The following is a 132669-nucleotide window of genomic DNA, read 5'->3' as shown; positions in this document are numbered from 1 at the left end:
AATACATCCTGTGTCATCTATTTTTATTGACTTTATTTTATTCACTATGATTTGCATATTTTTATGAATTTTTAACCTAATTCTCAATTAGTTATTGAGTTAAAATTTTTTATGCATGCCATCTGCCAGTGACAATGCAATATCAGGGTTTGTAGCGGTCCTTACAAGTGCTTATAAGTCCTTATATTTGAAAATAAAATATAAAGGCCCTTATAGGTGCTAACTTTTTCTTTAAAGTCCTTATTTTTTTGTTTTTAGTGCTTATTTTTTGCTTTTAGTGCTTTTTTTTAATGAACGTGCATTTTTACCCCGTACCAAAGCCGAAACTAAATAAACAACTTTTCTTCCTTATATGCAACGTCAGATGGCGAATCATACTCCCGGAAATTTCTTTTCCCCCCTTTCTCTCCATTAATGTAACCTATGGTGCGCGCGAGAGTACAGAGAGGTGCACATCATTCTATTGGTCAAAGAATTGCAAAAACGATAGAAAATTCCGGTACATTTGATATTCTTTTCCTCCCACCCAAATACTACACACGTTTGGATTTCTATCAAGATTTTAATAATTTGCATTCTCGTTCCACGTGGTCAGTTCATATTCGTGTTTATTATGATCGTTATGCTTATATTATGAGCATATGCATAAATATTTATAATAATATAGTTGCAGTAACTGCTGAAGTACAAATAAACTTCCAAAAATGGGTGTGTTTTTACACAGATTAGCTTTAAAAGGAATAATATTCGGAATGGCTTAAATAAAAGGAAAGTGATCGAATAGTCAAAATAGTTCCCCCTTCCCCAGTACATTATGCAGTACGGAGGTTGGGAGGTTCTCCCCTTTCTCCACAAAATCTCTTAATATTGAAGCAGCAGACTTTTTTTTTTTTTTGTCACTGTCCGATCTGGATTGAATAGGACTAAACGTTTTTGCGGTCTACCCAACCCAAGTGAAAATTGATTCTATTTCGAAAATTTAACGCAATCTGTTAAAAATTAGAATCAGAAACACCCCAGATTAGTAAGTCTCTTTCTTTTCCTTTATTTAGTTCTTTAATCTCCGAATACCGGCAGCTGTTGATTTCAATTGCGTATTATCACATGTGGAAGAATTACGCCGAACGTATTGCGCAATAACGTTTGTGGTATTTTGCAGAGATAATTAATTTTGATGTTCAGTCTGAGATTTGTTTATGAACACTTAAAAGAGTTTTACTGTGCTTTCTAAGCAGAATATTTCTGAGTTCTGTTGGTCTATTTTTATATGATGCACATATCGAAATGTCAAAATCATTTATTTAGCCGAGAAATCTAAAGAACTGCTGCAATCTCCCCCACTCCTCTTTTTCCAGTTACTATCCAAAATATTCGGCAATTTCCGAGTATGCGGGTTAGTTAAGCTTTTACTGTTAAAGGATGACTGCATGAAGCAATTTCCCGTCTTCTGATTTCAGAAACGTGCCTCTTTGTTACTTAAATTACTTTGCTTGGAATATATGTTAAGGGAAAACTGTTATGCAATGAAAATTTATAAAATGTTCAGAATTTTGATTTAAGTTAAATTATTTAAATATTAATATATGTGTAAAAAATAAATTGTATTTATTATTAGGACAATTATTAGGACAAACGAATACAATTAATATGGCTTATTATTATTTATTTTCTATATTTTGAACTGAAATTTTATCATTAAATCTTGTAATATAATTTAGTTCTGCATAGTTTTTTTTTTCTTTCATTGTAAACTAATTCTGTAAATTGAACTGTCATTTAAAATTTAAAAAAAAAGTTAATTGTTTTCCATGGTTGAGGTAATGATCATTCTCTTAATAAATATTGCATTGCTCATATTTTAAATTACAAGTCTAATTTTTCTTTTAAGGTTATGCAGTTGTGTATAATGTAATTAGACGGATGCTTATTTTTTCCTTAAAATGTGCTTGAAAAGTGCTTATAGGTGCTTATTTTTTTTAACTAAAATGTGGCTACGAACCCTGAATATGTTGAAGCAATTTTTTAACTTTTGTTTAGATTTATTTAATTACCTTTCACACATATCTTTGTTTAAAGAACAAACTATAAACATAATCAGTTAATTGTTTGCACCATTCAGTAGAGCAGAGGAAAAAATCTGTATGAAAATTGTAGTTTAATCTCTGAATTATTGGTGAATTTTAAAATTCCCCCCTTTTTTTACATTTAGTTTTGAAATTTCAGCATCTAAAAATGTATCAGATATAAGTTTTGAAATTCTAACAGATTATTAAAAAAAATACTTCCCATGTTTCTAAACAAGAATTGTAAAAAGAGTATACTGTATATTTTAAAAATATGTTGCAGCCTCAAGCGGAAGGGGAAAATTTGTTCTTCCAAGCCATCACACTGCTTACATTCATATTAGTCTCAAAGTTGTTGATATTACATCACATGATTCTTTTCATTTCTGTATCTCCTTTGCATTTACTATCTCAAAAACAACACAATTTCAGGATTGATTAGCATTTAAAATTATTTGCAATGAAATCAACCTTGTCAATTTTTTTTCCATTTCATAAATTTTTCTCAGCATTTCAGTTTAAAAGTTGATTTTCTTAATTTTATTGTCATGTGTAATATTATATTCTTGTATGTTACTTTTAAAATTCTAAAACTGTATTTGATATAAAGATTTGAAATTTTCAGACATTATAAAACAAACTCTCCACTCTCTTAAAACATGAATGATGTATTTTTCCTCCTTTTATTTACTTTCATGATTCTTATCCATCTCCCTGTTTTCTCAACAAATCAGTCCAAAAAGAATTTTGTAAATTAATTTTTGTTGATAATGGGCTATTGAGACTAAAAATCAAATACAATTTCAAAAAAATATTTTTATACATTTTAGTTTATATTTTAAGGGGATGTCATAATTCATGAACTCAAAACAGCAAATGATTTATCATGCACTTTTATGGAAACAGGAAATTAAACCATTCTCAGTACAAAATTATCTGCAATTTTATATCGTGAAAATAAAAGCATGAGGCACTCTTAATTATTATCAAGTTCTTAAATATGTTGGTAATATGTAATTATTTGTGTATTATTATATGGTTGCTTGTTGCTTTTATTTGTTTTATGAAATTGTAGGTGAATATCGTAAAGAGTTGTGTTTATAAGAATTTGTATTTAATTTCCTTGTATAAAACTGTATAATAAATTATTTTTCTGTTTTGCATTCATTAATTATCACACCCATTTCAAATAAAACTGTATTGTATGAAAACCTTTTTTGAATTTTACTTTATAGTTATCAAAAAAAAAAAAACTTTTTTCAAGAAAGCCATTTGTAATTTTTTAGTTCTACTCGTATTTTCTCCCTGTATACATGCCAGTTTTTTTTTTCCTTTAAAAAAAAAAAAAAAAAAAAGAGAGAGAGAATTATAGAAATTTAGTATTGTGCTCTAGCCATAATCATTATCAGCCAAAAATAGTTGAAACTTCCGTGAAACTCCAATATAATGAGGCAAACTTGACAGTTCTGTTATGATTTGTAATGACAAAAACAACTGTGCTGAATTCAAAAAGAAATGCTAATCAGAATGACTATTGAATTTCAGAAGTGCAAATTCACATGAGCTTAAGTGTACATATGCTATTCACATACCTGGGTTGCCACATATAAACTTCTTTGAAACAGTGGTGCATTGCCACATTACTACATTTTTGGAGTTTTTTGATTAGGATGTGTATGATTTAAAAAAAAAAACTAATTTTTTAATATTTTCGATGGATGGAAGTTGCTTTAAGAATGGGAAGAGTTTTATGTAATGTTTTTGTAATATCAGACAAATATATGGTAACTGTAAATTCTTGATTAAAATTCAGTTTTGAATGCAGTTATATCTATTTCATTTCATTTTAATTACTACCAATTTTTTTGTTTTAATGATTAACAAAGCTATTGGATATAATGAATGAACAGAAAGTAAAAATTTATTGTTATTATGAATCTTTATTTTGCTAAATTTTTAAAATATGAAATATTATACAGTTTTAGAAATTAAAATTTCTTTTGGTTGTAAATCCAGATTTTCCAGACTCCAAACTGCTACTATTCTAGTGTAATAATATAAGCTTTGTATCTCTGTAATTATCTCATTGAAGTTATGAAATACTAGTAAATGCAAGAAAACATAATTAGTACATAACTTGATACTGTTTATTCAGTACTTGTGTTTTAAGTAATACTGGTATTAACCATCATAGCTTTCACCAGCCAACTATCTATTGGCACTTTTTGAAGTTGAAATATACTTTTAATATTAATTTAAACGGGTGGTTTTTTTGGGAGGGCAGTTATTGTTTGGCAGTCATTTGAAATCACATTAGGCAGATTGTTGTCCTCCCTAGATTCTCTATGAAACCATGAGAATTGGAACACTGGTTTTTATTGCAGAATATTATATACTGGGCAGCAATAAATTACTTCTAATTCATTTTTCAGTAATCCTGCACATGATGCTAAGTGCAATAAAAAGTTATACAAGGTTAAATGTTATCCCAAGAACTTGCATTGGAGAGTATTACCAAAAAGTAGGACACTACAAATATGCACTTACTCTTATTTTTCTGAAGTTAAAAAGAAATTAAAGGAAAAATGCCACCCCAGCCCTCATTTAGGCAGCCCCTTTCCAAAAATGAACATAACCAAAAGCTTTTAAGAAAGGAGTGGGATGGGTCATATTATTGGCCATGTATTAGCAGGTACTTCTTAATACTCAAATACCATTTATTATATTTCGTTGGAAAAGGGGAGACATTAATTTAACACATTTTATATAATATCTTCTAGATTTCTTAATTATCATTTTTGTAGCTGCTAATATTTTCAGTTTCTTCAATTTGAAATAATAAAAATGCACATAAAAAATACGTTTTTAAAAATATTTGTTATGCTACTAATTTTTGCTGATTTACATATGTTATGTAATATCTATTTTTTTAAATAAATTATTTGTATTTTACATAGCAATGTCCATTTGTGCAAATGGGTTATTTCATTTTTCTCATGTAATTTAGCATAATAAATTTTAATCTAGATTAAAGAAATTATTTTTTTAATTTTTGTAAACCTAGTGTTTTATTTCTAAAGGAATATGCTTAAAATATAGACCATTTTTATAATATTAAAATTCTGTTATCTTTTGGTGATGAATTCTGTTAACAGTTAACTTTGCAAAACTGATATCAAATATTCTATTATCCTAGATAAATCAATATTCATAGTTTTATTTCTAGCTAACTGAAGTTTTTAAAAATCCTGTTAGTATGTATTTCAGGTATGTACAGTAATTAAAAAAAATTCAAAAATATTTTCAGAAAATATACAGTAATTTAGTGCAGTAAAATATACAGTAAAAGTTGTATGATTGTATCCCTACATCTTAAGATCTTATGCTAAGTTTAAATCATTTTCACTTATTTAGCATTAATATAGAAATATCAATATAGAAAATATACAGTAATTTAGTGCAGTAAAATATACAGTTAAAGTTGTATGATTGTATCCCTACATCTTAAGATCTTATGCTAAGTTTAAATCATTTTCACTTATTTAGCATTAATCATAAAGAAACAGCATTTCATGTTGATTCATGGTGGCATTAAATTTTATTTTCTGAAAGGTATTTAGACTGTACAACATGTGAGAATTTAGCCAGAAGATAAAAATCTAATTTTTTTCTTTTATGTTAGTGTTGTATATTATGTTTTTTTAGTCCAAAGGAGCTTTGTTCCTGAAGGACTGTTGTTTTCGTTTTGTGATTTTGTGTTTAATCACTATGAATGTCTGTTTCACTTTTCAAACTGTTGCCAACAAATGTTAGAGTCCTGCATTATGTTTGAAGAAATTAAATAATGAAAAATCTGCATAAATCTATGTATATTTCTCGCATTGTGATAAAACAATGGTACATAGAGCCATCAAATTTTGAATAATGTAATCCTCCTACGAATATGGGCATGTGGAAGATCAAATTTGAAATGTGAAATTTGTTTTATGATCGATTTCATATTTTGTAAAACTTAAACAAATTTTTGAGTAACAAACTCAATGATTTAAAAGTGAGCAGTGGCAACACTCTACAGGGGGAACTGTATATCAGAAATTCTAAAGATATGCTCATTTTAAAATTATTTTGCAACATTGCTTTGAACTGAATTTTATGGTTTAAGTGGAAAGAACATGATATTTAATAAATAAAGGTAACGTACAAAACGTTAAAAAAACGCCCCTTTGGACGTAATTTAAAATCTGAAAGCTTTCATTTTTTTTCCCTATTCCTAAGTATTTTTCACTGAATTTTATTTTTTAAAAATTAGCTATAGCTCTTGATTTATCTACTATATAAATTATTTATTCTGGCGTTTCTTCTTTAATAATTATTTTGTAATCCTCCTGTTCATAATTATGTTGAGTGAATAATGTTCCTATTATTATAACGATATTATATTTTCTTTTTTTTTTCAATAAATTTAATATGTCTTTATGTGCAATTTGCATCTTTTTGTGCTCTATATTCTTCATAATCATGTATATTTAAAAGAATAAATAACTTTATATACATGTTCAGCAATTTAACCCTTTGAGGGGCGGTATATAAAATAATTTAAACTGTGATAAAATTTTGCATGAACTATAACTTATGGACCCTAAGGACACAAAATTGAGACTTAAAAAAAATCTAGAGCAAAATCCTGAATTTTGAGAGCCGGTATGTATTTTATACCGGCGCCCCTCTAGGACATTTTTTTCCAGGTAGCTGCCAACTGGTAATCTTTGTTTTTTAAATTAATTTTGGGTACTTTTGATGTGCGTCTGTAGTGATGAGTGCTTGAATATAATTATGTAAGTCTAAAGACATTTTTTTTTTAAATTGCAGCAGAAATTTAAAATTTTAAATATAAAATTTATGTTTTTTTTATGCACTTTGATGATTCAACCCAGCTGAACATATGTATGTAAAATATGGGTAAAAAGCTTTTCAACTTGATTTAAATTCAATATTATTTTATAAAAAATTTAGCAAATATAACACTGCATGTGTAAATCGTATCATGCTGTAACTGAACTAGTATAATATTACAAGCAGATGTAACTCAGCCGAAAATTAAAAAAATTGGAAAATGAAGCACTACGACTGACTCAGTTGAGAAAGTATGTTGCATATTTGAAGTTTTATTTTATGCTTTAGATAATATGTGAAAAACACCATGCTTCATACTATGATACGAAGAATCGGCCCTCCTCCACGCACACACACTTTAGATCATCGAGGACCTTAAGGGTCCCTTTTTTTATTTTTTGTAAATATAGGTTGTAATATATCCTTTTGTTCAGGAAGAAATGCCATTAAACAATTTTATTATCTGATACACCTCAAAGCTCTTATTTTGATTTTCAACCCCTTTGGCTTCATATGGGCTCTTTTTCAACTTTTGGATAAATTTTAGTTTGCATCTAAAACGGGCCTTAGAAATATTTTTCCTCCTTTCACCAACTGTGAAAATTTATTTCGGAAACAATCTATTTGTATCAACCAGAGCGCAAATTTCTCTTGTGTTCTCTAGTTTTTCATCTGAAATTAACAAAGAATTAAAAAGAATTTCTCTAAAGAATAAAAGCATGCTTTCAAACTAGCAGTTTTTGTGATTACCTCACAAAGGGAAGAAGGCGTGACTCCCGAATGACAAATTGGTTGTCAATCACCTCTTTTCATTTTCTTGCATTGTAGGATTTTGGAAAACAGGAAGCAACAGGTGTCTTTTGGAGGCTAGCATGCTACGTTTAACCGCGACAATTGTGTAAAGTTTTGACCCCAGACGGCAATTTTGAAATTGATGAGTCTTTCTCTTGGGAAAGGGATAAGTGCTGAAATAAAAATTTTAGCTAAACACAGATGAATGAAACTTGAGCTGAGTACACAAAAAGAATATATGAAACTAATAAATATACTTGTATTCAGTCCTAGCGCAGTGTCAGTAAACTCCCCATTCCTCCATGAACATAATATTTAATCCTAAATGACTTATAAAATAATCATGAAAAATTATTACATCACAAACTGTTACAATAATAAAGAAATTCTCTCATGTCACAGAGTAGAAAAGGAGAAGACTGGTGCTGCCATCTATTGGCGTGGTACCCTCAGTGTGGGCACCGGTTTTAAAATCGTATAAATAATCGTCTGTTAATTATCACTTCTGACTGAAATGAAGTAAATATATAAGATTCAGCGTGTGTATGTCATATATTTGCAGATTTTGAATTTTTTCTTTCCCTCCAATAGAATTTATCAATCTTCCAACATGATACCTTGGAACGAGGTATATTAATGTCATAACTGTAAAATATTGAGCATTCATAGGGTGATGTTGCCATTTAGAATTGAAAGAAAACACTTACAATTATAGCTTTTGGTGTAGAAAAATTAGCATTTTTTCGGAGGTTAAAAAATTGGCAAACCACCGGTATATATATATACCGGTGCCCTTCAAAGGGTTAAAAAATGTCCTATTTTTGAAATATTAAATTGTTTGTTTAGTTATAAAAGTTAAAGCAGATAATTATTGGGAAACTTTACCATCAGTTGTATGCAAGCAATAATTCATCAAATTTTGTTCAGCCATTATCATTCACATTGCAATCATTTCCCATAATTTTCCTATGGATTTCTAACAGCCCCCTATTTATTTTACCAACATGCGTAATTATGATGTAAATCTGAGACTTGCCTAAAAGAGAGGAACAAGCCAAACTATTTTTCAAGAAAAAGCCATTTTGTCTACTTATAAAAATTGTACAAAAAAATCATGATAGAAAATAGTATTTTGGAGATAGCATTCGATGATGGTACAATATTTCTACTTGTATTCATAAAGCAGAAGGAGTATTCATAAAGGTTTGAATCATTGAAATTCAGTTTTTTTTTAACATCTCTGAGTAAATGAATTAAAAGTTTTTGGTTTATACAATTATTTCTCACTTTAAAAAGTTGTTTCTTTTCTGTATTTTAAATGAAATGAGGGAAAATTGTTTTTATTTTTTGAATATGTTTGTTTTTTCTCTACTGATGTGGCTTTTAATGAGGAATGGTTTAGTGTGCCTATGCAAAAATTTAAGAACAAAATTGCTGTTGGCAACATTTGTGCCCAGCTAAAGGACAAGTACCTCCCCTTTCCCCAACTGTCATGTTACTTTGACTCAGACAAATCGGAAAAGATGAAAAAAATTCAATTCTTTCCCTGAAAATTGAAATTTTTCTTCAAGGCTACTTTTTTTAAAATTTACTAAAGTATATTTGGTTAGCTTTCCAGTATATCACAATGTTGATTGTATTTTATTCATAACCTCTTCTTTTTCTAGCTCATTAGTGCAATTATTTAAAAAAGAATTGTGTTTTATGTCACTCTGTTTAGTTTGAAAAGATGTTAAACAAAGAAGGTATTCAAACTCTGAACTCTCATTTTTCTCTAAAAATATATATGAATGTTTCTCTAAAAATATGTATGAAAATATATGAAATATGTTACAGTAATTAAATATTGAAAAGAGAGTTTTTGATCACCAAAGGCACTCTTTCTGAGGAATTTGATCACGAGCGGTGAACTTTCTGACAAAATGTTAGAGTTTCAGGAAATAACCAAAATTGCAAACATTGCAAATATAGTAAATTTATATACTTCAGTTTATAATTTGTGTTGACTTAACAATTATTTTTTTATGTTATATATTTCTAAATCAGCAAAAGTATTTTCATTTTTTGTGTATTACTATATTTCCCATAAATTTCAGTGTTTTTATCATAAACGCTTAATCAGTTTTCCAACAAAGTTAAAATCTACACTTATTTGAACTCTAAGTGGAATTTTTTTTTTTTTGGGGGGGGGGGTTATTGTTGATTCTTCATTTTCTTAAGGAAAGCTATAAAATTAACTCTTATTAAAAGCTATAAATTTATATAGATGTAATAAAAATAAAGAAACAAAAAAGAGATGAAGTTTTTAATCACCAAAGACAAATTTCCTTTTAGGATTCACTGTGAAAAATGCAAAAAAAAAAAAAAAAATGATAAAACATATTTTGTATATTTTCAAAAGCTTATTTATTTCCTTGCTACTATTTCAGATATTACAGAAATATAATTTGAGTATATTATAATTCTGACTGATTAATTAGGTATTTTTTAATCTGATTTTAGATGTTGTTAATTATTGTAATTAATTTCTGTAGTAAATACATTGTATAATGAGTAAAATTTTATTTTGAATAAATGAAATACACTCCTGCACATTATTTTCAATTTAAATTAATAAATGTCATATATGAAACTTGTAGATGCATTGTCACTTTATATATTCACTTGACTATAATGTGCAGTTTTTGTTTGTTTTTGTTTTAAATGTGTTGAAAGCTGCAAATAACAGTATTTCAATTTTCAGTCAACTTGTTTGCCAAAGTCTAAAAATTAGGGGGAAAGATTGGTTTAGACTTTTAATGGTACTTAACATATATACAAATATCCTTTTTTAAACAATTTTTTGATGGCATTAACATTAATAGCTAATTTTATGATTAGGTTCGTATAAATTTTTTTGAGAAAAATTTGTAGTTTGAGGTTGGAGGACCTTCTTTGTAAGTCAATATTATATATCCTAATTTTGATTACTTTATCATAAATTAAATTCTTAAGATGTGATGTCTGAAATTTATACTGAATCTTTGAATTATATATTTTATAGTTCTTTTTCTTTCATGCAACATATTTTTTACACAGATTCATTTATAAATTTTTGAAGTCAGGTAAAGGTTTCTGTACTTTTAGCAATAATAATATTTGAAGTGTAGTTTCTTCACTTACATACTTTAAAATATATTATCATTTTTCTTTTGTATATTTTTATTCATCATGACCCAAGGAAGCTGAAAGACTGAACACCTCTGTCCTAGATAATACATTTGTCAGAAGGTATTGGTTAGATTGTCCTGTATTTCGATTTTTGAAGTATTAGTGATAGGTGATGACTATGATTTGGTGACTGTTAAAAGTAATGAAAATAAAATGAATTGTATACTAGATAAATTTTAACTCTTTTTAATATTCTCAACAAAAAAAAATTTTTGTTTTTAATGGTACATTTGAATTTATCTAAAAGCTTGCTGAACATAGCCCCTATTGAAGCTTTCTTATTCCTTTTCCATTCTGGTAAGAGTTGATTGAAGTTTATGAAGCTCTATACTCTCAGCACTCTCTCTCTCTCTCTCTGTTTTTTTTTTTTTTTCCCCCACCAAGTTTAAAATTACCTTTTTTAGAACCTATCCTGCAAATATTTTGTACTTAGGATTTTCAGGATCATGTTAAATATTGAATATCTGCCTTCTTATAGGATATATTTATATCAGAAGAAATATGTAGAACCTAGCCAAAAGAAATACGATGTGGTACTAATAGTACTGTATTTTCTATTATTTATGTAAATTTGTGTGAAGATGCAGGAATAATGACAAAAACTCCTTTGAACAGATTTCAGCCAACCTGTTTTCAACTTTAAATTAAATCTGTTGTTCTTATACTTTATAATAGTAAGTAGAGTCAAAAAAATATTTTTTTAAATATAAATTTCTTTTATTTATTGAAATAACTAGTCTAAAAAATATGTTACACTTTTTTTTTAAAGGAAATCTTTTCTCTTCTCCAATACACTGACTACCAATAAGTATTTGGACACCTGTGATAGAAAAGAAAAACTAACTTTATTCAAAATCAATAGTTGGTAGAGCCTCCACGAGAGGTAATTACAGCGTGGACCCTCCGAGGCATACTTTCCACAAGTCTTTGTATGACAGCTAGTGGTATTTTCTTCCACTCGGCTTGGAGAAGACATAGAAGTTCCTTCACCAATTTTGCACGGGTAGTGCACCCCTGAATTCGGCGATGCAACTCGTCCCAGAGTTTCTCGATAGAGTTCAGGTCTGGACTCTGGGCAGGCCAGTCCATTCGACGAACTCCATTGGCACCATACCAAGCCTTGGTTATTTGTCGAAACATGACAACTGGGATTGTCGTCCTGAAAGTAACAGGGGTCCAACCCGTAAAACTGCCACAACGTAGGAAGCACATTGTCATCCAAAATAGTGCAGTAGGCATCGAAGTTGAGCTTACCATAAATGGGGAACAAGGGTCCCAGCCCATACCAGAAGAAACACCCCCAGACCATAATTCCACCTCTGCCGAACTTGACTGTTGGCACAATGCATTCTGGCAGGAGACGTTCTCCAGGTAGACGCTAGACCCAGACCCTGCCATACGAACGGTAAAGTGTGAACCTTAATTCGTCACTCCAAAGAACCCATTTCCACTGATCTACGGTCCAATTTCAATGTGCTTTGCACCACATTATCCGAGCAGCGTGGTTGGACTTTGTGACCAAAGGCTTATGGGCAGCAGCACGACCATGAAAACCAAGCAGATGTGCTTCCTTACGGATGGTATTCATAGAAACAATACTCCCGGATGCCTGTTGAAACTCCTCGCGGATGAGGGCCATCGGTTGGGTGCGGTTCTTCCGAATTTCTCTGGACAGCACTCGTCGGTCTCTATCACCCAGTTTCCTTGGTCTGCCGACTCGGGGCACATTGCAAAAATCACCACTCACCTTCCACTTCTTAATCACATAAGCCACTGTCGATTTTGGGTACTTCAGATCACTAAATATGTCCCTTAAGGATCGGCCACATTTGTGATACCCGATGATTATACTTTTCTCGAAATCAGAGAGCTCCGAACTGCGAGGCATCTTGTATGCGACTAAAGCCGATGCTGTTCCCTACACGATACATACCGGCGGAGTCTGTGACGTACCTTAGGACTGCAGATATCATCATTTGAATAAGTGTTCAAATACTTATTGGTAGTCAGTGTATAAACGAGCTTAAGATGAACTCATATTTTGTCACTTGAAGTATCAAACTAGTGCAGATATTTTTCTAGAGAGAACTATTTGTTGCCTGCTATTCTGCAAAAGAAAATAGCCAGTGCTTTTAGTTTATAAGGTATTTCACCTTCGTAGCATGCCTTCATGGTGTAGTAGCCTCGATGTGAATTCGAGTGGTTCGTGTCCCAGCGAGAGCTATGCTCATTTTTCACATCTCCTGCTTCAAAATAACCTCATGACTCTACAGTGGTGCCCGAACTAAAAAAGGGGAAGGATGATCCACCACCAGGATTTGGCAATTGGGTCCCCTAAAACCCCAGATGCCATTTATATAAGGCATTTCTCCCGCCTTCTAAGCATGTCTTCATGGTGTATTGGTCAGCACGCTCAACGCGAATTTGAGATGTCCGTGGTTCGAGTCCCGGTGAGGGCATTGCTCATTTTTCATCTCTTCTGCTTCCAATTAACCTAATGGCTCTACAAGTTATTGCATTTAGTTGTTTAATAACTAATTCATCTTTAAGCTGTGTGATAGTTGCAATGTTAACATAACATAAAAATAAGACTAGCCAGATTAGTTGGAGAATTTAATATTTAAAGTCAGTCTTTATATGCTTTGCTAACATATTAATTTAAAGACAAAAGCGGTCATAGACAACTATCAGAGCATCTTTGTTTCTCTTTATTGCTTGTGGTGGCTTTGTCATCTTCCAGTCTATGTTATTATTATGGATTGAATAGATTGTGACAAAGCAGACTAGGCCTATCTACCTAACGAGAGGGAAACATTTGTGGAGAAATTTTTGAGGGAAACTGGTTCGTATTCGTATTATGTGTCTGGAAATCACATAAATGTTCTATATCATCACATATTTCTGCTGGGATTTGAACTTAGGTCAAACTGTCAGCATTTATACTGACATAATCTTCTACTCAGCTGTTGGTGAGTCAGTGGTAATATTAAGAATATGGTGTCACCCTTACCATGAAGAACCCCTTGATTTCTAATTCATAGGTACTATAAATAAATGTTACGTTTTTAGATTTCCAATGGAATTGTTCTACATAAGCTGTCTGGCTGAAATATCCAAATTACGAATATTATTATAAACTTCTCAAATGATGTAATAATCTGCACCTCTGAAAATTGATGTATAGAAAAAATGTGAGCTCTGAGGACCTGTATCTTTTTTAATGGTAAGAATCTGAATCAAAATTATTTAAGCAATTTAGAAATATTTATAGGCGAAGGAGATTTAAAAGTCTAAATTATTTAGTGGGCCAAAATTAATGTATTTAAATGCAAGATGATTAACTAGTGAAGGGAGGGGACTTTGTTCCTTAAATTTTTTCACCATATTGTTTCTATAATGAAACACGCCTACATTGCCTTCTAAGAGATAAAATCTCATCAGTGTATATAAATTGTTCATATTATTTCATTCTTTTAATTTATGAGCCAGTTATAAACATATTTTTTCCTATCTCATTCGATTCTCTGCAAGGTGCATTTTGAATGGCAACTTCATGGTGAATTTTACTCTAAGAATAATACTTTTTGTGGAGGCTAGGAAGAAGCCATTCAGGGAAAAGATATACTATTTATCTTTACTTGGATTCCCCCCCCTGTTATTTGATGCTTATTTGCCTTTACTTGTATATTTCTTAGAATTTCTTTCTGTCCTAAGTACCTAAAATTTTAATGTTTTCTGCAGTATGGCTTGAAATGCACATTCCCTTTTTCTTCAATGTAGAAATTATTAATATTTTAAACTTTTAAGATCTGTGTGCATTTAACATTGTCTAGAAACTGATTATCAGCTCAACTTTGTTTCTTACTGTCAGTGGAATTTCATGCATCCTAGTAAAAAATGCCTCACAAAAGTGATCAGACACTGTTGCTATTCATCAAAGTAGCTTCAATTAAATAACTATGCATAATGTATGTGCATAATAATTTAATTAAGGTAACTTATGAATTGCAACAGTGTCTGACCATTTCTATTATGCATTTATATAATATTCTCGTGTGTATTTCCATGCTCATTCGAAAAAGAGGAGAGAGAAGTTTTTTAATTTTATAATTGAAACTTGTAAATACTTTTCTTAGACATCATAGACCAGTGGTTCTCAACCTTTTGACTAACACGTACCATCTAAACAAAAACTGAAAACCTTTAGTACCACCACTACTCTTGAGCAAAGTTCAGATTGCACAAATTTACGAGTGTTGGAGAAAAAACTCAGTCAGGATGTTGGGGTTTTAATTTTTTAAATTAAAAGTTAAAAATACTTTGTGTACCACCGGCTGAGAACCCTTGTGATAGACTATAAATTGCATACAATATATATTGAGTAAAAAATAATTTCCCAAATGTAAAGCATTTACTGAACTAACAAATAAAAATTTTAAAGATATATACACACTCTTTAGCAAAAAAATCAAAGCACCAAGGAAAGACTTGCAATCATGATGAAATTTGGTATGCAAGAATGTCTTGACTGAGCATGCAAATGAACAGGAGTTGTGATCATAGCACACATTTCTAGTGCGCAATTTGCAAACTATAAAACCAGTAACAGAGGCGGAAAAATTATCTCTTTTTGTTGCTGCCATTATAATTCCGTAAAGAAGCAACTAAAGATGCCATTACAATGATATCGAAGACATTACAGACAGCTAAACAATTTTGAGCGTGGTCACATTGTAGGGTTGCATGAAGCTGGGTGGTCATACCAAGCAAAAGGTCGCCACCTGCAGCGCACAGACACTGCTGTGCAAAGATGTTGGCAGCAATGATTGCTACAAGGAAATCGCTGAGGAAATGAAGGCTCTGGAAGGCTGAGGAGCACAAATGCGAAGCAAGATAACCCAGCGGTATCATTGTCGACTATTCATGGCACTACAACCACATCAATACCTCCCGTGGTACTGTCCACCATCTCACGGCACTTGTCCTGAGGTGGGGTTACACTAACGGAGGCCTTTAAGACATCTGCCTTTGATCCGATCACATCGGCGGAGTCGTCTGGAGTGGTGTCGCAGCTGATCATCATGACTGCCATCAGATTGGCACCGTATAGTGTTTATTGATGAATCCCGCTTCATTCTTGAAGCAGATGGCCACCATGTTCGTGTCTGGAGAGGACGGGGCCAGCGGTCCGAATCAGCCAATGAAAGGCATACAGCCATTACCCCTGTTGTGATGGTGTGGGGTGCTATTTCTTATGAAAGTAGGTCATCTTTAGTCATCCTCCGTACATCTTTAACAGCTCAACGATATGTGGATACCATCCTGCGACCAGTTGCATTACCCTTCATGGCATGTCATCTTGGGGTCATTTTCCAACAAGATCATGTCAGGCTATATACCGCTCGCATATCTCTGGACTGTCTTCGTGCAGTTGATACTCTTCCTTGGCCAGTAAGGTCACCAGACCTTTCACCAATCGAGAATGTCTGAGAGATGGTAGGTTGTCAGATTTGGGCACCACAAAATATCGCAGATCTGGAGTGACAACTGATGAATGCCTATCAGAATATGTTGCAGGATGACATTAGGAACCTCTACTACTCCTTGCCTTGACAAATTCAACCATGCATTGATGCCAAGGGCAGTTCGACCATATACAGTGCAAAGTCCGTAATCCGGACGTTCATTATCCGGAATTATCTGTAATCCGGACCTCAAAGCCACAAACTTACGCATGTGCTTTTAATGCGCACATCCGCTACGCATGCTCGTAAAGCGTTTACCCATGCGTACGTCCGATAGTGAAGAAAGTGACAGACAGGTTATTGAAAACGAAAAAGTTTTGATTGACAAGTTAGTCGGTATTCTCAACACAGCAATTACAGGACTTGAACAGTGGAACTTTGTAACTGAACAAGAAATTATGTCTGATTATAGAATTAAAGAAAAAGTATTCGCACAAAAAATGAAGCAACTTAAACAACTTACATTGAAAGAAATGTTTAATAAAGTAAACAAATAAATATTAAGCTTTTTTTTTCGCAAATTTTGATAACTTTTAGATCATAATTGCTCTTCATTTCATAAATTACAGTTTCATATTTTTAATTGTATAATTTTTGCATTCCATCTTACCAGATTTAAATTGATGATCTATAATCCAGAATCGCCGAAGTCCCGACGAGTCCATATTACGGACTTTGTACTGTACTAATTTGAATGCTGAACGGGTGATTGTGAGCTGTGAACAGGTACTATGACCTTTATTTTTTAATTATCTTATTATCTGCGTATGAGATAATAAAATGATTAAAAAATCAAGATTCTGCGTATGAGATAATAAAATGATTAAAAAATCAAGATTCTGTTTACAAGATAATAAAATGATTAGAAAATCAAGATTCTGTGTTTGAGATAATAAAATGATTAAAAAAATCAAAGGAATTCAATTGATTATTCAATTTCATCAAAAACAACCACTTCCTTCATGGTGCTTCGAATTTTTTTTTTTTTTTTTTTTTTTTCAAAAGATGGACATTGATATTGACATTGCAATGACAATAAAACATTGAAATAACTAAAATTTTATGGAAACTTTATTAAAGAATTCAAGGAAGCAATTTATTAAACGTTGCCTGATAATGATTGTCATAAATTTTCATACTATATTTATTGTAGAGATTGATGCTTACAATATAAGTGGTGTCCAGAAGCATTTGTAGTGTGATTTCTCTTCTTAAACATAAAATTTGCATTTTAAAATTCAGTTTCATTTTGAAAAAAAAAAAAAAAAAAAGGAAAGATAAGCTTGAGGGGGGGGGACTAAGTAAGTGCACATTTCAAATAAAATTATGCTTTGTAAGAAAGTTAGTTAAACTGTCGTTTCTAAGGAATTCTTAACATCAAGATTCACTTCTGGTCATTGGGCTGTACAGGGGCTTACAATATGTTCATGATCCTGCCTGTTGCTAAGTGTTTCTTCTAAAATAGTCTGAGGATGAAAATTGAATGGTAAAATGATTTTAAAAACGTTATGAAATATATGAGTGATTTTTAGTTAAAAGTTTTCCCCTTTTGACATTATTCTTAAAAATAAAAAGTGTTTGGCCACTTTTTGTGGTATTGTGTGTTTTTCTGTATTTTGTGCTATTATTTGAAAGGAATATGATTTGATCTAGAGAATACATATTCTCTGTAGAAAATTCAGTATTGTTAATAAAATTTTTGAAAATAAAGTTGGCTATTAATATTATCGAATTAATTTTTTTTTTTCATGTTTGTGAGGTTGTGTGTAAGCTAGTACAACTATCTTAACAATTAATTATTCAGGCTGTTGTTATAATCCATTAAACTCTTTTATATAAGTGTATCTATATCCAAGCATAGTTGTACACATATCTGTTTTTTATTCTAATGAAGATATTGTTTGTGATTTTTAATTTTAATCTTTGAAAATTAATTTTTTTTAGCAAATAATGAAGCTAATGACACCAATACAAAATGCATCAAACAGTTGAACTTGTGCAGCTACACCTGTTTTATTTCCAAATATTTATTTTGTTATTCTGTGTTAAAATAATAAATTTAGATTTTGTGCTTCTGTTAAGATATTTCTTTTAGTAATGAACTGTCTCCCCTCACTCCCTTTCTTGGCAATCTTTTACTTCTTTTTTCTATATGATATTATTAATTTTTTCTAGACACAGCAGATAGTAAAAAGCAGGGGATTTATAGAAAAAGGAAATGCAGAAATTTGTAATCAATAATCATAAATTGTTTATTATTATTTTATTGATAGGTCAACCAACTGTACATTTATTTTCATTCTGAATATTATTCATGTTTAATGAATATTGAGTTATAAATTGATAAATTAGTTAATATGCTGAAAAGGAGTTATTTATTTTTGTTGGTGTTAATATGTTATCTGAAAGATATTAAATATACAATCTATAACATTTTATATTATCCAATATGTTATTTCATTTGTTAAAGAAGATTATAACATTTATATTATTGCATTAAATCTGAAATTAACATTTATGTACTTACTGAAACCATTTGTTTTTAGGCTTTAGTTTCAATAACCATGAAATGGTTATGTATGTGCCACAGAAATATACATGTCATCACTGCCCTTATACTTCTTTGGACAGAAGCAATTATAAAAGACATCTCCGTACCCATACAGGAGAGCGTCCATATAAATGCACAGTTTGCAAAAAAGGATTTACACAAAGATGGAGTCTTAATAATCACTTACTGTCACATTCTGGACTGAAACCTTTTTGTTGCCAAACCTGTAATCAGACTTTTCGAACTAAAAGAGAACTTATGTGTCATGAATTTGTTCACCAGCTGATTAAAAAATAGATTATCGTTGACTATAAAAAAAATAGGAAATATAGTGTATAGTGTGCCCCATAACTTTCAGGATTGGTTAAAGAAAACCTTTTTGTCAGTAAATAAGAAAATTACTTATTAACTAGTGCACTGTATTTATCACCAAATAATATGCTGCACATAAAGCAAAGTATATACAGTACAAAGTCTGTAATCCAGACTGATCTATAATCCGGACCTCAAAGCTACAAACTTTATGCGCATAATGAGTTTACACATGCGCATAATACTTTTATGCATGCACGTTTAATGTATAACAGACTGTATAAGCTAGGCTAAAATTATTTAAGCCATTTTAGTTAATGTTGCAGATTGCACTGTTCCTTAATCTTCTAATTGGATCCAGCTTATTATTTTTTGCAGACTGTTAGAACAATTTTATAAAAATTAAGCTTGAACTTTCGATTATGTCAAAAAGAATTTCCAATTCTAGAGCTGCCAAAGGATCTACAAAGCGAAAGCATATTTTGATGTCCATTAAACAAAAAGTGGAATTGCTGCAAAAAATGGATAAAGGCCTTCTTCTTCTTCAATGGCCAGACAGCCCAGGATGGTCCCTTGCCTTGCCTTGCCTTCCTCAAAATCGAATTCCAAGCTCTTCTATCCCTGGCCATGAACATCCAATTGGTTATTTTTTAAATTCTTAAGTCTGTTTCCAAACAGTCGAACCACCTAAGTTTAGGTCTCCCTCTTTTACGGGTGCCGAATGGTCTGGCCGAGAAGATCTTTTTAGTTACTTGATTTTCATCCATTCTGCACAGGTGTCCTGCCCATTTAATTCTCTGAATTCTTATATATTTTACTATATCTATTTCTTTAAAGCATTTATAGAGTTCAGAGTTAGTTCTTTTTCTCCAGATATTATTACATTTTATGCCACCAAAAATACTTGTTAAATTTTTTCTTTCAAAGACAGAAATAATACATTTAGCTTTTTCTGTCATCACCCAGGTCTCAGCAGAGTTTGTAAGAATGGGTTTGATTAAAATTTTGTAGATTAAAGTCTTTGTTTTTCTGCCAATGAATTTAGACTTCAAGTATTTTTTTAGACCGAAAAAACATCGGTTAGCATCTGTGACTCTAGTACGGATCTCGGGCATTAAATATTATTATTAATTATTAGAGTATTAAACTGTGATCCTAAATATTTAAATTTGCTAACAGTTTCAAATGTATAAAGGCCTATCCGTCTCAAAATTATGCAAGAAGTATTGGAAAGTCCACTATATATAACACAAGAAAAAGGAACTTTTTGAAATTTTTGTGGAAGCATCTTAAATAACTTGCATTAAAAGAAATGTTTAATAAAGTAAAAAATTAAATATTAAGCTTTTTTTTTTTTTTTTTTTTTTTTTTTTGTAAATTTTTATACCCTTTAGATCATAATTGTTCTTTATTTCATAAATTACGATTTCATATTTTTATTTGTATAATTTCTGCATGCCATCTTACCAGATTTAAATTGATGATCTATAATCCGGAAAAACCCTAATCTGAAAACACTGAAGTCCCGACGAGTCTGGATTACAGACTTTGTACTGTATAAAGTATTTTTAGCAAGCCTTCTATGGGAAATATTGAAAAACTTAGTTAAGACCATCTCTCAAACATATCACTTTTCAGCTTCACATATAATTTTGTAAACTGTGAATTGTGTGTTAAGAGACAAAGCTAGTGTTTAAGGGAGTTTAAAAAGTACTGCAATTTCCCTGGAGGCCAAATTGCCAGCCACTGGCTAGTAATGTGGTACATTATCATGTAGAATTGACAACGTATCTTTCTGTTAGTATTATGGATGAACCTTATAAATTATTAATGCTGCTCATAGATGCTTTAAAACTTGAGTTTCAGTGACAATTTCTTTGGAATCAAAGATCTTAATGTATATTGTTCTATAGGTTCACTTTCTTGCACTAGGAGACCTGACTTTCTGCTTAGAACTAGGGAACTTTCTTTTTGCCTTATTGTGGACTTGGTTTCATTGTAATTTAGAATAGTTTCTTTTAAAAAAAATGAATTGCCCAAGTGAATTCTGTGCAGTGTTCCATCTTTTGGGAAATAATTCGTGACAAATATTTTATTTCTGTAAATGAAAAGTTTAACTTATTTATGGGAGATTCCCATTGTATCTTGCTTGTCAGTCCATACATACCAATACTGAATTATTGCTGAACTATCGCATTTAGTGCGATGTGTGCAGTTGAAATTACTGCCACAAACGGCACTTGATTTTGGCCTATCTATGGCGATGGAGATCCGCAAGAGCGGAGAAGTGGTGACAAAGCAGAAGGGGGTAACTATGAACTACTGGGAAAAGTACGCTTTGTGGCGGTTTCAGCAGTGGCGGGGGCGTCCAGATAGATCACAGTGGTCACATGATTTTTAGGGTCCGAAGCAGGTTCATTGGCTGGCGCGTCATCCTGAGTACTTGAGTTTCAGAGCAGCCAAGTGGCTATGGGAGCTAGGAATTCGTCTCCATTGTCCTTAGAGGTCACATGATGGTGGATGAAAACTAATGCTGATGCTTACAAGATGGCACAAAATAAATACAATTTGAATTTTCAGTACTAAATGAAGAAAGAAGAAAATAAATGGAAATAAATACTATATACGCTATTCATAATCGGCATTTGAAAATCATGCACAGTTCATGTCCTCTAAGTAATAAAATGTTCATCTTCTAAGAGATGAGCGACGAAGGGGCGTAGTCTTCTATCCTCTTCCAGTGTTTTATATTGGAAGATAGATGAATAGTTGACTGTGTGATAGCTTGTAGCCTTCTGGAAGAAGTTTTCGTTAAAGTCTTTGAGGGTATTGTGCATGCGAGGGATTTTAAAATCAGCATGCAGGATGTCCGTGCTTACCACATGATGTACATTCGTGATAGTTCTCAGGACTCTATTTTGCAGAGTTTGAAGAGCTTTCATGTTCGTAGGCATGAGAGATGCCAAGGCAGGGATGAGTAAGTGATAACGGGTCGAATTACAAAGCTATAGATGCTTTTTACACTTAAGGCTGAAAGTAGAGTATCGTCCAAGGAGAGGGTACAAACTGTGAATAATACCATTCACTTTGCTATGAATGTAAGCAATATGATCAGTCCAGGAGAGAGATTGATTAAGAATAATTCCTAGGTACTTAGCGGATTTGACTCGTGGCACAGTTTTGTTGAAAAGAATAATTCAGGGGGTCTATGCACTTACGTGTCTTATGCTTTTGAATGAGAAGCAATTGCAATTTTGTGGCATTTATGGAAATCCGCCACCATTGTTCAATATCCATAATTTTAGATTGTAGGCCTTCGAAGTGCATGATTTCCCCTTTTGACACCATTGTTCCCTGTGACACCATTGTTCAATATCCATAATTTTAGAGCCCACCAGCGGCCGAGTGGTAAAGTCGCTGAACACTGGTAGTTCGGTCCGAGGTTCGAATCCCGCGAACAGGCTGGCTGCATGGGCGTTTTCGTGGTTTTCCCCATGTGTAACGTGTATACGAGCCAGTTTCCCTTAGAAAGTCCTCCACGAAGGCATCCCTCCCCTTAGGCAGATAGCCCTAGTGTGCTTTGCCATAATTAAATACACCACCACACCATAATTTTAGATTGTAGGCCTTCGAAGTGCATGATTTGGGTTTGCTGATTTTACCGCTACTGCGGTATCATCTGCATGCGAGGAAGTAATTTGGGTCATCTCCTAGTCTTGAAAAGTCTAACACGTATAAATAGAGGATTGGTCCGATAATGGAGCCCTGTGGTACACCGGCTGTGATTGATCGCTGTGAGAAGAAATCTTTGCCTTGGTGAACCACAAAGCTTCTTTTGTTTAGGAACAAAAAAATGAACTTAATGTTGTCACTATCAATATTCAGCTGTTTTAATTTGTAAATTAATCCATAATGCCATACTCTATCAAAAACTTTTGAGACATCGAGTAATAAAAGTGCCACACATCTTTTATGAAAAACAGAGCCTGCAAATTCTAAAATCCTGGCCAGTTTTTCCGTAGTGCACTGGTTACAGCAAAAACCAAACTGTTCGTCTGGGAGTAGCTCCCAAAAAGGTTGAAGTCTGTGAAAAGATTTTTTTATAAATTTTGCTGAGACAAGATAAGAGACTGGGGCGATATCCTTTAGGTTCGGATGCATCTTTTTTGAGTTTTAGCAGTATGGTGATCATAGCCGTTTTCAGTGGAGTGGGTCAGTCATAGATAGAGCTGAAATTACTTTTCATACTTTGTTTCATGTGAATTGTGAATAGGATGTGTATTTCATCAGCATCAAAATATTCCCAGTGATTCTGAATTCATTTGAACTGCTGAAAAACATTTTATTAATGGAATTTTTAATTATTTTAACATTAAAAGACCAACATTAACATTAATGATCACTGTGAACTAAAACTAAAATTTGTTTCAGGTATAGATCTGCTAATTTATAACAAAATTTTATAATCACTCACCTGCTGCTTTTCAATTGTGCAAAGATTTTACTGGAATATTATATTACTTTGAAATTCTCTCATAAGGAGATATTTTCTTTTTTTCTAAGATAATAATTTATTTAAAAATTATGCAATTTAGTCATCAGCTGCAGCATTAGTCCAGAAAATTATGAGACACACTATACAGAATGGGAAATATTAGGTGGCATTTTTGAATTATATGAATAAAAATATTAGGCTGGTACTAAATTGCAATAAAGAGGAGTAGAAAATATTCACTATGATTAAAGATAATGAGCTATGAAAAATATTAGGGATGTTTCCAACGTTCTAGTGATTTAGGTATTTTTTTATTTCATCAATATTACAATGCAAATAATCTACATAATCCCTAATTAATTGAATATGCTTATCCCAATGAGAAACTGAATTTTTTTAAGCCACCCTCAAAGAAATTTTTGGTGTTTTCTTTATCCAATTATTTATGGCATGATTAAACTTTCTAATGAAGCACCCAGAAAAGGTTTTTTCAAATGTAATAACAGAATACTCCTTGCAGCCTTGAATAATTTCTGAAGTTTTCACACCATCTTTCCATGGAAAGAAAATGATTACTGTTCACATCTTCCATTATTACAAAAACAGTGCTACAAAGATGTGCATGTATCAGCCAAACAACTTAATCAAACTGAACAGTATTGCTGGGAATAGCTGGATAAAAGTGTCAAGACTTGTCTCTGGCTGATAGATTTGCCTGTAAGTTCTAGGAATTAAACCAGAGTCTAGAAAACCTCAATTCCTAGAACTTTTGAAACATCCTATGTATAAGCAGCATCTGTGAGAACTAGAATTCAGCCTTTATATGTTTAAGAAAAAATAATAGTCATGAAACTATGTAACTTATTTCATTTTAGTACACTGAGACATAAGAAACAAGAAGCAATAATATATAGCTAAGAAACTAGATTTTGTTATCTGCTGTTTTGAGTATTTCTTTTAAATTATGTATGATATTTTCTTTTAATAAAGAATAAAGGAATGTTGAATTTGCATACAAAATGCTTTCTTCCGCTACAGTTTAGCTCATAATAGAATTTACATATTGTACTGCTTATGTTAGCTGTTAAAAGTTTATTATATTAATACAATATATGTTTTAGCCTTTCTAAATTTTCTCCCTTCCCATTAATAATCGCTAAAAAGTGCTGCTTTAGAAGCTTCATTAGACTTTTCATACTATCCACAATTCCACAGATACATCTTCAAGAACATTTTATATCCTTAATATGTCACTGTAAAATATTTCGAACTATTTTTAGGGAATTAATGTAGATTCAAATACATGCATATTATTGTTTTTATTCAGGTCTGTTAACATGGATTATTATTTTTCATTTGCTATGGCATAATTCTTTTCTCCTTGTTTCTTCACATTTTGCAAAACTAATTGCAATAATGTTACCCTTCATCACGTAACATGATCAGTGCTATTCAGTCGTTGGTGTAATTTTTAAAATTTGATATCAGTGTAATAGGAAAGTAATTTTGGGGCCCTTTTGCTATATCTTTGATTTTAAAACTGTGTACCTTTTGTTTATTTCATATCTTGTCATCAGAGGAACATTGTAATGAAAACTAGTAAGTATTCATTGAATATCTCTATTCATAGTATATGGCTGTGTATTAGATGAAAAGTAAATTTTCTTAGCTAAGAAAATAATTATATTTTCAAAGAATGAAACTATATACGTATATATCAAGTGACTGTATTTTCATTTTTTGAGTTTCTCTTTAGCATCATCGCTTTTAAAAAGGAAAGTAAAAAAGAATTTTAAACATAGAGAGGGCTCAAGGAAAAAATTTTAAATGTGAAAAATTTATTTTTTAATTTTTTGAAATTTTAAAAATAAGAGAATTAAGGAAAAGTACGAGCATATATGTGAAAAATGTACTTATGCATATTACTACCAGATTGGAAACAAATAAAATAGAAATAGAACAAACCAATAATTTTAATTACTTGAAACTACATAATACATAACAAACTATAAATAATGCATGAAGAACTGAAGAAAGATTCAAAATTTCCTCAGTGATGTGTAAAGTATGGAATGCCTCAACTGCATCTGAAAGTTAAAATCACTAGTTTTAATTCAAGCATAAAATAATTTTTATTATACTCATCAGAACCTTGTGAATTAAAAAAAAAATGAATTAGTTAATGGAGCTGTTAGTAGCATGCCTTTGTAAATGACTAGAAATGTCGAGACTTCAAAAATGAAACCAACAATCTTTTATTGTATTTATAATGTTAACCTTTTGTTGCATCATGTACACTCTAGTAGACAAAAGTTTAAATTTTTTTATTCTTCTGTAAATGCCTTAACAGATTCCATTCCTGTGTTTATTCATTCTATATTATTAGAACTTTCAACTGTTGATCATAGATGGCTGTATAGCATCACTAAGTAAAGCATTGCTATTTGGAAAATGGCTGCTACTTCTGTTTCCAAGTTAGTACAATTTCTCATAGTAAACATTATATAATATTGCTTACATTTTCTTATAATGCAATTTTTTATTCATAATTAGTAATTTTAGACATTTTATTTTAAATGTCAGTTTGAGAAAACTGTGGATAAAGATCTGCAGAAAAGAGTGAATTGAAACCCAAATGTACTGCTTATCAAACCAAAACACCACTGGAAATGTTTGTTTGGCAAGGAATTTCTAGAACATTTGACATTTGAATCCAATAGTTACAGGTTACAAAATCGTAGCAAAATGAATTCAATGACAATCGATGAAATGAAGATATTTTGGGAGATCTGTATGTACATGTCAGTTGTAGATTACCATTAGAAGATGATAATGATCACTGTAAACAAGGCAGGAAATGATTTCAAATGCAATGAGCATAAATCGTTCGGAAGAGATTTGTATACGATGTAAGATTTGTATTTAAAACAAAATTTGAATAATTTTTTTTTTTTTTTTTTTTTATTATTATTATTACTAAAATTATTTTAAGTAGAAAAAATACAAACATTTTCTTTTAACTTCTGTAGATTATTTGTATGCAACAAAGAGTTAATATCTGCTAAAGTTCAAATTCATTCACATGCATAATAAACATCGCGCCAAGGGGGGAAAAAGTCTGACATTTCATTTCAAGAGAGGAAAAAGTGGGAATTTGTCTTCTTCAATAATAAAATTTCCAAAAACAAAAAGTATCTGTTATGCCAACCAGTCTTTCATTAGTAAGCATGCGTAAAACTGAATACATATACACTTCCTCACATATATATCAAGTTATGTAGTTGTATTGTCTGTTTTTGAATGTGTATAAAAAATAACTGTGTCACTTGTAATTTCATCGTTTCAGTAATGTTACATATTTGCATTTCTGTGATAACCATTAGTTTAGTAAAGTATTTTTCACATCTGTTAATATTTGTATTAAGTTGGTTAGCAAAAGACTTTACCCCTCCCCCTTTCATGATAAAAGATTTGAGCTCTCTTTTATCCAACTCAAAGAAAGTCTTTAAAAAGACTGTTGAATGTGGGTGTTAATAGTTTAAAGCTTCTTGATGAGTCACTAACTGAAATCTCTAATGCATTTATCTGCATATTGCACTCATCTATAGTATAATCATAAATTTGTAAATATTGGCAAAATTTCTGAACGAAAAGGTTGTTTAATGCCTGCTTTGTTCATTGTCATCTGTATAATTCTTGTAAATTATTTCATTTATAAATTTTAGTTCTAAATTATTTGAAAACACTATTTAAAATGTGAACCTCCCCTTTCCAAACATAAAGAATGCTTAGTAGTGAAGTAACTTCAGAAATGGAAGAACAAAATCACAAGTGTTATTAATTTTCTTAGTTGCTATGCAGAAAAGGCTGCAGTTTTTCATTCATTTTGTAATACATATAAGGAGCTTTTGATTTATTGGTAATTATCATATCGCAAACAGGGAAGAAAAGTACATAAAGGAAGTTTAGTGGTGAAATATGAATTGTGTCGTAATTTCATAATTGCTTTATATATTACTATAGCATCATTTTGGGTACCTTTCTGGATATCTGCACCCTTAACTAAAAGCCACAAAAAAGTATTAATGAGGCAACCCATGATGCTGGCAAAAAGCATTTTTATGGGATCCCAGGTATGTGCATAGTAACTTTCCAGATGGCTTTCCACTGCTCCGAGCACTTTTGCCAGTGTAATTACATATTGTGATTCCTTATATGGCAATTTTGATGTTTTAATATAGTGATGGATTACATCCTGCTGTTTTCGGCAACTTCAGCAGAATCTTGGACTTGGCTTTCTACACGGGCTCTTAATTGCTTCCCCCCCCCCCATTTTAGGAATTTGACTTTGTCAGTTTGTCAACTTTGCCAACTTTGTCAGTTCTTTGATTTTCTCTTTAGTGGAAACAAATTGCAGTATTCTGGATGGAAAAAAAAGGGGGGGAAGAAGTATGCATGTCTTTATATGGGAAAGGAAGAATTTGAAAAGATAGGCAGTACTCGATGAATTGTTAAATTGAATGTCAAGTTGTCCAAGCAAACATGTGTCTTCAAATTTTGCCAATGAGTTAATGACTTTTCAGTGGGGGTGTAGACGATCAGATTGTACTCTATTTTGCTTTGAATTTTTAAGCTATATGTTTATGTTAAAAATATTTCAATTGAGAATAAAATAACTGATTACATTTAAGCAAAGAATTTTTTTAAAGTTACGTATTTACAGAATTACAGCTGAATTACAGTTATGTATTACAGCTGAAGTTTTTAATTTTCTGTGAACAGTAAAATTTTTAATTCAATTAAGCATTTGTGCATTATTTATTGAATAATTGATTTTCATAATGCATTTATATTTTTCAAATGCTTAGAGTTCTTTACAGTTTAATAAAATTGAAAATTTATTTTGCAGCATTGTATCATTATTTTTCCTGTTTTAATAACTGTCGTTCAGAATTAAAATATGTGTTCATTAATTATTGAATTGTTATTCTTTTTTTAACAATATTTTTCCTTGTTATTATTTTTAAAAATTTTATGCAATTTGTATTTATTACGTATACTTTTTTATCATTTTACTGAAATTAAAATCAGTCATTTTACGTCAAAATATGGCCAAAATTCTTTCAACTTCCAATTTTTAAATTTGAAATTGTTTTCAATCCGATTTTTAATATTATTTAACAGTAAATATTTATTTTAATTCACATGGTAACTAAATGCATTATTTTTATTCAAAAAAGTAGTGAAATATTTTTATTTTTAGTGTATATTTTAGCAAAAAAAAAAAAAAAAAAAAAAGGTGCATGGAATTTAAAATTTTCCCAGTTCCTTACTATTTGTCTTTGCAAGCATAAATATTTTTTATTGTATTTGTATAAAAAAAAGTAAATGTAAACTCAGTTGTTTTAGTTTATATGTCATGTATGAGTAAATGTTTATTATAAAAAAAAGTCAATATTTTTATCTACTTGTGCATTTCAGGTTGCAGGGATACAAGTTTTGTCAGCTATCAGGTGTTAAACTAAAATCTAATTTCAAGTGTATGATGAATATTTATTGCACTATGCAGAAATGCACTGAATTTTATGCTGTCATCTGTTTGTCTATTATTAGCAACACAAAAAACAAGAGAGAAAAGATTTGCATGTCCAGTCAAACAACATCTGTTAAGTGCTGACTAACATAAAATTCTGTGAATTCCATAATCAGTAATGTTTTCAGGCTATACTGGATGCATGATTTGCTGTTTTTTATCTGTTTTTGTTTCGTAACACATCTCAGACTGAGTGCCTTATTTATTAAACTAATTTTTTCCTGTTTTTCTTCTGAATACATAGGTTTTTTTACTAGCTGGAAGTTTAATTTATGTAAGAATTTCAATATATTTAATTGTGTGGGATGTATTTATTCTAGTGGCAAAGTTATTGGTAAGACATGATTTGTTTTAGAAGCATAGGTAAAAAGTGTCATATATTACTCTCTAACTTTATTACATTCTGTTCTTATTACTCTGGCACAGAAGTTGAGCAAAGTAACTTTTGTTAAATTTTGTGTAAATAGATTAATGGAATAGTATACTTATTATTCAAAAAATTAAACTTTAATAATGAAAAGATAAAAATTTTCTAATATTTTAGTACTCTTCAAGTTCCTTTAATGCAGAATATGGTCAAAAGGGAAGGGGGTTAACATTGCAGAAGTAAAATTTGATAATACTTCTAATATTAAAAAATACCATTCAGAAGGATTCAAAATTTTAATTGTCTTTGAATGTATCCTTCTAAAAGGAAGGGAAATTTTTTTTTATTTATATTAATTGCATAGCTTAAAGCATTCATGGAATTGTGAATTAGTCATACCATACCCAAAATCTGTAATTGTAAGTAATTTTGTAAAAAATGGTTAATTTGTGATGCATTTTTATTCTTAAAAAACACGGAGGTTTAGACCTGCATCAAGAGTTCTAAACATATACTGCCGTACTGCTTTTTAAATTTTTTTGCTCATTGCAAAAAAAAATTGCTGTAGAATTTTATATTGGAGGGCGTGAGACATATACCTGCTTACCTTTGTTGGACATCAGTTGTCCTCCATCACCTGTCACCTGTAGAATTTTATATGTCATAAGTGCGAAGAAAATTATGCTTAATAATACATTAAAAAGACAAAAAAAGTTAGGTTAGTAGGAGTGTAATAGCAGACTGGGAAACTGCATGCTCATCTAGAGCATAAAAAAACCTTAGCAAACTCTTTTGGGCAACTGTTAAAATCTGAAACCTTTCAGACTTTTTTTTTATTATTATGTAAACTGACTTTGTGACATCTAAATATATATCTGAAAATTATCGAACCCTGCAAAATTTGTACAGATCTATTTTCTATGTATGTGTGTAAAAGAGTGCTCGGATTTTATCATTACATTATTTCATTTTTTAATTTATTAAGCTTATTTTTTTAATTATATTTTTGCCTACAATATATACTTATTTGAAATATTTGCTTTTAGGCTTTAGCTGTGAAAAAAGAAATTGTGGAATATTGTTCAATCCTGTATTTCGTAAGTATGCATGCCAGCATTGCTCATACACTACAGCATATTCAAGCAATTATAAGAAGCATATTCGTGTGCATACAGGTGAACGCCCTTTCGTTTGTAGAATATGTAATAAAGGTTTCATTCAGAAACATCATCTGATAAGTCATTTAGGAGTTCATAAGCAGTGATTTTTTTTGTTCATCAATATCAAATGAAAAAGTGATAAAATGTTTAATATTAATTTTTATTAAAAAATAAGGAACTTAATGTATTATCCCATCGACCATGAAAGTTCACTACCATCAAACCAAGAAACAACAAAAATCCTGTTTTTGCCAACCATTCCTGCATTTTGACCTGCACTTGTATCTGCCTCTAACAATAAAACATTTAGCCACTGCTGCAGAAGTATTCAACTCAGGCTTTCAGCAGTTTGTACTATTTTGTTAGCCTTCTGATTTTACCGGAAGTTCTCTTTAGAATGAAATGACTACAAATTTCCTGCAGGTGGTTGTTTCAATCTATTACTGTTTTGTCAGCAATATCCAGCTGTTCATTCCCCAGTCAATAGATGTTAACTATCTCGACCAGCTGTAAATGAACCAGAGTGCAGTCGCAAACATTATTCTATTGACCTCAAATTCATATTTTATTTTCAAAATGCAGAGAAAAATACAACAATAACAGTTAATTTATAGCCTTGTTCTTAAAAATAAAAAGTAGTGTGTCGAGAATCTGTCAGAGCTAAAGAAGCCATAGATGTTACAAGAATGTGTGGCATAATGCTTATTCATAATTGACACTCTTGTGCTGAATGGCTACAATTTCACAGTCGACAGTACCAAAAATAAATTTTAAATATATGTTTTACTTCAAAAAATAGACATATCACTTTTAGTTGCATTCTTCGTATCTAATTTCAAAATTTCTAATTGCAAAATAAGCTAAGGAAAAATTATATATTTTTGCTTTTATTGTTAACTTCTTTTATTTATTTATTTATTATTATTATTATTATTATTATTATTATTTGTTTTTGTTTAATAAAGGAAGACTTAAAAAAATATTGAAGTAAAATTGGTATAAACTCTTCTTTTCAGTCATCTAATGTTATTATACAGAAACACTCTCTCGATTTAAATAAATAACAATGAAATGTTACTTTATCTTATTGTAACATTTCATTTTGTTTATCATTCATATATGTCCCTTCAAGTTGTTAGAAAAAATTAAATTAATGCTGAATAAGCTAACATTTATAAAAAAAAATATTTATTGCATTAATGTTGTATGTTGGTGTGTATAAATATGTATGCATGTAGGTAGGTAGCTGGATAGATACACATACACAGTCTGGCAATTAAATAATAAGATTAATTTCATTTGAGCCAAAATAAAAATACCATTTTTGAAACAACACGTGCTATCTGTATGATTGATCAGTCATCATTTATAATATGTCAGCTTCCATTGCCACCCACTAAACATTAGTGCCAAATTTACATATAAGCTACATAAGGCCTCCCCCAAAATATTATCCCATATCCATTTAAAGATTCCCATATCTCAAATAGCTTAGGACCTCTTTTATGTCTAATTCTGGCCCTACTAAACATGGTTAATGAAAGAATAATGTAACATAAGCAGGACAAAGCAGCAAATGAATGTTAAGTGTTTTAAATTCAGAAGAAACTTTCTGGCGCAGCTGAATTTATATGCTTGAAAACAAATGTTTATCTCAGGCACACATTTCAAGTAATATGCCTTATTCTATAATTGTGTAGAAACAATTGAAGATGAAGTAAAACTTGGATTTCAGAGTTGTGTTTTTTTTTTTTAAGAACTTATTGTAACATTTTTTTATTTTACATAGCATTAGCGATTAAGCCATTAGTTCATGGCCTGTCCAGTATTTTTTAACAATGTTTTCATGCCGAGAAATTGCAATACAATCATTTAAATATTCAAAAGTCATAGGCTGATTGGAGTCAGACAAAATAGTTTGGGGAATTTACTACTCCATTTCTGAAGAGGTGGTATTGCAATGTCATGTCCAGTCAGACATGTAAGTAGAGCTACTGCTGTCTTTCTTGGAAAACTGGGAATGAAAATTGTTGCTTCCCTCAGAATCCTCCAGCTCTTATCCATAGCACATTGAATCATATCTTGCTTAAGAATTTTCTTAAGAGTCAGATTAACAAACAATTTAGTTATAAATGGAATGAAAGCGGTCGATTAATGTGATGCATTATGTAAGTTCTTTTCTTAGCCAAAGTATCAGCTTTTTCATTTTCCATAATTCCACAGTGGTCTAGAATCCATTGGAACGAAATTCTGTATGCCATTGCCTAAAGCAAAGCATTATAAAAATCAAAGAATAGTTGATGGAAAATCATTTGAATGGGAGAATGAAAGTAGATTAGCAAATTTTAGTTGGAAAAGATTTGGGAAAGGGAAAAAAAATATTCCAAAGTTTCAGTTACAGATTTATTTAAATATTTTGAAAGACCTACGAAAAAGGAATCGTTGATTTCGAACCAAATATTCAGCAAATGGCAGTTGATTTCTTCACAGTAATGCAACAGTTCAATGAGCAGTAGTTGTATAGGAATTTTTGGCCAAAACAAGCCTAACAAATGTACAAGCCATCTTACTACCCAGATTTGAAACTACCAGCGAAAAGACATTTGTATGATAATGTTGAAAGCTGTAACATAAAATGTTCAGCAGCTACTAAAAGAAGACTTGCAGTTTTTCTGGTTTTGTTTGATCATACTGCTGAGTGTATCATTACAAAAGCAGCGTATTTTAAATATTAAACAAATAATGTGCTCGTTTTTTTTAACTTTTTGTGACATAAAAGTCTCATTATTTGCCAGACTGTGTCTGTGTATTTTATGTATTTATACAGTGTCTCAAAAACGTGATGGGACACTTGTGCTTTACAAAAGGAAACTGCAATAAAATAAATTTAAAAAACATGTAAAATTTTTTGTGGGTGTGTTTCGTGCTTAAATTTAGTAACAATTATTACATAACATACATTTTCTCAAAATATTAAAATATTAATTTAATAAAAATACAATTGTTTAGAACGGAGCAGAAAATGGCTCACTTAAGTGGTGGGACACTTACATTTCCATCAAATATTTATCCAAAAATTTTACTTTTTAAAAGGTTTTAATATTTTGTTGGATTTTCTTTTACTTTTAAAACATGATTTAATATTCTTGGGATGGATTCGACTAATTTTTTTGTGATTTCTGGAGTGATTTTACCCCATTCTTCTTGAAGTACCAATTTTAATTGTTGTTTTAAAGAAATGGTGTGTTTGCGAATTCTTGATTCCAATTCTTGCCAAATATTCTCTATGGGATTTAATTGTGGAGATTGTGGGGGTGTTTTTATTATTTCAGGACAGTTATACAGCAGCCAGAGTCTAACGTTCAAAGCACTGTGCTTGGGGTCATTGTCCTGGTAGAATTTAAAATCGTTATGAAGGTTCAATTTTCGTGCTGAAGATTTCAAATTTTGATTTAAAATGTCAATATACTTGTACTGATCCATTATACTGTCAATAAAAACAAGATTACCAACTCCAGCAGACGACATACACCCCCATACCATAACTCCTCCTCCACCATGTTTTACTGTTGGCACGAAGTTCTGTTTGCAAAATTCTTCCCTGGGTTTTCTCCACACCAAGATTCTACCATCAGAACCAAATATATTAAATTTACTCTCATCAGCAAATATAACTTCATTCCAGTAATCAGAATTCTTATTTATGTTGGATTTTGCGAAAGCCAGTCTGAGTTTTCTATTCTTTTCACTTACGAAGAATTTTTTCCTGGCTGCTCTACTGTGATATCCAGTAGATCGAATTACTCTTCTAATAGTCTCAGAATTAACAATTACTCCATATAATGCTTGTAAATCAGCAGCAACTTTGAGCACTCATTCTTGGATTTTTGTTTTAAATATTTCGAACGATAATTCGCTTTATTCCATTGGATAGCTTTGATGGTCAGCCAGGTCTTCTTTTATCCTGAATCATATGATTCTTTTTATATCGTTTAATGATATAGAAAACTGTTGAATGACTGAAGTTAACTGTTTTAGTAGTTTCTCTAATAGATTTTCCACGTTCAATATGCAAATTAATAACTAATTTTCGAATTCCAGGCAAAGTTTCTTTTCGTTTAGCATTCATGGCTGCACGGAGCTAAAAAACACAAAAATTCCAAAACAAACTGGAGAGAAATACTGCAGACGATTTTATAAATTATTGGCAATTGCTTTTGAGTAAAAATTAATACCCCAAAAGATATTTTTATTGCTTACTTTAGACGATTTTTGTTGCATAGTACGTAGTGTCCCATCAATTAAGTGAGCCATTTTCTGCTCCGTTCTAAACAATTGTATTTTTATTAAATTAATAGTGTAATATTTTGAGAAAATGTATGTTATGTAATAATTGTTACTAAATTTAAGTATGAAACACACCCACAAAAAATTTTACATGTTTTTTAAATTTATTTTATTGCAGTTTCCTTTTGTAAAGCACAAGTGTCCCATCACTTTTTTGAGACACTGTATATATATATATATGCACATATACGTATACACAAGTTAATGGATTCAAGAAAAGATGACAGATTTTATTTCCATTAATATTGATCCTCAGCATACGTTTTCAAATATAAAGTTTCATTCAAACATTTTCAATACTGTGATTTGGAACATTCTATAAAAAATTATTATATATTACGTATTATAGCTCTCTGATATCTTGTAAACTAAAAATGACAATTAGTAAAGTATTCATTCAGCATTAAATCTTATGCTTTTATATGCCAAATTTGCAGATATGTGAATGTAATATTTTCATGAGGCCAGCTAAGTATTTAACAGTGAGTGCTGATGTACCCACTATGGAAACTTTAGAATGAGTTATTTTTGTTCTGTAATTGATACCTAAATTTGGTCAACTAATCTTGAAAATTAATTTTTCTTAGTACATAAAGAGTATTCAAGTTCTCCATCAACGTTTTCAAATTTCTTCTTGACTTTTGCTCAGAAAGGTATGAAACTGTTTACAGCATAATAAATACAATCAAAAGTCTTTAATCTGGACTCATCGGGACTTCGGCGATTCCGGATTATCGGTTTTTCTGGATTATAGATCATCAATTTAAATCTGGTAAGATGGCATGCAGAAATTATAAAATTAAAAATATGAAACTGTAATTTATGAAATAAAGAGCAATTATGATCTAAAGGGTAACAAAATTTACAAAAAAAGAGCTTAATATTTATTTGTTTACTTTATTACACATTTCTTTCAACGCACGCATGCGTAAAGCATACATTATGCATAGTCGAAATTAGAAAATTGCACCCAGAAAACTATTTGATGTGTAGTCATGATATTTATAATGACGAGGAATTTGATTTAAATCCCATCAAAGACGGAGCACATCGAGATGAAATACTACATTTAGTAAGGAATTATAAGCCGAATAAAATAAAAACGTCTGTCCTGAAGATAAGGATAGTGCTGACAGATCAACTTTCAGTTCATTGCGCGCCGCGACGTCCCCCCTATCCCGTGAGCAGCGTGAAATTGATAAACAGATTTCGGAATGGTTAGAGAAATAAAGGATATGCCTTTATCCATTTTTTGCAGCAATTCCACTTTTTGTTTGATGGACATTGAAACATGCTTTTGCTTTGTAGATTCTTTGGCAGCTCCAGAATCGGAAATTCTTTTTGACATAATCTAAAGTTCAAGCTTTTTTAAAATTGCTCTAACAGTCTGCAAAAAATAATAAGCCGGATTCAATTAAGGAACAACGCAATCTGCAACATTAACTGAAACACATAATTAGATAATTTTAGCTTAGCTTATACTGTCCATTATACATTAAATGTGCATGCGTAAGCACATTAAGCGTTTACGCATGTGCAGAAAGTTTGTAGCTTTGAGGTCCGGATTATAGATCATTCCGGATTATGGATGTCCGGATTAAAGACTTTATTTTACTTTTGAAATATTTTCTGCATGGGTACTGTATAAATAGTTTACATTTAATATTAAAAGAACTATCTCAGCACTCTTTTTTGAATCTGTTTTCGTAAAATCCTCTTACTGCTTGTCTAGGATTAATATTTAAGAAAATAAAGTCTGTGTCCACCTTTTTCAAACATCCTTTTGTATATATACTTGTGTACATTTCTTTTGCTCTTCTCTGTTCTGTTTCTTTCTTGACGCAGAAATATAGAGAGAGAAATCAAAGTATTACTGGTTGATTGCCAAAGATGAGTTAACACGTTGTAATACATGTAAATCAGCATATGGTATATTTGCCTGCTTTATTTCATATGTATGAATGTTCACCTGTGTTAGTTCATATGATGGTTAAGAGTTATCATATTTTGCCTTTTTGTTTTTAATACCACTTTTAATTTCACATTTTTTAATTATTTTATTTTAATCATAATATACTAGAATTTTGGTAATTGTACTGCACGTAATTCATGCTTATTTTTTGGATTTTTTTTAAAACAATTTTAGGAAATTGAACATCGCAAATTTAATGGAAATTTTTCTTTTTATGTATATTCAAATTAATTTTTAAGAAAGTTATGCTGTATTTAAAACATATTTTGATTGAAGAAATAAATTTGTTTATTGAAGTGTTTTTGTATTTGCTGTGCTTGCATCACTCCTTTTGTTTTACAGTAAATGTGGTTTATGTAGCTCTTAGGGTTTGTATTCCACTGTATTTTGATATCAATTTTCAGTGTATGTAGCATGTATGATGACTGTATTTGCCAACAATTTTTCAAATACTAGGTGCATCCTAGTTAGTTTGTTTTCATTCCATGCGATGAATAAGCTTGTTTTTTATCAACAGCAAGCAGGGATAGATTGAATTATTAATGTAAAAACCTTCTTTGCATCAAAAACGGAAAATGGGCTGAAGAATATTACTTAATTCAAGTTTGGAATTCTAGAGCATTTTAATTTCTAGAATATTCTTTTTTACAATGCATATTTAAATTTAATTATTATCTTAATTATTATTCAAGAATTAAAATATCTAATCTATAGTATGCATTTTTTATTTTACTGCAAATTTTTAAAGCTTTTGGTTACAAATATATTTATTGTATAAAATAAATCTTATTAATTTATAATTAATCTGGTATTTAGATGTTTTATAGAAATTGAGCATTTTGAACCATACATGAATACCTGGCAAAGTCATTGGTGAAATATTGCACGTTGTAGGGTTTATATTTATTTTAACTAACATTTATTTTAAGTTTAAACTATCTTTCCTGTCAAGCCTTACTTTCCCCTGGAACTGCCAATGCCAGAATATGTAAATTTTAGTAGAACGCGCAAGGATTCAAATTATCAGCGGAAGTATTCTGATTTAAATAGAAGGAAACAAGTTCGGAGAGAGTGAGATTCTTACTTAGCGAGCGCGGAGGTAGTTAGCGAGAATTGAAGAACCCCGCGTTGCGGCCTATGTGCTTGGCGGGAAGTTGTGGAAATTGTTCCAGTGAGCTTCAAGTCTGCTGAATTAGCAGCGGTATTGTAAAACGCGGTGAGTTAGTTATTTTAGAGAACCTCGTAGTTAGAATCTTGTCTTTATTTTCTTTTCAGGTTATTATTTTTATTTTGACTGCCTAGTTGGCACAGTTTGTAAGCGTCAAGAGGACGCAATTGTAATTTAGTACGTTGAATAAAAAGGGACTTAAACCCTTTACAAGACTCTGTGGTTTATACAAGCTTTCACAGTCACCCTTGGTTGCGTGCAAGTTGGAGGCGCGCAACGTTATATTGGCGCCCGAACACTTATCGAACTGAAATGGCCGAAAATTGGATGGAAGCCGCTGGACAACACCAAGAAATGACAACTCAGTTAGAAGGATTTGGATACCTGGTCCAGACTTTGAGAGCATCAATCAAGCCAAACGTCTATTTCGACGGAAAAAATTCGGTGTCCGTATTTTTAGAAGGTATAGAAAACCACTTTCAGCTCTACCCTGTGCCTGAAAGACAAAAAGTTGCCATCGCCACATCAGCACTAAGAGGACAGGCCACGCTATGGTGGAAGAACATAGGCAAATTTCTATTAGGGGAATTTGGAAGCCCGACATATACATTTGAAAATTTCAAAAAATCGTTAGTAAAGGCCTTCCCCATAGTGAAAGATCGTGCACGGCTGGAAGCCGAGCTATATAGTTTCTATCAACGGGATACAGCAGAATTGACGGACTTTATTTTACGAAAAATCAAGCTAACGGATATGCTGTATGGGAAAAAACCCGATGCAGAGATAATTGAAATAATATTACCAAGATTGTTACCCGCTGTCCAAGACTACTTTGAAATTAGAAACCCAAGAACATTGCAGGAACTCTTCGAATTGGCGGTGAAGTTTCAAAATCGCAGAATCGCGGAAAGAGCGAGAGGGGAAACATATTTTCAAAGTACCCGAAGGAAGGAAGAAACCAGAAATGGAAATTGCTCATATGGGGGAAAGAACTATCAAGCTAACGCATCGAAACTCGAAGGTCAAGGCCCAAAAAGAAAATTTGAAAATAAGCATCCGCGTACCCAGAAGACACAGATTGAAAGGAAAGCTTTAAATGACTAGAGGGGCCTGTGAAAGGGAGGGTCCAGACCCCGGAAGTTTTAAAAAAACCCTCAAATAGACATTTAAATACAGTCATCGTTAAAAACTCACAGCTACCAATTATACAAGTCCTGGTTGGCGATGTACCAGTAGAAGCCCTCATTGATACAGGAGCAGAAGGAAATTTCATGAGTGAAAAGTTCTTCAAAAAGAATTTTTTTAGGATACGACTCTTTAAAACCAGAAATACGGAAATTATAGCGGCGCAAGGAAAAACATGTCACTGCATCGGGAAAGTATCATTAAACGTACAGGTAAAAGAGGAAAATCTCAAAGTATTAATTTTTGTGGTGAAACACCTGCAACACTCTCTTATTTTAGGTATGGACTTTTTAAGGGCCGCGAGGGCCAAATTGAATTTTCAAGATAGTTCCGTGGTGCTGGAGATGGACCAGAGGGTGGTGGAACCTGTGGAGACACCTGAATTGGACCTTAGCCATTTGAATGACCAGGAAAGTAAAGCAATACAGCAAGTGGTGAGTAATTTGTCTCATTTGTTTTCAGAAAAACCAGGAAACTGTCAGATCGTGACTCACAAGATTCAATTAAATGCCGAAAAACCTTGTAGGACTAAACCGTATCGCTATGATAAACAAAAAGACTTAATCATCGAAGAACATATTCAGGAGATGTTAAAGAATAAAATAATAACGCCCATAAATAGTGAGTACCAGTAGAAGCCCTCATCGATACAGGAGCAGAAGGTAATTTTATGAGTGATATTTTTTTAAGAACTTTAATAGGTTTCGATTATTTAAAAATAAAAACACAGAAATCATAGCAGCGCAAGGACAAACTTGTCATTGTATTGGAAAACTATCTTTAAAAATTCAGGTTCAAAACGAAAGCCTTAAAGTATTAATTTTTGTAGTAAAAAATTAATAATTAATCCACTTATTTTAGGTATGGAGTTTTTAAAAGCCGCAAAGGCCAAACTGAATTTCCAGGAAAGTTCTATCGTGCTGGAGATGGATCGGAGGGTGGTGGAACCAGTGGAACAACCGCAAGTTGACCTTAGCCATTTGAATGACCATGAAAGTCAAGCCATCCAGCAAGTGGTGAGTACTTTTTCAAACTTGTTTTCAGAACGGCCTGGTAGCTGTCAAATAGTTACGCATGAGATACAGTTAACTGCCGACAAACCCTGTAGGACTAAACCTTACCGCTATGATAAACAAAAAGACCAAATCATAGAAGAACATATTCAGGAAATGTTAAAGAACAAAATAATAACGCCCATAAAGAGTGAGTACGCGAGTCCAGTCGTACTATGTAGGAAAAAGAACGAGTTTCCTCCTTCGGATAAAAGGGCTTGGAGGTTTGCTATCGATTACAGAAAACTAAATAGCATTACTAAATTTCCAGTTTACCCTTTGCCGGTTATAGACGAGATCATTAGACAGATCAAATCGACAAGATATATGTCTACTTTGGACTTAACGTCTGGCTACTATCAAATAGCTATGAGACCCGAAGATATACATAAAACCGCGTTTATAACAAAATCGGGCACTTATGCATTTTTACGCATGCCTTTTGGGTTGTGTGGGGCCCCATCAACATTCCAGAGAGCTATGGACATTGTTCTAAAGCCTGTCCTAGGAAAATCAACTTTAATTTATCTAGATGATATAATTATAACGAGTAATACGTTGGAACAACACATTAATGACCTCGAACAAGTTTTTAAATTATTAAAAGAGGCCGGTCTTACAATTAACGCCTCAAAATGCAAGTTCGCAACTAAAGAACTTAAATATCTCGGTTATAAAATTTCGCAAAAGGGTATAGAAACGCAAGATTCAAAAATAAAAGCTATTAAGAATTTCCCACCGCCCAACACCGCCAAGAAACTTTCGTCTTTCCTTGGATTATGTTCTTATTATCGATCTTTCATAAAAGATTTCGCTAATATTGTTGAACCACTCTTAGTAATCAAAAGAAAAAAGAGTAAATTTACGTGGACAGCGGAAGCTAACACAGCTTTTGAAAGATTAAAAGAAGCGCTTATTAATGCCCCAGTTTTAAAATTCCCTGAGGGGGACGAAAACCTGGAAATTGCGGCAGATGCGTCAGACTATGCGGTGGGTGCGGTTCTTATGCAAAATAACCATCCTCTGGCATTTTTTAGTAAAACATTGAATCAGACACAAAGGAATTATACAGCTACAGAAAGAGGAACATTAGCCGTATTAATGGCTGTACACAAATTTCGAGTTTATTTCGGCAAATCGCCAGTAACAGTCTTTTCGGATCATGCGGCTGTTGGTAGACTTTACTCGGAAAAAAACCTAACGCCCAGGTTAATAAGATGGGCTTTAAAACTCCAAGAATATAATATCACAATAAAATATAAACCGGGTAAGGAAAACAATGTAGCTGATGCACTTTCTCGTATAAAACTGGACGACGAAGGAAATGAACTTAAATGCGCTGTGTTGACTTCAAAAATTTTAGATTCTAGAGATACGGTTATTACTGAACTGAAAGCTGATCCTGAATTTGGAAATATCTATGCTTATTTGAAAGACCCCGAAAGCTTTGAGCACACAGATATCGATGCGATAAGAAATAGAGCAAAAAACTATGAAATAATAGATAATTTATTATTCTATACGAAAACAACAAACGAAAATCTTGAGTATAAGCCAGTCATCCCAGCCTCGCTTCGATTAAGCATTTTGAGGAAGTTGCACGAAAAAAAAACAGCGGGCCACCTCGGGGTCAGAAAGACTATAAAAAGGGTACGCGAGGCGGTATATTTCCCGCAATTATACAAAATAGTAACAGCGTATGTCAGGTCCTGCAATCAATGTCAGTTAATAAATGATATTAATTACAGCCCGGCCGGGTACTTAAATAGCATTCGCGCTACATTTCCGAATGAAATTTTAGGCATAGATCTCCTTGGTCCCTTCCCCCAGAGCGAGTTAAATAAAAATCGTTTTCTTTTAGTAATAGTAGATCATTTTTCAAAATGGATAGAAATTGTTCCACTTAAACGCGCGTCAGCCAAAACAGTCGCAGATGCATTCTTACACAGATACATTTTAAAATACGGTGCACCGATAAAAGTCATTAGTGATAACGGAAAACAGTTCATTAGTCAAATATTTGAAAACATATGCAATGGACTTGGCATACGCCATATCAAAATGGTTCCGTATAGACCACAGGCTAACATAGCAGAAAGAGTTAATAAAAACATAGTAAAAATAATTCGCAGTTACGTGAGCACACATCACAAGCACTGGGATGGCTACATAAATGAATTAGCTTATGCTTTAAGAACGGCACATCATGATACTACGGGAAAAACTCCAGCAGAATTATTTTTAGGCAGAAAGTTAATTACGCTTTTAGATAAATTATTCTTTGTGCAACAAAGAGAGCAGGAGTTTAAACAAAAGGACGTGCAAAAGCTAATTGATCAGGCGCTTAAAACCTCGGATACGGCAAGAAATAGGCAGAAAATTTATTATGATAGAAAACGCTGTGAAGCAGATTTTAAAGTTGGGGATAAAGTATTGAAGCGGAAATTTTCTCTATCAAGTGCCCCAGACAATTTTATGGCAAAGCTAGCTCCAAAGTTTGAAGGCCCCTATGTAATTCAGGAAATCAAAGGGGTAGTATTATATCTTAAGAACGACAGAGGGGAAATCTGTAAAGCAAGTCCCGACCAGGTGAAAAAATACTATAATCCAAATGATTTTGAAATCCTTAAAAGATTCTTGCAGGATTCAAGTCTAAATGAAATAGAAGGGCCAGAGACTGCAACAACTATTCCACCACCCAAGAAACGGAGAACTGAAGAGAGACCTAGCACTTCTACAACCCGGACGTCGGTATCAAAAAGAAAAAATGATTTTCAAACTCCAGCGTTTAAGAAAAACAAAAATACAGATGAACCGGGTAAAGAAACCGTGGTAAAGACGAAAACACCACCTACAAAGGATGGCAGGAGAAATTACACATCAAGGAGAACGCGCACACGGCCACAGAGCCAGCAAGGCCGCCGTTCCGGAAACTGAAACGCCAGCAGGAGGCACAAAAATACGAGGAACAGAAGAAATTCAAGAAGGACTCCAGACCGGAGGACGTCAAGACCAGCCGTCCCAGGCAGAAACGCAAAGGCCAACAACCAGACGATTACTCCGTCAAGAGGCCAGCATGTAGAGGACGCAAAAGAAAGAGCAACGGGGATGACACTCGGAGATCAATAAGGAGAAGATTGACATCCATGACACCTCTAACTTGGGATCAATTTTGTCAAAAACGGATGACGGAGTTTCAAGCATCGAAAACTCAAAGATAAGTTAAAACCTTCTATAAATTTTTTTTCTCTTTTGTTCCGAAATGTTATGCATAAGTACGAAGTTCTATGTTTTGACGAAAGTCAATATGTCTCGGTTGAGACTTAGTTTTGTTTTACTTTATTTAGCTAAGGCAAAAGTATTATTTTCTTTAAGTGTAAAAGCTAAAAACAAGCATTTTCTGTTGGTCGAAAGACTAATTCTGTTATGTTAAAGCCAAAATTTGGCCGAAGATAAAAATAACTTCGTATTCTTGTATTAATAAGAATTTTAGTTTCAGTGCCGCCAGCTTGGCGAAGAATGAGTAAAGTAAAAATTTATTTTCTCTTATTCATTTTATGGTAAATTGTAAAAAGCATATGTATTAAAAATTTGTAAATGTATGTAAATACTTGAAGGTTATGTAAAAGTAGAATTTAGTCTAGAAGCATAAAATTGTAGATGCTAAAAGTGAATGCTTAAAAGCAATGAAGTCAAAATTTGAGTAGTAAATTGTAGATAAAGTCATGCTTTGGAGCAAAAGCCTGCATGTTTAAAGATGAATGAGGGGGAAGTTAGAATGAATGTGTTTTGTAGGGTTCTCCACCTACACTTGAATTTTTAAGAATATTAAAGTAGCTCATCGAGTTGTAGAATGTCGTGTAAGGTGTGTCTATTTGGTCGTTGAATTCTAACAAATCATGGTGGTTAGGGGAAGTGTTGTAAGACTAAAACACGAATATTCCCGTTTGACACCACACATGGTGGAGAGCCAGGGTAAAGTTAAATTAATGCTTGAAAAATTGAATGAATGTGAAGTAAGCAATAACTAAGAAAAACGAATCGTGTAAAAACAAAAATTTATTGTGTCAAGAAAGTGTAAATTATAATGTATTTAGAAAGATGCTGATACTTATTCCTTCCAGATGCTGGAAGGAAAGACCAAGATTGATTGATGAAGTCCAGGAAAAGTTGCTGTAAGAAGAGAGAGTTATAACTATCAACAGAATTTTAGTATACAATTTGTTACATAAGATTTTTTGTGTAAACGAGGTTCTCGCCAGTTAGTTCAGAATTAGATAAACTTACAACAGGTCGTTTGTAGGACCTGCTTCCAAGTTTTCCAAATTCTGGCAGCGGCAAATGTAGGGTTTATATTTATTTTAACTAACATTTATTTTAAGTTTAAACTATCTTTCCTGTCAAGCCTTACTTTCCCCTGGAACTGCCAATGCCAGAATATGTAAATTTTAGTAGAACGCGCAAGGATTCAAATTATCAGCGGAAGTATTCTGATTTAAATAGAAGGAAACAAGTTCGGAGAGAGTGAGATTCTTACTTAGCGAGCGCGGAGGTAGTTAGCGAGAATTGAAGAACCCCGCGTTGCGGCCTATGTGCTTGGCGGGAAGTTGTGGAAATTGTTCCAGTGAGCTTCAAGTCTGCTGAATTAGCAGCGGTATTGTAAAACGCGGTGAGTTAGTTATTTTAGAGAGCCTCGTAGTTAGAATCTTGTCTTTATTTTCTTTTCAGGTTATTATTTTTATTTTGACTGCCTAGTTGGCACAGTTTGTAAGCGTCAAGAGGACGCAATTGTAATTTAGTACGTTGAATAAAAAGGGACTTAAACCCTTTACAAGACTCTGTGGTTTATACAAGCTTTCACAGTCACCCTTGGTTGCGTGCAAGTTGGAGGCGCGCAACGTTATAACTTAAATATAGATGGATTGCAGTTATTCAGCCCAGAAAATCAGTATTTTATTTTTCCAGATTAAATTTAGGTTTTATATTTTCGATATGTTTGTCCATCATGAAAGTGTAATCTTTATATTGCTATCGTCCATTATGAAATGTTAGTGTCATTTTTTGAACAAAAAGTATTTCTCAAAATATGAGGTTTCTGTGTAATTTTAAATAATTATTTAAATAAAATGTTATGCTTTTTATTAATTTTAATTGTTAACCTTAGGGTTATGAATAATGTGGTTATAGACATTTTATTTGTCAGATCTTAAAATGTGTATTTTTTGTGCACAAATTTTAATTATTAATAAACCTCTAGAAGGTATGTCATAAGAAATTTTTAAAAAGGTAAAATACAAATAAAAATATACAAGAAATTATATCCACGCATTAGGGTCACTACAAACTGAAAAAAATGTATGCATATTAGCCCAAAAGGTCTGTTAGTCTTCAAACATGATTTTGCATTGTTTCGCTGTTTTTGCACTGTTTTACTGTTCGCATCATTCAAATCTCTTTTCATTTGACGGAATGTAAGATATTCATTATATTTTTATAATTTTATTTTTTTACTTTTTAATCTGATTGATAAAAATAAAAATGCATTAATTCATGATATAAGTAATTAAAAACATTAAATATTTTTATAGAATTGTGTTATATATTTTTTAATTTTCCAAATGTCCAGAAAATATATATCATTCCCAAGTTACTCTAATTTTTTCCCTCTTATAGCATTACTGCAGAATTTACAAAAAGAGTTGATTATCTTATGCCACTTAATAGGTCAAAATTTATTTGATATTAAGTGTAAATAAAAAAAAATTAAAGATGTGCTTATTTATTCAAAATTTATCTAGACACAGCTGCCCTGTATCTTGACTAAGTAATATTCAAAAACCTAGCAACTGTTTCTTCAGTTGGTCACCAAACCATCATGCAAGATGTTTACAGTTCAATCTCTGTTCACTATAAATTTTTGGGGAGGTGATTTTACAATTCAGTCTCTATTCGCTAAATTACTTTAGGAGATGATTCTACAATTCAATCTGTATTCACTAATGTTTTTAGGAGGTGGTGGTTCTATTCAGTCTCTACTTACTAAAGTTTTTAAGAGATGATTCAGTGATAATTTCAATAATATTAAAATTGATATCTTGAGGCTAAGTACTCTGATATGGTGGATAGTAGGTTACTGATGTAGGGCTAATTTAAGTTAATGTCTTTTCGTAAAGTTGTGCTTTAGCAAAAAATGCAGATTATATATGAATATGAAAATGTTTCATTGTATGTATACTAGAAAGCCCGGTGGTCATATGAAATGACCGCTGTTTTAGATATTATAAATTGTAATTAAAATGATTTGTGCAAAGTTGTCTGCTAATTCAAACTGAATTACCCAGGGCAGGCAGTGAAGATGCCCCTTTGCTTACTGCCCTTTGCTTAATTGCTTAAAGTAGAGTGCAGTGAAAGAAACCACTGGCAGTACATTTCTTAAGAGCCACTGCTAGCTCAATAAAATAAAAGTGATTTAAATAATAAAATGTTAATTCACATGTCAAAGATCTCTTTGTACACAACATTTCTTGTGTAGATCTTTCCATCATTTTTAAGCTTGCCTTGCAGAGGACCATCAATTATTTTTAATTTTACGTCCGTTCTTTCACGAACTCTTGACCAGGAAATGGAAAGTTGACCGTGTCCAAATGCAGGCTCAGGTAAAAAAATGCCAACATGCTTAAGCATTTGGCTCGCAGACTTATTGATGGTCAATTTTTAAATAAGTGTAATTTCTTTAAAAAAATTCATTAAAGCTCTCTCTGTTCCTGTCACAGATTTTAAAAGTATTCAGTAACATCAGACCCCTCTTTTTTTAGCCCAAAGGAGTGTTAGCACAGAAGGGCTATTAGTTTACAAACGGCATTTGCGTTGAATCAATATAAAGGGCTATATCTCTTTCAAATTGTTGCAACTAAGTATTATCCACGATTCCAGTGCTCTGATACGCCATCTAGCGGCTGAAAGATGGAAGCATAAAGAATTGGCATTTATGTTTGACAATACTACGTAGTTTGTGAAGCATGTTGTGATCGAACAGTAATTAAACGTTTATTTTTTATTGTTGTGGGCATTATGTATAACTTAGAATGAAGTACAGACCACACGTTTTGTTTTGTACCCCAGTGTAATTCACGAGCTTGCAAGGAACCTGAGTTATGCTTCCATCGCATTCTTGGTTCGAAAAATATCAAACAAGATAGCAAAACGAAGAAAGAAGTGGATTCGCATATTTCGAATTTGAAAGAAAATTGGACATTATATGACAGTGCATTCTAAGCATTTCAAAAAACTTTTTACATTTTTTCACGTAAGAAAAGTTTTCTTTATATATGCAAAATTTCTTTCTCGTATATTATATACTAGCAAGTCCAGCGGTCATACGAAATGATCACTGTTCCAGATATTATAAATTGTAATTAAAATGATTTGTGCAAAGGTGTCTGCTAATTCAAACTGAATTACCCAGGGCAGGCGGCGAGGACGTCCCTTTGCTTCCTGCCCCATGGAGTTTCCCCCTTCTACTTGCTTAAATGCTTAAAGTAGAGTGCAATGAAGGAAACCACTGGCGGTACATTTCTTAAGAGCCACCGCTAGCTCAATAAATAAAGGTGATTTAAATAATAAAATGTTAATTCACATGTCAAAGATATCTTTGTACACAACATTTCTTGTGTCGATCTTTTCATCATTTTTAAGCTTGCCTTGCAGAGGACCATACATTATTTTTTAATTTTACGATCGTTCTTTCACGAACTCTTGAACAGGGAACATAAAGTTGACCGTGTCCAAATGCAGGCTCAGGTAAAAAAAATGACAACATGCTTAAGCGTTTGGCCCGCAGACTTATTGATGGTCATAGCAAAGGCAAGTTTTACAGGAAATTGTCTATGTCTCAATTGAAACGGCAACCCTGTGCCATGGCAACTTCACCCCATTGGCTAGTACAGTTACGCAAGCAACCAATACACTATCGGCGACAAACAGACGCTTAAGCTGCATATAATAAAGATATTTATTATTTCATTTTATTTGTTTTTTCATCGTTGCTGGTTGCATATTTCCGAATTCTATTATATATAGACGTTAAATTTATTTATTAAATGTTAAATGCACGTGCTCTTGTATTTTTAATTTTTCCGGCTTAGCTTTCTATTAATATTCATCACGCACGCCACTGCACGGGGAATAAAACAATTTACAGTTACGCAAGCAACCAATAAACTATCAGCAACAAACAGATGTTAAATTTATTTATTAAATGTTAAATGCACGCGCTCTTGTATTTTTAAATTTTCTGGCTTAGCTTTCTCATAATATTCGTCATGCGCTGCACTGCACGGGGAATAAAACAATTTAAAGTTACGCAGGTAATAAACTATCAGCGACAAGCACTTAAGCCGCATATATATATATAAGATATGGGAAGACATAAATTTTATTGTTAATTCAAGTTATTAATTGTCTAGGTATGAAGATACAATTTTAAAAAAAATACAGGTTATACATTTTCAAAAATATGAAACTGCAGATAAAAATTTATTGCCAAATATGTATGTAAAAATGTATTATGGATTTTAATTTTTGAATGTGTATGTGTACAAACTTTTATATAGTAATTCAAGGCATATTGGAAGTGTAGTTTTTTTGTTTATCTTATGGTGGTAAATGATATAAAATTATAATTTTGCGATAAAGTTTCTTACTGCATTTTTACTATTTTGCACATTAATAATGAATTACAATGTAAAAAAAAAAAATCCTCCTCTAAAGGAAAATTGTTTCTTTATTAAATTTGTCTCTATTTTTGAAAGTAGTTCTTGTTTGCTTGTCCCTTGTCGTCCTTATTTGCTTAAAACAAATGAATTAATTCAATATTGAAATCAAATGAAAGTGAAGGATTAATAATCGAAAGCATGAAGAAATTTGACAAATTACGGCAAGAAAAATTATTCTGACTGATGATGGTTTCACAAAATAGATTATTGTTGCAAAGCAATTACAAAATTTAAAAAATAATGTTAAGAGATCAGTTATATAAAGGACTAAAAATGATTTTTAATATTCATTATGCAGAAACATGGAACAGGAAAGTAGAATCATGTTTATGACCAGGAGGAGGAGATACGAGTAAAAGGATAAAAACAGTTTAATTTTATATTAAAGCATGATATAAAAATTAATGAGTTTTGATTTTATTTTAAGATTACTTTAATAGAAAAACTGCATAACGATAGTCAATGTGGAATGATAGTTTCCGCCATAGTGAATTGAAAGCACTGAAGATGAATAAATTTTCACCTTGATGAACACTATTTCCATAACAAAATCTTTGACTGTACAACAATATCTCAGATTTATGACACTCCTCCTTAAATAGAGAACTTTTTAAAGAATTTAATCCTAAACCTTGTGTAAAAATGTTTTTGAAAAGTCATGGCAAGGCCATAGAACCTGCAAAAAAATCCCCCGGCATAAAAGAAGGAAATAATGTGTGGCAACTTCTGGGGTAAATTGTGCTGCATACTTATTTTTGTAATTTCTGTGATATTTTGTGATTTTTTTCATTTTAATTTAATAATATAATAATAATTTCAATTTAATTTAATAATAATAATTTAATTTAATAATATAAATTTAAAAATTTAATTAAAATTTGATATTTTTTATAAGGGTTGAGCCCTTTGTTAAAATTTTCATAGCCCCCACTTGTATTATAGAAATATACAAGAATAAGGTAACTTTTATTATAGAAATACATGTTACTTTTGGTAAGATGGAAGTGACTTGTATTATACAAAAGTATGTTAACGATTCATAATTTTATTTTCTGTGTATTTTTTCATTACCTAATAGTAAATAAGTAAAATTGTAAAGACATTAGGTTAATTGGAAAAGCCAGAGAGATGAAAAATTAGCAACCGCCTTCGCCGGGAATCGAACCACAGACCTCTGGAATACCGGCCCAGCATGCAGAACCACTACACCACGAAGGCGCGCTAGGAAGGTGAGAGAAATACCTTATAAAATAATAATTAAAAAAAAGACAAAGAAACCTTGTGAAATACTTCACATGCAGGAACAAAATATTATGATCTTTTTCCAGATGAAGACATTACTTTAAAATAGAGTGTTGCCCAAAACTAAGCTTGCAGATTTTGCGAAATATTAGTCACTTCATTTGTGATTGCTGAAAATATAAAGTACATTCATTGTGTGAAAAGATGTATGCAACTCAAGGATAATAACATTTAAAGTAAAAGGGTTAAATGGACACTTATTTCATTCACAGCTGATACATTTTTAAGTTTAACATAGGTACCTGGTTACTGACCTATGTTAAAAGATTTAGTCATTAATATTATTTTAATTTAATAAGAAACTAAATCAGTGATTAAGTAAAAATTCTGCTAAGTTTTCAGCTTATTTCAAAATAATGTCTATATTTCACTTTCTTTTCCACTGGCCAGGCACAGGATTTTATTCTTTTTAGAAGGAAATGTATGGGATAAGACAAAAGAAAAATCATTAGCTTTATTTTTCAAATTATCATCGTCCTCTCTAATGAAAACTTTGTATGCTTTTAATGAAAAGACTACTTTTTTTTTACTTTTTTTCCTGTTAAAATAACTGATAGTGATCTTAATAGGCTTTGTAATATAGGGTACTCTAACCTTTCGTTTCTTTGTTCCCCTTAACAGTATTCCCACACTATATCTTACTACGGTATTATTTATTTTAATATCATAAAATTGATAGATTGTGATGAATAATGTCAGAAAAATACATTAAAACAAAGGTAGATTTTTAAATTATTTATTTCAGGTAAATACAGTAATAACATATAATAATAATTGGCTAATTAACATTATTAGCCAAAAGGTCATTAGCCCACAAGGGCTATTAATTTTGGTTTGGCATTTTGCATTGAAAACTTTAAAAGGCTGTATAAATTTTCAAATTATTGCCATGAAACGTAAGATCTCTGCATTATATTTAAAGAAATTAAATAATGTAGAATCTGCATGAATGTTTGTATGTGTCTTGCATTGTCATAAAACAATAGTACCTAGAGCCATCAAATTTTGAGTAACGTAGTCCTCCACCCAAATACTGACATCTGGAAACCCAAATTCGGAATTTGTTTTATTATCTATTTCATATTTTGTAAAAATTAACGAATTTTTGATTAAAAAACACAATTTCAAAGCGAGCAGTGGCAACACTATGGGGGGAAAATTTTTTACCTGTAGTGCACGAGGCTGTGTATCAGAAATTCTGAAGATATGCTCTTTTTAAACATTACTGTCGAATTCAATTTTATGGTTTAAGTGTGAAGAACATGTTTAATAAATAAAGGTAACACATAAAATGTTAAAGAAAGGCCTCTTTGGGCATAATATAAAATATGAAAATTTTGAGATTTTTTTAATATATTGCAGTTATTTTTAATATCAGTTTTTCTATAATGAAAATAAAAAAATGAGTGAATCAATGAATTTGTTAATTATTGATGAAATCTAGGAAATATACTAAAACCTTAGGCATTCTTGAAATAAAGTATTAAACCTATCATTATTTTAAAGTGAATTAATGTTTAACTTTGTACATACTACTAAAAACAAAAAAATAGGATTTGCTCTTGAAACCTTCAATATATTGGTGTTCTTATCAACATATTCAGAAAAAAAAAAAAATAATAATTTTAATGTTTTTTATTTGCACGAAGTCTGCAACATCCTACTGAGCCAACACTGTTCTCGCTCTGTATTATGCATATCAATTTGAAATAAAGATCACTTATTGTTCGTTGCTGTCTCTCTTTGTTTGCTGAGTTTCATCACTTTCTAATAACTCCTTCTTGGTGCTGCATTTTCAGTGTCGGGTAGTGTATTTATCACTATTGAATAGATATTTCACCTTTTCTATGCCAATGATACTAATCTGAAAGCTATATAATATTAACATTGTCTTAAAATCCCCCCCCCATATTTATACAGAATTGTTTCATTCATACTTTGCTAGCCTTGAAGTCTCATTCAATTTGCTCATTGCTAAGTAATAAATCAAACTGTCATTTATATTCTGCAATTAAAGGTACCACATATTAATCAGTGATATTTATATTACATTCATCTTTTTCCCCCTATCATCATTTTCAGTGAAGTAATTTCAATGAAAGATAAAGGTTTAAAATATAAGATTCCAATTGAATTATTTTTAACTTTTAAAACCTTAGTTTTGCATATTTTTTTATTATAAGGTATTGAGTTCTTGTATCAAAAAAGTTATAAGAGTATATGCTATTAAATAATTCAGGATATTGCATATTTGTGTGATATTTCATTTTTAGCAGCAAGCATCTAAGTTGAGAAGTAAGGGAAATAGTGTATTTTAACAACCCAAAAATATAACAGTTTAAGAGCAATTGTAATTTTCTACTTTCTGTATATTAAAGAGAGAGATAATCAAAATATATTTTTCATTTCCTGAAAATTATTGTATCTCTCAATGTGTCTGTATTTATATTTTATATTAATTTAATCTATGAAGTAAGTAATAAGAGGAATCTTTGTATATTCTTATAAAAATTATATATTTCTGTTATAAATAATGATTGTAAAGTTTTAGTTCTATGATAAATATACATATGCAAATTGAATTTAAAATGGTTTCAAATGCTTCTTTTTTATTTAATTCAATATTAGTTTTATTTTACATATAAAAAGTGACTGTGAATAAGTCTTTGTTTAAATGAAAATAAATAAACTAACAACAGATTTATGGCTGCCTAGTAAGTGATATTCATAAAAGTATCAACATTTTCATTTAGTATTTTGACATATTTTTTTTCCTAGCCATGATTATGGTAATTTAAATTGAAATGTTTTATAACTGTAATACGTTACACAATAATGATGTACATTTAATGATGATAAAACATACATGCATATTATCCCATCGACCATTAGTGGGAATTTTGGCATTGGTCGGCAGTTGTTTCTGTGGAATTCTAAAGAACACGGTCATCCATAATTGGTGCTGCTTGGCTAGTTGATGGGATAATACGGAAGTACCATAACTTTAATGCAGTCTTTTCATGACATTAAATTTTTTGTCATTCTTTTGCAAAGAATATTTGATGTGCTGAAATTATGGTTCATCCTACAAAGTATATTTTTTTAGAAATATTAAGACATTCTTTCCTTGACTCTTTAAATTTGCTTTATTTCTTTAATAAATTGCTTTCCTCCCCAATTTGAATGATATAGTTGTATTATTTTATTTTTTAATCTATGTAATTAATATAGCTTTTATTTTTAAGTTTACATTTTGATGAAAAAAAAAGTTCCCTTAAAGGGAAGTTCATAAATATACATGCTTATATTGATCTTAAGCTACATATTCAAGTACTTATAAGCCGCATGTTATTGTACATCGGGAAATGTCCATTTTTGTGTATAGTATGCAATACAAGTTTTTCTGCAAAGCGAAATCTTAAATTTCACATGATGGTACATACTGGCGAAACCTCATTTTTTTTTTATGTGTAATAAAAGATTTCCTGGAGTAGTGGCAAATTGAAATATCACAGAATTATTTGTAGACATTGATTTCCAGCGTTTAATAATGTATTAAAGTATGTTTGACAGTCGCTTTGTAATGAACGAGAGTGTAACTTTTAAAAATTGTGTAGATGATTGAAATTTAAATCTTTCATGTTGATTTAATTTTAATCAATTAAGTAATGTCCATGCAAGTAAATATATCAAAAAACATTCTTATAAAATTTATGCTTTCTTCTTCAAGCTTTTAGATGTACCATACTTAAAAATAATATTATTAGTCGAAATGTTATTTATCGAAAAGTGATATGTATTAAATGGATAGCTAAAATAAGTATTGATGAGCCAAACCGTTATGACCATCCCTGCATTTTTCAATGAACTCATTTGAATAATGTGGAAAGCACGTGATTTAAGTAGGAATGGTATTTAACTGCTGCTGGAGAAAGTAGAATATTTCAAGTTGCTTTCACCTTGGAGTGTAAAAGTGCATTTCGTGTTGTGTTGAAAGTGTGTGACTATGAACAGGACATATATCACCTACTTGCAGCTAATAATTTTCCTCCTCTTGCTGAATACGCCCACGAGAAAAGCATGTTCCAGCAGCCTCATGGAGATTCTTTGGTATTGGCTAATAATTCTTTGGACTTGGCTCTTAATAAACTATCACACTCAAAACTTGAATATGTTAAGTCAAAATATATAGATTATTGTGATTTAATCCGCGAGGATGCGCATGAACCTGCCAGGCTCGGTCGTTACAAAAATTTCTCCCTTTAGTGAAATTTTTTGACATTCTGAGTAGCTGCATTCAAGGTCATGTATACGTCATTCACAAGCATTTTAGGAATTTATCCCTCCCTCTTTTCTCAGAAACTGGGTAGCCGGGCTTCCCAGGCCCAAGGCACGCGCTCGCATTGTCATTTAGAATTGTGAAAGAGATCAGGTAGTTGCAAAAATGTCTTGCTATTTCAGTTACGATGATGAAATGAAAAGATTACAGAAACTATTAGCTGAAGTGTCAACTGATGAAGATTCACTTAATGAAGAAGACGAAGAAATAGTTAATGAAGATACCATCGGCCAATTTAGTGATCACTAATCGAATTCTGAAGTTTAGTGACCAGTTTAGTGATCACCAATCGAATTCTGAAGAGGAATTAGACTCAAACGATGAATCTAGTAATGAATCAAGTATTTCTGTATCCACGAATTGTTATCTTGGCAAAGATAAAGTCGTAAAATGAAATAAAAAAAGACCCAAGACTGGTTGTGAGAACACGTGCTCACAACATCGTGACAAAACTGCCCGGAAATGTTGGTGAAGCTAAATTTTTGTCCTCCCCTATGAATTCTTGACAACTGCTTATGGATAAAATAATAGTAAAAATTCTAGTAGATTGTATGAACATTTATATCGAATCCATTGCCATCAAATTTGGAAGAGAGAGATGCTTGACCCACAAATATTACAGAAATTAAAGCATTTATCAGTCTGCTTTATTTTGGAGGACTCCACAAAGCTTCTCACATAAATGCTTGCGACCTTTGGACGACTGATGGAACAGGGATTGACATTTTTCATGAAACAATGTCTTACAAAAGTTTTTTATTTCGAATGAGATTTTTGAGATTTGATGACATAAGAAAGATGATCTCTTGATCGTCTTTCTAGAAAAGAAATTGATAAACTGCCTCCAATAAGAAATGTTTTTGAAAAATTTGTTGAAAATTGCAGAAAAGTTTACAGTGTTGACAAATACGTCACAATTGATGAAAAATTAGAACCTTTTCGTGGAAAATACTCCTTTCGTCAATACATTCCAAGTAAACCTGCAAAATATGGAATTAAAGTTTTTGCTCTAGTTGATGCAAGCACATTTTACCCTTCAAATCTTGAAATTTATGCAGGAAGGCAACCCGCAGGGCCGTATAGCTCAGAAAATGAACCTGCTAAAGTAGTCAAGAGGTTGGTGGAGCCTATTTTGAATTCAGGACGAAACCTTACCGTTGACAACTGGTATACCAGTTATCCCTTGGCAAATGATCTCCTTGAAAAGAAAAATTACACTCGTGGGAACAATCAGAAAAAATAAAAAAGAACTGCCAAAAGAATTTACTTGTGGCAGAAATAAAGTATATTCATTAAAGAAAGAGAATATATTCATTATTATTTGGATTTCAAAGAAATGTGACAGTTTCCCACACACCAAAGAAAAACAAATGTGTTGTTCTGTTGTCCACCATGCATAATGACAGTGCCATCGATTTTTCAACTGGAGAAGCAAAAAAAACAGAAATTATAACTTTTTATAATTTAACAAAGGCGCTGTAGATGTAGTAGATGAAATGTCATCCACTTATACTGCTGCTAGCAACAGATGGCCAATGACAATATTATTCTGTATGTTGAACATTGCAGCTATAAATGGTAGAATATTATTGTTATCTGTGAAAACGCCAGCAATGCAATATAGGAAAACAAAGTTTATTTATCAAAGAACTTGCACTAGAACTTTTGAAGGATCACATTCAAGAAAGAAGTTCGCAGCAAAATTGAGTGAAAAATTGTATTGCAAGTATAGGGAAGACTGTAAAGAACACTCGTCAAAAAAAAAAAAAAAAAACAGAAGTGTTCCAGGAAAAGGTGCCATATGTGTCCTAGAGTAAAGGACCGAAAATCGCAAATTTGCTGTGCTAAGTGCGAGAAACGTGTATGGTGAGCACAGCACAATTATTTGCAAAAAATGTGAAATGTAAGTTTTATTTTGAACTTATTTCTGTAAAAATTAATATTGCATAAATTAGTACTAAATTTCATTTGCGCTCAAAAAGAAATCAGTTTGAATTTTGTTGTTAATGATAAATAATTTCAGTCTTAAAATTGTTTTAAAGTACAATTTTATTAGACTTATTAAACTTAAAAATATATTTTTATATTTTATGCCCTCTGTTTTTATTATTTAAATATTTTTCTTCAATCAAACAAGCAGTTTTATTTTTGTTATGTTAAGAAATAACACTTCGGGCCTATGGAGCCTCACACGTGTCCACATGTAGGTATAAGCAGTGCGTGTCTTTGCAGGTTAAGTGTTAAAGAATCTTTTAGAACTAAAATGGATGCTGTTCGGTTGGTATGATTCATTAGCGTGTGTGCTACAGTAGGACTCTTGGCGATTTTTCTTTAATGGGCAATAAATGTGCCAACCTCGCTAACTTGGTATTTTAATTCATTATAAACCTTGATTCACTTTTTTTAATTGTTGTCACCAAATGTTAGACCCCTGTATTATACTTGTAGTTAAAGAAATTAAATGATGAAAAATCTGCTTAAATGTATGTATGTTTCTCGCATTGTAATTAAACAATGTACCTAGAGCCATTAAACTTCAAATAATGTACATTTCCACTTGCGTATGGGCATCTGGAAGCCCAAATTTTGAAATTTTTTTATTATCTATTTCATATTTAGTAAAACTTTAATGAATTTTTGATTAACAAAATGATTTAAAAGCGAGCAATAGCAACGCCGTACGAAAAAAAAATTATCTCCAGTGCAACGAGCTTGTGTATCGGAAATTTTTAAGATATGCTCATTTTAAAATTATATTGCGATATTGCTGTGTAACTAAATTTTATGGTTTAAGTGTGAAGAACATGATATTTAATAAATAAAGGTAACACACAAAACATTAAAAGAAAGTCCCTTTCGGCCTAGTGTAAAATCTGAAAGCTGCCAGATTTTTTTTTTTTTTTTTTCTTGTTGACAATATTACCTATCATAGCTTTAGATATTGAAAAACCATAGCTTTCACAGTGGTTTTTAATAATTAAGTTTGAATCAATTTCTTCAGAAAGAGCACAAACGTAGCTTTCCATTCATTCTTCTTTAAAAGTGTCATTTCGCATGAAAACAAAATTGTCAAGTAGCAGACGATAATTTATACTTTCAAAAATATACCTGCAGTTAAAAAAAAATTTCCAAGCAGATGATTTTTTTGGAATTTTTACTTGTTAATTTGAACAGTTAATTCAGATGCTGTTTGAGTGTTCTTATGTGGTGGTTATCAATCTAGTGGGTATTTTTTTTTCCCCCCTGTATGTTTTTGCTATTTTTCTGCATATATTTTGTTAGATAACCAGTCGCTATGGATCTAACCATGATGCTGAGAGAGGTGAGTGAATGTACATCTACATTTATTACTTTATTGGAAGTGCAAAGGAAGCTTGACATGACTGAACGGTGTATGAAATTTGGTTTGATTGCTACTTTTTTTATTTGTTCGAAATGTGGTGATAATATGCATGTCTGTCAGAGAAAGGGAAATACTTTGAATGGCAATGTAGAAAGCAAGGAAAAGTGAATGTGCATGATGTTTGTAGGAGTATAAGAAAAGGTTCATGGCTTAGTCATAGCCATTTGAGTATATGTGATATTTTGAGAATTACAAGATGGTGGTTTTTGAAAATGGGAAATGAATCTGCGATTCAAGAAGTGAAAGTGCATGAGCATGCTGTTGCTGATTCGTTTATGTTTTGCAGAGAAGTGTGTATGACGACTGTGATAAATGATAATGTTCCTGTTGGTGGTAAAGGAGTGATTGTTAAAGTGGATGAGAGTAAGTTCAGAAAAATGAAGTATGGCAAAAGAAGCCTAAGGACAGTCATTGGGTAATTGGTGCAAAGCTTAAATTGTGGCGGTACTTCTCGGTTTCTGATGTAAATATTGATGCTAGCCAGAACAAAAAGGGCTCCAGAGCTTTTTTATATCTCATTATTTATTTTTATTTTATTTTTTATATGGGAGAATATCTAGACTTTGCATGTTCACTGCTTAGACATTTGGTACAAGTCTTCAGTCATTTTACCAAGAGCTTTTGGCATCCATGCCAAGGCGAATTGCAACTGTTTTGCAGGCCAAAGGTTGTATAGAGCATTATTGAGTAGGTGGGCATAATGTTTTGGCTCTTCAGTGTGAAAGCTATTGAAAAATTAAAAAGTAACAGAGAAATAGTAAAAAAAAAAAGTGATTAAAATATTTATGATCTCTGGGGGAGCTAAATGAATCTTTCAGTACTTTAGCAGTGATTTTATAAAGTGTGTCAATAATGAACAAAGTTTTCAAATTCATATTTATTTCATTATGAAAAGTGATGTAATGTAAGAGAAAATATTTTAATATTCGCAATATTATTAACAGTAGTGTGGCAAAACTTTCTTAGAGATTCCGAAATTAAGTAACTGTTATTCCAGCTATTAACCCTCTGTGCTGCATTATCTGGTCATGAGATTTTTTGTCATTTAGTATATACAGTACAAAGTCTTTAATCCGGACGTCCATAATCCGGAATGATCTATAATCCGTACCTCAAATCTACAAACATTCTGTGCATGTGTAGTGCTTACACATGTGCATATTACCTTTACGCTTGCGCATTTAATGTAGAACGGATGGTATAAGCTAGGCTAAAATTATCTAATTATCTATTTCAGTTAATGTTGCGGCCCACCAGCGGCCGAGCGGTAAAGTCGCTGAACACTGGTAGTTCGGTCCGAGGTTCGAATCCCGCGAACGGGCTGGCTGCATGGGCGTTTTCGTGGTTTTCCCCATGTGTAACGTGTATATGAGCCAGTTTCCCTTAGAAAGTCCTCCACGAAAGGCATCCCTCCCCTTAGGCAGATAGCCCTCGTGTGCTTTGCCATAATTAAATACACCTAAACAGTTAATGTTGCAGGTTGCATTGTTCCTTAATCTTCCAATTGGATCCGGCTTATTATTTTTTGCAGACTGCTAAAGCAATTTTATAAAAAGTAAGCTTGAACTTTCGATTATGTCAAAAAGAGTTTCCGATTCAGGAGCTGCTAAAGGATCTACAAAGCGAAATCATTTTTCGATGTCCATCAAACAAAAAATGGATAAAGGCATGAAGAAAGTGACAGAGAGGTTAATGAAAACGAAAAACTTTAAATTGACAAGTTATTAGTCGGTATTCTCGGCACAGCAATTACAGGACTTGAACAGCGGAACTTTGTAACTGAACAAGAAATTATGTCTGTTTAATAGAATTAAAGAGAAAGTATTAGCACATAAAACGAAGCAACTTAAACAACTTACATTGAAAGAAATATTTAATAAAGTAAACAAATAAATAATAAGCTTTTTTTTTAATTTTGATACTCTTTAGATCATAATTGCTCTTTATTTCATAAATTACGGTTTCATATTTTTAATTTTATAATTTCTGCATGCCATCTTACCAGATTTAAATTGATGATCTATAATAAAAAAAAAACCCTAATCTGGAATCGCCGAAGTCCCGACGAGTCCGGATTAAAGACTTTGTACTGTACTAGTTTGTGATTTAAGATATTTTGCTTTCTTACTTTCTTAAATAAATATCATCTTTATGAATGTAAGTTTATGAAAATCAAGATTAAATTAAGTAAATATAGAAATTTAAATAATAAATGTCGCGTAAATACAGGTCTTGATGATGGATCTAAAAACCTTCACTTCGTAGAGGTTTAAGTAAAGAAGCTTTGTAAAACAAATGGAAAGTAAATATTGTGCATAAAACTTTTCCTTTGGTTTCAGCAATTAAAATATTTTCTCTTTTTTTAAAAAATATTTATCCAAGCATGTACTTTTTTCTCCTTAGATGTCTGAAATACTTATTATACACCAGCTGTTTTCACATAATAATAAGAAAATGCGTCGTGCTTTTTTTTTGGGGGGGGGGGGATGTGTGTGATGATTGTGTTTAAAAGTGATGCCTTTTTTAATCATTCATGCAGTTACATATCAATTGATAATAATACAAAATTTTACTGAAACTTGAATTCATTATTTTAATTTCATTCACTAAAATCCAGATTTTGTATTTTGCAATCTTTAGACCTTGTTTTCAAAACATATTAGTACTAATAAAGGCCTTTATTTATTTTGGTTTTTTTTTCTTAAATCTTTTAATTGTTTATAAAAATCTACTTTTGGGTTCTCTTTTAAATACAGAATTTGCATTTTTGCATGTGAAGCTGAAAAAAGGTAGGACAAGTTTCTAATAGTCTAAATCATTTTCTTAAAGGATTACTTTTTATTTTACTATTGTTTCTCAAGAGATATTGAGTTTTATTTAAGACAGGTGGTAAAAATGTAGCATGTTTGTAAAAGGATTCAAGCATTTCTGTGAGATATTCAGTTTTTAATAGAACAGATTAAAAATGAAAGAAAAATAATTTTCTTAGAATGGTATGTATAAATTTTCATTTTTATATAAAAATGTAGTTGTTTAATGTATTGAATGAAGGAGGCTTAATGTAGTCAAAATATTGTTTTTTATCTCATGAGAGCTGTTGCCATTAAGAATCTGTGTGGCCATTTATGTTGTTAAGTTCTCATTTTATGTAAATATTAATTTGCCAAATGATTACTGTAATTGAAATATATATATATATGTTCTTGGAAAAGTTACATATTTTTGTAAAAAAAGTTTTTGAGATCTTTATTTTATATAGTAAGCATATACATACATGAATACATTTATAAGTCAAAATACTGTGGTTTTATATTAATGTTATTATACATAAATTGATGGATAGTAACTAAATTAATATCAAGCTTATGGCCTAATGAGTATAATGCCATAAACAAATTCCTAATTTATTTGTTTTTATTTTATCCTTCGGTATATCTTTTATACAGAAAGTTTTGTCACATAATTATATTTTATCTATATTTGCAAGCTAATCAAGTGTATGTGTATTATAGTAGATGTACTGCTAGGTATGTATTTTAATAAAGATCATAAAAACTCTATGATGCAGTTATTTCACAAGTTGTATTTAAATTTATACTTAATAATCCCACATGTTTTGCTGAGCATAGTTGTTGAATTCTCGTATGGGACTTTCCAACTGTAATGATGATTGGTATACTATTGTTTGAAAAATATTAATTGTTGTTTAAAATCACATGAATTAGCTACACTTTGGTAGAACTAATCTGGAATCTTAAGAATATATACAGTAATCTGAATCTTTTAATTAACATATTTTAGCAAAAATTTACCAATCACTGGCCATAAATTAAAAGCTCTTAATAGATGATGGTAATGTATAAATAAATCCTAGAATTTTATATTTGCATATTTTTTTACATTTTCTTTGCTAATTCATATTTTAATATCAGGATAGCATACTGATGACCTTACTTTAATTCAGGTCAACTTATTTGACAGCTAATTTGTGATAACATATCTGATTTTTTTAAATTCAAATCTTAATATATATGTAAGGAACTAGTAGATTACTATCTGTCTACTATTTTTTAAGCACTTCAAACTAAAACAAGGTACAAAAACAAAAAACTTTTTGCACTTGGAATTGCAGATATTTGTCAACTAGGCACATACAATAGGAGAGAATGGCAAATGATCAGAAAACAATAAATAAATAGGCAGAAGTCTTATGTTGAAGTTAATTTAATGGAAATAAATATCTAAATTGCATAGATTGTAACAATATCTAATGTGAAAAAATGAGTAAATTGGTTGCTTCAGCTTTTCCTTTTTTCCCAGATCACTTTGTCCCAACTACAGAAAAGTAAATTTTATTAAAAGTATGTTATCAAATGTCAATTTTCTATCTGCCGAGTTTAATTTTTAAAAGAAAAATAAGTGTCAAGTGACAGCTGAAATTGTTTTTAATATCTTTAAAAAAAGTCTAAATTATTATCTTACTTTGCGGCTATTGTGGAATTATTAGAAAAACTTGTTTTCGATTTCAATGAATTTCAGTTCATTCAATATAAATATAGATATACTGTATTAATGTGTATAGTATGTGTGCATATAGCATATGTATGTGTGTGTGCGTATTAATGTGTTCTTGCATATTGTCATATACTTACAAACCTATCATCACATAATATATATACTGACATTGTCATATATGTATTCAGTCTGTGTTTATTATGCATTTTGTTATGCTATTTTACTGCTTTGTTTTTAAGTAATTTATTGATTGAAATGTTTAAAAAAGCTTTTTTTAAGTTCAGTATTAGGTCCTATGTTCATATTTTTTCCCTTTTTGTTTTAAAATATTTAGTATTTCATTGGAATAAGTTTTGCTTTAAATGTAATGAAACTAGCCTTATAAGGCAGACTTAGTTCTGATTCTAGCTCCTGCAATATAATGAGGAAAAACTGCACATATTTTAAAACTGAGAATTTTTATAATCATTGTATTTAAACTTGCTTTTATTTGTGTAATTAATTTAATTTTTATTTTTAGGTTGTCACTGGGATGAAAAAGGAAGTGTTCCTATTAGGCCAATTCGTATATATGCATGTTCTTATTGTTCTTATACTACACCATATGCAAGTACTTATAAACGGCATGTCCTTGTACATACAGGAGAGCGACCTTTTTTGTGCACAGTATGTAATAAAAGCTTTTCACAGAAGCAAAATCTTAAAGCTCATTTAGTAATACATACTGGAATAAAGACTCGTCAATGTTTGACGTGTAACATGTTCTTTAGGAGTGATAAGGAATTTAGATGTCATCAAGTTCATTATAGTCATTAGTAAAAAGCATTGGAACATGTCTGGGAATTGATCTGTACTGATATGAAACTATAAGTTAAAAAGGGAATTATATAAAGACAAATCAGAATCATATGATATTATATGATCGAAAATGCTATCCATAGGGTAGAGTTTCTTATGGTATGAATATCTACATTGTCGATATCTTATAAGAAACTTACCAGGTGAATTTGTTTTATGTAAGCATTATCTAATGGATGAGTGTGCAGGAATGACAAGAAATTAAAGAATTATTGGAAAAGGAACAAAATGCTTTTTATTACTCTGAAGACATTTTCAAATTATATTGAGATTACAAAGAGCATTCGAAAGTATAATATAGAACTGTAACACATACTTGACATTATTCCATTCAGCATATTCTCTGATTTTTGAAGTAGTTGCAAGGTCCTGGTTACTTTCACCAAGGGCTCCTTTAATGTAATCTCAGAAAAAGTTATAAAGGCATGTTATGTCAGACAATCTTGCAAGCTTTGCAACTTTAAATGGGATGATCGTGCCCATTTCATCAAATTACATGTAAGTGATGATGAACATTGTTGAAATGCATGGAGACTTATCATGTTGCAGCTTCATTGTGCGGAACAGCAGTTGAGAGAGTTGTTATTCATTCAATACTTCTAGCAAGCAGAGTCCCCTCTAAAGTGTGCATGGATATGCCTTTCAAAAATTAGCACACAAGTAAAATTAATAAGTACACACATAAACATACAACTAATCAAAATAGCAGTAGTAATTACATTTTTATGTTACTTTTAAAATAAATCATATTAAATCTATTCATTATATATTCATTGGTATTTAATATGGGGACTTGTTTTGTGCCATGCAACTATAGGAAATTTTGCTGGTGGGCTTATGCTGTCTCCTAATGTGTTAAGTAAAGTGTGCATTGCTAATGGGTGATTAGCATGTGGTTCATTGTCCGTAAGTAATATGTCTTTTTATGCATTGTGTTGCATTTTCATATATTTATATATAAACCACAAAAAAAATTGTAAAAAAATTAAAACAGAGTGATTTTAAAATCAAAGGGTTTAATAAAATAGTTAAAACAGAGACACCAAATAGAGAAAATAAATTAAGAACTCCATTATGCGAAATATTTTTATATGACAAAGAATATATTTATATATAAACCACAAAAAAATTTTTTAATTAAAACAGAGAGTGATTTTAAAATCAAAGGGTTTAATAAAATAGTTAAAACAGAGACATCAAGTAGAGAAAACAAATTAAGAACTCCATTATGAGAAATATTTTTATATGACAAAGAAAAGAGTTACTTGTACTTACTGTCATGGTGAACATGGAAATAATAATTTCGTTAATAAAAAATGAACAGATAATTGGAAATTGAATTTTTTAAAATGGCATTTAAATAGTAAATCTCATGTGGGCAGCTTAAAAAAATTAAAAAGCAAAAATTCTTTGCTGCTGGCAATAGAATTTGTATGTTTATTAAATCAGACCCTGAATGAATGTCAAAGGGAAAATATTATTTTTGAGGAAGTAAAAGTATTAATTCATGTATTACTAGCAATTAAAATGAACATTTCATAGCACTCTGTCCAGGATATAAATGATTATATAGTAAAATATATTAAAATTCCAGAAAATTGGAGAATTGTACTTTCACATTTTCAGAAATTATTTGTTTGGTGATAAAAACTGACATGATTTTACACTTTAACTGTTAGCAAAAAGTACTGACCTTTCTGTCACAAATGTTTAATATTATACTTAAAATTTAGATGTCCACAGAATCTCCAGTATAAAACTATTTTGGGTGGAATAATTCAATTAAAATCTTGTGATTTTTCAACAGTTTCTGCAGTAAAGAATTTTATAGGAAATTTAATATTGATTTACAAAGTATGGTTATGTTTACTTCTGATGGAACAGCTGTTAAACTATGTAAAATGAATAGAGTAGCAGCAAAACTTTAAACAAAAAAACAAAAAAAAAAAAAAAAAAAAAAACCACCACATCTGTGTTTCACATCACGAAGATTTGAGTATTTGTGATTCTTCAAAAGAATTTAAATTAATGAGAGCTATTTGAAAGATGACAATGATATACATAATATTTTCTAGATCTGATTAAGTTAGATGGTTATCTAGACATTTTGCACTGAAAGAAATAATTAAAAATTATGAAGCATTAATTAAATATTTCAAAGAAGGTAATGCTTCAAAATACTGAATTTCATATTAATTTACATATTATGAAATTTTTTTAAGAAGTTGCAGCACTGTATAAAATTTTTTATTGGCACAATCTAACACCATTTGAAGCATTTCACTTTGTATATGTTAAAAAAAAATAAACTTAAGGAACAACATATTGACCACAGCAGCGTTACTTAAAATAGTGAAATGAAAACTTTTCTCCATAAAGCTGAGGGGGAAAATATTGAAACTGATACTAACTCTATGCTAACTTTTACAAATTTATTTTGTTCTCATTTAGAAGAATTCCTGAAAATGAAGTATAGAAATAGGCAGCATTTGATTTGACAATATTAAATGCATGGAATTTTAGTTATGGCACAGAACTAATCGAAAAATAAAAAATTTATAAACACGTGAATATATTAGCAGGTAAAACAGCTGTATTACCATAATATAATGACTTTAAAATTGCCTTGTGTGAAAAAGTTAAGTATAAATTGATAACAATTTTTTCAGATATGGTAATATCATTACAGAATGAGCAATTTTCCAAACTTGAGAATTAGTGGGTATTGGTGGAACATTTCTGGTGTCTAGTGTTAACTGTGAATGAGGTTTCAGTTCAATATATTTAATACTAAAAAATAAAGAAATCATGTTATAGAAAATAAGGTAGACATATTAATGGGAGGGAAATCCTTTTTAATTAATGAAAGGAGTATAAATTTATATGGCATATATGCTGAATGGTTAAATTTTAAAGGTGAAAAGATTTAATATATACTTATACAAACTTTTTTTTTAATCTGAACTTTATTTCTATTATTATTACTTTTGCAGTTGCTATATTGTACTAATTTGTTTTATGTTTAAATGTATATTAATGTATTAATTTGTATAATTAATAAATAGTTTTTTAAATATATTTGTTGAAAATAATGAATATTATTAAAATAGAATTAATTTAAATACAAGAGTAAAAAATAGAAGTTGCGTAGATCGAAATAAAGTTGCACAGCAGTAGTAAAACATTAGAGGGAACACTGCTGTCAAGACATGCTACAGGAATATCCAATAATTCTTTCCGTCTTTAAATGAAGATGAGATATGAGCCAATTAAATGCTGTGCCAAAGAATATGGGTTTTCTCTATCCTCCATGAATTTGCATTATGGATATTGAAGGTAAATTTCTTTGGAGTTCTACTCTTCTCTTCTGCAAGTGCCACCATACATATATACTACACTAAGAGTAATCCTGAGGTCTTGGTGTCTGAACACACTGCTTATGAAATGGATGCAGTTGGTTTCTTTGCAGAATCCTTCATATAGTGGACTGGGACAAATTAAGCTGATGGGTAGTTGCTAATGTACTAGCCCTTAGAGAATCTGTTGAATGACATAACAGAATCTTGATGTCAGAAGTGTGTTCTCATCATTCCCAGCTGCTAACAAGGTTTTGGAAAGAACTAGCATTGCATAATATATTATTATCCATCCCATGTTCATGCACACAACCAGACAGAGCCATTTGTATTTTATCCTGACTTAACTTCATGAAATCAATCCCTCCTTCAGAAATTAATAATTATTAGTTGAATCATACCATATAAAGAAATGTTAACGTATAGCATTCATGTTCCCTTTTACAGATTACTGCTGTAACTATAAATTTTGTATGTAATATAAAACAAAATACTACTAATTGAAATATTATGTGTCTTAGCACACTGATTATCATTAGATATATTTATAAGTATATATTTCTTCATTTATTTACAAAGTTTGCGATTTTTTATTATTGTTTATGAATAATATTCTAATTTGCAGGGTTGTAAATTTTAAAGAAAATAGTTCACTATATTCAGAAAAGAATGTCGCAACAGTGTTTGGTTTCTTCAAACAAAATCTTGTATAAGGCTTCAAATTTGAATGTTTTATCAGTTCATAGTTTAAGAAAAGAATTTTTGTAAAATCTGTGCAGCAGATATTCAAAAGTATTTTAAACTCTCATAGAGACTGAATTTACAAAAGTAAAGCCTTTATGTGCAGCTTTTTATTTCTGTTCTACAATCATACAAAATTCAATATTTATTGTGCTTTTAGCTAGTTGTTTTTTGTTTAAAAGTAGCCCCTTTGTTATTGTTCTTGTAAATTAATCCTGAACTGATACTGTAATATTTTTGTCAGATTTAAACTGAAAATTATTTTAATTAATTTATTTGAAATTTTAAACTATTTTTTGCTTAGTTGTTAAAATGTGATACTATTAGCTATTCAAACTTTTTCATTATTTTTTATTAGTTCTTAAGTTTTTTTTTTATTGCTTATAGCTTTTTTATGTGGAGAATTCACAACTTCATTGTAATTCTCAGTTGAATGTTTGTTATTAATTTTTAATCTAAGTTCCCCCCACCCCTCTAAAGTGGTTTTTTTTTTTTTTTTTTTTTTACTGCTGGAAGAATATCTATCAATAAATTTGAACTAATGATTTTTCTTTCTTATATTAGTGTTTGTTAAATAGAAATATACAAGTATATGTTATGGCTCAGTGTGTAAATTTTAAAACCTAGAGTATGTTTTGAAATGTTTCTGTACCTGGCTGTCCAGTTTTGCTTTTTTTCAAATAAATTAGATTTATTGTATTGTTAAATGTGTTTTGTTTGCATAATTAATTATGCTTTCATTTTTAGGTTTCCTTTGTGATGAAAAAGAAAGTGATCCTATTAAGTCAGTTCGTATATATTCATGCTTGTATTGTTCTTATACTACACCATATCATAGTACTTACAAGCGACATATTCTTGTGCATACAGGAGAACGTCCTTTTATGTGCACAATATGCAAAAAAAGTTTCTCCCTGAAGCAAAATCTTAAAGTTCATTTAGCTATACATTCTGGTGTGAAAACTTACCATTGTTTCATATGTAAAAAGATTTTCCAGAATAATAAACAGTTAAAATATCATCAAATTCAATATAGTCATTGATTATTAGGGTATAATAATGTATCCAAAATTTATTTGTATTTATATTTGCTTTTACTGGTTAAAAAAGGGGCATAAATGGTTTAAAACTGAATGTGATTTTAATCTCTTTCAAGAATTATTAATATAAGGAAATATTTTAAAAAATAATAATTCCATGATCTTTTAACATTAATGCTCCTTCCTTACCACTTGAATTTGTTTGCATAGAGCGTAATGAATTGAAATAAGTAAATTTTGAATAAAATCTTATTTTTTCCAGATGTGATTTACAAAAAAGATACTAACTTTTAACCTACATTGAGAGTTTTAATAAATGAATATTTTAATAAAGAGCTGCTAAAAAATAACTGAAAATGTTGGTGTAAAACCTTAATCATAGGGATGGTGTTTTTCTTTAAACTTTCAAAATTTTTAACACATTTGTTTCCAAAGTCTTTTTTAAAATTTATTTATTATATTTATATATAAACATTTGAATAAAAGCAGTGAGATGTGTTAACAATAAAATTTTAGTTTTACTGGAGTTTAGTAATTTTTACTGGAGGAATGTTAGAGGATTGAAATTTATATTCAAATATATATAAATAATAAATCATGAGGGAAAATATTTCATATTTTGGGATTTCTTAAGTAATATCATGGCAGAATCTTGAGAGATCATTCAGAATTTAATGATTCTTACTTAAAGATTTATATAAAGAAACCCCTGCAAAAATATTTTAAATTCCACAAATCCTGAACTTGTGAAAGTATATAAATATGATGCATCCTGCTATTTCTCTGTTTTAAACAGTCAAAAGTATTTTGACATATATTATGTTTATGCAATCTTTAAGCTTGTACAAGTTTTTTTTTTCAATTCAGGAATTTAATAAGCAAACAAAAATACCAAATACTTTGTTTTGCGTATAATTCAAAAATATTTCTCCCAGACTTAGACTAACAAATAAATTTCTTTCATGGAAGTCTTGGATAGGTTATATTGCTGAGTCTTTTTACATTTCACTTTCAAAATTTTTTGATAATCAGAATTTTATTACTTTATTAAGCCTTCAAATTCGCTAGTTTTGTTTCAAAGTTTTGTTATAAATATCCTTTTAAATACAGAATTCACAGCATTCTCTCTATTATATTTATGTATAATGTTGGGAAAAGCAATAGAGCTGTGATTTTTTATTTTAATTTGATATTTTCTGATTATCCACACCCCCACTGAAAAGTCATTAACTTCTTTGTTATTTCAGAGAAAAACGTTTGTTTGGGTATATGTACATGTATTTCAGTAATGCATTACTTGCTGCCCTCTTTTTTTTTTTTTATACTTAGTAAAACAGTAAAATAATTTGTTTTTCAAGAAATTCTTCTGTAATATAAGTAATATATATTAAAAAGTAAATTCTTCAAGCTATTGCCTATGAGCTAAAGTGATACTGCGGTTCCTTTGCAAAGTAGTTTAAACACAAAGTAAAGATCCAATTGTTATTCATAATGTAAAAACACAATATTATGAAATACTAATAAAGAAAATTAGAAAAAGGTGAAAGCTTAACTTGATTCAAACTTAAAAGTTAGTATGCATGTAGAATAAAGTTTAAACTATCACAAAACATATTAGAAAAAATACTACAAAAACATCATGTTAAAAAACAATAACAAAGCAGCGGTAAATCGAAAATTAGCCTAATTTGAATATCACCATGGACTTTTCAAGGGAAATGCATGGTGAGCTTTGAACTCTGCTAATTCTAGAACACGTTTCGTCAAACGAAGCAAATTTAGATTGATTGCCAAAAAAATCTTTATTTATTAAAAAGTCCAAATATTAATTACTAGCAGCTTCACTGCCAGCCTTCGTCTGGCTTTTAAATGTACTGGAAAAATGGCTGAAGGGAACACCAAACGTTAAATTTAAAAACTGTGTAGAATTTTACTCTGCAGATCAACTTCATAAAAAAAAAAAAGTTATTGTGTATAACAAAATTACAATGAAATAAGCAATATCCCTTAATACAAATATTAATTATTCTAATAAATAAATTAGTCAACTTCCCTTTGCAAAATCTTGAGAACTCAAATGGTATAAAGTAGGTTAAGAACTTTGTTTCCTAATCACTCAAAACTTTTCAATATCTTACAAACAGTGAAATGAGCAATAAATAACATAAAAGAATACAAAAAACAAAAAATTCTGAAAAGCAAAGTATAATTAATGATATTTTAACTTATATTTTCAAGAGAAAAAAATTACAGTGAAATAAGCTATATCCCTTAATACAAATATTAATTATTCTAATAAAAAAATTAACCAATTTTCCGTTGAAGAAAAAAAATCATGCAAAAATTTTCAATATCTTACAATCAGTGAAATAAGCAAAAAATAACATGAAAGAAACTCAAAAAACAAAAAATTCCGCGCAGTATTTTAATCTGCAGAACAACTTTATCAAAAAAAAAAATCAATAAAAATGTATTACAGTCAAAAGTCGTTAATTCAGACACCCATAATCCGGAATGATCTATAATCCGGACCTCAAAGCTACAAATTTTCTGCACGACGCATGCGCGTAAGACCTTTACGACTGCGAATTTGCGCGTGCGCAAAATACGTTTACGAATGCGCGTTTAATGTATAACGGACGGTATAAGCTAAGCTAAAATTATCTAATTCAGTTAATGTTGCAGATTGCATTGTTCCTTAATCTTCGAATTGGATCCGGCTTATTATTTTTTGCAGACTGTTAGAGCAATTTTATAAAAGTAAGCTTGAACTTTCGATTATATCAAATAGAATTTCTGATTTATATTACTAATATGTAACGGATCTACAAAGCGAAAGTATGTTTCGGAGTCCATTAAACAAAAAGTGGAATTGCTGCAAAAAATAGATAAAGGCATATCCTTTGTTTATCTAAACTTTGTTTATCTTTAACGCCGCGGCGCGCAATGAATTGGAAGTTGATCTGTCAGCACTATCCTTATCTTCAGAGCAGATGTTTTTATTTTATTTGGCTTATAATTGCTTACTAAATGCAGTATTTCATTTCGATGTACTCCGTCTTTGATATGATTTAAATCAAATGCCTCATCATTATAATTCGCTTCCGATAGCGAAGAAAGTAACAGAGGTTATTGAAAACGAAAAAATTTCGCTTGACAAATTAGTCGGTATTCTCGACACAGCAATTATAGGACTTGAACAGCGGAACTTTGTAACTGAACAAGAAATTATGTCTGTTTATAGAATTAAAGAGAATGTATTATCACATAAAAAATGAAGCAACTTAAACAACTTACATTGAAAGAAATGTTTAATAAACAAATAAATATCAAGCTTTTTTTTTTTTTTTTTTTTTTGTAAATTTTGATTTACTTTAGATCATAATTGTTCTTTATTTCGTAAATTACGGTTTCATATTTTTAATTTGTAATTTCTGCATGCCATTTTACCAGATTTAAACTGATGATCTATAATCCGGAATCGTCGAAGTCCCGACGAGTCCGGATTAACGGCTTTTGACTGTATATATATAAAAAAATAACAATGAAATATGCCAATCTTTTAAAAACAGTGACATAAGAAATACGATGAAAAATTGTTGCCAAACCCATATTTCTAAAAGAATAAAACTATTCAAAATGATTGCGATTTCATCAAAAATCGATCAACAACAACAAGAAAGAAAAATTGTTGCCAAAATCACATTTTTAAAGATGTGAGATGTGAGAAGTGTACTCGGAAGCTTCATTTAAAAAAATTTTTAAAAATACAAAATATTATCATTTTTCCAAAATTCTTTTTTCAAAAGCAGTCGCAAGGATGAAAGTTTAACATGTCCAAAAATCAAAGAAAAATAAACTGTGCATTTTTAAAAATAAACTTTTTTAGAAAAAAGTCTGGTTGAAAAGGTGTTAAGCTCACTTTGTTAAATAAATTTGTATTTAATCGATTTATTGAAACACGAAATTCTTTTTAATTTCGTAAAATAGCTAAGTGCTTACGTCTCATCACGATGTGAAAATGGAGTGTGTAGATTAAAATCTCGCTTTCCTACAGCCCGTTATGTCTCAAAATGACGCGATTTTGTCACAAAACATGAAATAAAAAAAATTCTAATTCGAATTTCGAAAAAATCGCTTCGAGGTGCACTGGCTGTTGTCTAGGTGCACCTATGTACCAAATTTCGTAGCCGTTAGTCTAATAGCTTACGCACAGCACGAACGAAAGACACACAGACAGACTCTTTCTTTTATTATATGTAGAGATAACCATGTCTCAATTTCTCTGTTTCATTTACCAATGTGTCCGCTGTTAACAAATACATGAGAAATACTTAATTTGTGCAAGAAAAACTATACAAGCAAGCCTGGTAAGGCAAATTTATAGCATTTATTTCCCCTTTGCGTCGTCTCACCTAATTGGTGAGTTTAATTCTTATCTTTTTTCAATCTGTAATCCTCCTTCTTACAACTACCTCTTTCTGTCATTTTTCGCAGAAAGAAGTCTTGAATTCAGGTATGTTTTTAAATTTCATCATTTTGTTGTTATAAATTTTGTTCATAAACTGACCCAATTTGAATCATTTATTATCTTTATTAAAAAAATAATTGCTCTTACTTCCTTTTTAAAGTTATAACTCTTCAAACTAAGAAGGTTCACCCATAAAAAAATTGTAAATATGTTGACTAATAGCAATTCGCTATTTATTTTAATGCTGTAAATTTGTCTTACCAGGTTTGCTTGTATAGTTTTTATTACAGTATTTCTCATGTACTTATTAACAGCGGATGCATCGGGAAATGAAACAGAGAAATTGAGACTTGGTTTTAATTAATATTTGGATCTTTTTAATAAATAAAAATTTTTTTGACGATTAATCTCAATTTGCTTCCTGTTTGACAAAACGCGTTCTGGAATTAGCAGAGTTCGAAGCTCACCATGTATTTCTCTTGAAAAGTCCATGGAGATATTTAAATTAGGCTAATTTTCCATTTACCGCTGCTTTGTTATTGTTTTTGTAGTATTTTTTCTAATATGTTTTGTGATACTTTAAACTGTATTCTACATGCATATTAACTTTACAGTTTGAATCAAGTTAAGCTTTCACCTTTTTCTAATTTTCTTTATTAGTATTTCATATGTATTGTGTTTTTACATTATGAATAACAATTGGATCTTTACTTTGTGTTTAAACTACTTTGCAATGGAACCGCAGTATCACTTTAGCTCATAGGCAGTAGCTTGAAGAATTTACTTTTTAATATTATTTCAAATATTGCAGCTCAATGCGTAAAATTCTTGACCTCACAGGTCTTTTTTGAGTTTAGTTACTTTGCCTTTCTTCCATTATATATATATATATATATATATATATATATATATATATTTGGCTTCTGTTCTTCTCATGTACACAGAGATTTATTTTTGCTAAAAAATATTCAGAGAAGTGCTCAAATTCAGCATCATGCAGAACCTCAACAATTCATGATCATCCAAGAACAGCTGAAATTTCAAGTTGTAAAAGTAGAAGAGGGTAAGCTTAGCAGTTTCGTCATTCATTATAATAATGAAGGATGTAATGATGATCTTCGTTATGATGAGGCATATGTACAAACAAATGTAGTCAATGCAAAAAGAACTACTAGCTAGAAAAATGGTCATTTAATTTCAAAAGTGCAGATCCACATATACTCGCACATGTGTTACATGCATACCTGTATTGCCATGTAAATACTTTTTGGCTACAAAATGCATTGCCTCATTTAATACTTTTTTGCAGCTTTTCAGTGGAGTTGCAGATAATCTAAAAATACCTTTTTTTTCCCCATCTGTAGTGAGAGAGATTTTCGCCTAAAAAATTTTAAAATCGCATTTTTTGTGGACATCAAATATTAGTAACTTTTCAGTCTATAACTAGGCTTTTATTATTTCTGTTAATTAAAGAAGTCTCACTTACGGCTTGTTGTTATGTATACTTTGAAAAAAAAAAAAAAAAGGCCTTTTGAAAACGAGAGTGATATTAATACCTTACTGTGAATGATAATGAAATATGATAGCACAATTTATATCTTGTTTTACTTCGGTGTGGGGGGGGGAATTGAGTTTTGTAGATGTACATATGTTGTATGTGTTGTTATATACATGTATGTATGGCATTTATGTTGTGTTCATTATATATTAGGAATAATATTTTATGATTTTAAAATTCTAAGCATGCTGTAGTAAATCCTATGCAGGCTCAGAAAATCATTGTATTGAACATGACTGTTAAAATGGTTCTCTGTTTTGTTTATAAAAAGCAACTTCTTTAAATCTAGCATTCTTTTCTGTTAATTGTAAAAAGTCTTCGCCTTAGCTGTTAATTTTATGTTCATTTTTTTTTTTTTTTTTTTTTTTTTTTTTTTTTTTTTTTTAAGTAGGAGAACCTGAATGCTTTTTATAAGATTTTGTAAAAATAAAAATTATCCAAAACTAATATCTGACAAGATAGTATGCATGTCTTTTGTATACTGCACATTTGAAAATTACTTCAGTTTCATTCATTGTGATTTATTTAGCAAAGTTACTAAATCATTACTGATTTCTGTGTATCCTACAGTCTAATTTGTAGATGCTGATGCATAGGTAACCGATTGTAATAATTATAATTTTTAATATTTGTTTCATTAGCATAGCAGTTCATAAGATTTCTGACTATATGTAATGTCTATTTCAGGAGCTATACCAGAGAATTATCCAATACTTGTATTAGATAATCGTACAAATGTGCTTTAACGCAATATTTTTTAATCTTATGTGTAGTATGTTATCCAGCACATCATATTTTGATGTACATAATCCAATTCGCAGTATATTGAAGAGAGTCCTAAAGAAAGTGTATCATACTTGATGCTTTATTGACTGTGTTGATATATTTCAAACAACTGAAGCCCATACATTGACTTTAACTACAATATATTGTGTTATAAAAGGAAAAAGTGACTGTAATGGCATATCATGGCTATGTTCTTGTTCTTAAACAATATAAATAATCTGGCAATGGTTTTTGTCTTTGCTGAAATAATCATTGAAAGATGGAGTTTCACATAAACAGCTCATCCATTCAAACTTAATGTGCTGTCATCCAGTTCCTCAGTGCTGAAGGATGTCAAGATGCTAAGGTTTTTTTGTCAGACGAAGAAGTGTATGCATGCAGCTCGGAAGCATCAGTGGTGGATTGGGGAATAATGCTTAGAGATGAACTAGTGAATATTTCCATACTGGTCAAGCCCATGTTCTTTTGCAAAGAACAGTTGTACAAAAGTGAATGAGGCTATTCATGTGAATAGACACCTTAGTATTTGATTCATAATGGATCAATTCAGAATGAGTTACAGGACTGTAAAATAGATTATGAAAGATTTAGGATATCACAGAGTGCTTTCATAGATTGAAGTGATGGCTGTGGTTACTTTTTCTGAATAAAAGATGCTTAACACACTTATCATAGATGTCTATACATGATGTGTAAAGTGTGGTAAAATGCAATTATTATTTTCAAATATATTGACTCTGGGTGGATTTTCATTGATCACTCCAAATAGAATTGGATAATCTTCTGAAGGCTGAATCAAAGTAAGACCAATTAATATTTTTTGAATTCTAAATAAAATATCTTGACAATTAGTATTTTTTATATCATCATGTTTTTAACATTATAATCACTATTAGTTAAAGTTTTATGTATGTGTGTATTATTTTACTTTTTTTTTTTTTTTTTCTCCTTGTTCTTGTTGTTTGGTTTTTTATTATTATTATACTGCTTGTTTTGGCTAACTGTAAAAATATTTCCGTTTGTAAAATTTATTACACATTAATTTCATTTGTTACAAGAAGTTATCATTAAGTGCAGCAGTTCATTGAGCTTACTTTGAATTTGGTTTATAGTCTAACTTCATTTGGAGTTTATTATCATGTTATTCTGTTATCATGTTATTCATCAAGTTTAACAGGAGTGATGTGTTTAATGAAGATAAGCATTCCTGATATAAATGGATGTTATAAAATCTGGGAGTCTTGTATGTGTATACAGCTTTTAACAATTAACGGTCTAAATCTTCTTATCTTAAAATCTTGTATATTTTCTATATGAAAATTTTGATAATTATATAAAAAATGCAGAAGTTATTTATAAGGAAAATGCTACTTTAGGTGAAAAGTACTTAACAGTTTAGAAAATTAATTTGTGATTTTATGCACACAGTTATATATATTTTTTTTAATTTTGAATTAAGAATAGAACTTATCCAAAAATGAAGTAAGAGTCTTAAAACAGTTGTTGATAAATTTAAAGAAAGATTTAGTTCTTATATTGAAATTTGGTCTTTTTTCAAAATTAGATCAAAATATAAATGTTGACAAATATTTTGATATTAAATATTGAGAAATAGTCATACTTTTTTAAAGTGCAAACTTCTGAAGGAATTGTTTCATAGCTGTGGCAAAGTGTAAAATTATGTACATTTAGAAAAATATATTTTGTATTATATAGTATGATTTTATCATTCTTAAATAGACCCTAAGCAGTTAGCATAATTTTGCAAATAAACATTCAGCCATTGTAATCCAGATTTTAAAGTAGTAAGTTGTTTAATTTATTTACTATGCTATTTGATTTTTATTGTGAAATTGCATTTGCATATTTTCAAGAATTTTCAAAGCTCATTTGTACTTTTAAAAGAAAGTTTTGGTACTTCCTTATCATAGTGGCCCACAGGGCTGGATAAAGGGCGATTGGGCCCTTTATCCGGGTTTATATTTTATTTATATTATATATATATATATAATGATATATATATATATTCTGAATTTGAATTTTATTTGAATTTTATTTAAATATTTAATATATAGAGAGGGCCCTGCACCTATTCGATTTGGGCCTGGTGGCCCCCAAAATCTAATCCCGAAACCAAGATGTTACCTACAGTGAGATACATGGCAAGATTTCAACAAGATGTCTTGGTTGATTAGCGATTCAGTCTTGGGGGCCTGCTATAATAAGGAAGTACCAAAGTTTCTAATTAACTTTCCTTCTCGTTCTGTTGCAATTAATTTAGGAAATTAACCAAAATTTTACGTAAATAATTATCATAGGTGATTTTACAGATATCTATTAGGATGGAAGAAATTATACAGGTGGATAACAATATTGAATTCAGTTTTTTTAAATGGTTATTTTATTTAATACTTTTTTGAAATTGTTTGATACTTGTTAAAATATTATTTTGTTACCTAATTTATCTGAATTCATTGATGGTTTATAACAAATTAATACTTATTCTTTTCTGAATTTTTTTTCTTACTAAATACACAACTTATAATTTATACTACTGTCTGCTTAAATCAGAATATGATGCAAGCTGATCAGTGTTTAAAATTTGTGTTTAATGTTTTATATTTCAAAAACAGCTTAAATTGAAAGCATGTAATGAAATATTTACATATATTATTTAATTTAGTTTTTGTTAATTTGATTTACCAGTCCTGGAGAAGGTACAAGGACAAAATAACTGCATTAAGCTTAAGCTTGTTGTAATATGTGAATAAACATTTATGACAATGCTCAGTCTGTAGAAAGCAAAAAGTGTGACTATTGCAAAAGGAAGCTGAAATGCTTCTTGATCCATCAGTATCACTAAGGTACTGAAAAATTAAAATAAGATTACAAATGATTATGGTAAATATGCTTTAAAGCTACTCATAATTTTAATACTTATAAAAAATTACTATTGAGGTAACTCATAAGTTTTTTTTTTTTTTTTTTTTTTTTTTTTTTTTTTGAAAAAATCTGAAAAAATGATTGTAACTTAAAATGCTGCATTGTTACTAAAACTTTAGGGAATTGAAAATTAACATTGCCAATGTTGCATTATGCAAATGAGCCAACGTTGCATTATTTGCAAATTGTATAATTGTTGAAATACTGCAGTTTAAAAAATTAACCATGTTAAACAACCATTGTCTCAAACTAAATTCACAGTCCATGTCTAGTTCTCCTGTTCTGTTCTATCTCATGTAATATCAAAGATAATGCTACATATATGATGAGATACATGGTAAGATATTTTAGATAATCATTAATTGGCCTTGCCAAATAGACTGTACCTATTTGAAACAGTCAAAAAGTATTGATATTAACACTTCAAAAAAGATTTTAAAAAATTGTATTGCTTCAAAATTACTTAATTCATGAAATTTGAATACCAGAATTATGTGACGAATGATATGAACTCTGAAGGCTCCAAGTCAATAAATTAAACTTCTGACTAAAGAATATTTTTTAAAAGGAAAGTGAATTTATAAAAATGTATGGGCCATAACCTTTGTATATTTATTTGCAGAAAATATTACTTTTCTTTTGAGGAAAAATAAATTCATACAACTGGCAATAGTGATATTAAAAAAGGTGTACATAAGGGCAGAGCTTAGCATTTTTATTTGTAGGAGAAAAAAGAAAAAGTTGTTCATTTGCAAAAAATTTAGATGATAAAATTAATAATGTAACAGTCTATGCCATGAGTTTGGTACAGATTTAGTCACATTCTCTTTGAGTGCAAACAGGTACAGGCTCCTTGTCGTCAGGAACAAAAAAAATCTGCAACTGGAAAGCTGTGAGTGCCAATGGTCATATTTATACTCCACAGTAAAACAAACAAGAAGTAGCACCATCTGTCAACAAAAATAGTAATGAAATTAAAACATTAGTCAATGGAATCTTAAAAGCATTAGGAAGGACTGGATTGGATTTAAAGTCATTAACTAAAGATGTGAATGTGAAAAGCTTCATGAAATTCCAATTTACCAATTGAAGCTTTCTGAATAACTTTTGCCAGACCCAAAGTCAAGATTATGATTAAATTTCCAGCAATGATTAGCTATCAAAGACTTGTCTGTTTCGCCTTTTTAGACAGAAGATTCGTATTTCTTGACATGAAAATTTGAAATTTCTATTAGTTTGGCCAATGTATCTCAAACAACACTGACATGATATGCTATGAATTCCCCAAGAATTAAAGTCAGAAATGGAATCTTCAAGAATTGAACCATGGATTTTATTGATAGAAAAGAAAATGACTTGGAAATTGAACTTCTGGAGAATCTTCGTAATTGTGTAACTGCTTAAAGGTTGAAATAGAAGCTCAACAAGGTTATAATGTTATTTCTAATAGCAGAATGTCTTGGTATGCTGAAAAATTTTTAAAGGCTTTATCAATGACTGCAAGAGAAAAGCCCTTGGTCGATGGGAACTGATCTCAAAGATTCTAACAACTTTAAGAGTAATTAAAATTTTTTGCTTAGCCAATAGCATGGGGGGATAAACGAAAAACTTTTTATGGAAATAGTAAAGAAGATTCAAATTCATTGTGAAAAAGTAATACTAGTAGAGAAGATTCAGATTCATTGTGAATTACAAGAATATCAAGGAAGGGAATTGTCAGATACAGTTTCAAAAATGAACTGGATGGCTGGATAAATCGAATTCATAATAAATAAAATCTGTGATAAATCTTCTTTATTACCATCAAAAGTATGAAAGTATTGTCTGTAGCGAATCCAGAGATGAAAAGATAGTTTCTCAAATAATTTGAGTGCATGTAAAGTTCAACAAAACATTACTGAGGGGATTACTCATAGCTTCTGTTTTCCATCTAGATGATATAGGAAATGCCAATATAGGAGGGCTTCTTATTAGGGTGTTGTTTGTTGATCATCTTGGAAAAACTACGCAAAACACTTAGTTAAAATTGGCATGAAAAGTTTTGGGCAAAATAAAACAGACGCAGTTTGCTCATTCTGAGATGGCCAACCCATGGTTCTGAGTGATTGGGGTCTTCTGTAGAAGTGGCTATCTTAGAGAGTGAATGTTGAATACTGATGCGTATGTAGCATCTCAGAAGTAATTTTCACTTTCACAGATGGTCACCCTAAGAGGGTTCACTCTGTTTTCATAATTCTGTTCATTTGTACTTATCTGGCAAGTCATAAAGACCATAGATAAGATTTATTTGAAATACCCACTTTTCATACCTATAGGAAACAGCACCTGTAATGTCTGTTTATCATTATATGCTGCCGTTTATCTACTTGTACATTTGAAATACAGAAACTAAAAGTAAGATATGGATGTTCTTAAAATATTTTTTTAACTCATTGCCACTTATTAGAATAATAATCACTGATTTCATAAATATCAATTCTGTGTAAATTCACATAGCAGTTACTATTTCTGAAATTATTACTATTTCATTGGAGTTGGACTTTTAAATAAAGACTGAAAAATTATGATTAGAAATGAAGTTTTATACGTAAACTGATGCATTTTAGATTAGTGAATTTATTAAACTGACACATATAAAGCTATCATAACATTGATTTAAGTCCCATTTTCTGTTCTCTGCATATAGTCTCATAATTATGCATGTATCTGTGTTTTAAAAAATCAATAATTTAACGAGCTGAATAAAAAATTACAATTATTAATGTTTAAATAATAGTATGCAATCTGTTTTCAGTTGTATCTTTTCTACGATATCAGTCCTTTTGAAAATAATTTTTAATTGAGTCAAAATTTTGTTTCATTTTATACTAATAGTGTATTTTCATTTAATGATTAAGTTTTTATTTTCTTACTTTGTTATTATTTTTTTAAGTAATAGTCCATGGTGTTCAAAAAATAAATTGGTGGTGCATTATGAAGAATTGCATTAGGGAACGACCAACACATGTTGATTAATTTAAGTCTAAATGCTGAATTATTATATTGTCTCATACATGTTTGTTAATCATTCACTTTATGCACATATCTAATCAGGTGTAAAATGTTTAATTTCAAGATTGAACTATGAAGAAGAAGAAAATAGTAAATCTGGATCACCTATTGAATCATTCAAGTGAAAATATATGTGTCACATTGCTATGATACTACATATCATGGAAGCAGTTACAAAGGACATGCTGAAATATATGCAAGAGAATGTCCCTCCAAAATGTCCTATGTGCAATAAAGATTTTACTCAAGTAAGTCCGAGCACTTATTTACTAGCAAATGCTGGAAGAAAACCTCATATGTGCTCTTTGTGTAAGTAAGGCTGATTTGAAATATCAACAGTTTTGTAATATTCACTAAGAAATGAAGTAAAAGGTCATTGCTTGCACTTACCAAATTGGTCCTTGTACAATATCATTTTTGTTTACTCCCTTAAAATGCCCTCTTAAAAATCATACCCATCTTTTCTGTCCAGCCCAGCATTTAAAAATTGTACCAAGACAGTCTCTGATTTATTTTGTATTTTTATATTAAAAGAAATCTTATTTCCCTAATTGACATGTAAAGAATAGTATTCAGACAGTTTTGGTTGTCTATCTTGTATGTACAGGGTGTTTTATATTGAATGGGACAAAAGCATACTTGTGAATGTTGTAATTACTTGATAAATGCTGTATTATTTTGATAAATTAAATTTACAGTGAAGCTATAGTTATCCAAGTTTCTGTAGATATTCCATGTGTGCCCCTCTGGTGACATTGCAAATATCTATGCAGTATTCCAGTTCCTGCCACTCTCGTGATAGAATATCGTGCATTAATGATTCGAACACTGCAGTTATTCACTAAAAAATCAAATAATGAAGAATCTGCATAAATGTATGTATGTTTCTTGCGCAGCCCAACTAGTATAGTGGTTAGCCTCGCTGACTGCTGTCCCGAAGGGCCCAAGTTCGAATCCCCGAGAAAACATGGATGTTTATAACTGTATAGTGTTGGTGTGGCATGGCAGCACTCTAAATATGTGGTGAGCCGAAAGTCCTCTCATGTGGTTTGATGGGAGGGGAGAGCCTCGGACGCGTCTCCCTCCCCGGGTGCTCTCTATCGAAATTGGGGGCGGAACTAAGCTAAATCGCACTGTCACCTGAATGGTAAGCAATGCTGTTGCCAACGGCATGCCTGATCTAGTGCTCCTTGCCATGAGCAATTTCGTGGGGTTGAAGTGACAACGTCAGACAAGTGAGCATAAGCAACAACAGCATCACATGTAAAACATAGTATTCAGATGGTTTTGGTTGTCTATCTTGTATGTACAGGGTGTTTTGTATTGAATGGGATAAAAAAGCATACCTGTGAATGCTGTAATGACTTTATTTTGATAAATCAAATTTACAGTGAAACTATAGTTATCCAAGTTTCTGTAGATATTCCATGTGTGCCCGTCTGGTGACATGGCAAATATCTATGCAGCATTCCAGTTCCTGCCACACTCATGATAGAATATACTATGTTAATGATTCGAACACTGCAGTTATCCACTGCCTCAGTTGCTGTAAATCTTGGGAGAATGGAGGCATGAACACTTTGTCTTTAACAAAATCAATAGTAAAAAATCACAAGAAGTTAGAGCTGGGGATCTCGGTGGTAATACAGTCAAAAGTCGTTAATCTGGACTCGTCGAGACTTCGGCGATACCGGATTATCGATTTTTCCGGATTATAGATCATCAGTTTAAATCTGGTAAAATGGCATGCAGAAATTATAAAATTAAAAATATGGAACCGTAATTTACGAAATAAAGAACAGTTATGATCTAAAGGGTATCAAAATTTGCAAAAAAAAAAAAGCTTAATATTTATTTGTTTACTTTATTGAACATTTCTTTCAATGTAAGTTGTTTAAGTTGCTTCATTTTTTATGTGATAATACATTCTCTTTAATTCTATAAACAGACATAATTTCTTGTTCAGTTACAAAGTTCCGCTGTTCAAGTCCTATAATTGCTGTGTCGAGAATACCAACTAATTTGTCAATCGAAATTTTTTCGTTTTCAATAACCTCTGTCACTTTCTTCGCTATCGGAAACGAATTATAATGACGAGGCATTTGACTTAAATCGTATCAAAGACAGAGTACATCGAGATGAAATACTACATTGAGTAAGGAATTATAAGCCAAATAAAATAAAAACATCTGCCCTTAAGATAAGGATAGTGCTGACAGATCAACTTCCAATTCATTGCATGCCGCAGCGGCGTTAAAGATAAACAAAGTTTAGATAAACAAACGTTAAAGTTTAGATAAACAAAGGATATGCCTTTATCGATTTTTTGCAGCAATTCCACTTTTTGTTTAATGGACTCCGAAAGATACTTTCGCTTTGTATATCCTTTACATATTAGTAAATATATATCGGAAATTCTATTTGACATAATCGAAAGTTCAAGCTTACTTTTATAAAATTGCTCTAACAGTCTGCAAAAAATAATAATCCGGATCCAATTCAAAGATTAAGGAACAACGCAATCTGCAACATTAACTGAAATAGATAATTAGATAATTTTAGCTTAGCTTATCCCATCCGTTATACATTAAACGCGCATTCGTAAACGTATTTTGCGCACGCGCACACGCAAATTCGCAGCAGTAAAGGTTCGCAGCGGTAAAGGTGCGTCAACGCGACGCATGCGCAGAAAGTTTGTAGCTTTGAGGTCCGGATTATGGGTGTCTGAATTAACGACTTTTGACTGTAGTATATAACAATAAAACAATAGTATATCATTTAGCGCAGCACAATCAGCCCAGCAATGGAGTAGACTATAGTTTGGGTACTGGCATATGTTTTTATGACAATGTGATAGAGCACCATCTTTCTGCAGAAGGAAGCTGGGAATCACTTTCTCCAGCTGAGGGAACATCACTCTAATAGCATGTTTTCATAAATGCACCCGTTAACTAATTTTTCGATTAAGAAAAAAAAAAATCACAATAAACACAACTGTTAGAAATCATGCCAAAAACGTTCACCTTTGAAGAATCAGGCCCATGTTCCATTACGCTGTATAGATTTTCAGTGTCCCCAAATCTTAAACTATACTGACTAACTTTACCAAAAACGTGAAAAGTGACTTCATCCATAAACACAAGTGTGTTCGCGAAATCATCTACCTCCAGCTTATTTTGCAAATTATTGCAGAAAGTTTTACGCAACGGTTTGTAGGAAGGTTTTTAACGCCTGCAGGTATTGTACATATTTCTGTCAACACATAAAATTAAACATAACATTAAAATTTAACATATGTGCTGTTACATCATGAGGCACATTGAGAGAACTAGCACGAGGCATTGATTTTGACGGACTTCGAAAAAACATTTCACGAATTTTTTCAACTGCTTCAGTTGAGGCTGCTATTCGTGCAGGGCAGGTTTTCTTACAAAGCAGACCTTGTCCTGAAATTGATTCACCCGCTGTTTTATGTTGTGACGATGCATTGGTTCTTTACAAATTTCATTTGAAAATGTCATTGAACAATGAAACAATGATGTTATGGCATATTGAAGTTCCATAGTATACTTTCTCATGCATTTACAGGGCCATTTTGATTAACTGTGCCTCTAGCTTAGATTTCATAACCATTTTGCTGGTGGCATATAAAGTTGTAGATAAAAGTTGTGTATAGTTGTAGTTTCAGAATTTATTTGTTTCAACTTGATAAATCAATTACAGAATTTGTTCTAAGCTATTCTTTTTGTTCCATTCAGTATCAGACACCCTGTATTGAATCTTTTGCTTATGAAACACTTTCAAAACTTCAGGATTATTTCATATGTGTGTTTATCTTGTATTTGGGCCAAACAAGTTTAGGTTGAACTAGAGAGTTAACTTAGCAAATATGTTAAAGCATAAAGCTTTAACACATTTGCTAAATTATTTTTATTTTGAAATATTTTTATGAACAATATAACCAAGTATGTGTTTTGACTTAAAGAGAAATTTTTGATTGTAAAATAATGGTATATAAAATTTTTCGGTACTGTTCCGTTTTGAGGACCGTAAAAAATTGCAGCGAAAATGTATGCGCAAAAGCGCCAAATCTAGCAAACGCGCCCATTTAACAGCGCGCCAAATCTAGCGTACGCGCTGATTTCAGATTGCGTAAGTTTATATAGTTCTATATTTCTTAAGACGCCATTGAAATACTAGTTTAATTTTTAAATCCTTTTTTGATTTTAAATATTTTTTTAATATCCTGTTGATTTAACAATTTGAGAATTGCCCATGACGAAAAGTCGGCAATAGAATTTTGGGTAAAGTGCAGAATCACCCACTGCTTGACGCGTTTTTAAGAATTGCACATACTCGACATCCATGTGCACATCGACCTATTTTCACTTTAAAAAAAAAATCCCAGAATTGCACAAAAATGGCACTGCGCACACCCTTGGCTTTATCTATGTACACATCGACCTATTTTCACTTAAAAAGAAAAAGAAAATTGACAAAAATCCATTTGTTTTTACCCTTGTAAAAAGCGGCAAACAAATAAGTGAGCGATTTTGCACTTTACTGAGAATATTTTCAAAGAAAAGGCATCATTCATTATAGAAAATTACGTTTGAACAACCAACGAAATGAAATTATGATTTAGCGATAAGTCGGTAGCGAAATAGCGATGCAGGCATCCATTCAGTTATGTTTAGCAATTTTTATATAACTTTTAATAATTATCTGAAATAGTTATTTACTCTTATGCTTCCATTCAGTCATGTTTAGCCTTTTTCATATAAATTACAATAATAAAAAAGTATTATATGAAATTAACCTTTCATCTAGATTAAAATATTCAATGTTACGTAGTTATTTACTATTATACTTCGTTTCTTGCGATAGGGTTGCCGCAATTATTTTTGGCATCACTGGCATCAACAATAGTTTGGCGATTTTTTACGGCCTTCGAAACCGAATAGTACCAATTTTTCTAAGGAAGAAAATTTGTCTGGTTTAAAAAATTTGTTTTAGCATGTACATTTACCTGATTTTTTTTTCCCTTTGGATCTATATATGTATTTATTTACATAGATACCTCTTAATTAAACTAATTGATTGTTTATTGCAGTTAAGATTATCTTTTATATTTGTCTCATCAATTACTAGAAATTATAAGTTATGGATTTTACGCAATAATATTTTTAAGTCAACAACATTTATGCAGGTTACAAAGTGTACTTTGATATTGGGTTATAGTGAAGATTTTATTGACATAATTTAGAAATAAATAATTTTTATCAGTTTTCTCTAGGTGTTTTGTTTTTATTTCTTTTTTATTAGATAGCATTGTATAGAATTCTTTTAAAATTTTTCTTCGAATAAGATGTTTACATGTAAAGTTAACACATGTTCAGATTAAAAAGGTGACTATGTCATACTATTTCATAGAAGTTTCTATTGGGTTGTCTGTGTGTTTAATGTTTGTTACATTTGGATTACATATAAAATAAATATTTCTTTTCACTACACTATTTTAGTCTTTGGAAGTGTACAGTGGATTCTTTCAAAGGTAATACTGGAAATTATGATTCACTTTACTACATTTTTAGGTTCTTACTGTTTATCTGTATCCCCTGAAAAGTATTCATAAGCCAACTCATCAGTTGCCTTATGAATACTTTTCAACTGATGAGTTGCCAACATATAGTTATATGGTAACCCAGGTATGCGTGTGCATGCAAAATATGACTGCCGATTTTCACAGAAGGGCACATTTTCTGTCTTTAGATTCAACTATCTTTCATGTTTTTTATTCTTGTAAAGAATCTTAATTGAACTTTGCCAGCTGATGAGGGGGGGGGGAGCATTGCATTTCTTCAGAAATATTGCATTTTACCAAACTGCAGTGAATGCAAAAATTTACATTCCATGAAGTTTTAAATAATCACATTTTATGAATCAAAATCTGTGGGTTGATGCTGAATTTAAGCAAAAACAGATTGCCGTATATATGGGAAAACAACAGCATATGTAATGCTATGAAATTTGTGTAATTTTGTGATCTTTATTAAAACAAAAACAGATTATTGTGTACATGGCGAGAACCAACAGTGTGCACAGTGCAAACTTGTGTGCAATCCCGAGTTCCTGCAGTTCTTTGATTTTTTTTTAACTAAAATGGATTGCTTGTACATGGGAAGAACAGTGCCAAAAAAATGTTTTGTTATGGACGTTTCTTTGTTTTTTTAAAATTTTGTTAATTGATTGTTGTTTTATGTAATTCATAGTGCACTGCCATTTTTGAAAATGGTTGTTGTCTTTCTAATCTTAGCTTGGTGAAAAATTAATCACCAATGATTGGGGACTTTTTGGGAGGGGGTGCGGATAATAAAAAAATACCCTTTTTTTATTATTTTAGTTACAATCATTAAAATTTTTTACAGATGGATAGCTGTGTTGATTTTTACACATGCAGTAGGATTATATTCGCTTGAAATAAGCTGGAAATGACTCTAGTTACAATCATTATAGTCACAACCTTCTAAGCATTATTAAAAAATAATCCATTCTTGTTTCAGTTTTATATTATTTATAATCTATATTTGTTTTAGTTAGTTATTTTATTTATTTATCAATGTGCCATTTTATCATTTGTTGGTATTTTATTCATCTTCAATAAATTAAATAATTTATCATTTTGATATTGTTGGGCAAGCTGACAACTACTTGATTTTTTGATTCAATGTTTATATTATACAATTATATATGTTTAGTTGGATAGGTAGTTATGTATGTGTGTAAGCATGTACATATGTATGGTGATTCGTTACCATGTGTACAAACTAAAAGACAAGTCGGATTCATATAGTAGTGCAGGGTTGTAAAGGCAATGGTAACACAGTAGAGGGGGTAGTTTGGGAACTGGGAAAACAGTGCAAGCAAAGCGTCATTCGACAACTGCTTGCAGGGGCAGGTTGGGACGTTTCGCAAATGTGAAGTTGGCAGATATGCTTCTTCATGCAGAAGGCACTCCACATGCGAGTGTACAAGCAATGGCTACTCATGGTCCAGGTTTTGAACTTTGTACTGTACTAAAATATTCAGTGTATGAGTCATAGACAGCTTTATTTTTTTTTATTTTTTTTTTTTTTTACAAGCAGCATATAACGCTCTAGAAAGGACAATGTGATAGAAGGGCTGAATATTCAGTGTATGAGTCATAGACTGCTTTAATTTTTTGGCAGCAGAATATAACGTTTGAGGAAGGAGAATGTGAGCATCATGTAAAGATGTATGGAGTAAACCTAGTATTGCGAAAATTATAATGGTTTTTTAACTTATGCTTATTTGTATGCAATTTTTTGTAGAAAGCTTTGTCTATTTTTTTAATGTGTGTTTGTTTTTCTATTTAATTATCTATTTAGTGTATTTTTAGGTAATTTTAAGTTATTGCACTTTTTATGTAATCTTAAACTTGTAGGCACTTTTAACTTTTGTATGTATATTTCATTAGTTTCTTGTAGCAGTGATTCTGAAAATAAATATTTGAATTGTGAAAATATGAAAGAATGGAGAGCAGAAATGACCAGTTGATTATGATTAATGTTAAAATTTCAGATTTGTTATGAAATAAGAACTATTAGTCAGAAAGGCTTTAAGCATGAATACTCATGATATGATGAATATATTTTTGGGAAGGAACATTTTTGTAAACTCTAAATTAATTATGCATCATACATTACCTGATAGAGAAAATGCAACACCATTAAAATTTGGTAGTATAATTATAAATATTACTAGAAATGCCATAAAGCAAATTTCTTATGCTTAATTAGTTGAAACAATCCAGGTGTAAGATCTCTTTTAACATACCAAGGACATGTAACATGAGTACAGTCAAGTAAATTACCACTGAGAGAAAATATGGAAACAGGCACAAGAAATATGCAGCTGAGTGGTTTATATAACTAACCTGAAATGCAAGTGTGTTATGTGATAATTTAACAAGGGTGTCAAAATGGGGACTGTATGAGGCGATAATGTCTTTTAGTAGTTTTATTAAAACTCAACAATAATATACGTGATACATTACTTAGAACCGAAGTTCTCAACCAATGACACCGATACCCCCGTTGAATGATTTCATTCAACAAATAATACAAGAAAATATCAATTTAGTTATAACAACAAATACTTACTTTAAAAAAATACATAACATTCTGTATTGGTTGTAAAACACAGCAATAAACATGTATGATAATGACATTACAATCTACTAAATATATGCTAAATAATACAAAAATATCAAGGTATTACACTATTTCTAAGTTCACAAGAATTCAGCTATTTACATTAAAATAGATAATTTTGTTACTGGTCATTTCAACAGACCATTTGAAGTTCGAACAGGGACTACTCTTATATTGCCATCAGTTCCAGGGAAAACCTCTACAATACGACCAAGGGACCATTTATTAACAGGCAAATGATCCTCCTTTCTCAAAACTATAGAATTAATTTTAACATTATTTTTTTGAAACTGCCACTTGTTTCTTTGTTGGAGGTGATTTAAGTAGTCATTACTCCACTTTTTCCAAAAGCCCTGGATAATTTTGGTAATTTTTTGCCAGCAGCTTAATCTGTTCTCAGGCTTCTCTAGAAGTTCTGGTTCTGGAATCACTGTAATAGGTCTAAAAATTAAAAAATGACCTGGAGTTAGAGCTTCAATACAATCGTCATATGCCGGTAATGGAGTGGTGGGCCTAGAATTTAATATACCTTTTATTTGAAGAGTCACTGTCAGAAATTCTTCATACGTAAGTTTTGTTTTCCCTATGACATGTTTAAGGTGATATTTAAATTATCTGACTCCTGCCTCCCAAAGTCCTCCAAAATTGGGAGCTCTAAGAGGCAAAAAGTTCCATTTTACTTCTTCAGAAGTCAAGTAATTTCCTAAAGATTCATCTGGGTTCTTGGCAAGATTATACAATTTAGTCAATTCTCTACTAGCACCAACAAAATTCGTTGCATTGTCAGAAAATATAATCGAGCTTCTATCCCTACGAGAGAAGAATCTTTTTAATGCAGCAATGAAGGCATCAGATGACAAATCTGATACTAATTCAAAATGTACTGCCTTAGTGACAAAGCAAACAAAAATAGCAACATATATCTTTTGAAACTGTCCCTTTCGTTGAAGTTTATATAATATGGGCCGCAAAAATTGATCCCTGTGCAATTAAAGGGTGCACTTATTTTCACCCGCTCCTGAGGAAGATGTCCCATTTTTTGCTCAACTAGAATTGATTTTGCCCTTCTGCAAACTACACAATTGTGCACAATTTGTTGTGCCAGTTTCCGACCTCTAAGAGGCCAAAACTTTTGTCTGACAGAATTCAACAATGTTTGTGGACCTATATGCAGATATTTCTTATGGTAATGTTCCATTACTAAATTAATAAACTGATGATTAGCTGGTAGAATAATGGGATGCTTCTGTGTGAAATTTAAATTAGCATTTTGCAAATGTCCCCCTACTCTTAGCAACTGATTTTCATCAAAAAATGGATTCAATGATTTCAAACAACTTTTTCCTGTAACCTGACATGTCTCCTTCAGGTTTTTAATATCCTCCAAAAATATTTCACTTTGAGTTACCTGAATCAGATACAACTCTGCCCCATTGACTTCCTCTACTGATAAAATTCCCCTTCTTTTTTCTTGGTTCTGACAGTTATAAAGGAACCTGAAAATATAACTTACAATATGCAATAATTTAGTATAGTTATTTGTAATATTTAGAACATTATAAAATAGGTCATTAGTTAATGGTTCGACTAGAAAGTTTTGCAAATGAGTTGAATTAAAGTCAAGTTGAGAGTCATTATTCACTGAAATAGTTTGATTGGATATCTGCTTTAGTTCCTTGTGGTAAATCTCATCTAAATCTGACTGAGACACAGTTAGGGACAAATCAACTATTTCTGTTCTTAAGAATGAAGGTCCATTCCATCAAAGTTTAAGATGTTCAATTTCATCTGGGCTAACACCTCTTGAAATCAAATAAGCAGGCTTTTCTTCTGACTTCACATATCGCCATTGAAACTCGTGTGTAAGTTGCTGAATTTTGGCAACTCAGTTAGCTACAAATGTCTTTAACACATGTGGACAATTTTGAATCCATGCAAGAACTACAGATGAGTCACACCACATATATATCTTATCTAAATTGAAGTGCCTTTACCTTATTCATTAACTGCGATAGTAACACTGCACCGCAGAGTTCAAGTCTTGGGATAGAAATTGATTTTAACGGCACGATTCTTGATTTACTGCACAAAAGAACTACTGAACTGGAACCCGATTGCAATATACATTTGATATAAATGCATGCTCCATAAGCTAATTCTGAAGCATCAGAAAATCCATGCAATTCAAATTTAACAGCATTGCTAGACAAAATTTTTCAATTAATAATTACACCATTAATTTTAGGCATCGACGTGATGAAATTCTTCCATTCATGAGATTCTCTTTCAGGAAGCACATCATTCCAGCCAATTTTTAGAAGCCAGAGCTTCTGCATAAAAATGTTGGCTTTCATAATAACTGGTCCAATTAAACCGAGTTGATCAAATATTCGAGCGATAGCTGATAAAGTATGTCTTTTAGTATAAATTTGTAGTTACGTTGAATGTGAAAGCATCTGAATCTGGATTCCATAAAATACCTAACGCCTTCGTTTCATTTTTCATTTCATTGGAAGACGAATAATCTTCAGCCTTAGTTTAACATTAATCAGCAATTTCCTGTGATTAGCAAACCATTTATGAAGCTTCATGCCTCCTTGACTTAAGAGATTCACTAACTGATTTTGCAGTTCTTTAGTTTTTTCTAAATCTTCTGCTTCAAGATTTTTATATGATGATAGAACATCATCCATATAAAAATCTTGAAGTGTGACTGATACAGCTAAAGGGAATTCCTTTCCTTCATCTTCAGCTAACTGTCGTAGGACTCTAGTAGCAAGGAAAGGGGCACTAGTAGTGCCATATGTAACAGTATTCAGCTGATATGTCTTGATTTCTTCTTGGGAATTTTTCTTCCAAAGAATTCCTTGAAATTTCCTCTGGTCTGAATCTATTAAAATTTGACCATACATTTTCTGTATATCAGCAATGAATGCAAAAGTATGTTTCCTGGACCTTATCATGATGGAAAACAAATCTTCCTGTACTATGCCACCATTCAGTAAATGCTCATTTAAAGATGTACCACTTGATGTCTTCGCAGAAGCGTCAAATACCACTCGCAGTTTTGTTGAACTCTTGTCTGGACGATATATTCCATGATGCAGAATATAATATGATGGTTCCAAATTTACATCTTTGTGTATTTCTTCCATATGGCCTAAAGCTTCGTATTCCTTGAGAAAATCTTGATACAAGGATAGTAATTTTGGTTCCTTCAGCAGTTTACTCCGTAACGAATTTAATCTCTCTAACGCGGTATCTTTAGAATTTCCTAGACGTAAATGTCCTTCGCTCTTCATAGGCATCTGGACCACATACCTTCCATTTTCATCTCTAGAATGTGTGATTAAGAAATGATTTTCGCATAATAATTCTTCCGCACTCTTCACAGGTTTATCTTCGTCTATCCTTTCAATTTCCCAAAAATTCTTTATGCTTTGATTTAAATCGTCCAATTCTTGGATTAACCCACAATATGCTGAATCTTGTTTCGTAATGCTATCAATTTTACCGCTGATAATATAGCCAAATACAGAATTTTGAAGCATAAGACCAGAGTTTTTCAAGTTTTCGCATTTTAATAAATCAAAAAAGATTTCAGCACCTATTAGCAGATCAATCCTTCAAGGTCTGTAAAATTCAGAATCAGCAAGTTGAACAGAATTCAAATTTCCTAAGGATGTAATATCCAATTTCTGGGTAGGCGTAATATTAGTTATTTTAGGCACTATTAAAAATTCAAGTTTCTGTAATATTCTTCTTCTTTATTAAGGATAGTGGCATTAAGTTTTTGTTTTATATTGAAGGTTCTATCATTTAAGCAAGCAACCGAAACATTAATTTTTCTCGCAATCTAAACAAAGTCTGGTTGAACATTCAACAGTCATGAAGTTACACATCGAACCGCTGTCAATGATTGCTCTGCAAGGACCAAGTTCACCATCTCTGTTCCTGATGTAAATTACAGCTGTCACCAGCAAAACAGTTTTGAAATTCTTTCGGGCGTAGGAGGCGGTAAGCGAAGACATCTGAGAAGCTACTTCCGGTCAGCGGGGATCTGGAGCGCGGGAATCCTTCTGAATTTCTTTTTGCGCTTTGACGGCAAATGTTTTCCGCTCAGGAAAATGCAACAGGCTATGGTGGCGTGAATTGCATAAACTGCACGAACTGTTTGATTTGCATTCAGTCATCTTATGTGATGGTTTAAGGCAATTAATACAAAGATCAATTTTTTTTAGTCTCAAAGCGCTTGTTTACAGCTAAATTTTTAAATTCATCATACATATAAATTTCATGCATTGATTTACATAATTTGCAATTGTTGGTCGAAGTTCGCTTTGAATTAACTAAAAATCCCTTTGCCTTGATATTAGGAGTGAAAGACTTGAAATTTGGATTGGTAATTTTACTTATGTTTTCAAGAACCTGACATCTTTTTTCAAGAAATGCGATAAAGTCTGCCCAGTTAGGAGGCTCAGTAGTGTTCAAACTCATTTCGAATAATTTATGAGTTTCCTTATCTAATTTAGGGAGAATTAACTTTATCAGTATGAGATCCGAAAACGTATGCCTTTCAATGCTTAAGAGCTCTAAAATTTCGCGAAATATTATTCACTAACTTTCTGAGCTCGACCGGTGATTCATGATTTATTTTTTCCATGTTTATAATGGAGTTAATGTGTCTGTCAACAATTAAGCGCTTATTTTCAAAGCGATTTTCTAATGCTTTATATAATGACTGAAAGGATTCGTTTTCTGTTTCAATCTGTTTTGCTACACGTCGTAGAGATGATTTCAAATAATAAAGCTTCTCAACTTTTGATAAGTGAGAATTGTTAGAAATTATGCTATTAAATTGAATTTTAAAATTGTTCCAATCCTCATATTGGCTAGAAAGTGTTGGCAAAGGTATATCCGGTAATTTAATTCTGCTCCCAGTATCTTTAACAGTTGAATAATTCTGACTTTCTAGTATTGGTTGCTGTCTTAAGTTCTTAACAGTCTATGCACTCATGTTTTCAAAAGAATTTTTTTTTTCTTTATACTGTTCTGTTCTATTAATTTCATCTTCCAAATCATCAATCGCAATAACTTTTTCTATTTCGCTGTCTACTAAATATAAGGCTTGCTCTTTAGCTATTAACTGAGCAAGTAGTTCAATAACCTCACTGTTTGGATTTGAATGTTCAGTTTCGATTTGGATTTTATCTAATACCTTCGTAGTAATAGTTCGCAAAGAAGGCCTTTTTTTCTTTATTTTTTCTATTTCCATATTGAATAGTCAAACAAAACAAATTTTCAGACAGTTCAAAATTTAAAGCAATATATAAATTAAACAAATGCAATGACTCGAATGCTTAAATTATACAGTTCTTAACTGAAAACAGTAGAATCAAAGTTCACTTACCCATTTTTCTCAGGATAATGACAAACTGATCACTATATAACGATATCCAAAGACAAAGAATTCTCAAGAAAACGAACGTTCATCCATATCCAGTGAAACAGTGAATTCTTAACGAAACTAAAGTTCTACATACAATCTTCACGAGCCAGTTCCAAGCTCCGGCTCGACTTGCCGTGTCGTTTGTGTCGAAATGTGGACTGTATGAGGCGATAATGTCTTTTAGTAGTTTTATTAAAACTCAACAATAATATACGTGATACATTACTGAGAACCGAAGTTCTCGATCAATGACACCGATACGACTTGGTGTCTGGCGACGAACGAACTCGCAATTTTCCCGCCTAGTTGGGGACATTCAGCTTGAATTGTAAGATCGCCAAGTTTGGCGCAATTACAGTTAAAGGCAGCAACAAAAGGCAAGGAAATGAAATGTCAAAATAAGCCAACAGATAGTAACTTTATTACAATGGGAAACTCATCTTTCAATACAATGGGAAACCCATCTTTCAAACTGTTTCTTATCACATGTATTTGAAGAGGTGGCTTAGTTGGTTTCGAAAATCAGATATTTTCCAACGGAATTTCATCCTTGCCCTACAAACAGTTAATTTGCCCTTTCATAATATCATACACCCCTATGTGCATATACATTTTGCAAAAGATTTGGAAATAATGAATTGAACGAAGAAACGGAAATCATGCCAGGGGTATTGGTATGTCTAACCAGACATCAAGATGCTTGAATTGACAAATTCTAAGGGCATGCCTTGGTGAACCCACAAAGTACAATTGCCAATATTGTGTGGAATTTTCAGAGAGATTTGGATGCTGCAGTATCAGCTAGAATAGCTGATATTGCTTCAGATGATTGCTTCTAGATGATTCATCAAAAAGCCTTGCAGTCATACCATCCTGTATGAAGATTACCATTGATACAAGCCACTGGCATCAACAATTGAAACAGAACCTCTTAGACAGCTAAATGGCTCAGTGTAGTGTACAGCAGTGAGTCATGCTTCTGTTTCACCAATCATATTCATTAAATAAGAATCTGGAGATGAGGAAGAGATAATTCCATTCTTGCTATAACTTTTGATGCCATACTGCTTAAATAATGCAGCATCAGGATTTGAGACTCCATCATCATGGATAGCCAGTCACTGCTGGTTCACGTAATAGGCGCAATGATAGGTGCATGAAGGGCTGTAACCAGTTTCACTATATCTTCAGTGGGTGGAAAATTCTATTTTGCAGCAAGATAACCTGACCACATACAAATAAGCTAAGCTCTTTGGAGTATCCAGATACTACCTTGGCCACCAAATTATCCAAATTTCGCACTAATTAAGAATATGTGGCATATAACTGGTTGTTGTAGGCATGATCTCTCCTGATGTCAGTCAAATTGGGGAGAATGGTTGAAAACATACTGTCATCCATTGCTCTGGACACTATATGCATGCTGATTTCATCTGTACTTCAAGGGGTTGCTTCTTGTATTACCACAAGAGGGTAATCCTACTTCCTACTCATAACTTTGTTATATTTTATCTCTGTATTGTATTATCTTTTTTAAAATTAAAATCATTTATTCATTCTCGGTTTTCACCACATTCTACTGCATTTTCTCTTTCAGGTAGTGTACTCCTCAAACATTTGTGATCAAAGAAAAAGTATAGAATGCGTTTGTGTGAAAAGTCTGGATTGTGCTATCACAGTGTCTCTGTTATTAAAGAACATGTTTGTTCTTGTAAAATCATTTTGTCAGAGTGAAAGCTGTTATATAACCGTTCTTGAAAATTCTACAGCATTGAAGAAGTTAAAATCTGATCCAGTATCCACAAATAGTTGTATGAAATAACAAAATTTGAAGAAATCGCTGTGTGAACATAACCAATGGATGAAAACCTCTAAGTAGTGTGCTAGTGGAAGATGTAGCTAGAGGGTTATTAGGAAAACAGTAATGCTCTTAGATTTAGTATTGTGTATAGCCTTAAATGATCATTAGCTGCAAGTACATTAACTTGAAATTTTGAAACATATTCTAAAATGTTATACAGTACAAAATCTGAAATTTGACGTCCAATATCTGGGATGATCTAATGTGCAGACCTCTTGCCCATAGTTCAAAAAATTAATGTAAATAATAATAAAGCTCCATACAAAGGTCTATAAATAGAGAATATAATAATCAATAAAAGGCAGGTGTTGATTTTTTACTGGACTAAACTGAGATTCCTGCAGGCCACTTTCAGACACCCACTGGCTAGGGACTCGCACCAGGGCAAATGACAACACATTGATTAACATGATCATACTTTTGGTTCTTAGTGATTGTAGGGGCAGGGTTAGCATTTTTTCAATCTACCCTAAACAATAACTGATTAATAATAATGAAAAATTATGCCCTAAACAATAATAGCTCTGATGTTGCCTTGTCTACATGTCATCTAACTAGATCATTATTTATTATTTTTGGTTTTATCATCACATGACAATTGCAGCTTGAGCATGCAGTGATATATATATATATATAAAAGTAATATATAAAATTATATATATAAATATTATTATATAAAGAGCATGCTAATCTATTATGTTGATATTACATTTGGCAAGGATTACTGACTTCAGCCAAGGCCATCTTGATGGGAGAAGGCCGAATCCAAAGGGGTTCTCCCCTGATGTGACGTCACAAGCGAGGGCAATCGTACTAAAGCCTCTTCAAACGGTATGAGCATAAACAGAGTGTATGATTAAACTAGAAGTTATGTAGCATTAACTATTCCTGAACTATAGTAAATTTAATTTTTATCAAAAAAAATGTATCGAAAGTTAAGTTTATTTACTAGCTCACTTTAATGTTTTCCTTGAATTAATTCTGTTTGACCTGTACTTCTTAAAAGTTAGTTCGCGATACAAAACAAACACTTTTATGATGGAGATTCCTCCCCTATTTTTGTTCATGTTTGTTACATATGCCATAATGCTCATGTTAAATATTATAACAATCCAGTAAATTGCTCTTGTATTATTTCATTTTCAAACTATGTATCAAACACAAAATCTTGTAATTTTTTATTAGAATAATTTCTCTTTCTAAATTAGACAATAATAAAGTTCTTGAAAGTTAAAAAATATTGAGCTCGAGCTTGTACATATATTTTGTACATTCACTAAGCTTAAAAAGGGTAATAATTATAGTCTACAGCATATTAGTTTTATATAGCATTAAATAATTCACTGTAATTCCTTTTCCTTTAGTTATTATTTAATTAAGGTGATTGAATTTTTACAGATGCTGCGAAAATGTAGCGTTCCAGGATGCAAGTCAAATTACTTAGACAAATGAACAGCATATTACAACTTTTAAGCTCCCCAAAGATGAACTACTATGTAAAACATGCATTAGTAAAATTAATAGGAAAGACTCTGTACCAGGATCATGTGCTTGTGTGTGCATTTTGATGAACGTTTCATCATAAGAGACATTAAAGTAACATGACCTAATGAGACAGTATTAACACTTCAAAGAAAAGTGTCGGTTTTATCAAAATATTACATATCCAACTAATTTTTTACGGTCAACCTAAATATTTATCTTGTCCTTTACCACAAAAGTGAAAGATGCCAGAAGACAAGAGAAATAAAGGAGTGTGAAATTAATTTTTAAAAAATTGTGAGCTGCAGACAACATTACCACCTTTTCAGAATTTTTTGAATATAAACTTTACAGCAATAAATTATCAATGAAATGGGCAATAATGAAAGCATCTGAATATATACTTTTTTGCATATTGAGAAGGAATATTGCCCAGCAGTGACTGTGTCATTTAAAGTCTAACATGATTTAACTGTTTCAGTTCTTCGTGAAGGTTAAATATAACAAATATGTTTTAATGGCTTTTGGGAAAAGATATGCTATGTAATAAATGGTCAAAATTTTAAAAACCTCAAAAATAGTCGAAGAAATGCTTGATTTGGTAACTGAAACTCTTCAGAAGTGTTCTGAAAATACATCAGAACAGATTATGATATAGCGATTAAATTTTTTAGGGAAACGATTTCATTATTGAAAGCTAAACGCCCAACCTACACAACTGAAATGATGACATGAACTTGCACATTATTTTATGGTAGTAATATGTGTTATTCTCGAATATGAGAAAGCTCCTTCTTGATTTTACGGCATCCTTCCTACTTAAAAAAGTTAACATTAAATGCTATGTACTTAAGAGATAGATACTTTGCATTTAACCCCAGACAACAAGGTTAACCCTTGTTGTCTGTTTAACCCCAAAACAACAAGGTTAAATGCAAATTATTTATCTCAGAAATCTTCACAACTACAAAATCATGAACAGGTTGGGAATCTCATACTTGATGAGATTTGTATTAAATTTAATATTACTAAACTGTAAAGTTGAAGGCTCTTCAAAAATCTTCTACAATTCAAACCATTATGATTTCTTCAATCTTATCTTCAAATAAAAAAGTTGTTGCGTTGCACTGTTTTCTGTCCATAATCTCAAGCCAAATGATTTAAAAATTCAGACTTTACAGGTGTCAAAATTTTTTCATGATTGTGGCTTCGAGGTTGTTTCCATAATTTCCGACAACTATGTTAATCATAAATGCTATGCAATGATGATGTGGTTTCTGCTATTGAAAATGAATTTTATTTGGGAAAATTTTTTTTTTACTATTTGATTTAGTTTATTTGATTAGGAATAATAGGTTGAACCAAACTGAAACCAATCAAACCATCTTTTAATGGTACAGATAATAAGCTGTATTATGCAAGTCTATTCCATTTGAAAAAAATTATATACAGTCAAAATTCGTTAATCCGGACTCGTCGGGACTTCGGCGATTCCGGATTATCGATTTTTCCGGATTATAGATCATCAGTTTAAATCTTGTAAGATGGCATGCAGAAATTCTAAAATTAAAAATATGAAACCGTAATTTATGAAATAAAGAACAATTATGGTACAAGGGTATCAAAATTTGCAAAAAGAAAAAGCTTAATATTTATTTGTTTACTTAAATAAACATTTCTTTCAATGTAAGTTGTTTAAGTTTTGCTTCGTTTCATGTGATAATACTTTCTCTTTAATTCTATTAAACAGACATAATTTCTTGTTCAGTTACAAAGTTCCGCTGTTCAAGTCCTATAATTGCTGTGTCAAAAACACCGACTAATTTGTCAATCGAAATTTTTTCGTTTTCAATAACCTCTGTTACTTTTCTTCGCTATCGGAAGCGAATTATAATGACGAGGAACTTGTTTTAAATCATATCAAAGACGGAGCATATCGAGATGAAATACTACATTTGGTAAGGAATTATAAGCCAAATAAAATAAAAACATCTGATCTTCAATTATAAGCCAAATAAAATAAAAACATCTGCCCTGAAGATAAGGATAGTGCTGACAGATCAACTTCCAATTCATTACGCGCCCGCCGCGCGGCGTTCCCCCCGCCGAGCAGCGTGAAATTGATAAACAGATTTCGGATTTCAAAACATACTTTCGCTTTAGATCCTTTACATACTATTAACAAATATATATCGGAAATTCTATTTGATATAATCGAAAGTTTAAGCTTACTTTTATAAAATTGCTCTTACAATCTGCAAAAAATAATAAGCCGGATCCAATTCGAAAATTAAGGAACAAAGCAATCATCAAAATTAACTAAAATAGATAATTTTAGCTTATACGTCCATTATACATAAAACGCGCACGCGAAAACGTATTCTGCACTTGCGCACACTCATATGCGCAGTCGTAAAAGGTCTTACGCGCACGCGTAAACGCCTATGCGCATGTGTCAACGCGGGGCATGCGCAGAAAGTTTTTAGTTTTGAGGTCCGGATTATAGATCATTCCGAATTATGGCTGTCCGAATTAACGACTTTTGACTGTACTATAGAGCAGCACCATTCTATACAAATAGCTCAAGCACTTTCGAAAAAAAGTATTATATTCAACCTCTTTAGAAAGGCAAAATGTTTTTACCGCAGTTAAACATTTTGATGTAAAGACTGTTGTAGCACTGCAGGGTTTCCCTTAGTTCAAATAACCAATTATTGAAATTTTTGATGATAATGATCATTTTAAAAAACAAGCAAAACCCCGGAAATTGAAAAATCAATGCTTATTAATGCATTAATTTAATATTAGTAATCTGGAGTATCTTGTTGAAGACATTTCGGTGAGTATTTAAATTTGTGAAACAAATGTTTGGTTATGAAAATGAGTATTTCTTAATTGCTGTAAAATTTTACATTGAGCATCTTTCTATATGTGTCTATGCATAACAAATGCAAAAAGAATCAATATGTCAAAATCTATGTGTAAATCAAATAATGAAGAAATGGAATTATGGAAATGCATTTATATCGCTATGTTCCCAGATTAACTCTTTGAAATCCAGGCCCTTCGCTAAGCTGTATCCTCAAAATACCCGAACCGCCCGAAATACTTTTCCAATTTCACAGCAATTTCCTCCCCTCCCCGTCCATTAACGCAGAAAATAGGTGTGAAGATTTCCAATGACATCCTTTGTACTTTCTAACAAAGATTCCATTAGCCTTTGACCCCATTCTTTATAAAACTATTCTGAAGGTCAAATCAACAAGCCTTTCTGGCTTTGTTATAATAACTACTGAGATTTTGTTTATTTCCGTTATTTTTATAGGAAGGAATAAATTGTTTAAAAATAAATACAATCCTTAAATTTTTAAACTGCTCTTTTATTGCTGTTTAAAGCTTAAAAGCACTCTGTACCACAAAAGAATCAACAACGAAATGTCACGATCAACCAAAAGATAAAAAAAAAACTGAGGACAAGCTGTCTGCAGTAAACTAATACAATACATTTGGGGAAAGTGCACCTGCTACTACATACCTTAGGGGGAGGGAAGAAAAGAAGATTACAATCTCGGCCGTTTTCGGGCGGTTCTGGTTGTTTCAATGTAGGGCCATAGCGGGCGGATTGAATGTGAAGGAGTTAATTTAAAAGTAACATATTTTTATCTTAAAATTATAATATTAACAATTAAATGTAAATATTGATAAATATTGCATCTACGAGATGCAGAACTCTCTCTTGAATGTCAATCTTTTGATTTAGTGGGACATATTAATATTTGCAACTCTCGAATTTTTTGGTATAATTTTTTAGGCGAGACAGCAAAAACATAGTTTCTTGTAGTGCTTGGAAATAAGTGAAAATATTTAGTTTTAAATGCTAGTCACACCGTGGTTAAAAATTTGATATAATATTTATTTTAATTAGTTTAAAACTATTTGAGTTTGCAATGTTTAATGCTATTAAACTGCATATAATGGTATGTAACCAATAATATAGTATTGTAAAGCATGCTATTGATTAGCAAGCAAAAATTAATATTATTTGAGAAACTCTCCTAAGATGCAATCCCATTGTCTAATTATAGAAGATTAGTAATCCATTCTTTAGGTATTTTTGTAAAATATTGCTGATAGGAAGATAAGAATATATTTGTTTCTCATTACTACCCGGGAAAAAGAAAGCGCGCTCACCCAAGATCATTTTGGCTGACTGCCCTTGGGTATGACGTCACCAAACGTTAGCTTCGGCCTTCTCCCATCAAGATGGCCTTGCTTCAGCTAACTGCTAACTCTGCTATTAAGTGTTGAGTGCATTGACGAGGAGAAATTTAACAGAAACTCCTTTCCATATGCACAAAATAGATTTAGTAAATGATGTGCATAACCCAAAAGATTGCATTTAGTGCTGTCTGAATTGAGAATAATTGATTTCTTATTCATATATAAGCCCAGTATCAGTATCACTAAAATTTGGGTAAAATTTTTAGAATTAAGAGAAGCACTGAGTGAAAAAAAGTTAAGGGATGACGAAATCTTTAGAATTTAGGGAATGCCTGGGATGCAAAATTTCTAGAATTTAGGAAAGAGCTTGGTAGCAGAATTTAAGACCCGGACAACCTGTGCCAGGCCCCAAAATGCCTAGCACCGACCTTAAGTATATGTGGGAATTTATTTATTTGAGACTCAGATAAGCCTTAAGTAATTGTGAAAAATAAGTGTCAAGTATAATAAATAACTAATATAATTCAGATTTACCTTTGTCAGCATGTGGTAGAAGTAAGTCAAAGTTTAAAAGAACACCATGTCTTTAATTGCCAGTATTGCATAGGGACTCTAGCTAAGCTTTATTATGATCATTATTGCTGTGAAAGTATTCAGATGTTGCACACAAAAAGTGAATTTTTTAAAGAAATGTGGAGGAATAGTAATAAATGAAGATGTTTTTCATTGTGAAGACAATGTTTGAATCAGCATTCAAATAACGGATGGCGAAATGTGTAATATGGTTTTAAATCCAGATAATATCTCTATTTGTAGTGAAGAAAGTGAAGAGAAAGAAAACATTTTGACGAAAATTTAGTGGATATTCTCGATGCGGCAATAATAGCAATGGAACTTTGTAGCTGGACAACAAATTATGTCTATCTATATAGTTAAAGACAAAGTATTAGTGCAAGGGGGGGGAAAGGCAAATTAAAGAACTTTGAAAAAAAATGTGTAATAGCAAATGTTTAAAGCAAACAAGTAAATATTGAGCAGGCTTTTGTAAATTCTGGTTCCCTTAAAGTCATAAATGCATATTTTTTGTTGTTGTATGTGTATATATTCATTGTCTCCTAAGTTTTATAAGCTGTTCATCTGAAATTCCTTTTTATTATAATGTTTCATTTCTTTTTATTTACTATGCTAGTGAAATAAGTTTTTATTAAAGTCAAAAGTCGTTAATCCGGACTCGTCGGGACTTCGGCGATTCCGGATTATCGATTTTTCCGGATTATAGATCATCAGTTTAAATCTGGTAAAATGGCATGCAGAAATTATAAAATTAAAAATATGAAACCGTAATTTACGAAATAAAGAACAATTATGATCTAAAGGGTATCAAAATTTACGACAAAAAAGCTTAATATTTATTTGTTTACTTAAATAAACATTTCTTTCAATGTAAGTTGTTTAAGTTGCTTCATTTTTTATGTGATAATACATTCTCTTTAATTCTATAAACAGACATAATTTCTTGTTCAGTTACAAAGTCCTATAATTGCTGTGTCGAGAATACCGACTAATTTGTCAATCGAAATTTTTTCGTTTTCAATAACCTCTGTTACTTTCTTCGCTATCGGAAGCGAATTATAATGACGAGGCATTTGATTTAAATCATATCAAAGACGAGATGAAATACTACATTGAGTAAGCAATTATACTAAATACTAATAAAGAAAATTAGAAAAAGGTGAAAGCTTAACTTGATTCAAACTGTAAAGTTAATATGCATGTAGAATACAGTTTAAAGTATCACAAAACATATTAGAAAAAATACTACAAAAACAATAACAAAGCAGCGGTAAATGGAAAATTAGCCTAATTTAAATATCTCCATGGACTTTTCAAGAGAAATACATGGTGAGCTTCGAACTCTGCTAATTCCAGAACGCGTTTTGTCAAACAGGAAGCAAATTGAGATTAATCGTCAAAAAAATTTTTATTTATTAAAAAGATCCAAATATTAATTAAAACCAAGTCTCAATTTCTCTGTTTCATTTCCCGATGCATCCGCTGTTAATAAGTACATGAGAAATACTGTAATAAAAACTATACAAGCAAACCTGGTAAGACAAATTTACAGCATTAAAATAAATAGCGAATTGCTATTAGTCAACATATTTACAATTTTTTTATGGGTGAACCTTCTTAGTTTGAAGAGTTATAACTTTAAAAAGGAAGTAAGAGCAATTATTTTTTTAATAAAGATAATAAATGATTCAAATTGGGTCAGTTTATGAACAAAATTTATAACAACAAAATGATGAAATTTAAAAACATACCTGAATTCAAGACTTCTTTCTGCGAAAAATGACAGAAAGAGGTAGTTGTAAGAAGGAGGATTACAGATTGAAAAAAGATAAGAATTAAACTCACCAATTAGGTGAGACGACGCAAAGGGGAAATAAATGCTATAAATTTGCCTTACCAGGCTTGCTTGTATAGTTTTTCTTGCACAAATTAAGTATTTCTCATGTATTTGTTAACAGCGGACACATTGGTAAATGAAACAGAGAAATTGAGACATGGTTATCTCTACATATAATAAAAGAAAGAGTCTGTCTGTGTGTCTTTCGTTCGTGCTGTGCGTAAGCTATTAGACTAACGGCTACGAAATTTGGTACATAGGTGCACCTAGACAACAGCCAGTGCACCTCGAAGCGATTTTTTCGAAATTCGAATTAGAATTTTTTTTATTTCATGTTTTGTGACAAAATCGCGTCATTTTGAGACATAACGGGCTGTAGGAAAGCGAGATTTTAATCTACACACTCCATTTTCACATCGTGATGAGACGTAAGCACTTAGCTATTTTACGAAATTAAAAAGAATTTCGTGTTTCAATAAATCGATTAAATACAAATTTATTTAACAAAGTGAGCTTAACACCTTTTCAACCAGACTTTTTTCTAAAAAAGTTTATTTTTAAAAATGCACAGTTTATTTTTCTTTGATTTTTGGACATGTTAAACTTTCATCCTTGCGACTGCTTTTGAAAAAAGAATTTTGGAAAAATGATAATATTTTGTATTTTTAAAAATTTTTTTAAATGAAGCTTCCGAGTACACTTCTCACATCTCACATCTTTAAAAATGTGATTTTGGCAACAATTTTTCTTTCTTGTTGTTGTTGATCGATTTTTGATGAAATCGCAATCATTTTGAATAGTTTTATTCTTTTAGAAATATGGGTTTGGCAACAATTTTTCATCGTATTTCTTATGTCACTGTTTTTAAAAGATTGGCATATTTCATTGTTATTTTTTTATATATATACAGTCAAAAGCCGTTAATCCGGACTCGTCGGGACTTCGACGATTCCGGATTATAGATCATCAGTTTAAATCTGGTAAAATGGCATGCAGAAATTACAAATTAAAAATATGAAACCGTAATTTACGAAATAAAGAACAATTATGATCTAAAGTAAATCAAAATTTACAAAAAAAAAAAAAAAAAAAAAAAGCTTGATATTTATTTGTTTATTAAACATTTCTTTCAATGTAAGTTGTTTAAGTTGCTTCGTTTTTTATGTTATAATACATTCTCTTTAATTCTATAAACAGACATAATTTCTTGTTCAGTTACAAAGTTCCGCTGTTCAAGTCCTATAATTGCTGTGTCGAGAATACCGACTAATTTGTCAATCGAAATTTTTTCGTTTTCAATAACCTCTGTTACTTTCTTCGCTATCGGAAGCGAATTATAATGACGAGGCATTTGATTTAAATCATATCAAAGACGAGATGAAATACTACATTGAGTAAGCAATTATAAGCCAAATAAAATAAAAACATCTGCTCTTAAGATAAGGATAGTGCTGACAGATCAACTTCCAATTCAATGCACGACGCCGCCGCCGCGTTAAAGATAAACAAACTTTAAAGTTTAGGTAAACTTCATCCATTTTTTGCAGCAATTCCACTTTTTGTTTAATGGACTCCGAAAGATACTTTCGCTTTGTATATCCTTTACATATTAGTAAATATATATCGGAAATTCTATTTGACATAATCGAAAGTTGAAGCTTACTTTTATAAAATTGCTCTAACAGTCTGCAAAAAATAATAATCCGGATCCAATTCGAAGATTAAGGAACAACGCAATCTGCAACATTAACTGAAATAGATAATTTTAGCTTAGCTTATCCCATCCGTTATACATTAAACGCGTATTCGTAAACGTATTTTGCGCACGCAAATTAGCAGCGGTAAAGGTCTTACGCGCATGCGTCAACGCGACGCATGCGCAGAAAGTTTGTAGCTTTGAGGTCCGGATTATGGGTGTCCGAATTAATAACTTTTGACTGTACTTATTATTTTTTCAAAAGTATTCATTAAATCTTCACTGCCCATTTTGTAAATTCAAATCACATATCTTCCATAAATATTAATTAAATCTTTTATTTATGTAAAAGAGAGAAATTAAATCTTTTTCTATAGGTTTTTTTACTTCTTACATTTTTCCATATATTTATTGAAAGCGAAATTAAATCAAATCAGCATTCTTTATGTGATTAAAAAAGTAGTCATAGAAACTGTTGTAAATGATTATATCTTATGTTCATAGAAATTAAGATTTTTTTTAAATCAGTTGATATTTTTAGTTTTAATTACTTTGAGCTGCAATTTTTCTACCTTTCAGAAGTTTATTTCTAAAAACATATAATCTTATGTTTTCAAATTTATCAGTGTACCATTGCGTAAGAATACTGGTGTTTCTGTACAACAATTATTTATTATATTATTTCATTTAGAAATTAATACTTATTCAATTTGGAACCATTTATATAAAGTTAATTAGAGATTTGTTTTAATTTTGTTATTAATTAGTTAATTATTTTTCAGGTCTCATGCTTTGTGGAAATGAAACAATGATGTTATCAAAGCATAAATATGTATGCGAGCTCTGTTCGCATACTACATCAGTTACAAGCCATTATTAGAGACACTTACATGTACACTGCTCAAAAAAAAAAATGGGACAGTCCTATATCTCCCGATCTACTGGGCCGATTGACAAAATTCAAATTGCGTTCTTCATGTCTCGAAAGCGCGACTTAGGATATATATTAGATTTATATATAGCACTATTCTAACATAGGTATTTTGACACAAAATCGGACTTTTTCTGAAATAACATACCAATTTTTTTACATATTTCGATTCTACGACTCAAATTACGCCTAAATATGAAATTTTGTAAAATTTGGAGTGAAATTTACGGAGAAATTCACAAATTTATGTTGGCACTTTTTTGTCAGTTTGCGCCAAGAATACTTCACTTGGCGAACTTCTTAATATATGGCAACCTAGGTTTCCTTTCCCGTGAGAGGAAAAAAAGTCACCATCGTTTCTTTTTTCCAAATAATATTCTTTCTATTATATTTTTAATTATAACTTATTATTTTAAGTAATTTTTTCTTTTTCGAATTTCATTTTAATTGTTTAAGTTGCACTTTTTTTTTTTTTTTTTTTCCCCGAATAACTGTTTTAAAAATTTCTATTTACCTATTCGAACTGCGTAAATAAAGGTGCAGCGTTTATTTCTTTTCAAATAGTTTTCTTTATATATATTTTTCGTCATAGTTATTATTTTAGGTAATTTTTAAATTTTTATACTTTTATTTTAATTGTTTGTGTTGCATTGTCTCTTCAGATAATTGTTTTAAAATTTTCTATTTATTCCTTCGAACTGAGCATTTTAAATATATTTATTAATATCAATTTTCCAGAATTTCATTTTATTTATTTGAACTGCGTTTCTTTCGGAAGAATACTTTGTAACTCAGACTACGATGCGTTTGAAAACTGCATATTATATTAAAAGAGAAAATACAGTAAAGCATAGTTTTAAACGCCTTTCAATGTTCCGTTCAGAAAAGATATATATAAATAAGAGAGATGGATAACCGACATTTTAACTTAGGATGACTTGCATACACTGCTTTAAACAGTTTTATCATTGTGCCCATTGCTTTACACAATTTTATCCTACATTTGGTTTCTTAATATGTTATTCATATTTAAGTCAAATATTTTATTTTTGAAATCGCAAGAATCAAATATCATAAGATTAAAGGATTTTAAATTTAAAAAAATACAAGTACTAAATTTTACTCAAAAAGTTATTTTTTCTTCCTTTTTTCTTCAGGCGTTCTACTTTATTCTTGCTCTTTTTCTTTAGGCATTCTGCAAGTATATTAAAAAGTATCCAACTTTTCGAAATATCTTGGTATTTCTGACAATCATTTTAAATAAAGTTATCGCCTTCCATTTCATAAAGGACCACAAACGGCCGAGCGGTAAAGTCGCTGAACACTGGTAGTTCACTCCGGGGTTCAAATCCCAGTAAACGGGCTGGCTGCATGGGTGTTTTCATGGTTTTCCCCATATGTAACGTGTTTATGAGCCAGTTTCCCTTAGAACGTCCTCCACGAAGGCATCCCTCCCTTTAGGCAGATAGCTCTCATGTGCTTTGCCATAATTAAATAATCCAATCCTTAATTAAATATAATTTATTTGTAACTTCTACTAGAGCTGACGGTAAGAATTGAAATGCAAATGAATAATATCGTGTGCAGTCTTGATTAATATAAAATTAAAAATATTTGCATTCAGTCAGTGTGTTTTTTGAAATATTTGCAATTACTTTATAAGAAGGATTTATTAATAACCGTAATAATTTCTTATTATATTACTGATGATTAGGATTCAGTTCTTGACAATTACATTCTAAATTAGAATTTTAAGGATATAATGGAAATACGCTACGCACAAAAATACATTTTAGGATAAAAAAATGAGTTGAATTTTTGTGTTTAAAACTTCTTAAATTCATTTTATAAACATCGTATCCTCATTGTTAATTGAATCCAGAATGTTGTGTGTCGTTTATATAATTATTCTTACTCTTCCACAGAACCTGCTGATTTATCCAGCCATTAAATAACTGCAGATCATTTCTACATAACCATTGAACTTCCATTAATTCAGTCTCTAGAGGGTTGTATGTTTATATCATAATTTGACTTTTATAAAAATGATTATTCTAAATCTTATGTTTCTATAAAAATATACTGTGCTTTAAAAATATGGATGATAGTATCAGCCACTTCATAAGCAACAGTTTGTTTAGAAATAAATTATGCAGTTAATGTCATAAAATATTTTCATAAAATTCAAACAAAACATCAAATGAAAATTCTCAGTTTTAGACAATTCGATTTTAAAAAAGTTAAAATAAAGTAGCAGACGATAAAACGCCGAAGGTAAAAATTTACTCTTGCAAAAATTTACTCTTACTTTTTTTTAAAAAAAAGGAAGAAAGAAAGAAATTAAAAAAATAGTTAAAAATTTGAATAATATCATCTATAATTTTAAAAAATTAGCTTTTCATATAGTATTAATAAATATTCATTACGCATCATTGAGGGAAAATATTTTATGTAACTAGTTTTCCGCAAAATGTTACTTGAAATTTAAGGTTAAAAATAGCTGTGGTAATTCACTGTAACAAAAATCCATTGACCACATTTGGCGTTATTATCGCTCAAAAAAAAAAAGATGCCAAATTTCAAAACGCGAAAATATGTAAATTCGTGTATATCTTAGAAAATTGTGAATAAAAAAAGTCCAATTTTTTGCACATATGCTTAAAAATACACCTACTTTAAGATGATGGTAAAAATTTTATAGGTTATAATTCAAAATTTTTTCGAAAAATTTATAAAAATTATTTAAAAATTAAAACACAAAAAATGGGTAAATTTTATTTGGAGTGAACCTAAATTTCGAAATGAGAAAGGAAAAATAATAAAAGTTTAATAAAAAGGAGATATTAATAAATATTTACCAAATTCAATTAACATTGAGGAGCTAAAATTTTGAGAGCTAATATTTTAAAAACTACTCGTACGATTTTTACAAAACTTGGTATTATGGCATAATTTGAGTCGTAGAAACGAAATACGTAAAAAAATTGGTATGTTATTTCAGAAAAAGTCCGAATTTGTGTCAAAATACCTATGTTAGAATAGTGCTATATATAAATCTAATATATATCCTAAGTCGCGCTTTCGAGACATTAAGAACGCAATTTGAATTTCGTGAATTGCCCCAGTAGAACGGGAGATATAGCACTGTTCCATTTTTTTGAGCAATATGAAATTTTGTGAAATTTGTATTCAATTTGGAACCATTTATATAAAGTTAATTAGAGATTTGTTTTAATTTTGTTATTAATTAGTTAATTATTTTTCAGGTCTCATGCTTTGTGGAAATGAAACAATGATGTTATCAAAGCATAAATATGTATGCGAGCTCTGTTCGCATACTACATCAGTTACAAGCCATTATTAGAGACACTTACATGTACACTGCTCAAAAAAAAAAATGGGACAGTCCTATATCTCCCGATCTACTGGGCCGATTGACAAAATTCAAATTGCGTTCTTCATGTCTCGAAAGCGCGACTTAGGATATATATTAGATTTATATATAGCACTATTCTAACATAGGTATTTTGACACAAAATCGGACTTTTTCTGAAATAACATACCAATTTTTTTACATATTTCGATTCTACGACTCAAATTACGCCTAAATATGAAATTTTGTAAAATTTGGAGTGAAATTTACGGAGAAATTCACAAATTTATGTTGGCACTTTTTTGTCAGTTTGCGCCAAGAATACTTCACTTGGCGAACTTCTTAATATATGGCAACCTATGTTTCCTTTCCCGTGAGAGGAAAAAAAGTCACCATCGTTCCTTTTTTCCAAATAATATTCTTTCTATTATATTTTTAATTATAACTTATCATTTTAAGTAATTTTTTCTTTTTCGAATTTCATTTTAATTGTTTAAGTTGCACTTTTTTTTTTTTTCCCGAATAACTGTTTTAAAAATTTCTATTTACCTATTCGAACTGCGTAAATAAAGGTGCAGCGTTTATTTTTTTTCAAATAGTTTTCTTTATATATATTTTTCGTCATAGTTATTATTTTAGGTAATTTTTAAATTTTTATACTTTTATTTTAATTGTTTGTGTTGCATTGTCTCTTCAGATAATTGTTTTAAAATTTTCTATTTATTCCTTCGAACTGAGCATTTTAAATATATTTATTAATATCAATTTTCCAGAATTTCATTTTATTTATTTGAACTGCGTTTCTTTCGGAAGAATACTTTGTAACCCAGACTACGATGCGTTTGAAAACTGCATATTATATTAAAAGAGAAAATACAGTAAAGCACAGTTTTAAACGCCTTTCAATGTTCCGTTCAGAAAAGATATATATAAATAAGAGAGATGGATAACCGACATTTTAACTTAGGATGACTTGCATACACTGCTTTAAACAGTTTTATCATTGTGCCCATTGCTTTACACAATTTTATCCTACATTTGGTTTCTTAATATGTTATTCATATTTTAGTCAAATATTTTATTTTTGAAATCGCAAGAATCAAATATCATAAGCTTGAAAAGTTTTAAATTAAAAAAAAAAATATACAAATACTAAATTTTACGAAAAAAATTTTCTTCTCTTTTTCTTTAAGCATTCTGAAAGTATATTAAAAAGTATCCAACTTTTCGAAACATTTTGGTATTTCTGACAATCATTTTAAATAAAGTTATCGCCTTCCATTTCATAAAGGCCCACAAACGGCCGAGCGGTAAAGTCGCTGAACACTGGTAATTTACTCCGAGGTTCGAACCCCGGTAAACGGGCTGGTTGCATGGGCGTTTTCGTGGATTTTCTCATGTGTACCACGTATGACAGCTTGTTTGCCTTAGAAAGTTCTCCACGAAGTATTTCATCAGAGCCTTTATCAGTCTTTAGAGGCTAAACATTTTGAAGGTATGAGATGAAAGGAAAGACTGGTTTCATCAAAAGGTTTTGGTTTATTTAATTATGACAAAGCACACTACGGCTATCTGCCTAAGGGGAGGGATGCCTTCGTGGAGGACTTTCTAAGGGAAACTGACTCGCATACACGTTACACATGGGGAAAACCACGAAAACGCCCATGCAGCCAGCCCGTTCACGGGATTCGAACCTCGGACCGAACTACCAGTGTTCAGCGACTTTACCGCTCGGCCGCTGTTTCATCAGGAGGGGAAAAAAACATCTTTAGGTGACATCCACATACATCACTGGATAAACTCCTGAATATTCAAATAATTCAACTGAGAAAATCATGGGATTCTCCATTTATGATACCATATGATGTTCTATAACGTAATTTACACAACCATATAGTCTAAAACCAATCGCTCTTCACTTTAATCTGCAATGATATCGTTTTTGTCTTTTCTATTAACACAAGCCCAATTGATGGTGTTTGCTGGTGTACACGTCCAAGTGTTTTCTCTTTGAACACCTAAATTCTTTGAAGTATCCTGAAAGTATATTTGAAAGAGTCCAACTTTTTGAAACATCTTGGTATGTCTGACAGCCAAATTTCCCTGCAAATTTTTGCTTACTTTTCTCCCTAATTTTCTTCTTTCCTTCTACAGTTATTTTCAGTGCTCACACAAGAAAATTAAGATTTTTCGACTGCTAGACTTCCATAAATTTTGCATTCTTGTCAATTTTTTAAAATATCAATTATATGAATTTCGTTTCAGCTAAAGACACCTTTTCATTTTCTAGTCATTTTAACTATAAAGTTTAAAGTGAAGTCCAAAGGATAAATATTTTAATTAAAAGATTTTTGCTAAATGACAAAGAAATAAAACAGTCCAGCAGGGTTTATTCTGTACCACCGAGTAACCCGATTCTTATATCGGCTAAAACAATCTAAATCATATTAAAGATCATGTTTTTTTTATACAATCTATAAGAAAGAAAAATTAGCTTTTCAAGAGAAAAATTAGCTTCTTAAAACATTCTTTCTAAGAGGATTAATATAAAAGATTATATTTATATATATATTTTTAAAGCTGGGACTTGAACCAAACTGTCAATCATTTAAAGCTTTAAAATCTTTAATCTTTTAAAGCTTGTTTACATGGTGGTTATAATTAAAGTTTCAATTTGAAATGGTTATAAAAGGAAAACTACCGGACCAAATGTTATCAAACTTGGGAATCGTGTAAAGGAGGTTATGGGAATTTATTTTCCGCGGAAAAAAAAAGAGTTCAAAAACTCACCACCAGGGGGAAAATGGCGCTGTATATTGTTAAATGAAATAAGACACGAAAACATCTGTTTAAAATGTGTTTAATAGTTTCCGAAACGTGTTAAAGCATGTTCAATGTAGCGTCCAGCATTTTCCGAAAGTAAGTTAAATCCTGTTACTGCATTCTCAACAGCAGCTCTTAGCATATCAGAAGGAATGTTACGGACATGTCAGTGTATCACATTTTTCATTTCTGCCAAATTGTTTAGATTATCACCATAAACAGTGCTTTTGAGATAACCCCATAGCCAAAAGTCACAGAGGATGAGGTCTGGTGGGAAGAGGGGAAGTGTCGGCTTATAAGACGTTCATTCGTGAAATGTTGCCTAAATAACTGTGCGATACATGTGAGGTGGGGCCCAGCCCTGCATAAAAATCCTAGTATCTAAAATGCCACGTTAGTGCAGTCCGTGTATCACGAAACATTTTAACATTGACTCTAAGCGAGGTGCAATCACAGTGATCCAGCTGTCGACTTCTTTTCAGAGAAAAATGGTTCAGTTATGAAACCAGACGGTGTGGAATGACTTCTATGCAATCGAATGCAGTAGGAGAATGCAATGGAACTAGGTAGATAACATGAGGGATTTCTTTGGCACAAATCGATTAAAAATATTTTGAATCTTCATGTTTTAGGGTTGAATTCAGGCTTCAAAAATTACAAATTAGCGATCTGTAAGAAAACGATTTCTAGATTGTACGCACTTGTGCGAGTGATTTGTGATCTCACACTTTCTAATGGCTAATTCGTGGTTTTCACGGTCGAATTTCTCACTTACACGGATGGCGCACTCGACTTTTATCGAATTTAACGCTTTTAAATGGTAATTTGCCTACTTTAAGACTAAAGTTTCTTAAGGGTATACAACATATTAAACCCGTGTAACAGAAGGTTAAGTTAGATTCCGACCATATATCGTTTAACAATATTGCATACAGCGCCATTTCCCCCCTGGTGGTGAGTTTTCAAACTCTCTTTTTTTCGCGGAAAATAAATTCCCATGACATCCTTTACACGGTTACAAAGTTTTTAATATTTGATCCAGTAGCTTTCCTTTTATGACCGTTTCAAAGTGAAACTTTAATTATAACCACCCTGTATATTATTAAATTTTAATTTAAAGCTATGCGTTATATGTATACCATGCGTAAGATTTTCGCTTTTATGGAAAAAATAAAGAATCGAAGTAAATATACTTAGGATATTGGACCAAAACTGAAAAAATTTCCCCTCACTCCGAAAATGAAATATTGAAACTTCGACCTTGAATTTATTGGGTTATCGAAATATTTAATTTGACTTATCTTCTAAGTCCTAGTTCCGACAACAATTCCGTCAAAAATTCCGAATTACTTAAGCTAAAGTAAAAGATTTAGTATATATTCACTGTATGTTAATAAAGTAATCAGAGTGTAATAAAAATAGATTATAGAATGTACGCTGATGCAACTTTTTGTCTGACTGCACAACATATAATGGAAGAGAAGGCTTGTAGAGATTTGTTTTTGACATGCCTCTAAAAGTAGATGTCATACTCCTTTTGTCTCTTCAGTGTCAAAAAACTTTCCTTTGAGAGGCAACTATAGTTTTGGGGAAAGAAAAAAAATCACAAGAAGACAAATTTGAAGAACATGCAGGACGATTGAGTACACATACTTATTTTCGGAACACAAGCGGTTCTCCGACTGGTTATTAAATAATGAAAAGATGCATTGCCATGCAATACAAAGTACTTTTTTTGGGGGGAATACGTTTTCTGACTGAAAACGTAAGATTAAAAGTCATCTGCTTAATTCACAGCCATTTACAAGTCAACTACTCGATCAATTGCAGAATCGTTTTGATCCTGAGCTTGTAAGACAAACCTAATATCACTGGCTTTAAACACTTCTTTAATTTTCCGAGAACGTTCCTTCTTTACCTCATATTCCAAGAATATTAAGTGAATACAATTATTGCAAAAGAAATTGAAAATTCATTTGCACTACGGCTTGGTAGTTTACTAACGAGTTAACAAAACTTAAATTCTCCTTTTTGTGTCTAAGAATACAACAATATTTTAAATATTTACAAATAAAATATTAAATTGGAGATTTAATTGGAGCCTCACCAGTTGCCTAGCATTTGAAGATTGTTAAATACTAAATGTTTGTTGCGAAGTCTAACCCAGGCTTGCATGGTTGGTTTTCGTAGTTTTCTAGGTTCTCTTTACAAAGGTTCTCTATGAAAGCATCTTAATCAAATAGCTCCCATGTTCTTTCTATGTTCAAATAACCAACTAACCTAGTTTAAGCACGATTTCCATACTAGCAAAACCCGAATACTCATTAAAAATCACGTAGCTTGCCAATCGGGAGTAACATGAAAGATACGGCGCCAATAATTGAATTGCTGTTACGGTACTCTGTTTGTAAACTTAGATGGTCTTTCCTTAATTAAATAGCCCACCAGCAGCCGAGCGGTAAAGACGTTGATCATTGGTAGTTCGGTCCGAGGTTCGAATCCCGCGAACGGGCTGGTTGCATGCGTGTTTTCGTGGTTTTCCCGATGTGTAACGTGTATACGAGCCAGTTTCCCTTAGAAAGTCCTCCACGAAAGCATCCCTCCCTTTAGGCAGATAGCCCTCGTGTGCTTTGCCATAATTAAATAATCCAATCCAATCCTTAATTAAATATAACTGACGTTAAGAATTGAAGTGCAAATAAATAAAATCGTGTGCAATCTTGATTAATATAAAATTAAAAATATTTGCATTCAGACAGAAAGTTTTTTGAAATATTTGCAAGTACTTTATAAGAAGGATTTATTAATAACCGTAATAATTACTTATTATATTACTGATGATTAGGATTCAGTTCTTGACAATTACATTCTAAATTAGAATTTTAAGAATTATTAGAATTTTAAATTAGAATAATGAAAATACGCTACGCACAAAAATACATTTTAGGATAAAAAAATGAGTTGATTTTTGTTTTAAAACTTCTTGAATTCATTTAATAAACATCGTATCCTCGTTGTTAATTGAATTCAGAATGTTGGGTGTCGTTTATATAATTAATCTTTCTTGTCCACAGAATCTGCTGACTTATCCAGCGATTAAGTAGCTGCAGATCATTTCTACATAACCATTGAACTTCCATTAATTCAGTCTCTAGAGGGTTGTATGTTTATATCATAACTTGACTTTTATAAAAATGATTATTCTAAATCTTATGTTTCTATAAAAATATACTGTGCTTTAAAAATATGGATGATAGTACCAGCAGCTCTTTCAGCCACTTCAAAAGCATCAGTTTGTTTAGAAATAAATTGTGCAGTTAATGTCATAAAATTCAAATAAACATCAAACAAAAATTCTCAGTTTTGGACAATTCGTTTTAACGAAGTAAAGCAACAGACGATAAAACGCCAAAGGTAAAAATTTACTCTTATTTAAAAAAAAAAAAAAAAAAAAAAAGATAGAGAGAAATAAAAAAAAAATATTAAAAAATTTATTTAAAAAAATAGCTTTTTATATAGTATTAATAAATATTTATTACGCATCATTGAGGGAAAAAATGTCATATAATTAATTCTCCGTAAAATTTTACTTGAAATTTAAGGTTAAAAATAGCTGTGGCAATACAGTGTAACAAAAATCCATAGACCACATTTGGCGTTATTATCGCTCAAAAAAAATAGATGCCAAATTTCAAAACGCGAAAATATGTAAATTTGTGTATATCTTAGAAAATTTTGAATAAAAAAGTCCAATTTTTTGCAGGTATGCTTAAAAATATACCTACTTTAAGATGATGGTAAAAATTTTATGGGTTATGATTCAAAATTTTTTTCGAAAAATTTATAAAAATTATGTAAAAATAGAAATTTAAAAAATAAAACACAAAAAATGGGTAAATTTTATTTGGAATGGACCTAAATTTCAAAATGTGAGAAAAAAATCAATAAAGTTTAATAAAAAAAGAAACATAAATAAATATTTGCCAAATTCAATTAGCATTGAGGAGCTAAAATTTTGAAAGCTAATATTTTAAAAATTATTTGTACGATTTTTACAAAACTTGGTATTCTGGCATAATTTGAGTCGTAGAATCGAAATATGTAAAAAAATTGGTACGTTATTTCAGAAAAAGTCCAATTTTGTGTCAAAATACCTATGTTAGAATAGTGCTATATATAAATCTAATATATATCCTAAGTCGCGCTTTCGAGACATGAAGAACGCAATTTGAATTTCGTGAATCGCCCCAGTAGAACGAGAAATATAGCACTGTTCCTTTTTTTTTTTTTTTTTTTTTTTTTTTTTTTTTGAGCAGTGTACATACTGGAGAGCATCCTTTTGCATGCACTGTGTGCAAAAGGTTTCACCTCAAAGCAAAACTTTAAGTCTCATTTATTAATACATGCTGGACTAAAACCTTATGTATGTGAAATATGTCACCATCCGTTTCATAGCAAATCTGATTTAAAAAGACATTAATTTCGCCGTCATTATTTATGACTGGATTATCTATATATAGTATTTATCTTTGTTAATCTCATTTTCTGTGTAAATTTACAATAAATAGTGCAGATAATTACAGTTTCGTTTCATCACCAGAGGCATATTTTACACAAGTTGAAATGCATAGACCCACTGAACATCAGAGTCTTATAAATAGTGAATATTCAGAAAAAATTTTTCTTTATAGTATATAAAAACACATAATTCAGAAGCATAATCTAAAAAGATATTACCATAATTTTGGGTAGATAAGCCATGGCTTATACATGTTTAAAAGTTGAAAATTTAGGTCTGCAGCTTATCTGAGGAATTTTATTTTTCCTCTCGCTAGTTCGGATCGTAAGGTATGCACAAGCGAAATAATTAAGTTAGAATTCGCTGCAATATTTTAACCTCAGATTGCACTAAGGCAGTGCAATAAGTTAAAACTCGATTAAGGTAGGTGGTGCTCTGTGTAAAGACACCGTTATGCATGCACTTTCTGCTAAACTCCATGGTTTTTGGCATGTTTTCCTATGACTTTTTTAATGGAAACAGCAATGTTTGCTTGCGAAGTGCTGTGTTCAATTTTACTGCCTTGTAGCTTGCTTTTTTGTTTACCTTATCATTCACCCTTTAAAAATATTATTATGGCTTGTACTTGAAGAAAAAGTATGCAGCTGCTTTTAAACTTTCGGCAATGAAGAAAGTGATCAAAATTGGAAATTGAGCTGCTGCTAAAGAATTTAAAGTTGACGAGTGATGCATTCAGCGGTGGAAGTCTGAACAAGAAGAATTAAAGAAAATGCCTAAGAATAAAAGATCTTGTTGAACTGGTGCCATAGCCTGGCCTATTTAGAAAGACAATTTAGAGAAATGGACAGTAGAGCAGAGAGAAATGGGATTATCAGTATCAACAGTTAGAATTCACCTTCAAGCAAAAGTAATTGCTTGACAGATGTGCATTAAAAATTTTTTTGGAGGACCTAACTGGTGTTTCAAGTTCATGAAGTAAAAGAAATTATTTGTCAAGACCAAAATAACAGTTAGACAAAAGCTTCCTGTACACTGGCTTGAAATATATATATATATATATATATATATATCTTTTTTGGAGTACGTATCTAAGAAAATTAAAGAATAAAATTTGAAAATTGGGCAGATAATTAATATGGATAAAGTGCTCTTAACTTTTGACTGTCTGTGAGCAGAACTGTTCATTCAATAGGTGAAAAAACTATTTCAGTGTTAAAAACCGGGAATGAAAAGACTTTTTTTACTTGTGTTTTGTCTTGTGCCGCCTATGGAGAGAAGCTGACCCCTTTAATAATTTTCAAAAGAAAACAATTCTGAAAGGAAACTTCTCTGAAAGAATTTTGCTCCAACGAAAAAGGATGGCTGTGCGAAGAAGTGATGTTGTCTTCTTGGCTGAGAGAAATTTATCGAAAAGGGGAAGTTTTTTTTTCCCCCCCAACCCTAAGGACTTGTCATTCTGGATTCAATGTGAACCCATTTTGTGGAAACAGTAAGATCCAAAGCAAAAATACTTAGCATTGATATCTCAGTGATAAAAGGTAGGCTTACAAAACTTTTATACCCACTGAATCTCACTATCAATAAAATTTTCAAGCATGAACTATGAAAGCAGTGGGAGGAATGGATGCAAAGTGGACTCCATTCCTTCACAAATTCCAGATGAATGAGAAAAGCTTTGTATGAGGAGGTGGCCTTATGAGTCAATAGACATGGCAATCAGCCTGAGCTGATATGATCACATCAACTTTCATTAAATCGGAAATCATCGAAAAAGAAAATGAAGATTGCAACATTGAAAGAAGTGATTTAGAACGATAAAATTAACCTTGATTGTTATTTGTTAAATTTATTTAATTCTGACATTGATGATATTGAAGGTTTTGTATAAATAAATGTAGTTTAATTTTATTCAAAAATTATGTTTATCTAATTTTTGTATACTTCATCATAATATGGTAATTTATGGTGATAAACAAAGTTTACCGAACCCATAAAAATAATATCTATTAGAAATCATCAGAGTTTGTTTTCGGCAAGTTCAAGTTAAGATGTTTCTTCCTTATTTATTTATATATTACTGATTATATTTATGTTGTAAATGCTATCGATGTGGCAGGGAATTACTGAATAAATGAATATTAAGTGCCATGTTTTGGAATGTTTTGCTGCAGCCTATAGGGCAGTGCAGCTTATCTGATGAACATTCATTTTTTTAGTCAATTATCATGCGTGCAGCATATACACCAGGGTGGCTTCTCTACCCAAAATTATTCTATAGTTTGACCGCCTCATCCGCGACCATGAGCACAATCACGCATGCGCCGTTCGGACCGAATTATTCTCAAAATAGGGTGGAAGGGTGGGGACTTTCTTTCCTTCCAGCATAGCTCTTTCTGAAGAAGATAAGACCTTTCACGTCGCAGCAAGTAATACTGCCCCTTTTGGATGAGTCTATGTGTTTTGACAGAATGCCAACCAGGGTTGCGCTTGAGACGGTCGAACTATAGTATAAACCCTCGCTTGTAAAAGTCCATTCATTGCACATCTACTCCATGCAAACACATTTTCCATATCCTTACTGTTGGAGGAAATTCCAAGAGCATCTCTTGAATATAGCTGGCAGACCCATCATTTCATGAATTGACCATATTGTGTTGTTTGTTTTATGACAATTTTCTAGCAATTTTTGTAATATCCTTTTCTAACAATCTTTTTGGATTTTTATATACACCATTTCCATGCACCTGATTTACCTATATATACATTTATATATAAACCAATAATTTATAATTAGAAAACTTTTTATACTATCTCCAAGGAACACAAATTCAATTAAAACCATGAATTATTAAACTAATTTTTTAAATTATCTAGATATATACATAGTTTACTTTTAATTTTGATAAGTATTATCATAATTTTTACAATTTTTATTCATGAAGAATATTTTTTCAGAATATTGTAAAAAGGTTTTTAGAGTTACATTTGCAGAAAACTAAAATATATTGGATAATATTTGTGAATGTTAATTTTCCTACTGTAAAAAATCATTTGTAAATTCCTCATTTATACATCTTACATAATACATTATGTACAGTTTTCGAACAGTTTTAAGAGTCGTCATGTTTCATTTAATCCACATTAAATTCCATTACTTGCATTGATCCTATAATTTTTACCTTAAGAAATTAAGCCATGATTTTGTAAAATTTTTAGAAAAGAATAATTTTTTGAGATATGCATTTGTTCTGATTTGTTGGATTTCGGTTGCTTCCTTTAAACTGAAATATAAAAAAGGTATGAAAATAAGATGTCTGAAGTAGTTCTTAAAATCAAATTTTAAAATAAATTATTTTTCTCTTAAATTTTCACTTGAGCCTCAAACATATAATAAATTAGGTAAATTATAATATAATAAATTAGATGTAGTTAAAAGGTATATTATAAAAACATGCAGTGTCCTACAGTGCACTTTAATAATTTATATTTCTTTATTATTTGGTTCATGGGTAAAGGACTAGTTCTCTGTGATTTTTGTAACATGTGTACTATTGGAGTTTTTTTTTTTTTTTTTTACAGAGTGCACTGAGAATTGGAAAAGAATTATATAGTTACCTGATTTTGCTTAACAGTAATATAAATTAACTTTGCATTGATAATTTTACTTTTTCTAGAATTAAAAGTTAAATTTGTTTTATTGTATGTAATTCATAAAGCTTATTTTAATGTTATTTGTTAACTGTAGCGTCTATTTGCAGGATTTTTGTGCAGTAAAAGAAATAATGAAACTTCACTGTATACCTTGGAATCTCGTAAATATGTATGCCAACATTGTTCTTATTCAACAATAGATGGAAGCAATTATAAAAGACATACTCGTACACATACAGGTGAGCGTCCATTTCCATGCCCAGTATGCCCCAAAAGTTTCACTCGAAAGAAAAATGTTAATCTTCACTTGATGGCTGCTCATGCTGATATTTTAGGTGTACCAAAATTGTAATCTTTGTATTCATGAATTGGATGTAAAAAGTATTACTACCCTGTAGTAATTGTTATTGCTTTAATATATTGTAATAAAAGACAGAAATATTCTACAGCGTTATACTAATTAATAGTAAGAAGTAATATATATATGGCTGATACTTTGTTATATATTGGCATTCAGCAGGATGTTATATATATGATTGTGGAGGTGAATTACAGCTTTAGTACTTTAAAATGGGGAAAATATTCATGCATTAAAAGTGCTGTTTAACCAATAAAATGTCCCCATTTAGAACACATGACATGAAGAATCTAAAGATGTCATCTCAAAAATTGGATTTCATGATTTTAACTGCTATCATTAATATTCCTTGTATACATTATTTATTTTAACAAAATATAAATAAAATGTCACGTTGTTGTGTAAGCCATAATTAGGATATGAAAGTACAGAATTTAATTTGAGCTGAATGTAATGGAATGTGCTATAGCAGATCAGAAGGTCGACTCAGCCAACAAACATAAGTATTAAATATGAACTAAATTAAGCTTAATAAGCTAAATACTGTGATTGATGGTAGGATTCAAATTAATAATAGTTTAGTTGTTTAAAAAGTGGATTGATCATATGTTTTTTATTGTAAGTATTGCACAGAAATTTTAAACCTTTATAGTAAGAAAGTTTTTTTTTTTACTTATTAAGTAAAATTATTGTTGTACTCAGTTGCTTACTTTTCTAAATTTTTGCTGTGTTAGTTGGACTTACTTTTACTAATTTCCTTTCTAGTGAAAATCATTAGTAGATCTGTAACATTATAATTTATGTAATTTTAATTAGGATGTATATAGCTTTTACCATTAATTTTTTTTTTTTTTTTCTCTTCAATTTCTTTAAAGCTTAAGTACAGTGTGGGATATAATTCAGAAAGAAAGGCAAGAATTTCCAAACTATTTTCTGGAAAGTTAGAGATGGTTTGAAAATGATGAGAATTTGTGTTGCTTTTAAAGTAAGATTCAATTCACAAAGTAACTGGAATACATACTTCAAAGATATGCCAATAAAATCGCAATTTTATTGCCGAATCTTTGAGCCTCTTTTGAAATTTTATTTTTACATTAAGAGTGAAATTTAAATGAGACATTTATAGTCTGATTTTCTTTCCATTATTTTAATACATTTTTTAGACGAAAAGTTTGTTTTGCAGAACTTAACCCTTTTTTGTTTTGAATATTGATGTATTTCTACCCATCTATCTATCTGTAAAATATAATTACTGTATAGAGAGCAAAATAAAATGATAATCTTTCTCTGTGGAGGCGTTTATAGGCAGAAGGTAATGGTATTAAAGAAAAATGACTGCAGCACTCATAATATGACACTAACACTATTGTTTTCAGTGCTGTTTATAAGTGAATAAATTCAAAACAGAATGATATATCTTAAACAGGAAAACTATAATGACTATGCTTAAAATAAAAATAAGGAAATATTGCATTATGTGCCATTACCCTAAAATGTTGAGTAATGTATATAGCTCACTGTAGAAGATAATTCTAGTTATTGTTCAAAGCTCTTAATCAATTTATAACTGGTTCAAGTCATTTTATTATTTGCAGCAATTATAAATATATTTTTTTTTTATTATCCTCTTCATAACAATCTTTTGTGGGTGGTTCCAAGTGGGTCTACTTGGAACTGGATGTACACCAAAATTCTCTTCAAACTCCTCATAAATAATGTAGATAGATGTCTTCGGTTACATTGATAAGTTCTTCGCCAGGTAATTCATCATTTCTTACTGTGCTTTCTTCCTCTAAATAACTCAAGTTTCTTTCTTCAACAATTTTCACATTTTTACTTTATTATTATCGACTTCTCGTGGTTCTTTATCTTAAAATTTCTTAAGTTTTAGCTTTCTCTTTGTTTTATTTGCAAGTTTTTGCCACTTTTAAAGAAGAATTTATCTTAAATTTCTTGAACAAGCTCCATTCATCTTGTTCTTCAAAAATAATTTTGATGGATATTTCTCTAAAGATTGCATATTCATGTTTTGGAAGACCCTTTTGATTTTTTGAAATTTACCACTCTTGAAAAACAGAGTTTGGGAGCTATTTCAGCAAATGATATCCAGCTGAAGTACTAGGATTAGGCATGTTTGTAGGGCCTACAAAAAGGCCTGCAGAGAAGGCAAGTGCCACTCAAAAAAGAATGCTGATCGGTAGTTTCTAATCATATGAATTTTTATTAATAATAACTTATTTATATTGAAATAATTACAAAATACAATACAACAGAAAAAATATAACTAGAATACAATAGAAAAGATGCAATTATGTAAAGCATATTCGGTATTGTGTACATATATATTTACTATCTATCAAAACAGCTTTAAACACCTAAATGCTTGGTCCTCCAATCGGAACCAGTTAAAAATTTCGAAATTTTTTTCATTTAACTCGAGGTGTATAAGATATAAGGAAACGAAAAAATCAGCTTGCAGCCACGTACTCAAATTAGTTGAACAGAAAGCCATCGAACTGATGACTAAACAGTAATAGGGCAAGTACAAACCAATTGGAACCCAAAATATGTAATGTACAGATAATTCAGAAGATATCCTAATACATGATAATAATTTAATGTAATATATATATACATATGTAACATATATATACATAAGACCATATGTATACACATATGCACATGCTGCTCCTGAAAACAATTCGCAAACTACCGATTCAAATGCACACTGCCTGTTCTCATGCAGTATAAACGGAATTTTTCGGGAAGGGCATCTAACAGAAAAGATAATACTATTTGTTTTGTGCCTCAGTGTACTTCAAAAGATTCCAAAAATCCGGAACTAAGTTATCATAAATTTCCATATCTGGAGAATAGGTTAAGAAAATCTTTATTTGGATATAAAGTTCTTTTTAACCAAAGAGAGGAATAGATTACACTATTTCGGATTGGAAAATCTGTTTCATCAAGAATATGTATGCATTCAAAGTACTTCTCTTGTGGTGATTATAATTTACTACTAGCAGCATCGACTTAGGCATACAGCAGATGCCTATAAATTTGAAATACTGAAAAAGAAATTATTATTATTTCTAGCTCAATCATATAGTAAAATACAAGGTAAACAAAAAACATTCTTGCCGTTTCTGATAACACATTGGAAGAGTGAACACCAACATAAAAATCTGATGTGTACACCACATGACTTCCTTGTACGGAACATTAAATTATACGCATTTTTTCTTGCATTTTATTTAAACTTATTAGATTGAATTAAACCTACTTCGCCGGCAGCGCATAAACCACAACAGAATAAATGCATTCTTTAAAATTCATTTTGTTTCCCATAGTAACACTCTGGCGCTAGGTTTACTTAACAGTATTATATTTCATTCATATTATAACTCAGAATGCACAAAATGGTTGGTTAGGTTAGGTTATGTAATTACGGCAAAGCCTCGAGGGCTATCTGCCTAAGAGGAGGGATGCCTTCGTGGAGGACTTTCTAAGGGAAACTGGCTCGTATACACGTTACACATGGGGAAAACCACGAAAACACCCATGCAGCCAGCCCGTTCGCGGGATTCGAACCTCGGACCGAACTACCAGTGTTCAGCGACTTTACCGCTCGGCCGCTGGTGGGCTGAATGCACAAAATGTATATCGTTTAAAGAATTATCTAATCATTGCCACATGTTCTATTCAAATACTATAATAAAGCGAGAACTATGTATAAAAGAAATTAAGCAAATAAAACAAAAAAGAAACAGTTTTTCACAGATGATTGAGTATTTCTCATTTAATTAATTCAGTTCTTACTTCGCGAGAAGGCAAAAATACATAAAAACTCAAAATGTCTATATTAAAAATTACGAAGTAAATCTCAAACGCTTATTTCCTCGAAAAAATTCCAGAAAGAATTAAGCATGATTTAATTGGCAATAATAAATGAATGCGTTATCTTTGTTGTTGCGAAGCTAAGTTTCTCTAGATTGGCAACAAATCCACTAGTCTCCTGTTTCAAATGTAAACATCAATGGCGGCCATTAAAACAGGCTTAGCGGCAATTAAACAACTTAAAAATTGCTGATAATTCTAAAAATATTGCACACAGATTTAGTAAAGGCATAAAATCCTTAACCGGAAGATAAAAACAATATAATTCAATCAGTTTTAAAGAAAAAAATGTACAATTTACAAACATACAAGAGTAAAGAAACTGAGATCACTGAGCCGGGTAATAGAGTGGATATATATATAAATATATTTATATACGTTTGGTGCGGCGGATTGCAACCAAAATACGAGGTGCACATCTACATGTTATAGCAGTCCTATATACAAAATTTCAACGTTCTGAGGCTACTCGTTTTTGAGTTATGCGAGATACGTACAGACGCCACGAAAAATTATCTTCAGAATTAATTTTAAAGCAGTTTTATAATTTTTTTGAAGGAAAAGAGTATTTTATTCTGTCCTTACGTACAGATATCACTCAAAAACATCGTTAAATTGCATTCGATAGTGGTCAAAATGGATATTTTCATTGAAATATGCTGCCTGAAACTTTTCGCGATTACAATACTTCCTTTTTACTTCGTACAAGGAAGTAAAAATAGTCACCTAACCTGGCGTGAAGGGGTTAAGTTGGGAGTCCAGACATTGACCAAGAGTATAAAAACATGTTCAAACATAACTCACACAGCGACTGATTGAAATGGATGCATCAAAGGTGCTCGTTCGAAGTTGTTTGCTGTAGGATTTTAAAGTGGGCCTGTCAGCAACAGAACAAAGTTGCTGAATTTGCCAGGCCTTTGGGGATGATGTCGTTAACAAACGAACCGCTAGACAATAGTTACAGAAGTTCAGGTCAGTGGATATGTCTCTTAGTAATGTACCATGCAGTGGTCGGCTACAAGCGCTGGGAGATGAGGCCCTGAGAGCAGCCATACAGAATGACAGTAGCCAAACATGTGGTGAGCTTGCTGCACACTTCCAAGTATCTGATGAAACAATAAGACTCAATTTGCACCGCACAGGAAAGGCATACAAGCTGAGCAAGTGGGTACCCCACTCACTGTCTGATACAAACAAGCAACAACGTGTTGCTGCCTGTGTGTGATTGCTTACTCGGCACCACAATGCATCCATATTCGATCAAATACTCACCTGCGATGAAAAGTGGGTCCAGTATGACACACCCAGGTGATCCAGACATTGGTTGTCACCACAGAACCCTGTGACTCACACTGCAAGACCTTCTCTTCACCCATGCAAGATCATGATCTGTGTCTAGTGGACTAGTCGCCAAGTGGTGCACTAATGGGCTCCTGTCAGTGGGCCAAACCATTGGCGGACCTGTATTTGCAGCAGTTGGAACATGTCCATCAGGCATAAAGAACAAGTACTGGTCAGTCATACTAGTGTATGTACTCCTCCTCCATGACAATGTGAGGCCGCATTTGGCATGGCAGACAAGGGCCACTATCCAGTGACTGGGCTAGGAGACACTACCCCATCCACCATACTCCCCAGACCTCGTGCGAACAGACTACCACCTTTTCCCTGGACAATCCTCTTTGTGAGAAATCCTTCAACAACTGGCCAGACCTTGAAAAGGCCCTCACGGACTTCTTTGCATCCAAGATTCCTGAGTTTTACCGCGATGGTATCGCATAGCTAGTCACTCGTTGGCAAAAGGTACTAGATTCCGATGGTGGTTACTTTGAGGATTAGCGGTAATTATTATTTGTTTTATGACTTTTTCTTTCTGACTGTCCAAAACAGTAAGAACTTTTTTGGTTACATTGTTCTTATTAATCACTTTAAATTCCATAGCTTTGTACTGAATAATCGATTTTATTTAGAATCAGAAATTTAGTTTTGGTGAATTATTTCATGATTTTAAATGTTGTGCATTGTTTAGCAATATATTAAATCGCAAATACTGTAGCCTATTTTCGAGTATATATAATTCAAATTTACATCCCTTAATATATTTTTTTAAAAATTGATGAATGAAAATTCTTGATACACTTCTTTTTGCTACTTTAGTATATTTCATATTTTCTTTTTATTATTTTAATCCCTCTGTCTGATTTATTAGTTAATCTCTATACCTGAACTTTGACTTTTCTGTATAATGTAGTAAATTTTATATAATAACTTTAATTGTAGTTATTAATTGCGTAGTCTAAATACAGTTAGAATAAAGGTTTCTTTCAAGAATAGATATTTTAACTCATCTATGATTATCCAAAAGTCACTTTGTGATATTCTTGTTTTTAACTGTAGATAGACTGAAAATTAGTCACTTCCATTTGTTGATCAGTAGAATTTTTATATAACATCTGCGCATCGGTGGTTTTAAGATTCAGTGGTAATTCAAGTTTGTCGAAAGTGTGGTGGTTCAGCAAAACACTCAATATCACATTTCATATCAATAAATTAAAATCAATAATCACCAATCAATAGAATATAAATTGATTTAATTAAATATAATAATATCTCAGAAATCGTACATCATCCATCGAGCAACTTCCATCGAGTCTCAGCACTCTCAATGGCGCTCTCAGCGCCCTCTAGCGTTAGGCGGGTCTTACCAACATCTTGGTCTTATAACAACTTGGGTCTTACCAACATCTTTACAGTCTTTTGCATTATTTCTGAAATATTAATATCAAATGGACAAGAATGAAGCAATGAGTGGAATTTTTTTAAACTCAAAAACTATAATTTCCAAATTATTTTTTTAATTTGACAGGAATTTCAGAATATTTAATTTTTTTTTTTTTTTTTTTTTTTTTTGTGTGTGTGTGTGTGTGTGTTTTTGGCATAGTTTACAAGGCTGTAAAGTGGCAAAAGTTACATTCCTTTATAGTTAAAGATTACAAAAGTTATTCATTATTATTTAAAAGTTGCATTCTTTTCAAACATATTGTTACAAATTTTGTTCATAGGTATATGATTTTAGTGCACTTATATGTGAAATTGCTGTATTTTTCTGTATAATGTAGTAAATTTTATATAATAACTTTAATTGTAGTTATTAATTGCGTAGTCTAAATACAGTTAGAATATAATTTCAATTTTACTTTGTTCAGTTATTACATTTTGCCCAATTCTGCTGATGATGTGAAAAGTGGGAAAAATCAGCAGTAGGCAGAAAATAGACTTATGTTTCAAAACACAAAGATCATCAGGTTGCAAAGTCATACTGTATGGTTTAATAGTCTGGGGTGTACAAGTTCATTTCTTCTAATGATTCAGTTTCTGACATGATTGCAATGTAAACACACGTGATCATGTGCATGATGGAGAAATGATTGTAATGTGTATTTTTAAGCTTCTGAAATCCAGAATTATGGGATATCTGCAATGTAGGCTTATTTTCTTTCTCCTATTTTCCTTTAGAAAAATATTATTCAGAGATTACATAAATTTAAAACTGTTAGATTATTGAGAGAAATCAGGCAGGAGTTGAAATAGTCAGGCTTAATGAAGGTAGAAAATAGAAATACCCATCATTGATAAAACTGGTTAAATTATTTAAATTTGCTTTCAAGTATTCATAATTGAAAGTTCACTAAATTATATGTATGATATAATGCCAGAATGTAGAACATCCTTGAACTCTTGATAAACTAGGTCAGTGATTCTCAGCCACTGTGCCCACGGCACTTAAGTGTGCTGTGGGATTCTTGAAATGTGCCTCTAAATTTTATGAATGAATCACATTTTATGAATGAATCACATTAAAATTATTTTGCGTGTAGTTGTATAGAGTGTGACTGTTCTTGTGCAATAAATTTTTTTATATGATGTGTAATCTCTGACGTAATATGTTCCCACACATTAACGTCATGAGACGCTACAGCGAATACCCATGCATAAGCAATGTTCGACAAGTAGTTCATTGTTTTTAATTTCCTAATGGTCACTGCTGAACCAATTCCAACGCAATCAACAAAATTAATCAGTTCGTTCTGTATTAATTTTAGGTACAATCATTCGACAGTATCATGAAAAGCTTTAAATGTGTTAATGTTGTTGTTACAGACTGTAAAATAATTAATATCTGTATTTAAGTTTTACTGCTACTTCACCTATGGTTTCCAACATACATTTTTGTTTTACTTTTCCCTGTTGTGGAATGGCAATGCTGGTTGTTTATTTTTAATGTTGATAGAATGCAAATGCTAATACTTACTTGGTATCTTTTGTTAACAATTCTAATTTTAAGCTACATTTAACTGAATTGTCAATTTTTAATATTATCATATACATTCATGTGGAGAACCCTGTAGTTCATTTGAGTGATTTAAAAAGGCATCCGTAACTTTTTATTTCGCTGCTGTTATTTACATTTTACTAGCGTCAAGTGACAGGACTTTCCCTTTGATTCGAAAAAAATGTTTCAAGCAGCAAAGGAATTTAAGAAAGAGGGCTTAATGTATATCGCCGAAGAAACTGGCATGACATTACTTCAAAAGATCATAATAACGGAACTGAGAGTACACAGTATTCTGAAGATTCACAGTTCATTACAAATTTTATGGTAATGACTCTTAGTGAATGAAGTCAAAAATAAGAAGAAAGATGAAATCGAATAGAATATGGTGAACAGAAAATGGATAAAGCAACACGAATTAGAATTGGTACGAATTCATGCAAAATCTGCAACGGTAGGTGAATCTCGAAACTATAACTTTCACAGGTTCTTAAAAGAAATTTAATCTACCGAAATTAGGGTTTGCGCAGTTTAGTGGTGGCATTAAGGATTGGCTATCCTTCTGTAGTCAATTCCAATAGGTTAAGTAAACCTAAATCAACACGCAAAGGTATTAAGCCAACTTAAATCTACATGTTTGCTATTACGCAAACTTAAATCTACACTTAACTTACTTTGACAAATTTATCCATGCATCTTATATATTTTGTGTCTTTCTTAATCATTATTTTCACAAAAGCTTTACAATCTGCATTTTTTGAGACACTGTTTCTGCTCATTTTTCTACCAACTTTCCTGTGAGAACTGTGATGGTATATAGATTGCTTTCTGAAAATATTTGGATTATCAGTATAAGTATCTTCATTTCCTGCAGCTCCCAGTGATCATTAATGTTAATTAAAGAAAAAATACAGATTTTAATGTATAGCAGATAAAATATTATATATAATTATTACTAACAAACATTAATATATTTCACATAATTAATTAATGATAATTTTGTTATTAATCATTAATAAACAAAATAACATACATATATATATATATATTAATCATGATAGTTAATAATAAATTGCAAAAAATAAGCACAATTCATTATTGTGTTATGAGCGAGAAATCATGTTTCGATTCCCCAAAAATAAAAGCAGTTGTGAAATTGCATCTCCGTCAGACGCCAGTCAGTCTATGGAAACCACGAAACTCAACGTTCATGCAGAGCCATTCATAAATAAGGATAACGAGTGTTTTATAGGAGGTTAGAATAGAAGGAGGGAGGTTTCGCAGTTTCCTCCACTATCGGGGAATGAAACCTCACCTAACAAGCGGCGTCCATGTTTGTAACTTCAAAACATTGCATTATGGCAGTGAAACATACGTGTTTCTAATCTGTTCCGTCCATGTATTTTCCAGTAAAAATATGTTAAATTTATAATTAAATGCCTTGCTATTGTTGAATTTTTGTTTTAAAGTAATAAAGATGGTATCCATAATTTACTATGTACAGAAAATTATTAACAAATAATTCGAAATTTAAATGCATGTGTATAACATTAAAGCCTTTAAAACTGATGTTTCTGCGTATTTCAAGGATTTGTCTAAGTTTTATTAG

At 31.1% G+C, this 132669-nt stretch overlaps 2 protein-coding genes and 1 long non-coding RNA gene across 5 annotated transcripts; all 3 read left to right on the top strand.

Moving 5' to 3' along the window:
• Window positions 1-58041: 58041 nt before the first annotated feature.
• On the top strand, window positions 58042-63823 carry LOC146997318 (uncharacterized). Its single transcript, XR_015041327.1, has 2 exons — window positions 58042-58422; window positions 63539-63823. It is a non-coding gene; the product is annotated as an uncharacterized LOC146997318 (long non-coding RNA).
• Window positions 63824-63849: 26 nt separating this feature from the next.
• Window positions 63850-70422, top strand: LOC146997317 (uncharacterized). Its single transcript, XM_085817332.1, has 2 exons — window positions 63850-64782; window positions 68721-70422. Exons 1-2 carry the CDS (start codon window positions 64767-64769, stop codon window positions 69014-69016), a joined length of 312 nt encoding a protein of 103 aa, XP_085673458.1. The 5' UTR covers window positions 63850-64766; the 3' UTR covers window positions 69017-70422.
• Window positions 70423-74263: 3841 nt separating this feature from the next.
• On the top strand, window positions 74264-124116 carry LOC146997316 (uncharacterized). Of its 3 annotated transcripts, none has more exons than XM_085817331.1 (5): window positions 74264-76628; window positions 81887-82070; window positions 87345-87376; window positions 98086-98197; window positions 98765-100011. In XM_085817331.1, the coding sequence occupies exons 2-5, from the start codon at window positions 81954-81956 to the stop codon at window positions 98816-98818; spliced, it is 315 nt and encodes a 104-aa protein (XP_085673457.1). In that variant the 5' UTR covers window positions 74264-76628; window positions 81887-81953; the 3' UTR covers window positions 98819-100011. The 3 variants fall into 3 exon arrangements, with proteins under 3 accessions (XP_085673457.1, XP_085673456.1, XP_085673455.1); XM_085817329.1 differs by lacking the exon at window positions 98765-100011 and adding an exon at window positions 122580-124116 and having other exon boundaries at window positions 74269-76628; XM_085817330.1 differs by lacking the exons at window positions 87345-87376; window positions 98086-98197; window positions 98765-100011 and adding an exon at window positions 97103-98078.
• The last annotated feature ends 8553 nt before the right edge of the window (window positions 124117-132669 follow it).

The sequence above is a fragment of the Stegodyphus dumicola genome, chromosome 5, assembly GCF_044657685.1.
Source record: "Stegodyphus dumicola isolate Sdum_Otavi_A_Nest chromosome 5, ASM4465768v1".
NCBI classification, from domain to species: Eukaryota; Metazoa; Arthropoda; class Arachnida; order Araneae; family Eresidae; genus Stegodyphus; species Stegodyphus dumicola.
Note: the sequence above shows the minus strand (reverse complement) of the source record. Positions and strands in the feature narration are given on the sequence as shown.

Excerpts from the sequence above, each read along its gene's own strand:
- LOC146997316 (XM_085817329.1), top strand. The coding sequence starts at position 81,954 with ATGTGTCACATTGCTATGATACTACATATCATGGAAGCAGTTACAAAG. Across the intron at positions 82,071-87,344 it reads GCAATAAAGATTTTACTCAA|TCTTTGGAAGTGTACAGTGG; the intron begins GTAAGTCCGAGC and ends ACACTATTTTAG. Across the intron at positions 98,198-122,579 it reads TACTAAAGCCTCTTCAAACG|GATTTTTGTGCAGTAAAAGA; the intron begins GTATGAGCATAA and ends GTCTATTTGCAG.